Source organism: Taudactylus pleione, unplaced genomic scaffold (assembly GCF_031769625.1).
Source record: "Taudactylus pleione unplaced genomic scaffold, aTauple2 ptg000026l, whole genome shotgun sequence".
NCBI classification, from domain to species: Eukaryota; Metazoa; Chordata; class Amphibia; order Anura; family Myobatrachidae; genus Taudactylus; species Taudactylus pleione.
The window spans coordinates 21803915-21948093 of record NW_028284428.1 but is presented as its reverse complement, the minus strand read 5'-3'; the positions used below and the strand labels follow the sequence as shown (position 1 = coordinate 21948093).

General features: G+C 44.7%; 1 protein-coding gene and 1 pseudogene across 8 annotated transcripts; one reads left to right on the top strand and one right to left on the bottom strand.

Moving 5' to 3' along the window:
• The first annotated feature begins 25406 nt into the window (after positions 1-25406).
• ASMTL (acetylserotonin O-methyltransferase like) lies at positions 25407-112139 on the top strand. Of its 8 annotated transcripts, XM_088451651.1 has the most exons (16): positions 26097-26281; positions 26594-26639; positions 31205-31252; positions 33520-33643; positions 41078-41209; positions 49234-49281; positions 62592-62656; positions 62851-62915; positions 74617-74725; positions 79616-80021; positions 83182-83344; positions 90835-91016; positions 107576-107693; positions 108418-108561; positions 111293-111415; positions 111506-112139. In XM_088451651.1, exons 4-16 carry the CDS (start codon positions 33551-33553, stop codon positions 111709-111711), a joined length of 1854 nt encoding a protein of 617 aa, XP_088307777.1. In that variant the 5' UTR covers positions 26097-26281; positions 26594-26639; positions 31205-31252; positions 33520-33550; the 3' UTR covers positions 111712-112139. The 8 variants fall into 8 exon arrangements, with proteins under 8 accessions (XP_088307774.1, XP_088307773.1, XP_088307777.1 ...); XM_088451648.1 differs by lacking the exons at positions 26097-26281; positions 31205-31252 and adding an exon at positions 25407-25415; XM_088451647.1 differs by lacking the exons at positions 26097-26281; positions 31205-31252 and adding an exon at positions 25997-26082.
• On the bottom strand, positions 58883-59001 carry LOC148539257 (5S ribosomal RNA; annotated as a pseudogene).
• Positions 112140-144179: the final 32040 nt, after the last annotated feature.

Below are 144179 nucleotides of genomic sequence, written 5' to 3'. Positions count from 1 at the left end.
CAGTGTGTACATCCTCATCCTCACAGAGTATTAATTCGTCCCTGCTGGAACCACAGGTCCCTCTGTACGTTCTGGAGGCTGGTCTCCCTGGAAGAGTTGATAATTCATTTTATGAACATCATCTTCTCCACATTTTGTGGAAGCAACCTCCTACGCCTTTCGCTGACAAGGTTCCCGGCTGCACTAAACACTCTTTCGGAGTACACACTGGAGGGGGGGCAACTCAGGTAAAATAGAGCCAGTTTGTACAGGGACCTCCAAATTGCTTCTTTTTCCTGCCAGTACAGGTACGGACTGTCTGACATGCCTACTTGGATGCTGTCACCGATGTAATCCTTTAACAGACAGACGCACGCTTGTCGCTGCTGCTTTGAGGATTCAAGTGCGGCTACAGCCCACACAATTCACAAAGACAGAAAAAAAAAAAGAATATTTTTATTGTTTGTGGAGCACACTTTGAGGGTTACACCACCCTTTAACAGACAGACGCACGCTTGTCGCTGCTGCTTTGAGGATGCAAGTGCGGCTACAGCCCACACAATTCACAAAGACAGAAAAAAGAAGAAGAATATTTTAATTGTTTGTGTAGAACACTTTGAGGTGTCACCACCCTTTAACAGACAGAAGCACGCTTGTCGCTGCTGCTTTAAGGATGCAGGTGCGGCTACAGCCCACACAATTCACATAGACAGAAAAAAAAAGAACAATATTTTAATTGTTTCTGTAGCACACTTTGAGGGTGTCACCACCCTTTAACAGACAGACGCACGCTTGTCGCTGCTGCTTTGAGGATGCAAGTGTGGCTACATCGCACACAAGTCACAAACACATTAAAAAAATTGTTTTTTATTTTTTGGAACACTTTGAGAGTTACACCACCCTTTAACAGACAGACGCACGCTTGTCGCTGCTGCTTTAAGGATGCAGGTGCGGCTACAGCCCACACATTTCACAAAGACCGAAAAAAAAAGAACAATATTTTAATTGTTTGTGTAGAACACTTTGAGGGTGTCACCACCCTTTAACAGACAGATGCACGCTTGTCGCTGCTGCTTTAAGGATGCAGGTGCGGCTACAGCCCACACAATTCACATAGACAGAAAAAAGAAGAAGAATATTTTTATTGTTTGTGTAGCACACTTTGAGGGTGTCACCACCCTTTAACAGACAGACGCACGCTTGTCGCTGCTGCTTTAAGGATGCAGGTGCGGCTACATCGCACACAAGTCACAAACACATTAAAAAAATAGTTTTTTATTTTTTGGAGCACTTTGAGAGTTACACCACCCTTTAACAGACAGACGCACGCTTGTCGCTGCTGCTTTAAGGATGCAGGTGCGGCTACAGCCCACACATTTCACAAAGACCAAAAAAAAAGAACAATATTTTAATTGTTTGTGTAGCACACTTTGAGGGTGTCACCACCCTTTAACAGACAGACGCACGCTTGTCGCTGCTGCTTTGAGGATGCAAGTGTGGCTACATCGCACACAAGTCACAAACACATTAAAAAAATAGTTTTTTATTTTTTGGAACACTTTGAGAGTTACACCACCCTTTAACAGACAGACGCACGCTTGTCGCTGCTGCTTTAAGGATGCAGGTGCGGCTACAGCCCACACATTTCACAAAGACCGAAAAAAAAAGAACAATATTTTAATTGTTTGTGTAGAACACTTTGAGGTGTCACCACCCTTTAACAGACAGACGCACGCTTGTCGCTGCTGCTTTAAGGATGCAGGTGCGGCTACAGCCCACACAATTCACATAGACAGAAAAAAAAAGAACAATATTTTAATTGTTTCTGTAGCACACTTTGAGGGTGTCACCACCCTTTAACAGACAGACGCACGCTTGTCGCTGCTGCTTTGAGGATGCAAGTGTGGCTACATCGCACACAAGTCACAAACACATAAAAAAAATAGTTTTTTATTTTTTGGAACACTTTGAGAGTTACACCACACTTTAACAGACAGACGCACGCTTGTCGCTGCTGCTTTAAGGATGCAGGTGCGGCTACAGCCCACACATTTCACAAAGACCGAAAAAAAAAGAACAATATTTTAATTGTTTGTGTAGAACACTTTGAGGGTGTCACCACCCTTTAACAGACAGACGCACGCTTGTCGCTGCTGCTTTAAGGATGCAGGTGCGGCTACAGCCCACACAATTCACATAGACAGAAAAAAGAAGAAGAATATTTTTATTGTTTGTGTAGCACACTTTGAGGGTGTCACCACCCTTTAACAGACAGACGCACGCTTGTCGCTGCTGCTTTAAGGATGCAGGTGCGGCTACAGCCCACACATTTCACAAAGACCAAAAAAAAAAGAACAATATTTTAATTGTTTGTGTAGCACACTTTGAGGGTGTCACCACCCTTTAACAGACAGACGCACGCTTGTCGCTGCTGCTTTGAGGATGCAAGTGTGGCTACATCGCACACAAGTCACAAACACATTCAAAAAATAGTTTTTTATTTTTTGGAACACTTTGAGAGTTACACCACCCTTTAACAGACAGATGCACGCTTGTCGCTGCTGCTTTAAGGATGCAGGTGCGGCTACAGCCCACACATTTCACAAAGACCGAAAAAAAAAGAAGAATATTTTAATTGTTTGTGTAGAACACTTTGAGGGTGTCACCACCCTTTAACAGACAGACGCACGCTTGTCGCTGCTGCTTTAAGGATGCAGGTGCGGCTACAGCCCACACATTTCACAAAGACCAAAAAAAAAAGAACAATATTTTAATTGTTTGTGTAGCACACTTTGAGGGTGTCACCACCCTTTAACAGACAGACGCACGCTTGTCGCTGCTGCTTTAAGGATGCAGGTGCGGCTACAGCCCACACAATTCACAAAGACAGAAAAAATAACAATATTTTAATTGTTTGTGTAGCACACTTTGAGGGTGTCACCACCCTTTAACAGACAGACGCACGCTTGTCGCTGCTGCTTTAAGGATGCAGGTGCTGCTACAGCCCACACAATTCACAAAGACAGAAAAAAGAACAATATTTTAATTGTTTGTGTAGCACACTTTGAGGGTCTCACCACCCTTTAACAGACAGACGCACGCTTGTCGCTGCTGCTTTAAGGATGCAGGTGCGGCTACAGCCCACACAATTCACAAAGACAGAAAAAAAAAGAACAATATTTTAATTGTTTGTGTAGCACACTTTGAGGGTGTCACCACCCTTTAACAGACAGACGCACGCTTGTCGCTGCTGCTTTGAGGATGCAGGTGGAATCTAGACGGGATTTGGAACCGAGGACACACTACCTCCATCAATTGTCTAAATCCCACTGCACTAATGTCGGATACCGGACGCACGTCTAACACCAACATAGCAGTCAAGGCCTCAGTTATACGTTTTGCTTCAGGATGACTGCTGTCGTACTTCATCCTCATCGCTAGGGACTGTTGGAGGGTCAATTGTTTAGTAAAAGTAGTGATGTTCCTACTTCCTCTCTGGGATGATGAACAACTCCCAGCAGCAGCAACAGCACTAGGAGGAAGAGGTTCTTGATCTTTCCCTATTTTATTTTTATCGGAGAAAGTTTGGTCCTCCATTTATGTTATATTGATATATATACGTGCGGCTAAAGCGCACACAAACACAGAAAATATTATTTTATTTTTGCTGGAGAGTAGTGCACTTTGTGGGTTACACCACCCTTTAAGAAATGAGCCAGCCGGCTCTTTACTTATGGGACACAGGCGCACGCTTGGCGCTGCTCCTTTGTTGATGCACGTGCAGCCACAGTGCACACAATTCACAAACACAGAAAATAATTTTTTTTTTGGTTTGGACTGGAGTGTACTTTCGGGGGTTACAGCACCCTTAACGGTCAAGCCAGCCGGCCCTTTACTTATGACACAGGCGCACGCTTGGCACTACTTTGTTGATGCACGTGCGGCTACTGCGCACACAATTCACAAACACAGAAAATAATTTTTTTTTAGGTTTGGACTGGAGTGTACTTTCGGGGGTTACAGCACCCTTAACGGTCAAGCCAGCCGGCCCTTTACTTATGACACAGGCGCACGCTTGGCACTACTTTGTTGATGCACGTGCGGCTACTGCGCACACAATTCACAAACACAGAAAATAATTTTTTTTTGGTTTGGACTGGAGTGTACTTTCGGGGGTTACAGCACCCTTTAACGGTCAAGCCAGCCGGCCCTTTACTTATGACACAGGCGCACGCTTGGCACTACTTTGTTGATGCACGTGCGGCTACTGCGCACACAATTCACAAACACAGAAAATAATTTTTTTTTAGGTTTGGACTGGAGTGTACTTTCGGGGGTTACAGCACCCTTAACGGTCAAGCCAGCCGGCCCTTTACTTATGACACAGGCGCACGCTTGGCACTACTTTGTTGATGCACGTGCGGCTACTGCGCACACAATTCACAAACACAGAAAATAATTTTTTTTTTGGTTTGGACTGGAGTGTACTTTCGGGGGTTACAGCACCCTTAACGGTCAAGCCAGCCGGCCCTTTACTTATGACACAGGCGCACGCTTGGCACTACTTTGTTGATGCACGTGCGGCTACTGCGCACACAATTCACAAACACAGAAAATAATTTTTTTTTTGGTTTGGACTGGAGTGTACTTTCGGGGGTTACAGCACCCTTAACGGTCAAGCCAGCCGGCCCTTTACTTATGACACAGGCGCACGTTTGGCACTACTTTGTTGATGCACGTGCGGCTACTGCGCACACAATTCACAAACACAGAAAATAATTTTTTTTTTGGTTTGGACTGGAGTGTACTTTGGGGGTTACAGCACCCTTTAACGGTCAAGCCAGCCGGCCCTTTACTTATGACACAGGCGCACGCTTGGCACTACTTTGTTGATGCACGTGCGGCTACTGCGCACACAATAAACAAACACAGAAAATAATTTTTTTTTTGGTTTGGACTGGAGTGTACTTTTGTACTTTCGGGGGTTACAGCACCCTTAACGGTCAAGCCAGCCGGCCCTTTACTTATGACACAGGCGCACGCTTGGCACTACTTTGTTGATGCACGTGCGGCTACTGCGCACACAATTCACAAACACAGAAAATAATTTTTTTTTTGGTTTGGACTGGAGTGTACTTTCGGGGGTTACAGCACCCTTAACGGTCAAGCCAGCCGGCCCTTTACTTATGACACAGGCGCACGCTTGGCACTACTTTGTTGATGCACGTGCGGCTACTGCGCACACAATTCACAAACAGAAAATAAATTTTTTTTTGGTTTGGACTGGAGTGTACTTTTGGGGGTTACAGCACCCTTAACGGTCAAGCCAGCCGGCCCTTTACTTATGACACAGGCGCACGCTTGGCACTACTTTGTTGATGCACGTGCGGCTACTGCGCACACAATTCACAAACACAGAAAATAATTTTTTTTTTGGTTTGGACTGGAGTGTACTTTCGGGGGTTACAGCACCCTTAACGGTCAAGCCAGCCGGCCCTTTACTTATGACACAGGCGCACGCTTGGCACTACTTTGTTGATGCACGTGCGGCTACTGCGCACACAATTCACAAACACAGAAAATAATTTTTTTTTTGGTTTGGACTGGAGTGTACTTTCGGGGGTTACAGCACCCTTAACGGTCAAGCCAGCCGGCCCTTTACTTATGACACAGGCGCACGCTTGGCACTACTTTGTTGATGCACGTGCGGCTACTGCGCACACAATTCACAAACACAGAAAATAATTTTTTTTTTGGTTTGGACTGGAGTGTACTTTTGGGGGTTACAGCACCCTTAACGGTCAAGCCAGCCGGCCCTTTACTTATGACACAGGCGCACGCTTGGCACTACTTTGTTGATGCACGTGCGGCTACCGCGCACACAATTCACAAACACAGAAAATAATTTTTTTTTGGTTTGGACTGGAGTGTACTTTCGGGGGTTACAGCACCCTTTAACGGTCAAGCCAGCCGGCCCTTTACTTATGACACAGGCGCACGCTTGGCACTACTTTGTTGATGCACGTGCGGCTACTGCGCACACAATTCACAAACACAGAAAATATATTATTTTTTTAGCACTTGGGGGGAGCACCCCTGATGGACAGAGCACCCCCTGGACAACACTACAGCACTCCTTTAGGACTGGGACACTGCACAGGACTTTGGAGTGGACACAGCCCCTATGGAGAACTGACTGCACAACACAGTCCAGCCAGCCCCTATGGACTTTGAAGTAGTGGACACAGCCCCTATTAACAACAGCAGCACAGCACAACACAGCCAGCCCCTATGGACTTTGAAGTAGTGGACAACAGCAGCACTACACTACACTACACTACACAGCCCTAACTCCCACCCTCCCTCTTCACTGTCCACAGCCGAGTGAGAAAATGGCGCCGACGCGGGTACCTTATATAGGATCCAAAACCCGCGAGACTCGGAAGGCGGGATGATGACGTTTTGCCTCGATTTCAGATCCGAGTCAGGCGGGAAAAGTCGAGCCTGACTCGGATCGGACTCGGATCGGGGGGGCTCGGGGGGGTTCGGATTTCAGAAATCCGAACCCGCTCACCCCTAGTTTTAAGTATACGGAGAAAAAAAATAGCGTGAGGTTCCCCGTATATTTAAAACCAGCCCTGGACCCTTTCTAGCGGGGGACTGATGCCACAACAAGGGGTGCCCTTTCACCGGGTCCCCCAGCTGCAGCATCAGCCCTGACCACTAGGGATCCCCGGGGAGTTGGGGACCCCTTCCACTAAAGGGGTCCCCCTCTCCAGGGCACCCCTGGCATAGGCTGATAGCCCGGAGCTATCCTCTCCACCCCTGGGCGGTGTGTGACAAGTTGATAGTGTAGGTGTAGTAGGTGTAGTGTAAAATAAATGGTTAAATATTGTCTTTAGTTGTGGAACTACACATGCCAGCAAGCCTCCCACGCATGCTGGTATTTGGAGAACCACAAATACCAGCATGCGGGGCATTACGGGCCCACTGGTACTTGTAGTTCCACAACCAAATCAATACGAAAAAAAACATGACATACACCGTGAAAGTAAAATTTTATTATAACATACATTCACACTCACTATCACACATACTCACCTAGTATCCGAAGTAATCCATAGGGGTACCTATAAAAAAGTCCATACTCACCTCACCTATGCATAGTTCACGTCCTCTTCTCCAAGTAGGCATCCATGGGGTTAAAACAATAAAGCGGGTGCTCCCTAATCCAAGCCGGACTGAGTAAAGGTATGTGTTTCCACATACCTTTACTCCACGGGAATGACCGGGGGACACGTGTCCCCGTCATTGATGGAGCCGCCAGCCAATCAGGAGGCATCTCCGTCGGAGCAGCTCGCTGATTGGATGTGTGCGGTCAGCCTGTCTCCCCCATAGACTTCAATGGAGAGAAATCTCCATTGAAGTCTATGGTGGGAACTGCTACATTGTATCATTGATGTAACCACAAGGTTAGTTGCAGGGAGGTAGGGTGTATGCCTGGGTGATGCTAGGGTGTTAGTGCATGCAAGGGGGAGGGGTGTGTCTGGGTGCTGTTTGGGTGTTGGCAGAGTATGAAGGGGGTGAGGAGAGTGTGTCAGGGTGCTACTAAGGTGTTAGTAAATGCAAGGGGGAGGTGTATTTCTGAGTGCGACAGCGGTGTTGGCAGTGAATTCAGGGGATGGGGGAGTGTGTCTTGGTGTTGTTGTTACTAGGCTGTCAGTGAATACAGTTGAGAAGAGTGTGTATCTGGGTATTGCTAGGGTGTTAGTGAATGCAGGAGGAGAAGGTGTGTGTTTGGCTGCTGCTAAGATATTAGTAGTGAATACGGGAGAGGAGTGTGTCTGGGTAATGCTGTAGTGTTGGCAGTGAACGCAGGGAGGGAGTGTGTGGGTTCTGCTGGTGAGTTGGCAGTGACTGCAGGGGAGAGAGTGTGTGTCTGGGTTTTGGCACTGATTGCAGGGGAGAGGAGAGTGTGTCTGGGTGCTGCCATAGTGTTGGTAATTAATGCTGGAGAAGAGTGTGTGCTGGATGCTGCTAGGGTGCTAGTGAATACATGGGGGGGAGTATGTGTGTCTTGGTGCTGCTGTGGTGTTAGTAGTGAATGTAGGGGGAGGAGAGTGTGGGTCAGGGTGCTGCTGGGGTGTTGGAAGTGAATGTGGAGGGGGGAGGTGGTGTGTGACTGGGTGCTGCTGGGGTGTTAGTGGCGAATGTGGTTTAGGAGGAGTGTGTGTGCGTGCTGCTGGGACTGGGGTGTTATAGTGAATGCGAGCGGAGGGGGGGGCACCATCAACAATCTTGCCTCCAGGCTCCTGGTATGAACTTAAGCCCCTGATACCAGGTCACAGAATTCATGGCAACACAAACTTACAAAGTGGGTCAAATTAATAATCACCTTAAGTGGATCCACCAACTGCAGGCCCAGATTACCATCAACAAAATTGCTCCTACATTTGAGCAGCAAAATGTTGAACAGGAACATATGTCTGCAGTCAGACAATATAGCCACAGTTCTGTTAGGGAACTGAATTTAGCTATGGGCTCAACAATACCCCTCCCATCATCATTTGAAGAATCTAGCAATGGTACACCTTCATCTACCTCTCATCCTGCAACTCCTCCAAGGTGCGGTGTTCGGGCAAGGGGAGGGCGTAACCGCGGGATCCTTGAAGAGAAGTTGCATCATATGATGTCTAAAAGGAGAAAATAACATTAAAATGGGCAAAAAAACTTTGTTTATTCAGTTCATTCTTCTACATTACACTAATATGCAGTTTATTTCTTCATACTAAGATGCATATTCTTTGTAAAAAAAAAAAACTTGCCAAATTGTAACATTTCTACCTTTAATAGTTATAGTCTACTGCTATTACTACTGTCACCGCTGTTAACGCTGTGTACATCGATGTTACCAAAGAAACCCACCATCCTGGTTCAGGACATCTGTGTGGACTAATATCCATTTCACATTCCGCTGACAGCTATTTCAACCATATAGATTCTACCAATAGGTTCTACCAATAGACATGACCTACATTTTTTTTTAAGTCTGTATATTTTCATAATACTTGGTGGCTTTTTAGACCACAATAGAGCTCATTAACTAAAGCCGAGTAGGCGGGTACACACTGGAGTGATGTCAGGATGATATGCCGTTTTGTAACAACACATCGCCCATATCACTCAGTGTGCACACATGTTAGCGTGCTTCCACGGTCGCAAGCAACGGTCGCTAGGTTTGATGTGCTGCACATCAAACCTAGCAATATCACTAGCGGCCAGTGCATTGTTAATGAATGACCTGACGCATTGCATCGCTCATTAAAGTCGTCTAGTGTGGATGCACAATCACTGTTGACGGGCATTATGTCAGAATGAATGCCCGTCGCTCCAGTGTATACCCAGCCTAACACAGAAAGTGAGAGTGACGCCTAACCTTTTGCCCTCACCAGAAACTGGCCTGCAGGTGTGATGGCAGGACAGTGCCCGAAATGCAGTCATCCCACCACAATTCGAGATATTTGGGAGGCAGGTAATGAGATCCTTGAACTACACAGAATCATTAGCAGCAACTGTACATTTCCTCGCCAGAGGAAGCCTTATACTGCTCTTTGAGAAACCTCTCAAATGTGATGAAAGTTACAGAATTTTGTTTATACTGAGACTTTTTAGTGGCATTCTATTATTTTCCATTAAGCAGGTCAGCAGCTTCCTGCAGAATATCAAGACTAGAAACTGGCTTAACCCATTATGATAGTTGAGGAAACAGACAGAGACTGTGCAAGGCAATAACTTTTCTGATAGCCAGAAGTAAAAGAGCTACAAATAGTGCATCAAAAAACAAATAAAATTGTTTATTCCCTTTCCCCCCCAAATTCAAGGTACTTAGCCGGAAATCAAGCTTATTTGGATTTTTTTTTCATCTGCTGAATGGAAGAATCTCATAAACATTGCCTTAAACCTGTGGTTCCAAAACTCGGTACCCAAGGCACCCTAACAGGCCAGGTTTTAAGGATATACTGTAGATGCTTAAGTACGGATGGTAAAATCAACTTGACCGAGGTACTAATTAAGACTCATGTGCTCAAGTGTGGATAACCTTAAAACCTGGACTGTTAGGGTGCCTTGAGGACTGTGTATGGGAACCACTACCTTAAACCAAGGAATTATCACAAAATGTACACAATTCATATATGCCTACCCTCCCGATTTGGTTGGGAGCCTCCCAGAAATCGGGTGCCAACGCAAGCTGCCCACGCAAGCTGCCAACCCCACCTGCCCCCCCCCCCCCCCCCATGAGTACTTGAGAATCCCCGGCAGCAAGGGGGACCGTAACGTGATTCACAAATCTCGTCATTTTGGCCCCGCCCCCTGCTTCACAATGCCAAGATTATAGGCATTGTGCAGCAGGGGCGGGGCCAAAATGACGCAAACACATGACCACCATGACCTCCTCTCTGCCCCCAAAACAGCCAGCCACGCCGCCGATTTTGCCGATCTAGCTGCCCCCTCCAGGAAGGGGGCAGCCAGAATGTTGGCATCTCTGACACAATTTGATTTGTTATTTCAGGAGCTGTGAAAGGACACACTACAAAAATAAAATGGGACTATTAATTTAGTGAGTAGAAAAGTGATTTCAACCTTTTACAACTCGAGGCACACTACACAATATTTTAAAAGTGCCAAGGCACACTATCCATTGTGCGTGACCAATGATAAAACATACACATTGGCTCCCACATAAAAAAATACACACACATTTGCCTCCGCAGGAATAAAACATACTGCATTGGCTTCCACAGGAATAAAACATAATACAATGGCCTCCACAGGAATAAAACACACTACACTGGCCTCCACAGGAATAAAACACACTACAGTACAAGTGCGCTGAGCTGACAGCCGCGGCACACTTGACAACCTAAGACTAATAGATTGCGATAACAAAATGTATACTCAACATATAAATATGCATATATTAAAAAAGTATAATGCTACAATTGAAATATGTAGAAAATATGTAAAAAATTACATGATAAGCAGCCAAGCTGTCTGCTTACATAGGGTGGTGATAGTATTTAATCTAGGGATAGACATCAACCACATAGGATTAACAAACAGTGGCGTCTCAAAAGGGGGGTGCGGGCAGGGCCGGTTGTAGACATTGTGGAGGTCAGGGCGAAAGTTCCCAGTTGCGCCCCCCCCCCCCCAAAAAAATGACTTTTTTAGATGGAGTTCCTCTGCGCATGCTGAAAGCACGAGCGCTTCTGGAAAGGGGGCATGTCCTTGCGGAACACCCCCAATTCACACTGTAAGGGATGCCCAGCACTTACGAAGGTGCTGGGCTTCCCCCAAACTCTCCCCTCGTTGCGAATAATTGCCATGTGCAGTAATGCACCTTACACAGTATGTCTTACACAGTAATGCCCTTCATAACACATTATGCCACATGTAGTAATGCCCTGTATAACACATTATGCCACACGCAGTGATGTCCTTTATAACACATTATGCCACACGCAATAATGCCCTTTATAAAACATTATTCCACACAAAGTAATGGCCTTTATAACACATTATGCCACATGCAGTAATGCCCTGTATAACACATTATGCCACACGCAGTAATGCCCTTTATAACACATTATGCCACACACAGTAATGCCCTGTATAACACATTATGCCACACGCAGTAATAACCTGTATAACACATTATGCTACATGCAGTAATGCCCTGTATAATACATTATGCCACACGCAGTAATGTCAATTATAATACATGTGCCACACACAGTAATTCCCTTTATAATATATTATCCCCAATACACCACACAGAAGTCCCTTATTCATGTTATGACACACGGTGGTGTCCCTTTTACACAATGCCCAAATTTAGAGCCCCTTATACACAAGGCCCACAGTAGTAGTGCCCCTAATACAATGCCCACAGTAGTAGTGCCCCTTACACAATGACCCCAGTAGTGGTGCCCCCCATGCAGTACCCGCAGTGGTAATGCCCACAGTGTTAATACCCCCATTGGTAATGTCCCCTATAGTAGTGCCCCCCTATAGATGTGCCTCCAGTAGTAATGCCCCCAGTAGTAATGTCCCCTTATAGCCATGCCTCCAGTAGTAATGCCCCCCTATAGCCATGCCCCCAGTAGTAATGCCCCCCTATAGCCATGCCCCCAGTAGTAATGCCCCATATAGCCATTTCCCTCAGTAGTAATGCCCCCTATAGCTATGCCCCCAGTAGTAATGCCCTCCTATAGCCATGCCCCCAGTAGTAATTCCCCTTATAGCCATGCCCCAGTAGTAATGCCCCTTATAGCCATGCCCCCTATAGCCATGCCCCCAGTAGTAATGCCCCCCTATATCATGCCCCCCTATAGCCATGCCCCTGGTGCTGGTGCTTCTGAAAAAAAAAAACAATTAAAATACAAACACAATACTTACCTTAAGCCCCACTCTTGCGTCCGCTGCTGTCCGGTCCGGCCGCGGCTCCACCACGTGTCTATGGGAGAGACGTCATTACGTCATGACGTCCCTCCCATAGTGGTCTCTGCGGGAGCAGGAGCTCAGGAGTGATCTCCGGCTCCTCGCATCTATGGGAGAGACGTCATAACGTTCCTCCCATAGTGCTCTCTGCCTGAAGCCGGAGCTCAGGAGTGAGCTCTGGCTTTCGGCTGCCGCTGCAGGGAGGGAGCCAGGTGTCTGCTGATAACAAATATCAGCGGGCACCCGGCAAATGCAGCCTCCCTGCAGCGGCGGCTAGCGGGGGAGATTTTTTTTTGCCTCTTTCCTGGGAACTCAGTGGCGCCCTCTAGGGGCCGGCGCTCCAGGCGATGGCCCTGTTAGCCCACCACTAGAACCGCCACAGAAACGAGGGGTGACATCAAGGGCCGACACCCCCTCAGTGACAGGATCCAGGTGCTAGACTGTAGCATTAAGTGCAGCACTCAACTCCTGTAACAGTGAGGGAGCTGGCACTGCACACAGGGCACTCCGCATTTTCGGCACCCTCCCACCACCACCACCCCAAGTGACAAGAACCCCTTCCCGCTAGGCCACAACCCTTCCCGCTAGGCCACGCTCCCTTTTCTCAGCGCGCACTCTAGCCCTCCCCACACCAGGTTTCGGGGCGGGGAGGGACGCCACTGTTAATAAACATTGATTTTTTTTTTTTTGCTACTGATAGTCGATGTTTTGCCAAAAATGGTGGATGTAAAATGTTCCATCACCATCGATGGTGGAGATCCCATGGTGATACGGTGATGTTTTTCCCCTGAAGCAAGTCCCTTAGCCCAACCCTTCCATAGTCAGTCCCTTACTCCTCCTGCTGTCACATGTCCACATTTAGGAGTAAATTTACTAAAGTGAGAGTTTTTAGAAGTGAGTTTTAGAATAGATTTTGCCCGTAGCAACCAATTAGAATCTACTTAACATTTAACTAGCACCTTCTAAAAGATAATAGCTAGAATCTGATTGGTTGGTTCCCTGCCTTTGATGGCGAGCGGGTCAGAATCAGGCCCAAAGAATGTATGCTGAGAATTGTGAAGGCAGCAAGAAAAGATGGAGAGGTGGATGTCATTGTCCACCTAGGGACAAATGACCTGGCCAATGCTGAAGTCATGGCAGTAAAAGATGAATTCAGGAAGTTAGGGACTGCTCTAAAGCAGGAGGCAACCACTGTAACTTTTTCAGAAGTATTGTCAGTACACAGAGGGGGAGATAGAAAATCATTGCACCAGAAACTTCAGTGTTTGGTTACAGAAGTGGTGCTATGAGGAGGGATTTAGATTGACAGTCCAAAGCCATGCCATCTGGCAAGAGAGAAGCTTATACAAATATGATGGCCTGCACCCATCTTCAAAAGGAACTAGAATACTGAGTGAACAGTTTGAAGGTATCACCAAGAACTATTTAAACTAGAAGAGGGGGATAGTGAACAGTGAACCAAACATGAAAAATTAAATCTGCTCCCCCAATAAAGAGGTATTATTTCTGCTGGCAAATGGAACAGGAAGCATATCCACAGCAACATAAGATAATTCAGAACAAAACCAAATAAACATAGGCAGAGAGATGAACATACCTAGGAACAGGAGAAATAAGCAAACCAATAAAACTATAAGAACAATGGACCTCATTCACACCCGCTCGCAAGCGCTGAGCGTTCGCAAGCGGGTCGATATTTAGGCCCTGCACACGCACAGCGGCAACACTCTCAATTCTCTCGCTCCGGAGCGCACTACAAAAGGGGCGGCTGTCGATGTTGATCGACAGCTTGCCCCGTTTTGTAGGCGTGGCAGGGAGGGTGGTTTCACAAACGGGGGCGTTCCTTAAGGAATGCCTGCTGTTTTATGGGCGGCCGCACTGACATCAGCAGTGATGTCAGTGGGGAGCTTCCTGCTTGATCAGAGCAGGAAGCTCCCTGGTGTCACGGCCAGGGTATTTCAGCATGGCGCTAGGCAGGTGTTACCTGTGAGGTCGTTGTGGCGTGGGCTGTCTGGTGGCGGAGCTGGTGTCTGGCGGGGGGCTTTGGCTGCGCGCGTTGTTGTGCGGGCCTGTTGTCACTCTGCGCTGGTGAGGCCTGGCAGCGTCTCCGTTCCGTTTGGCATGGGTGCCGCCATTTTGCCTTCTGGCGATGTGACGAGGCTGGCCAATCCCGGTGAGTCACATGTTCCCTCCGGCCAGTAACAGCACGGCATGGGGTATTTAGGAATGGTCAGAGCCTTCCTTCTTTGCCAGTGCAACGTGTATTTCAGACTAGCTGAGAGGGAGTTCTCTGTGCTTATCCTGCTGCTGTGAAATTCGCTGTCTGCCAGTTAGCTCCTAGCTTCCGCTGGACTACCCCCCTTCCTCCACCACCCTTGCCCATACCTGAGTGCCTGAGCCTGCTGACATCCTGCTCATTTGCCTTAGTTCACTACCTGCATACCTGGCTATTATTTTCCTGCATCACTACCTGCATACCTGGTTGATTATTCCAGTCTCACTACCTGCACACCTGGACAGTTCTAAATGTTTCTACTTGCACATTAACCCATTACTCCCACCAAAGAACTCTAGTGCACGTTTATATATACCTGGACTTTTATTTACTGCCATATTTTATGTCTACTCAAGCACATATTAAAAAATATGAGATATGGTAAGAACTTACTCTTGTTATCTCTATTTCTACGAAGTCCATAGGGTTCCACAGGATACCTTGGGGTATAGGCGATGGCGGCAGACATCCAGGCACCACAGAGTTAAACTTTCAGCCTCCCAGGATGCACTGGGGTCCCTCTCCTATATCCTGCCCCCGAGCCTCAGGCCACTCAGTTTCGTAGCAAGCCATAAGCCAGAGCAGGAGCAAAAAAGAGAGAGAAGAGTCTGGAACACACAAGAATCACATTCTCACCAGAAGGAGAAACCGGTGACCAGATCAAAGCCCATCTGCAGTACAGGTGCGACAGGGCGGGAGTCCTGTGGAACCCTATGGACTTCGTAGAAATAGAGATAACAAGGGTAAGTTCTTACCATATCTCATATTTTCTACTTCAGGGTCCATAGGGTATCCACATGATACCTTGGGGATGTCCCAAAGCAGTATCCTTTAAGGGTGGGGATGCTCCTGTGCTGTAAGGAGAAACTGCCGCCCGAAGGAAGCATCCTGAGAGGCGAAGGTATCAAAAGCATAATACCTTACAAAAATATGGACAGATGACCACATGGCTGCCAATCACTGCTGAGGCGCCACGTCGAGCTGCCCACGAAGGACCTACAGACCTAGTGGAAGAGCTTTAATAGAGGATGGAACAGGAAGACCTGTGAATCCATGCTGCCAAAGTTAGCGTAGTGGCAGGCCAACCCTTTTTATGGAAACCAGAAAGGACAAAGCCGAGAGTCTGATTTCCTAAATGGACTGGTACGGTCAACTTAAATTCTTAGCACCCGTACCACAGCCAAAGAGGCCTCACCAGCAGACAGGACTGGGGAAGTAAAGGCCGGTACTATAATTTCCTCATTGATGTGGAAACTAGACACCCCCATAGGTAAAAAAACCAGGGCAAGTGCGAAGCACTGCCCTGTTCCTAGGAAAGATGAGAAAAAGGGAGGTCTACATGACAGAGCCTCCCATTCTGAGATCCTACTGGCCAAATTAAGAGCCAGAAGGAATACAGTCCTAGCCGTAAGCCATTTGAAATCCACTGAGCCCAGTGGATCAAATGGCGGTCCTCAGAGAGCCCTAAGGACCACAGCCAAATCCCAAGGAGCCACAGGTGGAACAAAGGGATGCTGAATATAACGTACACCCTGCACAAAGGTGCGGACATCAGGAAGAGTAGCAATCCTACACTGAAACCATACTAACAGAGCAGAAACCTGCACCTTCAGGTAAGCAAGGTGAAGACAGTTATCTAAGCCCACCTGTAGGAAAGCCAACCTCTGGATATCCGGAATACCCGAGGAGCCTAGCCTCTAGGGCGACACAACTGAAAGAAAGTATACCATATCTAATGGTAAATTCTTGCAGATAAAAGCTTCCAAGCTCTTAGCATAGACAGAGCCCCTGTTAACTATAGAGCTGGAAAAACTCCTAGACCTTAAGAGGGCAATCTCCACCGCCACACCGTCAAGGACAGACAACCCAGGTCTGGGTATCAGCCAGGATCCTGAGACAACAGGTCCGAGCGTAGAGGCAACAGCTTCGGAGTGTTAACCGAGAGGCTCCGAAGATCTGAGTAATAGTGCCATCTGGCCCATGCTGGAGCTATCAGCAGGAGCGTGCCTCCTTCTTGCTATTACTGGAGGAAGAAGGGATAACGGAGGGATGAGGTACACAATTTGGAAGGTCCACTGGACCTACCTACGTCTATCAGAAGAGTCTCATCTCTGAAAGGCTCCACTTGTTCACCAGAAGATTGAACACCTCCTGATAAAGAGGACATTTCCCTGAATGCACGTCTTGACGGCTGAGAAAGCCTGCTTTCCATCTGAGGATTCCTGAATGAACACTGCCGATGACGACAGGGATAAAGCCTTCCACCCAAGCCAGAATTCGGGACACCACTGTTAGTGTCGCCTGACTTCGGGAACCTCCTAGGTGGTTTACATAAGCCATCATGATGGCGTTGTTAGACTGTACCTGCACGGTATTTCCATGGAGGACCTGTCCTGCATGCTGGAGAACCTTGAATACTGTTCAGAGTTCTCAGATGTTTATGGGAAGCGCAAAAACTACTGGTGTCCACCTGCCCTGGAACAAGTGTGGACCCGTCACTGCTTCCCAGCCACGGATACTGGTGTCCGTCGTCAGAAGGACCCTGTCCACAATCCCAAAGGGGGTGCCCCTTGTTTAGGTGAGCTTTCCGCAGCCATCAGGCCAGAGAGAGACAAACCTCCGGGGAAAGCCTATTGACTTTATCCTATGGGGCAACCCATCCCATCCGGAGAGGATCAAGTTTTTCAGAGGTTTAGAGTGAAGCTGGGTACTCTCCACCATGTCGAACAGCGACACCCTGGAACCCAGGAACCACATTGCCAAGTGAATAGACACTAGGCGACTCTGCTGGCAACTGCGTACCCTTGCCTGTAATGCAGAGATCTTTTCCTCAATCACAAAGATCCTCAGATGTTGGGATATGGAGCATCCTCTGTGAAGAATCAGAGAGGACCATTTCCAGTTTATCAGTCAGCCCTAATGTAGCAACACAGATATTGTCCATTGCATATGGCACTGAAGTATCTCAGGAGACCGTGGTAACAACAGGAGGTCGCCCGGATAGGGTAACAAGCGGACCCCCTGCATCCGCAGGTGGGCTGCCATAACTGCCATGACCCTGGTAAACCATGAGGCGCGGAGGCCAGACCAAGGGGCAATGCCAGAAACTGGAAATGCTTATCGACCACTGCAAACCTGAGGAAAACACTGGTGTGCTAAGAAAAGAGGGATATTCAGGTAGTCACCCTGAATATATCCACAAAATTCCCAGGCTCCATTGAATGATGGAATGCAGGGTCCCCCTCCCAAACCAAGGAACTCTTAAGAATTTGTTGAAGGATTCGAGGTTGAGAATGTCCTGGTAAGACTCATTGGGTGTCTGTACCAGAAAGAGGATGGAGTAATACCTCATTCCCCATTGGGGCAACGGAATAGGTACTATAACTCCTGCCTGGAGCATAGAGTGTAACACCCTCAAAAATTGCAGGGCCTTGTCCTGAATTGACAGAAGACCTGTAACGAAAAACCGTCTGGGAGGCTTTTACCGGGAGGAGAGAACATACCTTCAAGAAAATACTTCTTACCCCAGTGTCCGTGGTGGTCAGACACCAGCACTGGGCGAACTGGAGAAGCTGGCCTCCAAGTCTGGGGTCTCCCGAGAGGAGGCCCGTCCCGTGAGGCTGAAGGCTTATAGTCCAACTTGGGAGTAGGACGTCTTGTACTCCAAGCCTGTTCTTATGGCTGAGCAGATTTCCTGGCTACTGACTGTCTTGGAAAGCTGTATTTTAGACTCACCCTGGCTTCACAGGGCCGAAAAGACAAAGCCCCAGACCCTGATGGGACTGTAGCCGATTGCAGACACGGAGACGTAGCTGCTGCCTGCGGGGCCACAATTGCGTCCAGACGAGGGCCAAACAGGACTTGTCGCGTAAAAGGCAAAGCATTCCAAATGGAATCTGCGTCCGCTTTCCAAGAGCACAACCACAGGGAGCCGCAAGCCGCTACTGCTGCCGAGGAGATTCTGGAAAGGAGTAGGCTATATGTAAGACCGTCTCATTATGAACGTGGCAAAGTCTCTGAGAATTTGCCACTATCCACCTGCTCTGCTGGAGAGTCAGTGTGCAGAGATCCAGTTACCTACTCAGCGCTCCATGGCTCTGGCCCCCCAGCACACGGCCATAGCCGGCCTGGAAGCCCCTCCAGCAAGGGAATATTGGATTTTAGATATATTTGCCCCTTGCAATCTGGAACCTCCTTCAAAGAGGACCTGGAGGGCATGGGCAATGTAGCACTCCTCACTAGGCGTGTAACATGAGAATCTACCCGTAAAAGTAACTCCCATTCGGAAATGTAATTATCCGCAAAGGGGTATGCAAAAGGTCAACCGTTTTTGAGGCTGGAACCGCTTACCCGGATTTTCCACGCCTCCTCTAAATGATCCACCTGACCAGATAGAGGAATTACAGTGGCAACACCCTTATCCTTAAAGAAGGCATATTTGGATTTAGCCACGGGGGATATGTAATAACCAAAGCCGCACGGATTGCCCGTATAAGGCCAGGTATATAGACTTTAGACCCAGACTACGCCTCCTTTGCACTAAGGGGCTCGTGTCTGAAAAAGTCAATAATGTCACCGTCATCAGACGTCATGCCTTTACCCGTCTGAGACCCGAAAGGCCATTTAGAAGGCCGAAATGGTGATTCCCCTTATAAAACGTCCATCAGGTGCTATACCATTTGGACAATAAATTCACCCACACAGGCTCCTGAGAGACCTGGGGGGGTGAAAAACAGGATACACTGGGGTACCATCAACTGTCCAGGGACCCCTGCATGTGATGAGACCACCACAGGCTGCGATAACCCCTATGGGGAAACGCAGGGGGCGTTGCCCACAAGGGCTGTAAGTATCTTAGCCAGCCGAGGACGGTCCCCTTTTTTGTGCAGGCACAGTGACAGAAATGGGGCGTGATATATAATACAACATGCCCTCCATAAACCCTCAGCGTCTACATATCCCTCTGCTAACTGCACATGATATCAGTACATTATAGCTGGAAGAGGATATCCTCGTTCACTTTCCGACATGAGAAGTGTGAACGGAGCGTATGTGACCTCCCACACAGAAAAAACACGTTTACTGTGAGGTAATAAACACCCTGCAACACCGCACCGCAAGGGCTGTAGCAGAAGAACAGGGATAGGAAAAAGGCTGACAGTCAGAAATGAAAGTACACAGCGCTAGCATTTAAGTCACATACAATGCACAGATAACATCCTGCATTAGAAGCACTGCGATCAACTACACAGACCAGAGCCTGGTAGGAAACAGTGCTGCATACACTGACCTTAATTGAAGGAGAGGCATGCGGGGGACCCGGACCGCAATGGCACCTGTATCAGCTTCCAGCAGCGTTTGCCAACCCCAGCACATGTAGTGAGAAAATGGCCACCGAGGAGCAGAGAGGAGGCAGGGCCCGGGGGAGGAGCGCTGACACAGCCCGCTCAGACCGCTGTGGAATGGCACTGTGCAGCGGGGAGACGCCGGCTGTGAGACAGGGAAGGCGTTCTCCCCTGGCCTGCTATTAACCCCTGGGACGCCGCGCTGTACCGCACATGCTGCGGTCCGCTGTCCCTGGTGGTCTAGTGGAAGGCGCAGGATCAGTACCTGGCCCCACGCGCAGCCGGTCCCCAGGGAGCCCCCTGCCTGGGGACCAAACAGGACTGTGTTACCGGCGGGTGCCCACCGCGGGACCCCGCCGCTTACCTTGATCCCCGTGCATCCGGCCACAGTCCAGGTAGCCGGGGTCACACCTAGCTGTGACCCCAGCTACCTACCAGCATCCGGGGATCGGTACCGGCGTTCTGGTACCGGCGGGGTGTAGGAGTGACAGCATGGATGTCAATACTGACTGTCCTATGTTGGAGCACTCTAGTTGTGCAGCCACAGCTGTGAAGAAATATTCAGGGGCCTTAAAAAGACCCCCCTCTGTATGGTGCGACTGGTCCGGCCAGGCACCGACGAAAACTGAGTGGCCTGAGGCTCGGGGGCAGGGTATAGGAGAGGGACCCCAGTGCATCCTGGGAGGCTGAAAGTTTAACTCTGTGGTGCCTGGATGTCTGCCGCCATCGCCTATACCCCAAGGTATCCTGTGGATACCCTATGGACCCTGAAGTAGAAAACCTAGTTTTATATTCAAACCCGCTTCTGTGATCGCTCCTGCTACCACCCTGGGTCCACAAACAACCCAGAACATAACACCTGGGGCTTGCGGTTGCCGAGACCCAACCTTAGGGTCTCGTCGCAAGCCCCGATGGTGGCGATGGTCTTGACCATCGCGACCATCAACCTGGTCGGTCACTAAAGCTGTGGGTGGTAACCCACAGCTTAGCTAACGACCAGGAGGCCGCACTTCAAAATGCAAGCGGCAGTGCACATTCAGAACGAGTGCTCGCATTTTGCGAGCGCCTCTGAATGAGGGCCAATGCGTGCAAATGCTAGGATCTTAGGAAATAAAATCCCTGAACTAATTGCAATAATGACAAGGGATGATCTGGATATTGTGGCTATTATGGAGTCATGGTGCAATGAAAATCATGACTGGGACATAGCTAAACCGGGATATACTTTATTTAGGAAGGATAGAATGGGAAGAATAGGAGGAGGAGTAGCAATGTATGTCAAGGAAAGCATAAATACTACGTTAATACATTGTATTGAAGAAAAAAACGAGTCCCTTTGAGTGACTATAGAAACATGGGAGAAAGTTATTCTTCGTATTGGGGTGATCTATAGACCACCAGGTCAGGAAGAGGAATTGGACAATAAACTATTGCAGGACATCACTAAAATGACATTAAAAAGGAGAGGTTATAATCATGGGAGATTTTAATATACCCGATATAAACTGGGAGGTGTCTGTGGCAAGTTCTACTAGAAGTAGGGACATCCTGAATTCATTGCACGGAGCCTCCCTCCAGCAATTGGTGAGGGAGCCAACTCGGAAATACGCAATATTAGACTTGATACTTACAAATGGAGACAGAATATCTGATGTAAAAGTGGGTGAAAACCTGGGATCCAGTGATCATCAAGCAGTATGGTTCAGAATAAAGACAGATACTGACTCACCCCATATAAGAACAAAGGTGTTAGATTTTAGGAAGGCTGATTTTGCAGGGATGGGAAGATGTGTAAGCAAATCTTTGACAGAGTGGAGGAACTTGAAAGGAGTGCAGGAGAGGTGGGAAATTTTTAAAATTGCAATATTAAATGCAACAGACCTTTGTATCAAAAGGGTTAGGAAAACCACAAGGAAAAGGAAACCAGTGTGGTTTGGGAAAAAGGTAGCAAATATTGTGATTGCAAGAAAGATGGCCTTTAGGAGATACAAGCAGATGCAAAATAATGAAGACAAAGAGGTGTATCTTGTAAAACAGAAGGAGGCTAAGAAAGTAATCAGATGTGCAAATGCAGAAGCTGAGGAGAAAATGGCACAGTCAGTGGGTAAAGGGGGCAAAACTTTTTAAAGTATATAAGCGAAAGGAGAAAAACAAAAAGTGGAATAAAAGGACTAAAGACAGAAAGAGGGAGTCTTGTTGAGGGAGACAATGTAATAGCTGATCATCTTAATAATTATTTTTGTTCAGTATTCACTACTGAGAGAGATGGCAATGGGCCACAGTTAAGTTGCAGGTGTGATCAGAAAAATGAGGTAGGAACAAGCACATTTACAGAGAAGATCCTAACAGAACTCTCAAAACTGAAAGTGGATAAATCAATGGGGCCTGATGGGATACATCCAAGGATATTAAATGAGCTTAAAAGGGGTGCTTGTAACACCATTAACAGAATTATTCAACCAGTCACTAGCTACTGGAGTAATTCCAGAGGACTGGAAAAAAGCAAATGTTGTCCCACTGCACAAAAGTGGAAGCAAGGAAGAGGCAAGCAACTACCGACCAGTGAGCTTTACATCGGTAGTTGGGAAATTGATGGAAACACTATTAAAAGAAAGAGTCGTAGATGATCTCAAATCCAGCAATTTGCAGGATCCCAAACAGCATGGATTTGCTGGGGGGAGATCATGTCAAATAAATCTTATTGACTTTTTTGACTGGGTGACTAAGGAAATAGATAAAGGGGGGGCCATAGATATAGCTTATGTAGACTTTAGTAAGGATTTTGACACTGTTTCACATCTCAGACCGTTAAATAAACTGGAAAGCATGGGATTGGATACAAAGCTAGTTGAATGGATAAGATCAAGAGTGCAGGATAGGAAACAGAGAGTTGTAGTAAACAGAGTGCAGTCTCAAGAGGGAAATGTTAACAGTGGAGTACCTCAGGGATCTGTACTTGGACCAGTGCTTTTTGAGACATTGCAAATGGTATTGAAGGGAAACTATGCCTTTTTGCAGATGACACAAAGGTATGCAACAGGGTAGACACACCAGGAGGGGTAAAACAAATGATTGATGATCTAGGTAGACTACAGGAATGGTCAAGAACGTGGCAACTACAGTTTAATGCCAAAAAATGCAAGATCATGCACTTGGGTCTCAAAAATCCAAAGGCTAAATATAGTATTAAATTCACTGTACTGGAAACTACTGAAGAGGAAAGGGATCTAGGAGTCACTATTTCAGGTGGCTTAAAGGCAAGCAAACATTGTAACAAAACAATGAGGAAGGCAAGTCAGATGCTTGGTTGCATAGGGAAAGGAATCAGTAGTAGAAAGAAAGAAGTGATAATACCACTGTATGGGTCATTGGTACATCCTCATCTCGAATACTGTGTTCAGTTCTGGAGGCCACATATTATTTATTAACAGTTTCTTATATAGCGCAGCAAATTCCGTTGCGCTTTACAATTTGAATCAAGATTAACATTATACTGGGTTGTAAAAGACATACATACATGACATACATAAGGGTAAGAGGGCCCTGTTCACAAGCTTACAATCTATAGGGAAATAGGTGTTGATACACAAGGAGAGGTGCTATTGCAAATAGGTCCAGCCCAATTGCAGATATTCTTGGTGGGCTGTATAATCCAATCACACTGGAAAGTTGGCCTAGGGTTAGGAGGATGTTCAATTGAAGAAAGAGAAGATGTGATAGGTGTTTACTATAAGAAGAGAGTTAGATAGGGAGCTATAAAAGGTTAGGTGGGCGGTCCTGGAATCTGATAAGCTTGTCTAAAGAGGTGAGTTTTCAGAGAACGCTTGAATGTTTGGAAACTAGTGGAAAGTCTTATTGTGCATGGGAGGGCATTCCACAGGGTGGGTGCAGCCCGAAAAAAGTCCTGTAACCGTGCATGGGAACAAGTAATGCGCGGGGATGAGAGACGCAGATCTTGTGCAGAACGGAGATGTCGGGTTGGAAGATATTTTGAGATAAATGAAGAGATGTATGTTGGTGTGGTTTGGTTAATAGCTTTATGTGTGAGTGTAAGTATTTTAAATTGAATACGGTAGAAGACTGGCAGCCAATGGAGGGACACATATCTCCAGAAGGATATTAATACATTAGAAACTGTACAAAGAAGGGCAACTAAAATTGTGCAAGGTCTACACCACAAAATGTACCAAGAAATACTAAAATATCTTAATATGTATAGTTTGGAGCAGAGAAGGGAAAGGGGGGACATGATAGAAAAGTTCAAATATATAAAGGGTTTTAACATGGTAAATGAAGGAGACATTTTTCAAAGAAAGAGAAATATTAGAACAAGAGGACATGTTCTGAAACTGGAGGGCAAGGCCGTAGCTAGGGTAGTGCGGCCGGTGCCATCGCACAGGGCACCACAGGTCAGGGGGCGCTGTTTGGGCCTGTCAAATTTCTGTTTATTATCATTCTTGCTTGTAGCTTCCTCTTATTTCATCCCCAGCATCTTCTGGCCTCCCCTATCTCTTCCCTGGCCCTTCCCCATGAAGCCATGGCCCTTTTTTGGGTGCATTATGTCCCTTTGAAAAATGAGGGGGGCGCCAATGCTCTTTCTGTCACATGGCACCAAAAAGTCTAGTTACGGCTCTGCTGGAGGGAGGTAGGTTCAGGGGAAATTTGAGGAAAAATTACTTCACAGAAAGGGTAGTGGACAAGTGGAATAGCCTCCCATCAGAGGTGGTAGAGGCTAAGACAGTAGAGCAATTTAAATATGCATGGGATAGACATAGAAGAAGTAAGAATCAATAAGGGTTGAGGTAACAATGTTTAAAAATGGCGCAGACTAGATGGGCCAAGTGGTTCTTATCTGCCGTAAAATCCTATGTTTCTATTGTTGCTGCTAGCTGTTTGCATTACCATCAGAGGATGTCTGCAGTTCAAGTCCTCTGCATGGGTTGGGTATGGGATCCCGGCAGTAAAATCACGACACCGGCATCACGACAGGGTTAGGATACCGACACCTGTCGATAGGTATCCTAACCCTACCCCAAACCCTCCCTCCCTGTTGCCTAAACCTAACCCTCCCCCTTAGTAACTAACCCTTCCTCCCTCTAGTGCCTACTCCTAACGCTAACCCTCCAACATGACCTGTTCTACCCGTAACAAATTGCTCTTCTCCTGGACTTCCCACATAATTTATCATTGCAGACACCTGTGTTGAAGCACCTGTATCATCAATTAACTAGTTCAACACAGGGGTCTGCAATCATAAATTACATGGGAAGTCCAGGAGCAGAGCAATTTGTACCAGGTGGAATTGGTCACGTTGGAGGGTAGGCTAGCCCAGCTACTTACCTTTGGGATTCTGGCGCCGGTGCTATAAGCATGGCATCCCCTTTTGCCATTGTATTGACCGTATCCCCCTCTGCATGTATCCTCTATGGTGGGAACTGTGCGGGAGGCTCCATTCACACATGCCACTGCTAAGCCGAATGGAGCCTCCCGCATCTATATTTTGCGATCTGTTTTAAAATGTGAAGGTGACCCACTTCATTAAATGTGTAAATAGGCCCCTTAGTATTACCTATTACACATTATACTGTAGATTTTCTTCAAAATCATTAAATGTACTGACGTTTGGCAACCCTGATTGTATAGTAAAGAGAGGAGACAATATACATCTCATCTCATTCCAAAAGTGTCAACTTCCTTGTAGCTCAGTATTTCCCCATTATTACAGAGAAATAGCAGACGGCGTGTGTACATCACACTGCGGTTACCGACTTTATCGTCAACAATATGGCGCCGAGAGCGCTAGGGACAATAGCAGCATATGCAGTAGAGTCGGCGTTCTCTATGCACTACTACGCAGCTTGTTGTAAAAGAGCTAGACTAGAGCGTAGACCGAGGAGACATTTTGTGGTAGATGATTGCCTCTGATTCAGTGAACGTCGATCTTCAACAAGATGGACGACGCAGCATACTGTACATAAGCTAACAGTATGTTACTTATATTTAGGAATCCTTTGCGTACTCTAGTTTTCATACCTTGATTGTTATAAATATAGACATTGACAGAGAGAGAGTGGTCATTTCTCTACTTTCGGCTATAACAGACCTGGAGATAGTGACAGTCCCAGATCAGGTGTCCTTATTACAGGTGTGTGTGAGGACTAGAAGCCGGACAGACTGAGGCATAGTAAGTAATTTGGCTGCTGCAAGTTATTCACTGACTGCATGCAAATAACGTAACTGATACATAGAAGAGGGCAGCGGAAATGCTGCATGTATATGTGGTTCCTATGTGTTGTATGTTGGCCAGTGGAGCACAGATGACAGCCAGCTGGCACTGAAACTGCAGACAGTAATATAACTTTATGATCCGGGTTTCTGGTAATAACACCAGTGATTCCCATTATCTTCTATACAGATTGCAAAAAAATGAATGCAGGACTAAACACAAGTAATTTATTGTTACTTATTACTCATGTTGTATTTCTTTGTCTTGTAGGAAGAAGGTTTCAGTTGACAGCTCTCAGTTCTTCAGTCAGATACAGGTACTGTATGTGTGATCCATTCCATGGGAGTATGAACTAGGTACTACAGGTAAAAAATACAGAATACAGGAATTATAATACATTGTTAAAATGGACCAACACAAATGAATTTTGTGTATTTTGATTATTTAAGGAAAAAAATAGTTGTGCTTCTGAATGCCAACTGACTAAAAATCAAATCTTTTGTCAACCAATGTCGGTGAATAATGTCATGGGTATGTTTCTGTGTTTTTTGTTTTTTTTTTGGGGGGGGGGGATTTAATTGATCAGTATATCTAGTTTTGGGCAGGTTTTAAAAATTCTGAACAATAAAATAATTTTGGTTGGTTTGTATATGAGATATGTCCATCTTCCATAATGATATGAGGTATGGGACTAATGATGGGCGTCTAGACACCTGTCATTAGACCCACGCCAAAATCCTGACGCCCGGCATACCGATTGTAGGTAAGCCGGATGTTGGGAGCGGATAGCAGCGTGGTGGGAGGGCTAGGTTTAGGGTCTGCCGGGGGGCTTGGGATCAGGCACCCCCCCGGGAGGGTTAGGCTAGGGGAACAGGGGTGGGCATGGGGTTAGGTTCAGGCACCCCTGGGGGGAGGTTAGGGTTAGGCACATCCGCGGGAGGGTTATTTTTAGGGTGCGGGGAGGTTAGGGTTAGGCACTAGGGGGGAGGTTAGGGGGGGTGGAGAGGGTTAGGGATAGCTTTTATACTTACCCTGTCAGGATCTCCATATACCGGCCTTCCGGCATCGGTATTTCATCCGCCGGGCTGACGTCCGGAGGTATAACATACCGATTCCTGATATTTTCTTTCATATGTCAAAACTAACCATGATCTGCAACACCATCTTTCCTAATTTTAAACAAAAGTGTTCAACTGGGCATTTGTTAAAAAAATTTAAATTAATGTTTAGTTCAAAAAAATATTAAATATCACATAATGACACAGTGCCCAGGAATTGTTAGGTAAGTACTGCTCACTACACTGGCTGGCTCCTTCTGCATCCCTGCACAGTGTATTGCAAGGGACAGTCTGCAAACTACTTGCCACGTTAGAAGTGTATTCAAGCGCTGTTGAATACAGTTGTATTATGCCAAGTAGTTTGCAGACAGCCCTTGCAATACACTGTGCAGGGTTGATATATCACTAACTGTCCCGTGATCAACTGGTCGATTGCAATTGACCTGTAGGATATCTCTGGTTTGTGATCACATTAGCTCCATTTAGGGAAGGCCATCAACCACCAATGGTTTACCATCATTGGTTTTTCCATAGATGGTGGATATCTTATGGTTCTCCGCCATCAATAGCACAGGGGCAGCAGAATGTTTTCTATTTTTTTTTTTATTTATTTCCCCGGTGCAGGGAGAACGGAGCTCAACCCCACCCATGATGTACCACTTAGCCTCACCCCTTCCATTCATTGATCTGATGGGTGAATCCATCAATTATGCCATTGATAGTAAACACCAATGTCACCATTGATGGATACCATCAATGGTTAAGCCTTTAATAGCCATCCCTAGTTCCAGTCCTGTTTGTTAAACGATTAAACCAAATATATGTGAATTTGGCCTGTTTGTACCTGGTATTCCAGTTTCAGTGATAATGTTGTTCTAAATATCCTGACATGGAACATTAAATAAAAGTATCAGTTGTGGTATGTAGTAAGCCTTCAGAGAATTTAGAAAATCTACTTAAAAGGAGAAGTAGAAATGTGTTTTTTTTCTTGAAAAACAAAGGAAACCAATTTATCAAGGGCTTGTATTTAGTGTTCATTCTATCACCCAGCACCTGTCCCAACCTGTGCTGTTCCTCTTTCCTGCCTGGGGTGTCTCTCTCTGCTTCTAATACACTTTGGTCTGTATCTCAGCAGTTTATTGCATCAGCAGAGTGTGCTGAAAGGACCAGAGCAGAGAGCGACACCCCAGGCAGGAAAGAGGAACTGCAGGGGCTGGGACAGGTGCAGGGTGCTAGAATGAATATTTTCTTGGTAATTCCTTAACACAATTTACTGATTATGAACAGATAAATGTTGCGTCTCTGACCTCCAATAGTTTTGAGGTCTGTTCCCAGTCATTTGAGTCCTGCAGTGATTTTTGCTTCCACATTTGAGAGAAACCAGTTGTCATTTAATTGTATGTATCTATAATATATTGGTCTGTGTTTATAGACTATTTCAGTCTTTGTGGCTTTGGAATAGGCTGAGTTACACATTTCTTGTTTGCTTTTCTTCTGTTTGACAATTAACTTAGAATGTTAGGTAACAGTGCAGTGATTGTACAATTATGTCCACATATTACAGTGGTTAATATGTAAATGTTTGAATTGCAGTTAAATAATGCTTCACAAGCTAAACAACCCTTTTATTTCTGGCCATGCATCAAATTTCTAAAAAGTACTGATCAAAGTCTCTAGTCTGGATTACCAATCTGTAGGACTGTTATGTTTAACCTGAATTCACCACTTCACCCCACTTCTAGGATATTAAAGAAACAGGCACAACGTATTTTAAATTACTGTATGATTCTGATGAGCCCCATACTATGTTGTGGCTGAGTTGCACTGACATTTATTTAGGGACTAAGGCAGTGGTTCCCAAACTTTCTTGAATCACGGTGCCCTATCAACATTTTTTTTTTTTCACGGAACCCCTAATTTCTCTTTCATCCACTAGGGGACACTAGAGGGTATAGACTGGTGTGTGTGTCGAGCCTGGCACTTTCAATTTTTAATAAATGTAGCTGGTTCCTCCCCCTCTATACCCCTCCCGAGCCCAGTTTAGTTTTGTGCCTCGAGAGGAGCGGGTGCACTTGGGCTGTCTCCAGCCCTGTTTTGTCCTTTTTTTTTTTCTTCTATAAAGTTCAGCATAGACAGACTGCTGGCTGCGCAGTCTGCCTGCATCGTTCGAGGTGCCGGAGGGACCCGTCACAGCTGCCTGCGGCTCGTGTTCTGGTCCCACAGCTCTACCACGCACCAGCCGTCACATGTAGCGGTGAGTATAACCCATCTTCATTGAATAGCAAGGTAGTGGGTATATTAAGACGCGGGATCCTCCAGCTCTCTGGAGGTGGCTTCTAGAGAGGGAGAGCATGTCCAGAGAAGTATGGCACTCTGCGCTTCATTAGGCTGAACAGCGCTAGGAACAGAGCACAGCCTTTAAACGAACAGGTTTCTGCAAATCCATAAGTATGTTGTCTGACGATATCCATCGCTGTTAACAGGATTATGTGTCAGAGTGAAATCCCTTATGACCTCATGGTTAAGGAGAGTCCAGAGATGCCAGTTATTTGAACTTAACAATTTAGCCTAGTGTACTACGGCTCTATACCTATATGGCCTCTCAGGCATGTGGCTTTCTATTGCGGCCTGTCTGTTACTCCCTCTCTTGTAAGATTGGGAAGGTATGTGTCAATACGGCAGTAGGGTTTGTGCAAGAGTTAACATTACTTCACTCAGAGCTCAGGTCATGTGTTAATACCACGGTCCTATCTAGGTAGAGTTGCAGACTCCTTGTGCTTGCGTGGGGCTTCCTCTGGACACTTTGTTGTCCTACTACAATCCACAAATTTAATAAAGGTATTTAGCTTACAGGTGTTATTAGCTCCATACAGTAGGCATCAGAATACCTTGCAGACATGTTGAGGCCTATGGCTACACCAATCTCAATAGGTGAAATTCACTTATGTTAAAACCCTCAATCTTTGAAGGTCACTCAACTGTTTTCCCTATACACAGATGGTCATCCTCAGTGGTGTAACAACTTTTCACCACTGCCCAGGGATTTTATAACCAAGTTCATGTAAATATATTGGGAAGAACTTGTAGAGTTTTAGGGGTATATTTACTAAAGTAAGAGTTTTTAGAAGTGGGATGTTGCCCATAGCAACCAATCAGATTCTACTTGACATTTAACTAGCACCTTCTAGAAGAATCTAATTTGTTGCTTTGGGCAATATCTCCACTTCTTAAAAACTCAGTTTAGTACATCTACCCCTTAAAGTCTCTGGGTCATCCCTTCCCTGTTTGGGAAGAGGTTTATCCCTTTCCCTCCTACAAGGAGGACATTTTACTAGTTATTTCTGTTCCCCATTGCGAGGATCTCTATCATCATGTATATGCATACACAACCTTCACTGATATCCAGCCGACTGGAGTTCGGATCTCTATAGAATTCCATATTGTACTAAATATTCTAGATCATTCCATGTCCACTATTGTTGTAGTGTACCTGTTACTTAGTCCATGCTGCTGGGTCTCTCCACTTCTCTGTGAAGTAGTACTAGTGGTGTACTGCATTGGCTGTAATATTTGGGTATATATCAGTTTACCTAGCTTATGCATTGCTGTGAAGGTGTTTATATCTGAATAGTTCTATATATGTGTGGATATACCAGGCTCCCAACAACTGTAAATCCGAGTAGCCTGGATCCCTCACACTCTTATTGCAAATATGTATGTTATCTAAACTGGGCTCGGGAGGGGTATAGGGGGGGAGGAGCCAGCTACATTTCTTAACAATGTAAAGTGCCAGGCTCTAATCACATATCCATCTATACCCCAGTGTATAACCTGCAGTGTCCCCTGTGGAATCGGAGAAATAGATTTATCGGTAAGTAACAAAATCCTGTTTTTCTTATTGAGAAATTCAGAAAAAAATATTCGATTAAGTAAATTGTGCTGCCATCCTTGGGTCCAGATGTCTGGTAGTGGACAGGGTTAGGCTTCTGTTTGTCCATATATTTTATGGTTGGCAGCCACCAGCACTGGTTTTGTCTACTACATTGACCATAAATCATTTTATTTGGTCTTGACCATCAAGCCATGGAACCCCTGCAAGTGCCCCAAGGCACCCCATGGTGCAGCGGCACCCAGTTTGGGAACCACTGGACTAGTGAACAGATGGACTGGGTACCAACATGTGGTAGAAATCAGCTCACACAGAGGTTAAACAAAAATAAAGTATGTGTATATTAACCTGCACAAACATCAAAACATCAGGTAATAGTATGTGGCTTTTGGCTTCTTCTGCTTTATAAAGCCACAATCCACATAAAATGACAGTCCAATGCTGCCACAGGTTTGCAAAAGCCCTGGATTTCTTAGCCACTACTTTCCAGCTAACCAGAAGGTAGCTGCATTAGGCTCTATGGGCCAAATTCAAGTGGCCGCCTTAAGCGGACATTTTGCAGTGGGTTACATTACCACACACTGCGCATAGTATTTTTCAGCACGCATGTTCCTGCAAACCATGTTTTTCAAATGGAAACTGCTTATCGCTGAAGTCACGTGGTATGTCTGCCTGGTTTTTCTCATGTTAAGGGAGAGGAAATGTGGGGAAATCAACCTGAACCCTAAAAATGTGGCTAATAAGATGACAGGGAAGAATTGATGGCTATTAGTGGTTATATGTATTTGGGGCTTTTCAAAGGTGGCAAATTGAATTTTTTAACAGTGGACAAATGTACCAGTAATGGCTTTTCAGCAAATGAAAGCCTCTAGATGAATTTGGAGTACAGTCACATGCCTTTTAAGGTTTATTTCATGTAATATTAAGCCACTTTGGAAAAATTGTTAAAAACGTGTAACTTCCAGCTTAAAGTTCAAAATCTCATGTCTCTTCCCCCACATACTTGTCCCATATCATTTAACCCATTCAACAACACCCCCACATACTTGTCACACATCAAACTTCTAAAGCTGGGTACACACCTAAAGATTTTCTGTCCAACCATCCAACTTGTTGATTAGTTGGAATGAAAATATGGTAAGGTATGGGAGTAAATGACAATCAGTAATTTGCTCCCAAACGCCGGAAAATGGACAAAAACTGTTGTTTGAACAAATTGTTTAGATCAAACATTTAATAAACTTGTCTGAACGTCCATTTTCATCTGTTTTCTGGCATTTAGGAGCAAATTGCTGATCATCAGTTACTCCCATACGTTACCTGATTTTCATTCCAACCAATCGTAGTTGGATGGTTGGACAGAAAATCTTTACGTGTGTATGCACCTTAAGTCAGTGGTTTCCAAAATCTGCCCACAAGGCACCTATCTGTCCAGGTTTTCATGATATCCTTTTCTTAATACCCCAATCAATTTGATTTAACCATCTGTGCACAAGCATGGATATCATGAAAACCTGGACTGTTCAATCAATCTTAAAATAGCAGTTTTTTCCTAATTTGCACCTACTCAGGAGCTGCCTGCTAAAATTCGTGTTTACTCCCATTGGAGACTTGCGCTAACTTGACACGGATTTGTAATTGATTAGGAAAGGTGCTAATGGAACCCGTAGCTAAACAGGCCTGTGTGTTTGGTGGGACCACCTCGGCTACCTGGATATAATAAAATTGCTATAGTGGTGTCTTACTGTTGCTTGCTGTTCAGCTCTTTACAATTCTTATCACATGCATTTACCAGGCAGCAAATCCAAGCTACTGCGTACAAAGATGCAGATCACTCAATTATCAGACTACTGAGTAAGCCTATGGTCAGACTGGCCGCGGGAACTGAGACGCCGGAGCCACTTTCATTTTGTATAGGATCGCAGTCACAGGCAGTCATGCCACCTCCCCATTGCCGTCAGCAAACTGTTCCGGCCTGTCAATCATTTTGCAAATAAGCCCGGTCTGTGAGCGACAATGGAAAGGATACTTGATGTATGCGCAGTACTACTCATGCGCAGGATACCAATATTCGCTCAAACTCAGGCCCACAGTCATCTCCGTTGTGGATATTTGTCTGCCTTTGGCCAAGTCACTCAATTCACACAGCAGGATTGAAATTTCAGTTCAATAGATCTGTATAGAATTCACTTATATTAATTAAACAATTGAATTTCATAAATTTTCTGTTTTACATTATATCTGTTTAGGAGATTAAAGTCCTGCTTAAACAGAAGACAAATGTTGCTAAACCCAGTAATTTCAAAGCTGGCAGGGAAGAGGGTGGTATTGGCCAGTGCATCTCCACGGAGGCAAGACATACTCTCCAATGTGGTAGGTACCTGGAATTGTTAATCTGCACCTGGACAGAATATGCATACAGCAACCTCTTACTCACAATGCGCCTGGTTCAGAGGGGGACACTCACTGCACATGCGTCCCGATAGTTATCCCGGGGAGATGCAGAATTAATTTTGGACGCAAGAGCTGTGTATATCAGTGGGCGTTCCTGGTATGTAACTGGTGGCTAGGCAGATGCGATTGTGTTGTGTACGTGCCGCTGACAGCGACTGCCTCTGAAGATGCATTAGTGCTGATACAGGATGCCATATTCAGATGGAGATAGTGCGCCTGCCATAGGGCTGATGCAAGGTTCGATGGCGCATCTAAAGACGCGCTAATACAGATTAGCGACGCTGTAAGTAGGTGTCTCAGTATGCGTCCACCTCTGAATCAGGCCCAATTCCTCTTATCTGCCCTTTTATATTCAAGTGTAGTTTATTCAGGGTAGAATAGGAGAACATTACTAACGCTTGTCAGAAATTTTTTTTTTTCTTTTTTTAAGCACAATACAATTGTTTTTGTGGCTTTGTTGTATCTACATTTGGTTATTGGTATATTGATTTATGTGAAAGTGCTGACAGACTATTTTAAGTAATCTTAATCCCTGTAGTAAGCACACTTTTTTTTTTTTCTTTTTGATCTGTATATAGCATGCTAATATTATTATATTGCTGTTTTTAAAAGTGCTTTATATTCAAATGTCCTGATTCTGCTTGAGAGTTGGGTTGCATACTGCTTGCATGTACTTTGCTGCTTAGTTTTACTGTCTCGCTAGCACTCACAAAGCAGGGGCATAGAAAGGAAACCTAGGCCCGCTATGCGGTGTGACACACAAGCAAAGTCAGGGCAATGGCATACAGGGCCTGATTCAGCAGTAGACACAGTGCCATATTTATGCAGATCGATCGATCCATTTGCAAAGTGTCTTGTGGCCAGCATTTGGGGGAGGTAATGAAGGGGGTGTTAGGTAAATTGTCCTTGCCGTATGTCTGAAACAGATTAACAAGGGGTAATATAAACCCCACTGACTTTCATTTATAGAGTATATAGAGATCAATCACAACAGAGCAGTGTGAATAAGGAGAATATATTCTGTGAAAGATGTCCGTGGGTCTTTAATGCCTGAGTAATTTATGAGAGACAACCGTGAGCTGTTGATATTAATAAGTATAGCTTACATATACAGCCCTACACACAATGGGCTAACTAATGTGCTATTGAGATGGGTAAAATCACATGGATCTCTAATTATGCTCTGAGATATATAGTGGCATGAGAAATCAAAGGAAATTCGGAGTGAGAGTGTTTTGTCGGCTAATGGTTTTATTAAGAGTTGTAAATTTAAACCAACGTATGCACAATTAGGTTGCACGCTTGAAAAAAAACTGTCATTCTATAGCTTCTATAACAGACATTTATACGCAACAACTGTATGTGTATTGCCTTGCATCCCTTTTGAAATAATCGCATATGAGTAACAGAGATATTAATAAGCATCACCAATATGTGAAAGTAACTTTTCACTGACTCTTCTTGCTGAATGATATTTTAGTGGAACAAGCAGCAATTTGCCAAGAGTCTTCAAATGCAAAAACTATTTTACAAAGGCATTTAAATATAGTGCTGCATCAAAGCAATGTTTACTGACTATATTATTCAAGAGTTATTGCTAAGCTCTGACTGACACTACTCCGATCCAAAGGTTCTAACCACACATTTCATTGATAAATAATATTTATGCGCTACTTGATTCAAAAACTTAGCATTACTAAATATATATATAATAATAAGTGTGTGTTTGAACATCGTGAGTGACAGCCTCCAGGTATTTCCTGGCCGTCTACACGAATCTCTGAAGACTTGCCATTTATTTATGCTGAGATAATGGCAAATTATGGAATGAAATAATAAAATAAAGTATAGTTTGTTTTTGGGCTGCTTTAACTAGTGTAAGTAATAGATACATTCACATCAAGATAAACTTTATCTTATTGTGTATCTAATATGTTATGGGTTTGCTGCAACTATTGTGATAAATTGGTTCTTCAGCTGTTCTCCTGAATGTACCTATCTTGCATATGAAATACATTGGCCGGTTTGTCTGTCTGGTTATGTATTCTGACACCCCTCTACCAATTGGAAAACCAACTAGAGGTAGTCCAGTTGGATCCTGGCCAGGTTTTAGTGGGGTTAGGGTCCCGCTCTGACCTCTCGTTTGTGTATGCTGGGCAGAACTTTGACCCAGGGAGCCTGTTGTGGGCCTTCCACTAGACAAAAACTTAACAGAGGGGTGGCAATTGCCTAATGGAGTGGTTGGGGTCCCGATCGGATCTCGCGGCTGAGTGCGCCAGGAAGAGATTTGACCCGGGGAGCCTGTTCTGGGCCTTCCACTGGATGAATTTGGACCACCTCACATAATAAAACTTAATAACTTCAAGATTTAGCTAGTTCAGTATAATATGAACAGCCAGGACATAGGACCTCATTCAGAGTCGGTCGTTGCGGCCGCACGGTCGTACGCCACCGATGTTCGCTATACTGCGCATGCGTAAAGTTCGCAATGCGCGTGCGCAAACTAGCCGCTACGATCAGAAATTTCTCTCTCCTTGAACACAGCTAGTTCGGTAGTTTGAGTGACAGGATGAGGCGTTTGTGGGTGGTAACAGGGGAAGGTGCTTGAAAGCGGGGGAGTGGAGATCCGAACGCAGGCGTGCCTCATTATGCGAACGGCGTTTTATGGGTGTGCATACGGATTATGAGAGTGCATAATTAACAAAGTAGCGTTGTGGCACATGGGAGGTTTTTACACTGACATGATCGTAGAGCTTAAGAGAGGGTATGGTCAACCTTAAGCTCTACGACCAGTGGCGATGGTTCCCGATGGTCTCGATTAATCCTTATATGCCCGGAGATGACGTGCAATGCGTACGAGAAGGGGGCGTATTTTTTTGTCTTCCGACCGCTTCCTCCCCTTGGTCGGCCAACTACCGATCCGAACTTAGGGACGCAACTTGCGAGGGAATCATTTGAATATCCGGCCCCTTTTTCCGTACGACCGTGCGGCCGCTTCGACTGACTCTGAATGAGGTCCATAGTCTCTTCATAATAATCTTTAATATATAAGATAACATTACAGTAGCTTTTCTTTTTTTAAAAGATTTTCTTAATCTTTTTCACGAACTCTTCTACTTCATTTTAATATTTAGCTTTTTATTTATCTGTTATATTAGGGATATATTTTAGTTATGACATCAATAAAAGTTAAGTATTTAGCAAATTGTACTAATTGTCCCAGTGTTCACGGTCTAGGAAAGCTCTTCTTTTCTTCTCTTCTTTTCTGTACATCAACTATAATGAGCTATACTGGTAGCACAGCCACAACAACATACAAAAATAATACGGATATTCAATTCTATAATATATCATCTATAGAGGAATGGGTACAAGATGCCGGCACTCAGTATCCTGGTGTTCAGAATGGCAACGACGGCATCCCAACAACTCTCCCTCTCTCCGTACCCCTAGCCTAACCCCCCCCCTCCCCCCCTTCCCGGTGCCTGACCCTAACCTGCCCCCACTAGTGTCTAAACCTAACCCTACCACCTTAGCGCCTAACCTCTAACACTAACCCTCCCCCCAACCCCGCTACTTACATTTGGGATTCCGGTGGTCAGGATTTTGGCGCCGGCATTCTGTGCATTTGAATCCCCGCAGTCGGGTTGACCGTGAACTTCTATAGATAATGTTTGTCAGATAATGGGATTGATATAAACATTAAACATTATCATGGGCGTGCATAAATTAGCCATTGCGATTACATTAACAGCATAAAAGCTCTCTGCGTGCGAGGAGAGCTGCAGTGTTTGCGGCCGGTCAGATTTGCTCTACATGCTGCGTGACTGCTTGATGTGCGTCTATGGTAGCGATGTTTAAGCAGGAGTGCTACATTGGACGGATCTGAGAGGGCAGCAGTGGGCGTCTTTATGCTCGGCTGTGCTTTGGGAAGCATTAGCATATTATCGCAGCTGCGTTCTGTGTGAAATCGCAGTTGCGATCGCATTAGCGTCCACTGCTGAATCGGGCCCACAGTGCATGTTTTAAATTCTATACTCTCCCAACAGCAGAGCATAGAGAAACTTCAGTAGTTTTTCACTTTTTAGATATTAAGGTATTAAGGAGAGATATGTAAAAATGAACCATAGTGACACAGTTTGGTACAAATATATGCCACCTTTTCAGTCGCCGATAGATTTTTATAGTCCGATTATAGTCTGTGTGTTTATACAGCGTATGTGTCGAGAGCAATTCAAGCCTTGAACACTTAACTAACGTGGTCTTATGGGATGAGAATGCAGCCAACTGTATTTCAGCTGACTAGGTGCGACTGCACCATCCCGCTGTGTTTTCAAAGAGGAAATGCATTCTACACATGTGCAGAACAAATCTGCTCTGACTCCCTGGACTCTCCTGCAGACCTGGCAATTTCTGACTGGTTTTGCCAGAAAAAATTGTCAGTTAAGTGGTTAAAACAGGATTTCATCACTTAAGGGGCCCATACATCTAATTGCCGTGATAGCAGCTAGATGTATGGGCCACTTTACCTCTAATTGTGACTGTCGAGGTGCGAGCAGAAATAAGTATAGGAGGCTCTACCATATTAGCCGGTTAGAGTACAGCCCGCAGCGCTTAATTAAATCTGCCCCATGGGGGTAAATTTACTAAAGGTCGATTTGGCATTTTGAGTGATTTGAGGTGTGATATTTAATTCGATTTGGCTTTGATTTGGCTTTGATTTTGCTTTAGGGTATTTACTAAAGGCCAAATCGAAAGTAAAATCGGATTTTTGAGTCAAATTGACCATCGGAAAAACATTGGTACTTTTACATAGCCCAACACACACAACCCTTATTTACTATCATTCGATTTGAAATGGACCTCAAAATCTGATTTCAAATCGAACTTCAAATCCCCAATACAATAGACCTGCTTCATGCTTTCGATTTGAGCATGAGCAGGTCAGATTGACACAGATACATGCAGACATCAGTGAGATGCCTGCATGTATCTGGCTGTAAAAAGTAATTAAACAGATATAGTTACAAAAAAATTGGCGTGAGGTCACCCCCCAAAACAGAACCAGCCCCGGACTGCTGAAACCCAGTTCTCTCAGCCAATGAATGGCTCCTCCATTGTATTCAATGGTGGGAGCCGCAGGGTAACTAAAGTTTATCCTGCTGCTCCCACCATTGAGTACAATGGAGGAGCCGTTCATTGGCTGAGAGGCGGGACCTGACCTCTCTCAGCCAATGAACGCACAGACACGGAGCTTCAAAGGAGGAAGCCGCGTCTGTGCACTTAATTCGGGAAGGAGTAATCATTCTGGTTAGAATGATTATTCCTTAATGCGATGATTCGTTTTATTATTTTAACCCATGGATGCCTACTGGACAAGGGGATCACTGGAGGTAATATAGGTGAGTATGTGTGAGTGTGTTTGTATGATAGTATGAAAGTTATACTGTGTACGGTGTGTGTGTGTGTGTGTGTTTCTTTCAAAATTTCTTTACAGGTTTACTACAGGTCCCAGTGGGCCCTTAATGCCCCGCATGCTGGTACTTGTGGTTCTCCAAGTACCAGCATGTGGGGGAGGCTTGCTGGGACCTGCAGTTCTACTGGAAAGACAATGTTTTATCACTTCTAATTTTACATATCACTCTCCCAATCAACCCGCCACCCACCACCCAGGGGTGGCGGGGATAGCCCTGGGCTATCAGCCTAGGCTAGGAGTTCCCTGGAGAGGGAGACCCTTTTTTTTTTAAGGGGTCTCCAACTCCCCAGGGATCCCTGGCCTGGGCTGACTAACGGTCAGGGCTGATGCTGCGGATGGGGGGCCCGGTGATAGGGCTCCCCTGGCTGTGGCATCAGTCCCCCTTTAGAGTCCAGGGCTGGTTCTGTGATTTACAGGGAGACTCTATGCAAATTTTTCCCTGTAAATCCAGAACCAGCCCTGCTTCCCATAGCCCAGTGTTGTTTGTACCGAGTACAGGGAGACCCTACGTAATTTTTTTCCCTGTACTTAGTCAACCAGACCTGGGTTTGAACAGTCCGGGGCTGGTTCTGTTTTGGGGGGTGACCTCACGATTTTGTTTTTTTTTATAAAATTAACTTTTCAAACACTTTTTCAGGGCAGATACATGCAGGCATCTCACTGATGTCTGCATGTATCTGTGTGAGAACGAACTGCTCATGCTGAAAGTAAAGCATGAAGCAGTTCTCTAATGTGTCGGGGATTTGCAGTTCATTTTAAAGGGTGATTTGACGTTCGATTTGGACATGAACATGCCAAATCGAGTAGCAAATCACTGTTCAAAACATACTCAAATCGAATTTGTTTTGCAAACCGCAAAACAAGTCGAATAATTGTAAATGCTGTGGAAAAACTGTTTTCACTGCATTCTATTTGAGAAGGGCTAAACCACTCCTCAAATCGACCTTTGATAAATTTACCCCATGGTCTCAACAAAATGATAGTGAATCTAGAAATTGTAAGAATGGTTATAAAAATGTTTGCATTATAACCACTTGTTAACATCTTAAAGAACTCAAGTCAGCTAAAAATACAAGAAACCCTGTCCCTGAATTGTCACAAGTCACAGGGTATCTGATTACACTTCAGCAGCACGTTTTTTTTTTTTTTTTTTGTATTATTATCCTAAGCTTCTCTTTTGTTAGTGTCTTGTGTACTGGGAAATCTTAAGGAAAGAGGATGAAATGCTCATCTATAAGATTTCCCAACATACTCGTCAGCAGAGAGCAAAGTAAGCAAATACCCCAATGGGAACCCCTGGTTTTTAACCAAAGGGTGATATGTCAGTTTTGCCATAGTCATGTCTGCTACTTTATGCTAATGATAGTAAAAGCCCTTCCCCTGGTGTACAAGCATTCTACTAAAAGGGCAAGGACTAAGGTCAGGGGTACAGAGATGGGGTGGGAGCGGGTACTAATTGCCTGGGCTTGTTGTGGGGGCCCTGGTCCGACTCCGCCCCTCTTACCTGTCAGCAGCCCAGCACACGCTGCAGTGGGAGACTACTTGATGCTGCAGAGTATCAGTCTCCTCTCCTCTGCATGTGGGGGGAGCGATTACACTGACCACGCTCCTTGACTTGCACCGGGCTGAGAGGCTCATAGCGCCCCCCCTCCCCAGCGCGCAGCGTTGCAAATAGTTTTAAAGGGGTGTGGCTACGAATCCCATTTTTAGGCCACGCCCCCTTCAACGGGTCTGGGCCAGCTCTCTACAGCCCTGACTCTTGTGGGTTTTTTTTGTTTGTTTTTTTTTTGTATTGATTTCAGTACTCCATTTATTATAACTGAATTGGATGGTGTGTGATTTTAAAACTGTACAATGTATCTTCTTTACCCACGCAGGGCTTTCGCTTTGAAGTAGTACCATCTTGGTTCAAAGAGACCCTTGATAAGTCTTTGTTTTATGAACCCCATGAATATGCTGTTGAAACCGCTAAACAGAAGGCATTGGAAGTTGCCAGGAGAATGCATGTGGTTAGTATAAAGTTTTTATTATTGACTTTCTCTTTTTCCAGTATGGGAATGGCATGTGAATCTTTTAAATGGACGCAAACCACGATAAATAAATCTGTATACTTCCACACAGCAACCTAATCAAATATTTTATAGGGACACACAACTTTAATGTGCCCCTGCATAGATCCTGTAAGTGTCTTGAACGTGGAGAGATCTTGCACCATTTTGCTATATTTGTGATGGAATATGCAGACTAATGTACCACTTCAGAGTATTTTGTTTACATATGCCCCTTGATGATGACGTCCTTTCCTCAGACTTCCATGCCACCACATCGACAAGTCTTCATCGCTTTATTTTATGACCATCGCCCTTATGTTAGTCACTGAGGTTTATTTTTCTAGCTTTAGTAGAAAAACATTTCCTAGAATTTTGCACATATCTCTAAGCATACTGGGATGTTAATCACATAACTAACTCCCTATGTATTTTGTGACTAATATTTTCTGCTAGTCACCTGGAACAAAAATCAAACTTACAGATGCAGAGAGATTTAAATAACAAATCAGTGAAGACCAAACCAATAGGTTATCAGTGGAAAACTTTTGTAATGATTTATATGACCAAAGTGGGCATGACCTTTGTCAATGTCTGCGTTCCTTTTTATTTGCCTCAATACAGACAAACCCATATTTGTAATTTTAAAACATGGTGTCGACACTGGGGCAGCCTGCAGAGGCATGACTTTAATTCAAGCCTCTTATGGATACCAAAGGGAGACAGACTTGTTTTAAACAGGGACCATCCAGTGAGTGAGTTTATGGATTATACTTTTGAGCACTAGGGGGTATATTTACTGTAGTGTGGGGGTTTTAGAAGTGGCGATGTTGCCCAGAGCAGTCAATCGGATTCTACTTATCATTAATCTGGTTGGCAACATATCCACTTCTAAAAACCCACACTTTTGTAAATATACTCCCTAGTATATGCTTTATGACATAGTTCCATCATTTCTTATATTTCATATCCATATTTCTTTTGAGCAAAAAGATTGCCTCCTGGCCTTCGGCCCACAGTTTGAGTCTTGGATAAAGAAAACATTAGTGGGTTGATTTATTAAAGTTATTTTACAGGCCATCTCAGTTTTTTTGTGTTGGTGCCTGCGATGAGGCACACTGTGGAAGCTTTTTTTGCTATTGAGTAAGCAGCTCTAGGTGTCCTGCAGGGCGCCAGCGCTGCAGCTCCATCACCCCAGCGCCGGCGATGTGCCAGGGTCCTCGGCCAGATGCTCCAGTCACTGAGGAGCTCCAAGCCGCAGTCGGGGGGAGGTAAGTGCGGCTCCCTGTTTAATACCGCCGATATAGGAGACACCGGCAGTGCAGGCAGGGGGGAGCTAGGTTATTTCTGCATCCTCCCTAGACCACCAGGGCAGCGGGATGCTAAAGTGGCCATTGCCTTGGTTAGGTTTTCCCCGCTGGCTCTTCCCCCACGCCTTGATGCTTTTCCTCTTAAGAGGAAGTTGTTTCAGAGTCACTGCTCCTCCTCTCTCCTTCTCACACTCGCTGGGCAGCCATTTCTTTCAGTGCCTGCAGTTCACCTGGTCTTTGGAGAGTACAGACTCCAGGTCTCCCTTTATTCCTCACCCTCACTGGTTAGGTTATACATATTGCTCCTTCCTCCCCTGTTGGGGCTGGTTTGTTGACCGTTTATTGCCTTATATTGCATTGAATGTTTTGTATGTTTGACTGTTAATGTATTTTGCATAAGTTAGTCTCTGCATAGCCCCACTTATTTGTTTATCTGTGGTATATCTACATTCTCTGCTCTAACCTACTTTTGCACATCTCAGTTCTTGCTTCGGCGTGTGGGGTTCTCCTTGGATTCTGTACTATGTCTTCCAGGAGTAAAGCTCCCAAGGAGGTGTGTGCTTCTAAGTTAAGTAATTGTAAGGCTTGTGCTGCTGTGGTTTCTACACAGGTTCCGGACCATGGTGGTCTCTGTGTTCACTATGTTGGTACTTAGCCCCATGCTGTTATCTCCACTGCGACTGCCAGCCAGGAATCTGCTTGGGTTTCCTTGCTGTCACAGGTAATTCTACAAGTAGTGGATAGACTCTCCTCTTCTGTGGTAGCGCCCTCTGTGGCTGGCTTTTCAGGTGTGGCCCAGGGTTCTAATGCGATGACGTCCCTGTCACTGCCTGCCGCTATGGAACCTCCTTGGATGCAGTCCTTTACGCAGTCAGTTCAGGGATTAGCACAGGTGTCTGAGTCCTTTAAACAGATGCTGGACCGGGAGCACGCTACTAAGCAATAGGCCTACTAAGGGTATTGGTATGATTTACCATTGGAATCCCGGCAGAGGCGGAAATCCCGATCGTCGAAGGTAAGTGTTCACTGACCTATTTCTAACCCCCTAACCCTCCCTTTGGGGTGCCTAACCCTATCCTCCCCCCCAAGTGCCTAAACCTAACCCCCCCTTCCCCGCCGCCTAAACCTAAGTCCCCCGGGGGGGTGCCTAACCCTAAGTCCCACCCGGGAGTGCATAACCCTAACCCTCCCTCCCCCTAGCCTAACCCTAACCTCCCGGAGGGGTGCCTAACCCTAACTCTCCCTCCCCCTAGCCTAATCCTAACTTCCTGTGGGGTGCCTAACCCTAAGTCCCCCCCCGGGAGCCCTAAACCTAACCCTAAATGCCCCCCCCCCCCCCCCCGGTGCTGTCCGCGCCGCCAGCATCCCTTCGATCAGGATGCCGGTCTCCCGGCGTCGGTAAAATGACAGGTGTCTAGATTTAGACGCCTGACATTTAACCCTTGCCGGGGATAAAGCAGTCGGGAAGCCGGCTGTCGGGATTAGGTCCGCCGGCTTCCCATCTGCATACCCTACTAAGAGGGACAGCTTTACACCATTGTCTGACATTAAATCCGACTCCTGGAGTCAGATCTAGTGGAGGTTTCTGATAGGGAATCTTTCTCTATTCCAGAGGATTCCCGGCCTCAAGTGGATGTGGTTTCCTTGATTAAGGCAGTTAAATCTGTTTAACTAATCAAGGATGTGGAACCAGCCCCTGTATTCAATGCTCCAGTATTTAAACGGCAAAAAAAGGCCATGTGAGAATTTCCTTCATCAGCGCAGCTTGAGGATCTTTTGGTGGAAGCTTGGTTCTCACCCAAATAAGCATTTCCCAGTTTCCAAGCTTATTACTACTTTTTATCCGTTGCCGATTAGACTAGATGGGAATCTCTTGCCCCAGTTGATGCGCATGTTGCCCGCTTTGTTAAGAATACTACTCTTCCTCTTCCTAATTCAGCATCCCTTAAGGATCCGACGGCTAGGAAGTTAGAGAATTATCTCAAGTCTATTTACTCCAATGTGGGCGCTGTAGCTCGCCTAGCCCTTGCTTCTGCCTGGGTTGCTAAGGCCATTGGTACCCTAGAGGTTGGCTGCCAGGAGGGCTCTCTGGCTACGTTCCTGGCAGGCAAATTATGAGTCTAAGAAGGCCCTTGAGGCTCTCCCCTTTTCTGGGTTTGTTCTCTTCGGTAAAGAATTGGACAAAATAGTGGCTACAGTGGCGGCATCTAGGACAGGCTATCTGCCTTCTGGGGCAGCTCATGGGTCACGATCTAATTTTCGGTCCATTCATCTGCAGGGTAAGGCCAAGGAGTAGTTGGCCTCTACGTCCCAGGGTTCCTCTGCCAAGGGGTTCTAAACCAGCAAGTAAGCAGTACTGGGCCTCCAGACGGCCTGCTGTTAAGCCAGCCGACGGCCTTCTGCATGACGGGTCAGGCCCCCCCTGGGGGATCCCAGGGTGGGTTGCCAGCTTCTTCTTTTTTCCAAGTTTGGAAGGCGACCACGGAGGATACCTTAGTAAGAGGGGTAGTCTCCCACGGGTATGCATTGACCTTTTGGGAGCATCCTCCAGCCCAGTTTTTCTTTGTAGGTCTTCTGGGGATCGGAAGAAAGCAGGAGCTATGAGGGAGTCCATTTGCTCTCTTCTGGCCTCCAGGGTGTTTGTTCTGGTTCCCGCGTCTCAGCGGGGCTTGGCCTTCTATGCCAGTCTGTTTTTGGTCCAGAAGTCGACCGGGTCATTCCGACCAATTCTCAACCTGAAGTCTCAACAGGTACTTGAGGATTCCCAAGTTCTGAATGGAATCGCTCTGCTCCATTATTCTAGCCATGGAGCCTGGGGACTTCATGGCTTCCCTGGACATCCAGGATGCCTATTTACATGTTCCCATCCATCTCCGTCATCAGCGATTCCTCAGGTTTGTGATCCTGGAGGATCATTTCCAGTTTTGTGCTTTTGCCATTTGGACTTTCCACGGCTTCTCGTGTGTTCACAAAGGTCATGGCAGCTCATCTTCGGAGCAGGGGAATTCAAATTTTTCTATATCTAGACGACTTGCTTCTTCTGGCCCAGTCCCCGGAGATTCTCAGGGAGCACGTCCGAGCCACAGTGAATCTTCTCCAGGTTCACGGTTGGGTCATCAATTGGATTAAGTCTTCTCTGACTCCCTCTCAAGAGATGATGCATTTGGGGGCCTTGCTGAACTTCAAGGTTCAGCGGGTGGTCCTCCCGGCAGACAAGGTTCAGAACTTGCAGTCCAGGATTCGGTTGTTTTTTCAGCACCGCCGGGTGTCAATTCATTCTTTCATGCAGGTGCTGGGCTCTCTAGTCTCCATCTTCGAGATGATGGAGTATGCGCAGTTTCATTCCCAGCCTCTACAGTTGGAGATTCTAGCCCGGTGGAACAAATCCCAACTTCAGCTCAAGTCCCAGATGATCAAAATGCTGTAGGAGTCCTCTGTATGCAGTTCCGACAGGAGGAACACACACAGCGTGCAGCTGCTAATCAAACTAGCAAGCTGAGCTGAGTAAAAAGATACATTCTTGAGACTGCAACATTGTATCTAGCTGTATGAGAGCTGTGGAACGGAGGTTTCATGCTCAGATAGGATAGAGAAATATAGCGTGAAGCTGCTAATCTTAGCAATTAGCTGAGCAGTTTACAAAGGAAATAGCCCTGACCATGTACTGGACTCTAAAAGTAACCGGGATAGAAATGCAGGATATTTACTGCATATATCAGGAAGCTACATCTAATAAAACAATACACCAGCACAGTTAAAATTCTTTTTAGCAAACGGAATAAAACCTCATTATTGGAATATCCATTGAATTTCACGTGTGTGTGTGTGTGTGTGTGTGTGTGTGTGTGTGTGTGTGTGTGTGTGTGTGTGTGTGTGTGTGTAAATTAGGGATGTGCAGGCTCGGTTCTACTCGGTTACGTTCGGAATTTACCGAATCTTATTGGCTATCCAAAACTCGTGACAGCTGAAACCCAATAAGATTCGGGAAAAAAAAACGAACGGAACCGAGTAGAACCGAGCCTGCACATCCCTAGTATAAATATAATATAATTTTTCTACAGATTGATGATAAAATAAATGGGTTTAAGCCCTGAATATTATACAACGTTGTTGTTTTTTACACTTTTTTTTCCTACTATTTCACATCTTTCTTTTAAAATACTTTGCCATTATATTGAGTTCCCAATTTATTTTAATATATACCAATAAAATGTATATTTTAAAATTGTTTATATGCCTGTGTCTCTAGTGCACCCAATACTATAACTCTTCTTTCTTTTTCTGTTTTGTGTTCGTATAGTCTATTAAGAGTTTTGGGGAGCACCTCTTTGTATTATAAAGAAATTTCTAGGGGTTTTATCCCCAAACATAAACATTTCAATGAGATGAGACTTCATATATAATAGATTAAGGATCATATAACTAGTGTGGGATTGAAATGTAAGTTAGTGTTTTCACAGATTGCGCTGTTATCTGATGTTCCTACTCTCCTGCAGGGGGTCCTCCATGTACAACCCCTGTTTGTACCGCCGGTGGCTCCTTGGAATTTGTCTCTGGTTCTTAGAGCCCTGCAAGCTTCGCCTTTTGAGCCCATGGATACTGTAGACATTTCTTGGCGTATCTGGAAGACTGTCTTCCTCCTGGCCATAGCTTCTGCCCGATGGGTGTCTGACTTGAGTGCTTAATCCTGTTGCCCTCCATTTCTAATCTTTCACGAGGACAGAGCTGTCCTTCGAACGCGACTAGGTTACCATCCCAAGGTTGTTTCCAGGTTTCACATCAATCAAGAGGTGGTTCCTGCTTTCCAGGTTCCGGATTTTTCTCCAGAGGAGGCCTGTCTGGATGTCATGTGGGCCCTCCGGATTTATGTAGATAGGACAAAGGACCTGCGTAGGGCAGATGCTCTTTGTCCTGTATGACTTTCGCAAATGGGGCTGACCAGTGACTAAGCAGACGTTGGCCAGATGGATCCGTTTGACTATTCGCCATGCTTATGCTGTGTCAGATCTTCCTGCACCATCCGTGGTGAGGGCTCATTCAACCCGGTTGGTGGGAACTTCGTGGGCAGTACGATGTGGTGCTTCTGCAGAGCAGCTATGTAGGGTGGCCAAGTGGTCTTCTGCCAATACGTTCCTGAAGTTCTATTCCTTTGATACCTTCGCCACACTTGATCCGGCTTTTGGGCAAAGAGTTCTTAGCGCAGCCCAGGAGCGTACCCTCCCTTTAGGATTTACGCTGGGATGTCCCAAAGCTAATCCTCCTGTGTCCCCTATGGAGAAAGAAGAAGAAAAGGAGATTTATGTGCTTACCTGTTAAATCCTTTTCTTCAATTCCATAGGGGCCACAGGGCTCCCACCCTGACTTGTGGCGCTTGCTCTGTTTTCGGCTCTCCTGGTCACATATCTTGTTTGATTGAACATGAGTGCGTGCTGGTCTTCCTTCTCCTTCTTGCTCCTTGTTTTAGTCTTGTTAACTTAACTGAGGTGGCCTGGGGGTGGGATATAGGGGAATCCTGGGCTGTGCCTGACAAAGTTAATTGTGTGGTGCCCAGACTTCTTTCCACCAACCTACGCCAAGCATAAAGCCTGTGTCCCCTATGGAATCGATGAAAAGGATTTAATAGGTAAGCACATAAATCTCCTTTTTTAAGCATCGTAGTGGAGTAGGTCTAGATGCAGCTGAGTGGGAGAGCATCTGTATTAACCTAAAAGCGTCTTATTCAGTAGGACAAGCTCTGCCACTACAGTCCACGTTTTATAGATATCCAAGCTGGAGCACAATTTGTGTCTCCGTCATTTTGATTTAACCATCTAGACCAGAGATGGGGAACCTCAGGCCCGGGGCCGTACAAGGCCCCCGGATTCATTTGGTCTGGCCCTCTGAGCTTTTTTTCTGCTAGCCTCATCTGGCTAGCGGGGCCTAGAATGGCACCCTGCAGCCAGATTCTATGCAGCAGTGCTGTCTGGAGCATCCTTAGGATGCTTCAGGCGGTCACACCGCTGCCCTTACAGCTCCCCAGAGCATGATCAGGATACTCCAGGCATTGCTGTAATCACCGGCAATTGTGGTCCCGCCCTGTGTGACATCACGCGGAGGGGGAATGGCCTGCACTGGGCCCGTAAATAATGATTATATATTCTCAAAGTGGCCCTTGGCAAAAAAAAGGTTCCTCACCCCCTGATCTAGACTCCAGCATGGATATCCTTAATACCTGGACTGTGAGAACCTCTGCCATAGGATGAAAGAAAATTTTATTTGTAGCGGATAAGAACCCCATTTAGACCAAGCCATTTTGAAATTACATATTCTGTTCAATACCCTCTAACAGGGCTAGTGTATTCAAGTATGATTGTAAAGCAAGCATTTAAAATGAAAGGTAGGTTTTCTCCTTTTCTATAAGCATTTTTTTTATTTAATTAACCTTATTTCTAACAATGGGGAGACATTTGGTTTATTTTTTTTAATAAATGTCAAGCAGAATATAATCAATAGCCATTCTGCAACCAGAACCTTTTATCTCTGTATAATGGCTTTTGGCTTGGTGTTGCTTCTGCCAGATTCTTTTGAAAGACCTCTTTGGCTTAGGGTTACTTTAGTAATAATTACTGAAATTCCTATTTATTATTTTCACTATATATTACTCATTGTGTTCAACTGTTTGGATCTTGTTTTTAGAAACACCGTAAAACTCCGGATATTGTCATTGGCGCAGACACTATAGTGGTAAGTTAGATTAAAATCAGTCAATTAATTTACTATTCAACACCCCATTTCCTTGCTTTCTCCGCTCTACCACATTAAGAGGCAGTTAAATTAGTATAGAGTGAATATAATTGCACCGCCAAATACATTAAACACCTGTATATTCAGTCTTCAGAACCCTATATACCTGCATTTACGCTGTATTCATATGTTTGTAGCAAGCATTGTAGTGTCAGAGTATACTGTGCATTGTCTACTGTAACAGACCAATATAGCTTAATAAATACCAGACCAATATAGCTTATAAATTCAGAGCAAAGTCTGAAGGCACACCGTTTTCATGTTACTACACTACATTTACACATTTCATATATTACTTGGGGGGTGGCCCAGGTCTATATTGTACTTCAATAAATAGAAGAATAAAAACAAGAGAAAAAGTACAATGGAGCAATCATTAATTTATAAAAGTGGGCTTGCTATGAATTACTCTGAATGATCTAAGTTGTACTTTGTTTGCATGATCCTATGCTTTTTTATATTGGTAAACGCCTACCTTCTATAATGTGTTTATTTAAAGGAATAATGGGGAGTCAGCATGCTTTAATGCAGTGTTCCCAACCTCGGTCCTCAAGTCACACTAACAGTCCTGGTTTTAGTGATATTCATGCTTAAGCACAGAGGGTTACATCTAATTAACTAATTAAGTCACCTGTGCTCAAATGAGACTATCCTTAAAACCTGGACTGTTAGTGTGCCTTAAGGACCGTGGTTGGGAACCCCTGCTTTAATGTGTTCCTTTAATATAGAGAAGCTGAAATAATGTATTGGTAACAGAATCTACTGCATATGTAGAATGTTTCTTGTATACATTTGCATGTTAAGTTCATACCTATACATTTTATGATAAGCTATAACCGATAGGGTGTTCAATGAATCTTGTGCACCGTACGTGTTTTCCCAGCAAAGGAGGATGCCAGTCATAACTGGGGGAGAGGAGGAAGAGGAGGTAATCCTGCCACACCCCGTGAACACAGTAATAATGTATTACTGCAGTGCAAAGTAAATAATCATGCGCGGGCATGTTATGGCAACAGGCTCATTCCACGGAGCCCCCACTCTGAAGGCCACATAAGGCTGATGGCGGAGCAAAATCGAAGTGTGGTATAAAATTTATGGAATGCAGCCACCATGTTGACAAATATAATATCAACTGGGAACATATCAACAACTGCAAATGTCGATGTACGTGATGTTGGCATTGAAATGTCGACATTATGCAAAGTGCTGATATTTGGTTTAGGCTGCCGGGGGGGGGGGGGGGTTAGGCTACCAGGGGTGGGCTAGGGGTAGTGACTTGCCGCTGGGCACCGCTGCACTGCCGGACCAGTAGACACTGCTGGAGCTGCCAGACCAGGTAAGGAGATTGTCTCCCCACTGGGACTGTTTTATGTTGACATTTCATCAGTGTCGACGTGATGAATGTCGACCTAACCTACTGAACCCATATTTATATGTGATATTTAAATCTTTCCCATTCATCCCCCTCAATGCCCCTTTAATGACCCTCAGTCCTCTCCAAATGCCTTCAGACTAGTTTGCATGCCCTTCAAATCCCATTAGACATGCCCTTTCAGAGCCCCTCTGTTTTTCCCACGTTATCAGGCCACAGCTCATGCCCCTGTAATGCCTCACGAAGTAACTGAACAGATTTATGTGCAGTGCTCCAGCAGAGAGGAAAAAAAAACACTGTCCACCAGAAAGGGGACATGCAGGCTGCCAGGACAGGAAAGCAGCGGTGGGGTTTAAACAAAGCGGGCTCCCAGAAGCGTGGAGTCTCTGCTGCAGTCTGAGATGTTCTGGGCACACTCATCCCAGTTTCTGGTACCTCCCACCAGCCACAAAAGAGTCCGTCCATTCCCATCACCTCCTGTCACATCCTGCACTGCCTGTGACTTCGCCTCTGGGTCTGGCCAACGCTTGCCGGCACAAAGGCCCTCAATCAGAGGAGGTCGTTAGATGCAAGCAGTCGCACTGAATCGGGGCGGCCGCTTCCAACCTGAACGGCCACCTCCTTGTCCACACACAGCTTAACGACCGACCAGGTTGATGGTCGCGATGGTGATCACCATCGCGACCATCGGTGCTTACGACCAGACTCTAAGGTTGGGTCTGGGCACTTGTAAGCCCCAGGGAGCTTTCTGCCCACAAAACGGTAGGCGTTCGTAAAGGAACGCCTCCGTTTTGGAAACCACCCCCCCGGCCAGCCTACCAAATGGGGGCAGCTGTCGATCAACATTCTCTGTCGCTTCGGGGCTTGCGCACGCGCAGTGCGGCCGCTGAGCGTGCGCAGGCCTAACCATCGAGTCTGTTACGAGCGCATTGGCGCTCGCTACCGACTCTGAATAAGGTCCAAAGTCTTTCCAACGAAGACCTACTCTGCTTGCTCACAACCAGATTACACCCGCCCCCTAGCTACAGCTCTTCGTGTGGTTGCAACCCCCTACTGTCTACAGTGGTGTGGCTGCTTTGGGGGTCTCAGAATATATGGATGAGGCAGATGATGGCTGCATTTAACATTGGGATGTCCACATCGGTGCTGATTATCCAAATAGTGTTGCAATGCCTAAAAGGGCAGGGCGCATCCTAAAAAAAAGAAATATTTACAAAATTGGAGGGGGCGCAGTGTCTTGCCTAAACAGCCTAGTGGGAACATTAAGCACAGATGTAAAAATGTTGCAATATAATCAAAAGTACTAAAAGGAATGAACCTACAACATGAACTAAAACTTTAAGGTTTCTTGGACAGTTAACAATAAGTACACCTTAAATAAGAGATGCAAAATTTGAGTTCATGGTGTGCTGACCTACATCCTGGGGATGAACCGAGCAGATTGCAACTTATTATTATTATTATTATTATCCTTTATTTATATGGCGCCACAAAGGTTCCGCAGCGCCTTACACAGTACATAAATGAGCACACAAGAAAAACAGTTAATAGTAATACAAAACAATGCAGGACAAGGACAAGGTTATAAACTCAGCTGCAAAACACAAGCAGCAGGACATGAGCAACCAGGTGGTAGGTGCCATTGTAGGGAGTTAGGAGTAAATTATACTATAAGTAGGGGGAGGAGAAGCACTTGAGGATGAGGGCCCTGCTCGTGAGAGCTTACATTCTAAAGGGGAAGGGCAGACAGACAGGGGCGACACAGAGGGGTAGATAGTGAAGAAGGAGCATGGAGCAGTGGGTTAGGATATGTGCTGCGGAATGTGTGTGTATAAGACGACCTGATGTTATGTAAAAATTAAGTCCTTCATACATCTATCTCTATGATAGAAAATAGATTGTTTGTGTTATTTACATGAGAGATGTACAAAGTAAAGTAGAAGCACTTTAATTTGTGTGTTACATTTTAGCATCTATATACAGCCTGACAAGAAATGCAGCTATTATGGGACTGTCCCGCCATCCTAATACAGTAGTGACTACTTTAGTTCCAGCTGCTGGGTGCTATGCCATGCTCCTGTGAGTGGGTGCATCTCACATGCTAGACCCACTCACAAATGGGTGCAGCCATACATGATGTGGTCCCACAGGATGTTGCAGTACCCGGGCCCAGAATTTCTCTTGGCAGCCCTGGAGGTGACAGACAGAACGAGGAGGGAATGGGGCTTAGTAGTGGGGTAACAAGACCATGGAGGGAGGTGGTTGAGAGTGGAGGTATAGGAGAAGTGGGGGAAAGAAGCAGAGGGTTGGAAGCAGACTGATGAGAGAAAAAAAGGAAGAACAGCAAGTGGAGGAAACAGGAGGGGGAAGAGAGGGACGGATAAAGTAGAGGATTATGTGGACATAGAATATGGGGGTTGTGTGAAGTAAGGGTGTTCATGCTGTGGACAAGGTAATAATTGAGATGTAAACTGGAGTGGAGGCTGTGTGATGTAGAGACAGTGAGATATAGAGTCAGTGTGGATTAAAGTTGTTAAATGTTCAAAAATACATGTAAAGAACAGTGCTGCTAATGTATGAGCGCAGCTCCAAAAGTGATATATAAAGGAGAGGTATGTGAGTAGTGGGTGCAGGAATTAGTTTATAAACAAATGATTAATGTGGATAGATGTGACACAATTGGAAAAGGCAATACAAAATGAATGAGGACAAAATTACAATGTACCCGAGCTGATCCAGTCCAAAGTGTTCTGTTCAACAAAGATCAATCAACAAGAGCAGCACACAGACAGGGGAGCACTTGCAGTGTCCAAGCAGTGAGTGCAGTAAGTAGTTGCCTGGATACAGCAGAAGATGTTGATTTTGTTCATTCACATAAGTATGTTGCTTCTTGTTGTTCAGAAAGTGTTCTGGTTTTGAGTTTCGTTTTTCTCCAGTTTAACTCCAGCGTAACTCCGACTTAGTTATCAAATTGTATTTACACTTATAATCAGAACACTTTGAATCTTAACACAGACTATGGCAGCCTCCGGCTATGCAGCCTGTGGGAGCAGTAATATCTAAAGTTACAAACATGTGTCTCTGTGCTCACTGATTGGGACCCCACCCCAAAAGCTCTAACACACACTAAATTGGGATGCAATAAAGTCTAAGATAAACAATTTGTGAGAAGGGGGAGGCCAACACAGATTCACAATACATTCCTAACTTCCTTTAGATAAATTGCTCTTAGTATAGCAGTAGTTGTAATTTACCCAGTATAAATTTTCAAAACTGTGCTGAGGCAATCACTAAAACAGCATCTGATGGGAGCAGTAGTTGTAATTTACCCAGTATAAATTTTCAAAACTGTGCTGAGGCAATCACTAAAACAGCATCTGATGGGAGCAGTAGTTGTAATTTACCCAGTATAAATTTTCAAAACTGTGCTGAGGCAATCACTAAAACAGCATCTGATGGGAGCAGTAGTTGTAATTTACCCAGTATAAATTTTCAAAACTGTGCTGAGGCAATCACTAAAACAGCATCTGATGGGAGCAGTAGTTGTAATTTACCCAGTATAAATTTTCAAAACTGTGCTGAGGCAATCACTAAAACAGCATCTGATGGGAGCAGTAGTTGTAATTTACCCAGTATAAATTTTCAAAACTGTGCTGAGGCAATCACTAAAACAGCATCTGATGGGAGCAGTAGTTGTAATTTACCTGTGGAATGCAGAGAAGAAGTCACATCAGTCTTTGCATGGTGCGCATATGACAAATAAGATCTGCAGCGTAACTCCGACTTAGTTATCAAATTGTATTTACACTTATAATCAGAACACTTTGAATCTTAACACAGACTATGGCAGCCTCCGGCTATGCAGCCTGTGGGAGCAGTAATATCAATCTATATAATAAAATCTATATCAATCTATATAATAAAATTGACTGCTGCCAAAAATTTTGTCATTTACTGACTGGCGAGCTCTGACCCTTCCCACCATCCTCACTCCTCTACCATCTCCAAACACTTCTGTTATTTACCATATTTACTCATCGCATACGATCTCATGAGGAAAACAAGGACACTTTGAACCAATAACAACATCACAACATTATCCATGACCAAAAATATATAACTATATAGAATAAAACAAAAAGGCACACAGGCCACATACAGAGAAAAAAAAATCAAAGAAAAAGTACAATAGTAAAAATGACAAAAAAAAAAATAATACTAAGGGTAATCTATAATTAAATCAAATGCTGATATTGAAGGCTAACAGAGGGGTAGAGAAGAGCAAGAAAGAGGGGTAGTGAGAGAAACAGACACAGGGGCAAGAGAGGGAGTGGGGAAAAAAAGCAAGATTGAGGGGTGCTGAAAGAGAAGACAATAGAGAAAGAAAGGGGAGTAACAAAATAAATATCGGGAACGACTGTAGAGCAAGGTTGTCCAAATGGTGCAGAAGAGAAAGCAAGAAAGCCACAGGCAGCGCCAGGGATAACCGCTAGTAATGTAATAAAATAAGGAAGACTGTTTGTGCATGAGTAGTTAGTTTTACTGTGGTTTTTGTACAGTGGCATTACACTGAGGGGATGCCGGAGGTCTAAATGCCGACTGTTCAAGCCCGACATGTGGACATAAGATAGGCGTCGAAATACTGACACATATCTTAATCCTGATGCCGGAATCCTGACAGATGCCATCCCGAATGAGTTAAGTCTTAGTAGTTAGCCGCGGGGGTGGGAGGCTTGGGCAGTCCCCAGGGAGGGTTAGGCTAGGGAAGTGGGGGTTAGGTGCCACTGGGAGGAGGTTAGGGTTAGGCCCCCCGGGGGGGACTTAGGGTTAGGCACTACCAAGGGAGGGTTAGGATACTTACCAGCCGGCATCAGGATCTCCTCCTGTTGGGCTTATACAGTCGGGACTGAACAGCTGCCGGTACTTCAATCACATTCCTACACAGAATTACTTGTAGGGGAGAATTACTTGTAGGGCTACAGTTATCCTGTAAATGTAGCAATTCTAAATGATAAAGACATAGCCTACTGTATATGAACATTATGTTTTATATCTGTAACTTTCTACAGTATTTACAAAGATTTTCCATTTAAAAACAAATATTTCCAGGACATTTTCCATCGAACAGCTCTCCACCTTGCTATTAAATATAGTCTGTTAAGCAGCCTCAAAATGAACTGCTAGGCATTCACACAAGCTGTAGAATATCAATTTATGTTGAATGAACTACAGACTATCCATTTATTCCCCACGCTATAATGAGCAGACTTATAGCAGTTAAAATAATGATTGACATTTATATGCAGCATAACAACCTATTAATTTGTGCAATTATTCGTTCAAAGCATTTCTCCCATCTACCAAACCAAAAACAATATATTTTTTTTGTTTTTAAGTTATTTGAATTTCAACTAGTAAAATATTATGTTGTTTTTATTTGATATATTTGATCCCACAAAGCACCATACAGGACAAATTACAATAAAGCACAGAAATTATACAATATATCCAAACATTATGGAGGGAGGGGTAGGGGGGAAGAAAATTAATTTTTCAATACAACGAAGTGTGAGGTAGATGGTAGCATTCAATGACCAGTGCCCTGGGAGGGGCAAGCTGAAGGGTCAGCGCTGGGGGCTGTGAGTGGTGGCACACTGGAGATTAGGCTAGTGCTCTGTGAGACCTATGCCAGTGGAGAGCCTTGCCCATAAGAGCATACAGTCTAGGGGAGTGGGGATTAAACTAGGAGGTGAACTTGAAAGAGAAAATGAGAGAGGACATAGGGCATGAGTTAAGGTTGTGTAGAGGGCTGGTAGCCTTTGATGAACAGATGCACTTTCAGGGCCCTTTTCAAGACTTGCAAATTAATATACAGTCTTATACTTTAGGTTGCAATAATACAGGCAGGAGATGAGGAGAGCGTGAATAAGATTTGGTTGCTTCCAGGTTGAGGAAGGTCTGATCCTGGAGATGTTGCTTGTAAGGATTAAGAGAGAGCTTAAATGTGTAGGGTGAAGGAGAGTGAGAAGTCCAGTATAACATACAGACAGCAGACTTCAGTAAGTGGTAATAGGACTGAATTGGCAACAGAAAGAGAGAGGCTGGGAGGAGAAAGGACCCCAGAGGGGAGGGAAGGCAAAGGGAAAATGTGTAGAGAAAGACGTGAAGGGGGCTAAGGACAGAGGGGGCGACCGTGTTCACCCCAGAACATTTTTCCAGCCGGGTGGCATCAAGAAGTAGCCGGGTGGGGCCTTCGCAAAAATAAAATGATTTAAACTTGAAATAACATTTTATATATTAATTTTCCTCTTCTTATTAAAGGCCCAGTTGTCGGATTATGAAAAAGCTGCAAAGTCTGTAGGATCTGGTCCTTTTTATATAGCTCTCAGATACTGTCCCCACTTGCAGGCTCAAAGTGCCGGGTGGTAGGCTGTTTCTTGCCGGGTGGTGCACCCGCAAAAAACAGCCTGGGGAGAACACTGGGTGATTCAGACCTGGATGCAATGCAGCGCACTTTCGCAGCTGTCAGGGGCAGGGTATGCAAATTCTGCGATCGCACGGCCAAGCATAAGGACGCCCTCTATGTCTTAGATAGCGACAGCAGAGAACGCACGCCCGTATAAAGACTCCCACCTTTCTTTCTTAACACACGTCATCTCCAGGAAGTGTATGATTGGAACCATCGGAGCTGCTCGCAGCCCTTGAGCACCGCAAGCACTGCGATCACCGTAGGCTGAAATACAACCAAGTGATGTGTACAATGATTCTTCCATGCTAATTATGCACACCCATAAAACGCCGTTTTGATGCCAAGACACGCCTGTGTTTGCAGCACCACTCCTCCGTTCACAAGCACCTTCCCCTGTTACCACCCACAAACTGCACTATCTGGCACTGAAAGTAGCGTCCAGTCTGTGTACTACGAGCGCACAATTCCCGAGCGCAGTGAGTGACTCGCGCGTGTGCATATTGACGCATGCGCAGCCGGGCGACTATAGGCCATAGCGTGCATTCGTGGCTTAGCGTCCGGGACTGAATCAGGCCCAGAGTCTTGTGGGACACCAACATGAAGAGAGGGAGAGATGCAGAAAAGTAGAACAGCCATGAGAGGACAGTGTCATGGAGCCTAAGGAGGGAATTCAATTAGCCCCTGTACTTCACAGTATGCTAATTGATCCCTGGGGCTATTCAGTTAGCCCTGAATTTAATGGGGATTTTTTTTGGGGGGGTCTGATCAGACCCGAAAATAAATACCTGATAACTAGTCTGTTAATGGGTGCTGCAACCATGTTAACGCATAGGACCATGAACTTATCATGGATTCTGTGTGTTAACATGTTAATTTAACGGGCGTTAAAAAGGGGACTGGAATTGAATTTCTTATACCAAAGAAAGAAGAAACCAGAAGGGCTTGTCGTGGGGGCACACTTTAAATCAAATTGTGTGTAAAATATAACTTTTAATGATTATTAAAATTTAAATAGATCTCCTTGCTAAACCAGAATAAGTTCAAATGGATATGGCGAAGTATTCAACATTGCTCCGGGTAATAAAGCTCTTAGAATTTATTATAATTGTTTAAGTATCTTATTTATACCGTGTAAAAATTATGCAATAGGATGATACCCATACTGACCCTGACGTTAACAGACTCTTGAGTATTACCATATGTACACTAAGCTGTGTAAACACTCTGGGCCTGATTCAGAGCTGAACGCTCTGACCAGAGTGCTCGCTCTGAATCAGGGCCCTCCTACTTTTTTTTGGAGCGTCCTCCACAGCTATAGCGAGCGTCCATGATGATGGTCTTGACCATCGCGATCATCGGGCTTGCGATGGAGACCCTGCGGTAGGGTCTCACTGCCGCAAGCCCTGGAGTGATTTTGGCTCACTAGTGATGTCAGTGGGGCCGGCTTGAGACGGGCCGGCTCCGTCTGGCAGGCACGCCCACCAAAGGGGGCGTGCTGTCAATCAACATCGACAGCACGCCCCCTTTGGTGCGAGACCCGGAGCGATGGTGAGCCCGTCGCTCGCCGGGTCTTGCGCATGCGCACGACTGAGCTCCCTCCGTCATGCGCAGTGGGGAACATCGACCTGCTTGCGAGCGTCCTGCCGCTCGCGAGCGGGTCTGAATGACCCCCTCTGTCCCAATCCACCTCTTTAATGTCCCACCTACAGTACCTGGTATTCCCAGGTGGTCACCCATCCAAGTGCTGACCAGGCCCAATACTGTATAGCTTCCAAGATCAGACGAGATTGGGCATATCCAGTATGGTATGGCTGTAGGTGTAATTTGTATTTGAGAGAGTCTGGATGCCCTGGTGTACACGTAGCAATAGTGTTTGTAGGACTGTCTCAAATGAGGAGCCCGCTTTGTTTAAATAAATAATACAGAGTCCAAAAAAGTAATGCACAAGCGTAATTTAATTGTATCACTAACAAGTCATCACCAAGTCAGAGTATCACACATATGTATAATCTGATATTTGTGCTATTTATAATTATATGTCATGTTAAAACTTTAATGTATTGCAGCAAGAGATAAACTCTTATAAGTATCGATATTGTTTATAAGCTGATGTGTGCCCATCCGTACAAGACTGACTATGTCAAGGATAAAATTCTGTTACTATGTTTTGTGGGTATCACAATAAAAATCCAAACCCCACTACCCACCTGTTGCTGTTCTTTATTTTCCCTGTGTTTTTGTGTTTGGATCAATTTATGAACTGAGGGTAATTTTGTTTTTTTTGTTTTTTTTCCTTTTTTTCCTTTTCTCCTCCCTGTGAGTTTCTGTGAATGCATGTACCGATAAAAGGGTTCATTGCCCCATATTTTGCATTTACCAGAGTAACCTTGCTTTATATAAAATTAAATTTTGTGATGTACGGATGCGTATTATTAATATCAGGTTGAGATATCTAAATAAATATATAAAATTTGCATCTGTGCATATGAGATTGTCCCTTATGTGATACCTGTGCAGATATTCTAGCTGGCACTAGTGAAATCTTCCCAGGATAACTGGTATACTGCAAACTGGAACATGTGCTGTTTTTGAGACACTTGGGATACAAACCTCACTGGCATACTGCCCTTATTTTCTGTTTCACAGCTGGTGTAATTTCTCAGAGATTACTTATTGCACTGGGTATGAACTCCCTTTGGACTACTGATGTAATTGGGAACTAGGCAGTTGTGTTACTTCATCTCAGGTGCCCGGAGGCAAGATAAATGTTGGTGGTCCCCAAAAAAAAAAAAAATTAAAATGTACCTATGCCAGCCCCAACTGCCGCCGCCCCCCCCTATGCAGTTCCTTTTATACAATGGCCCCAGTAGTGGTCCCCCTATGCAGTGCATGCCTATGCAGTGGCCCCCAGTAATGGCCCCCCTATGCAGTGCCTCCAGTAATGGCCCCCCTATGCAGTGCCTCCAGTAGTGGTCCCCTGGTAGTTGCCCCCAGTAGTTACCCCCTGTAGTTGCCCCCAGTAATGAGCCACCTGTAGTTGCAGCCAGTAGTTGCCCCAGTAGTGAGCCACCTGTTGTTGCCCCCAGCGCACGCACACACAAAAAAACCCTAAAAAAACACTTACCTTTATCCCCACTCCAGTGCTGCTGCCGTCCATACCCGGCGTCCGCTCCTCGGCACTATGGGAGTGACGTCATGACGTCACTCCCATAGTGCACTGTGGGACCCGGAAGACGAAGGGAGCTCCGTCCTCCGCTGCCACCGGGGGAAGAATAGGAGCCGGACGCCCGCTGGTAACACACTCAGCGGGCGCCCAGCAAATGGAGGGTGCAGGGGGTGTGACGGCACCCCCTGCACCCTCCATAGTTACGCCAATGGAGGTGGAGCGCCGATCAGCAGCGCTCCTTCTCCATGCAGCTCCCGGGGACAATGGAGCCAGGTGCCCTCTTCAGGGCTGGCGCCCGGCGGCAAATGACTCCATTGTCTCCGGGAGTTCCGCCACTGGAACTAGGTTTCTGACATTGTCTTGTGTTAAACACTTGCCTCAAACAATCCGACAGAGAGGGCTCTTGTAAAATCTATTCCCCATACATATAACCATTGTCTGGAAAATTGGTGTCCCCACGGCCCTTATAGGTCCAACCGTTATAGGGGTTTAAAGTGGGCGTCTCAGTCATTGTACATTCTGCTGCATGGATGTACACAATGGAAAGAGTTTGTATGCCATTTGAGTAACCTCTCAGATGGGCTACCGCCAATAGACACTGCTGCGTTCACTTTCGGTGCGACTCAGAATAAGGCCTAATATGGAATGAAAAAGAGTGGTTGGAGAATAAATGTACTGTAGCCTATGGACTATTTGTGCTAATTAATTACAAATTACTTTAATTTGTTGGTGTTGGATTATTCCATGCAACAGCTGTTTGATAATGCAATACTAAGAAACAATAAACCTCCAAGCCACAAGCAGCTATTAATAACAAATGCAACCACTACAATTGCAGTAAACTCTGTATTAAAGAAACAGATTATAGAGAAACTGTTTTATAAACATCCAACACTGTCTCCAAAAAAGTTCAAAGTAGAGTCTCCAAAGGATAGATGCCTTTCCCCGTGGGCCAGTATTTCTATCTCGTACGCAGATACAAAGCCATTGCAGAGTGAGTGACGGGATGTCAGCTTTTGGGGGGAGTGGTTGGAATAATGCAGGCATATCTGTCCATTTGAACGCTGTTTACTGGGCTGCATAAATTTGCCACTGCAACGGCATTCGCAGTTTGAGTACTCACTGGGCCATATTCAATTAGCCGCGGGAGTTCAACCACGACTAATTGTCGCGCTGTTCCAATTCAATTGGGGGATTCCTTGCGCGGGAGTCCCCGTAGTCGGACTTTACCACGCACCTCATGGAGGTGCGAGGTAAAATCTGCGTAAAAACGGCCTGATCAGCCTCGTGCGCAAGGGAAAAACACTGATTGCGCAGTTTTTGCGGAATCGGTGTGTTTATGCTCCCGAGTCCTGATTTTACGGCGCAAGGAAAAAGCTATTTAATAGAATAGCTAATCCCCGCGCCGTGGGACTTTGGGCTGACAATTAGTCGCGGGTGAACTCCAAAGGTTGATTAAATATGGCCCACTGCATGTGATGAGGGTTACAGTTGAGACAGGTCAGACCTCCTGTAATTCTGAGTTAGGGTCCGATGTTACCGATGTGTATGCACAGCAATGCGCGAGGTCTTACTGATGTAAGATAGCAGTAGTGCGCGTCTCTATGCTGGCTAAGCAGTTGCAAACAATAGCATATTTTCGCAGCAGAACTGTGTGCATAGTCGCATCTGCTGTCGCAATAGCGAACCATAATGAATCTGGCCCATAGATGGGACCCAGGTTAACCCAACCAGCACAACAGAGAAGTCCGTCTGCTGCAGGAAGCAGTGATACCACTACACTGCCAATGTGTTTTCAGTTATTAAAGTATCTTTCAAGGCGATCAAATACCTGTTTGACAGTTTGCTGCATTTATCATATTTTATTAATTTACTTGTCAGGTTATTAATAATTGGGGGATGGGTAGGACAGTAATTACTTATTGGCTGGTAAATTGAGGTTCAGAATCCTGTGACTGCGGTAGGGCCACCTAAAGTGCAGTAAAGTGGCCCCGAGTTAGCTGCTTTTCTACTACAAATGTTTTGTTTTGAAATACTCTTTAATTTAGAATACATACCTATATGTGTCTAACACGCTAACTGTGTTACATGATGGGTGTGATATTTAGATTACACAATGAGCATACATATTGTATAAATCCTAGCCTCTAACCTGTACACTTTATGTGGTGTGTGGGTATATATATATATAATATATATATATTATAACAAGCTGCTTTTTTTTATTTTTTTTATTTATACAGACCCTGGAAGATGCAATCCTTGAAAAGCCATCTGACAAGCAAGATGCATATAATATGCTGTCAAGGTTGGCATCTCCTCTAGTAAATGACCAAGTTAATTTTTACTTTTTCGTATACAAATGCATGATTTCTCACAGGTCAATTTGAAAACAAATATAGTAATGCATAATCTGAAAACTATGTTTTTATAATCTTTTGTTTGTTTTCTGAATGGTATAAGAAAAGTAACGCAAACCATTCTTTCTGCAATATCTTGTAGGTTGAGTGGCAAAGAACATAGTGTCTTTACGGGAGTTGCCATCGTACATTGCAGAAGTCAAGATGGTATTCTTTTTATTTTTCTCCATTATCTTTTCAAATTATCGGGACTTTTTAAATCACATAGCGCAAAGTTTAAAGCACATCACCAAAACGAAGACTTTATATTTACAAGTGAATTAAGCATTATTTCTTAAGTGATCCTATATTGGGGTACACTATGGGGAAGATTCAGTTAGCCGCGGGTTAATCCACATTGTCCGTTCCCTTGGGTAAAGTGCCGGAACTGTTCAATTATAGACCCATGGTCAGCCCCGAGACTGCAGTTAACCAATTAACTAGCTAATACTTTTTCCAAAAATGTCCCCAAAATTGAAGAATTTTTTTTTTTTTTTTTTATTATTATTATTATTATGAAATCATGTAAATAAGAGATTTGAACCTGATTTCAGTATAATTTAAAATCATACTGAATAAGGGTTATATAGCTCTTCATTACATAAGTTGGTCATTAAAAAAATCAATACTTTTGGAGTCAATTTTGAAAAAAGTTTTATACAGTTAATAATAAACTTTATATATTTGCCATGGAGTTTTTTTTTTTTTGACTGTATAAAACATTTTTATTTCACTTCTTGCAGGACTTCACAGTCCTGCAAGAAGGCTATCCAGCAGCAGGGAGGATCGGCCATTTCACTACTGGCTGGGAGGGGGATAGGCCAGCGGAGGCGGGGCTTCTGCACTACAGTCAGCAGCCCAAGCTGGTGGGCGATCCTACATTTCAATTCACCCCCTGACTCGTCGATTGCTCTGTAAAGGATAAACTTGCTATGTGTGTTTTGTATAGAAATGAGGCCATTCTGGGGTGGTGCAGCATTCCACGCAAAATCAAGCCCCCTTACCATATGAACACATACCCCATTACTGTGAGGACATGCCCTTAGTTTTGGGGGGGGCACGACTTCGCCTTGCGCTAAGGTCACTCTTCCTGAGGTAAAGAACTTGGGAGGTATGCTAACAGCCGGATATTGTCTGATCTCTGAATATAAACAAGTTACGCCTGCACGGTCACAAGGTGCTCGTAGTGATTTCAGATACATGCCTAATGTTGTTTTGAAACCGAGTCGTCAACACATACACAGTGGAAGAATTCCTGGCTTCACCTTGTATTTTGATACTGCGATCACTTGTGAAAACGTGTATTGTGGTCTCGTAAATGGCTTCCGGTAAGCCGCTATCAATCGAAAAGCGAACTGCAATAGTCTCTTGAGAAATGCAGGGTATAGTTTGCGTGAAATTGCCATGTGTTTAAATCTTGTAATCAAGGGATTTTGGGCAGGATGCAGCAGTCAAACCTCCAAAATGCGGGTTGGACCGCATTTCTCATATGCACCAAGCCCCGGAATGCAACGGATGTGGTGGGGAACGCCATCTTCAGCTCGCGTTACCCTATAGAAGCCTATGGGCTTCTATAGGGTGAGTGCTGTGAGAGGGATCCAATCAGATCCCTCCCAGCAACCCCCGCGGTGTGGGTCATTCTGCACATGCGCAGAATGACACCAGAGGAACTTCTGGGTCATGAACCTGGAAGTCCCTCATTCGCAAAGGACATCTCTTACCGAGAGGGCTGTTCATTGTGATTTTCTTAATGCATACCGGCGTAATTAAAGCAAGCATGCATGCAAAGAGTGGCGGGATGCATCACATCCCGAATGCGATGCGTCATGCATCCCGCCCTTTATTTGAAAGTTCCACAAGTTTCATATTTCATGTCCGCTAATATTGTTTATAAGTTTATCTGATTTGGAGTTACTGTTTACCCATCTGTTACCAGACATCCTAAATTATACTATTTATGCCTGAAGTGTGCTCGGCATGTAGATTGTTTACAATATCAGTTCTATGTTGTTTTGGTGCTGAATTTGTTCATTGTTTATACTTTTGGTTTAAGTTTAATTTTTGTATGTGTGTAAACAGTTTATACATGTTTAATCCAGTGTCTGTCCTTCTTCCCTTATCATTCTTTACCATTTCTGCTCTCCTATAAACTACTCTGTCAAGTGAACATAAAACAATTCAAGAATTTCCGATACAGCTGGCTGGTATTTCCTAGGGGCAAGCAAGTTTCGGAATCAAATGAAAAAAATAAAATCTTTTTTCTTTTTTTTCTTCTTACAGTGTCACCTGCAGGTCATGTAATTAATTTATCCATTGTTTTGGAACAATATACAGATTATTAGGATCTTAAAGTTACACAGTAATTGCTCCAAAAAGAAGGCCAGATGATTTTTTTTCTAGACCAATTGCTTGCAGACATTTTTACAATTACAGTTAACATTAGGGTTAAAATTGGAAGTATATTAGGGTTTGGCTGCAGGAAAGAGAGGGTTGCATTATATTGATTAGTTTTAACTTGTGTGCATAAGAGTTGGAGGTAAATTTACTAAGATTTGATTTGGTCCCGATTTGTCCTGGTTTTTCAACTCTGATAGGATCGAACAAAAACGGCCATTTTTTTCACTTACAAAATCGGGAATTTAAGCTCCCGGTTTTGACAGGATCGTTTTGATTGATGGTGTATTTGGTCGATCCTGTCTGTTTGCAGCCCCGATTAAACCAGCCAAATTTGTCTCCCAAACAAGCAGCCTGCACATATCAGTGAAATATGAGCAGACTACTTGTTTTTATTTATTTCTATTTTTAGGGTTAATTATATTGCAAATATTGACGTGAGGTTCCCCCCTCCCACCAAAAGCATGACCAGCCACGGACTGGTCAGTCTGTCCTGGTACCTAAAATTACAGAGGGCAAAACTAGTAGGGTTCCACCGTAATTTAGGTACCAGCACCAGGCTGCAGGGCCGGCCCTGGTTTTAATTATAGTGGGGGGGAAAAATTGCGTAGGGGTTCCCCTATAATTAAAACCAGCACCGGACCCTTTCTGGTGGGGGGCTGATGCCACAGCCAGGGGAGTCCTTTCACCGGGCACCCCAGCCGCTGCATCAGTCCTGACCGCTAGTCAGCCCAGGCCAGGGACCCCTGGGGAATTGGGGACCCCCCAATAAAGGGGTCCCCCTCTCCAGGGCACCACTGGCCTAGGCTGATAGCCCGGGGCTATCCCCGCCACCCCTGGGTGGTGGGTTGATAGTGTAGGTGTGGTGTAAAATAAGAAGTATCAACATTGTCTTTACAGTCGAACTGCAGGTCCCAGCAAGCCTCCCCTGTATGCTGGTACTTGGAGAACCATCAGTACCAGCATGCGGGACATTAATGGGCCGATGGTACCTGTAAAGAAATGTGTAAAAAAACACACACCGTGAAAGTAGTGTTATTACATACACACACACACACATACACATTACCAGGAGTGGTCCCCTTGTCCAAAGTAGGCTTCCAAGGTCTTCTTAAAACAAGAAAACCAAAACCCGATCCACTTAAAAGATACCAACCAGGATGGTTGATATCTCCAGAATGAAACGGTCAGATGCGGCTTCTTCCTTTTTATAAAGCCATATCTGAGTACTCATTGGCTGAGAGAGGTGAGCCCCCGCCTCTTTCAGCCAATGAACAGCTCCTCCATTGAAGTCAATGGAGAGCCGCAGGTTACTAAAGTTTATTCTGCGGTTCCCACTATTGACTTCAATGGGGGAGCCATTCATTGGCTGAGAGAGGCGGGGGCTCGCCTCTCTCAACCAATGAACACTCAGATACGGCTCTATAAAGGCAGAAGCCACGTCTGAGCATTTCATTCAGGAGATATCAACCATCCTGGTTGGTATCTGTTGCATGGATCGGATTTTTTTTGTTTTTGTTTTAAGAAGACCTTGGATGCCTACTTTGGACAAGGGGACCACTCCTGGTAATGTATGTATGTAATAAAACTGTACTTTCACGGTGTGTTTTTTTTTTTTTTTTTTTTTACACATTTCTTTACAGGTACCAGCAGGCCCTTAATGTCCCGCATGCTGGTACTTGTGGTTCTCCAAGTACCAGCATGCGAGGGAGGCTTGCTGGGATTTGCAGTTCGACTGTAAAGACAATGTTGATACTTCTTATTTTACACCACACCTACACTATCAACCCACCACCCAGGGGTGGCGGGGATAGCCCCGGGCTATCAGCCTAGACCAGGGGTACAGTGGAGAGGGGGACCCCTTTATTGAGGGGTCCCCAACTCCCCAGGGGTCCCCTGGCTTGGGCTGACTAGCGGTCAGGACTGATGCTGCGGCTGGGGGGTCCGGTGAAAGGGCTCCCCTGCTGTGGCATCAGCCCCCCACTAGAGAGGGTCCGGTGCTGGTTTTAATTTTTTTTTTTTCTCCCTACAATTAAAACCAGGACTGGCCCTGCAGCCTGTTGCTGGTACCTAAATTATGGTTTGAACCCTACTAGTTTTGTTCCCTATAATTTTAGGTACCAGGACAGACTGACAAGTCTGGGGCTGGTTATACTTTTGGGGGGGCGACCCTACATAATTTTTTCTACTTCAGGGTCCATAGGGTATCCACAGGATACCTTGGGGTATAGGTGTGACGTCAGTCATCGGGCACCATAGAGTTAAGCTTTCAGCCTCCCAGGATGCACTAGGGTCCCCCTCCTATTCCCACGCCCCCGAGCCAAGGCACCTCAGTTTAGTTTGGTGCCCGGCCGGAGTCGGGTGCACCTGTTGGAGTGGGGGCAAAGAAGAGCCCCTGAAGCTTTTCTACATGCAGCTGTGGCTGCACATCTGGTTGTACAGCATGGACAGTCAGTCCTGACGTCCATGCCGTCTTCCCTACACCCCCGCCGGTACCAGAACGCCGGTACCGATCTGGGGATGCTGGTGAGCATCTGCGGTCACAGCTAGCTTTGACCCCAGATGTTCCGGACCATGGCCGGATTCAAGGGGGACAGCAAGGTAAGCAGCGGGGTCCCGCGGTGGGTCCCCGCTGTTACATGGTCCAGAGTCCCCAGGCAGGGGGCTCCCTGGGGACTGGCTGCAGCGTGGAGCCAGGTAAGAACCTGCGCTTCCACTACCCCCCTGGGACAGCGGACCGCAGCAGAGCGGTAGCGCTGCGGCGTCCCAGGGGTTAAATGCATGCCAGGGGAGCGCGCCTTCCCTGTCTCACAGCCGGCGCCTCCCCCGCTGCACACAGCCCTCTCTGCACTCTGCTGACTGGCCCTGTGGCAGCGCTCCTCCCACTGGCCAGCCTCCTCTCTGCTCCTCGGCGGCCATCTTCCTGAACGCATGGTGAACGCTGCTGGAAGCCTGGAAGGAAGCCTCTTGGTCTGGGTCCCCCCGCATACCTCTCCTCCACTTGTGGTCAGGTCTGTGTATGCAGCGCTGTGTCCTACCAGACCCTGTGTCTGCGTAGTTGAGTGATCAGCGCTGGTTAGTGCAGGAATTGATTTTCTTTGCATTGTATGTGACTGTGCTAGCGCTGGTGCCTGTATCTTCTATTCTGACTGTCAGCTTTATTACTGTCCCTGTTCTTTCTGCTAAGCCCTTGCGGTGCGGTGCTGCAGGGTGGTCTCTCACCTCTTTAAATACAATTGGTGAGAGGGGTCACATACTTAGTACCATCATGTCTGAAAGTGATTTTCCTCTCCGGCTACAGTGTACTACATGTAAAGTACCTTTAGCAGAGGGGGAGGGTAGCGCGGAGGGACTCTGCCGGCAGTGTTTGTCGATGGCACGGCCTATTACGGTTACAGCACCGGTACAGGAGCCGCCCTGGGCTTGTTTCGCTCAGGCGCTTACAACCTTAGTGGGCCAGTTAGCTCCGCAGCCCGCGTTTACACAGATGGGTTTGTCCCAGCAGTCAGTGGTGTCGTCACCCATGCAGGGTTTCCCAAGACAATTGGTGGTACCCCGCAGTCTCCCTATTTCCCCTCTCCCGGTTTCTCAGGAGCCGGCGTGGGTTAACTCCCTGACGAGTTCTGTACAGCACTTGTCGGATGTGTTGCAGGGGGAGACTGTGATGCGGCCACATAAACGGCCGGTGGCGTCTCTGTCGGCTCCTTATGAGGATGACGAAGGGACGTCTGATGATGGGGAGATTCTGGGTCCTTACGATCAGGAACCTCTCCATACTAAGGACGCTGACGCTAGGTCCAAGGTATATATTCCTGGACTTATTCGGGCAGTCCGCACAGCCTTGGTGATTGAGGACGAAGTTCCCCCGGCTGCTAAATCCAAGTATGCCTTTTTTAAGGATGTGAAGGGTGACGCCACAGTCTTTCCTCTTTCGGGCCAGTTAATGGACCATTTAGAGGAGGCGTGGAAACAGCCTGGTAAGCGATACCAGCCGCAGACGCGCCTGACAGTGGATAATTATTTTGCTAAGTGGGATTCCCTCCACAGGTGGATTCTCATGTGACACGTCTTGTCCGTAGTGCCACATTGCCGATGCCATCCATGTCCTCCCTTAAGGATGCTACGGACCGCAAGGTGGAGATCTGCCTGAAGTCTGCTTATTCTCTTGCGGGGGGGGGGCAGCGCGGCCGGCTATGGCCATTTGCTGGGTTGCCAGAGAGATGGAGCGCTGGGCGGATTCATTGGAGGCGTCCTTTGATTCCGACTGTCCGGCCGAACAAACGGAGTTGATTGGTAATCTTCGTGATTCGGCCACTTATATCAACGAGGCGGCCTTAGACATTAGTACACTGGTGTCTCGAATTTCTTCAGCAGCGGTGGCTGCTCGTCGCACCTTGTGGTTGCGATCCTGGAAGGCGGACGCTGACTCCAAAAAGGGTTTGGAGGCGTTGCCCTTTAACGGAGAAGTTCTCTTCGGTCCAGATCTGGACAAGATTGTGGCCACGCTGGCGGCAGCCAAATCGGCATGTCTCCCGTCGGCCGCGGCTCCTTCTGGTTCAGGACCATCGTCCTTTCGGTCTTATAGGGCCCAGGGCAGGCCCAAACCACAGTCTTTTCCCCGACAGGCTGGCCCCAAAAAATCGGCCAAGCCCCGGAAGCAGGCATGGAGTACCAGACGTCCGGCCCCTAAGCCTGATGACAAGCCTGCGGCCTGACAGTCCGGGCCTCCCGCTGGGGGATCCCAAAGTGGGAGGCCGCCTGCTGCAGTTCGCCCGGTGTTGGTCGGTCACCACGACAGACACTTGGGTTCTCGAGGTGGTCTTCCACGGGTACGTCCTCTCGTTCCGGCACAGACCCCCGGCTCGATTCTTCACCACGGGTCTACCATCAGACCGGATCAAGGCCACGGAGCTGCGGAAGGTCTTGCACACTATGCTCCAGGCTGGAGTTATAGTGCCTGTTCCATTCTCCCAGAGGGGCCAGGGTTTCTATTCAAATTTTTTTTTGGTGCAGAAACCCAATGGGTCGTATCGTCCGATTCTCAACCTCAAAGCTCTCAACAAGTCTTTACGGGTGCCGACGTTTCGGATGGAGACCCTACGGTCCATCATTCTGGCGCTGGAACCTGGGGACTACATGGTGTCATTGGACATACAGGACGCTTACCTGCATGTCCCTATTCTTTTGCGCCATCAACAGTTCCTCAGGTTTGCAATCCGCAGTGACCATTTTCAGTTTCGGGCGTTACCTTTTGGCCTGGCGACAGCACAGCGTGTGTTCACCAAGGTGATGGCGGTCATGGCGGCTTCTCTGCGGCTGCAGGGAGTCCGCATGTTGCCGTACTTGGACGACCTGTTATTAGTGGCTGGATCTCCAGAGCTCCTTCTACGCCACTTGGACCTGACCATTGCGCTGCTGCAACGGCACGGCTGGTTAATCAACTGGCAGAAGTCCACTCTAATCCCGTCTCGGCGGATTCTGCACCTCGGAGCCTTATTGGACTCCTGACAGCAAAGGATCTTTGTGACGGAGGAAAAGATCTCTGCTTTACAGTCGAGGGTGCGCAGTTGTCTGCACAGCCGCCAGGTGTCTCTACACTCGGCGATGAGGTTACTGGGCTCCATGGTGTCGGTGTTCGACATGGTGGAATATGCCCAGTTTCACTCCAGACCTCTGCAGCACCTGATCCTGTCCAAGTGGAACGGGCTGCCTCAGTCTCTAAAGTCCCAGACGATAGTGCTCACCCCGGAGGTTCGCCTGTCCCTTGCCTGGTGGTTGCAGACGACCCATCTCAGCAAGGGACGTCCGTTCTGGGTACCAAATTGGGTCCTGTTGACAATGGACGCCAGTCTTCGGGGCTGGGGAACAGTTTCGGGTCCACACTTGTTCCAGGGCAGGTGGACACCGGCAGAAGCGGAACTTCCAATAAATATCTTGGAACTCCGTGCGGTCTTCAATGCTCTCCAGCAGGCACATCGGGTTCTCCAGGGTCGTCCGGTGCAGGTCCAGTCGGACAACGCTACCACCGTGGCCTACATAAACAGGCAAGGAGGAACCCGAAGTCGGGCGGCTCTCGTAGAGGTGTCTCGGATCCTGGTATGGGCGGAGCGCAATCTTCCGGCCATATCAGCGGTCTTCATCCCGGGAGTGTTAAATTGGGAGGCGGACTTTCTAAGTCGCCAGGACGTTCATCCGGGGGAATGGTCCCTGCACCCGGACGTTTTTCAACTGCTGGTGGACAGGTGGGGTCTTCCAGAGATCGACCTCATGGCGTCCCGGCACAACAACAAGTTGCCGTTGTACGGGTCTCGCACAAGAGACGAAGAGGCGTCTCTGGTGGATGCTCTGTCCGTCCGGTGGACGTTCCGGTTCGCATACCTGTTTCCTCCGGTTTCCCTTCTTCCACGGGTAATCCGGAAATTTAAACAGGAAGGAGGGACGCTCCTGTTGATAGCTCCCGCGTGGCCCAGACGGCACTGGTTCTCAGACCTTCAGGGTCTGTCCGTGGACAGTCCTCTGCGGTTGCCGCTACGACCGGACCTTCTGTCGCAGGGTCCTTGTCTTCACCCGGACCTGGCTCGGCTGTCTTTGACGGCGTGGCTGTTGAGACAGCCATGTTGAGGTCCAGGGGGTTTTCCAGCTCTGTGGTGCGTACCATGTTGCGAGCTCGGAAACAGTCGTCCGCGAGGATATACCATCGCGTGTGGCATACGTTCTTCCAATGGTGTCGACCGAGAGGTTATGCACCACGGGAGTTTCGTCTGTCTAGGATACTTGCCTTCCTACAAGCGGGACTAGATCATGGGCTTCGCCTTGCCTCTTTGAAGGTACAGGTTTCGGCCCTGTCTGTCTGGTTTCACCGTAGGATTGCTACAATCCCGGATGTGCGCACCTTTATGCAAGGTGTTCTTCGCATTCAGCCGCCCTTTGTTCCACCTGTGGCGCCTTGGAATTTGGCTGTGGTCCTGAGGGCTCTCCAGGGACCGCCGTTTGAACCACTGGGCTCAGTGGATCTTAAATGGCTAACAGCTAAGACTGTTTTCCTTCTGGCCATAGCTTTGGCCAGACGTGTTTCTGATTTAGGGGCTCTCTCTTGTAGACCCCCTTTCTTGATTTTTCATGGGAACAGGGCAGTGCTCCGCACTCGGCCTGAATTTCTTCCCAAAGTTGTTTCCCAGTTTCATGTTAACGAGGAAATAGTTGTTCCGGCCTTTAACTCACCTGGTCTTTCAGTGGGTGAGGCCACTTTGGATGTTGTGCGGGCCTTAAGGACTTATGTTGACCGCACTTCTTCGTTTAGGAAGTCGGACGCCTTGTTTGTCCTCTATGGCTTCCGTAAAAAGGGTTGGCCTGCTTCAAAGCAAACTTTGGCAGCCTGGATCCGTATGGCTATTTCTGAAGCTTATCTTCATGAAAGTCTACCGGTTCCTCCTTCTTTGAAGGCTCATTCCACTAGGTCTGTGGGTCCTTCGTGGGCAGCTCGACATGGTGCCTCTGCAGTCCAGATCTGCAAGGCTGCTACGTGGTCCTCTGTCCATACCTTCGTGAGGTATTACAGGTTTGACACCTTCGCCTCTCAGGATGCTTCCTTCGGGCGGCGGATTCTCCTTTCAGAATAGGAGCGTCCCCACCCTTAAAGGATACTGCTTTGGGACATCCCCAAGGTATCCTGTGGATACCCTATGGACCCTGAAGTAGAAAATATGAGATATGGTAAGAACTTACCTTTGTTATCTCTATTACTACGAAGTCCATAGGGTTCCACAGGACTGTCGCACCTGTGCTGCAGATGGGCTTTGGTCTGGTCACCGGTTTTCCCATCTCCCTCTGGTGAGAGTGTGATTCTTGTGTGTATCCAGATCTTCTTTCTCTCTCTTCCTTCTCCTCCTCCGGCCTATGGCTTAGTAACTAACTGAGGTACCTTGGCTCGGGGGCGGGGTATAGGAGGGGGACCCTAGTGCATCCTGGGAGGCTGAAAGCTTAACTCTATGGTGCCCGATGACTGACGTCACACCTATACCCCAAGGTATCCTGTGGAACCCTATGGACTTCGTAGAAATAGAGATAACAAAGGTAAGTTCTTACCATATCTCATATTTTTTTAAATAAATTAACACTTACAAAACACTTTTTCCATTAATAAACATACACAAATCACTCGGATTTGTGTATGTTGAATGACAACTCACAGCTCAGGAGGTGGTGCATTTAAAACTTCTATTGAGTCCAAGTTTTGCGTGTAAAACGCCCAACTTTTGCAAAACGAATAATGGTAAATTCCTGATTTAGACAGAAATAAGTGAAAAGTGCTTCCGAATTGAGCCGATGGTGATATCTTTTCTATTGGCCAAAACGGACGAATTTGCGGCATTAAACCCCCCGATTTCAACACCAAAACGAACACAAATCATCCGACTTTAATGATGGTAAATTCCCGATTTGCAAAAAAGTGATGATATCACCCGAAAATGCAAATCGGGACCAACACGAATCTTAGTAAATTTACCCCTTAGAGTAGGGATGGATTATGCAGACGCTATATAAGAGAACAAATGAGCAAAATAGTTTTGGTCTTGAAAGTAAGTTGAATACAATGCAAAGCATCCTTCTGTAACATTTGGTAATATTTTATTAGGTTCAGCTCCTGTTTATTGTAAAGAGCTTTTCTTACATGAGACTTTGGCCCTGATTCAGAGCCGGACGCTCTGACCAGAGTGCTCGCTCTGAATCAGGGCCCTCCTCCATTAAAATGGAGCGTCCTCCTGGACGCTCGTATAGCTGTGGGTCACCACCCACAGCATATACAAGCGTGCAAAAAGATGGTCGCGATGGTCTTGACCATCGCGACCATCGGACTTGCGAGGGAAACTCTGCGGTCGGGTTTCCCAGCCGCAAGGCCAGGAGTGATTTTGGCTCTATCAGAGCCAAAATCACTCTTACTGACATCACTAGTGATGTCAGTGGGGCCGGCTTCAGACGGTAGGCGTTCCCATGGGAACGCCTCCGTCTGCCAGGCACGCCCACCAAATCAATCAACATCAATCAACATCGACAGCACGCCCCCTTTGGTGCGAGATCCCGAGCGATAGAAAGCCCGTCGCTCGCCGGGTCTCGCGCATGCGCACGACGGAGCTCCCTCCGTCGTGCGCATGCGCAGTGGGGAACATCGACCCACTTGCGAGCGTACTGCCGCTCGCGAGTGGGTCTGAATGACCCCCTTTGTCTCCTAACATTAAGGGAAGGATAAGTGATTTAAGTTTTCCACTTTAGATCATTATGTCAGCATTTATCTTACTAAACATGTGTCCAATATATAATTCACATGCATGGACTGCTTGGATAAGTTTATGTAACATACATACAAGTTGTGATCAGTAGAAAATGTATTCCTCCTCAACATATTTAAAGTCCCACTATTCATGCCATATTAATTGTTAATAGAAACATTTCATCATTTTAATTTTCAATGTTTCAGATAATGAACTGGAGATGGACATTATTGATTTTTATGAGGAAACCAAAGTTAAGTTTGCAGACTTATCAGAGGATCTTCTTTGGGAGTATATTGACAGTGGAGAACCAATGTAAGTCCATGTGCTGTGGAGATGTTATGTGTTTACTTAGGCTTTGTGTGCTTTTACATCAAAAGTATAGTTTATTGTTGTAGTAACCCCTCCATATATCTATGTTCACATAGAAACATGTAATTATTGAGTGAGGAAGGTAATCTTTTGTTACTTTCGTTGTAGAAATGTAAATTTCAGGTAAAAGCAGCAAATAAAGCTTTTTACACCTGAAGTTTTGCAAAGAGTTCTCTTATTAACAGTGGCGTAATTAGGGGGGGTCGGGCAGGGTGCGTGCCCTGGGCGCCGTGGGATCGGCGGCACGGGGGGGCGCCACCGGCCACGGTCCGGCCCGCCCTAGTTAGCCACAAGTGTAGCGCTGACCGCAGTGATTGCGGTCGGCGCTACACATTTACACAGGACCGGCGCTAGGCTTCCAGCGCCGGTCCTGTGCTGCACACCTGAGCCCGTTCCCTCCCCCTGAGCACTTGCCCAATAGCGCCAGGAGGCGGGCTCAGGCTATGCATAACACACGCATCGCCGCCAGCGCTGGCGGCGATGCGTGTGTTAAACAGCAGCCAATGAGAGTCAGATAGACTCTCATTGACTGCAGCAGCACCCACTGCAAGAGCCGGACTTCCGTCCGGCTCTTGTAGTGGGTAATGGGACTGACGTCATGACGTCTGTCCCATAATGCTGAGCGCGCCAGCCCGGGAGGACTGGCGGGCGGCGGCAGGAGCGGCGGCGCGGACCGGAGCAGCAGGTAAGTATGTTTTTTTTTTAATATATATATATATACATATATTTTATTTTTTAACCTATCTGCAGAACGGGGGAGGGGGGTGGCTACTACTGAGGGGACCTCTACTGGGGGTGGGGGCACCATTATTGGGAGGACCTCTACTGGGGGGGGGGGCTACTACAGGGGGCACTTAATCGGGAGGGGGAACCTCTAGTAGAGGCACTGCACTCGGGGGACCACTACTGGGGGCAATAATAGGAAGGGCCACTACAGGGGGCACTGGATAGGGGGGATCACTACTGGGTGCCTGCATAAGGGGACCACTACTGGGAAAACTGCATGGGGGGGGGACTACTGCTGGGGGCACTATATAAAGGGCACTGCATGGGGGGGGGGGACTACTACTGGGGGCACCATATAAAGGGCACTGCATCAGGGGATACCGCTAGGGCACACTGCATTGTGGGGACTGCTACTGGGGGCACTGCATAAGGGGGAACACTACATGGGGCACTGCATTTGGGGGGACCACTACTGGGGATACTGTATAAGGCGCACTACTATGGGCCTGCATAAGAGGGACCACAACTCCATACTGGGGGTACTGTATAAGGGGTACTACTGGGGTTAAGGTGCATATGGATAGGAATGTTCAGTGTGAAAATAAAGGGGTGTGTCATGTTGACACGCTCCATTTTTAAGTGACCACGCCAATTTTTTTCGCCGCGCGCGCACATGGGGGGGTGGGGGGGGGCTCCCTTTTCAAATTTGCCCTGGGCTCCAAATACCCTAGTTACGCCACGGCTTATTAATGATCATTTATACTTTTTTTTTTCTTTTTGAAAACTGTATTAGAGATGTATTGGAATGATTGTTCCATTAGGTTATGCAAATCTCTTTCTGATGCCCAGATGGGAATCTGAGAACAGACCATAAGAATGTATATCATGTTACAGTTGGATTTTTATCACAAATCCAGATAGACCCACTCCATTAACTAACAGCAAAGTAATGTGGACAACATTCATAGCCGATGGATTAATGAGAAATTAATTTATATCACATCTCAACATTTTTTATCATTCTTAACACTTTTTTTTATTCTCTGGCAAATTTAAGATTCTCGCTAATATCACTCATGATGACAACAGTTAAGAGAGTAATAATAATTTCAAAGTGCTTGAGGTGTTACGATGGTTAGTAAGCACATTTAATTACTATCTGTTAGAGTGTCCTATGACTCTGATGCTATTTTTGTTCTTTGCTACAGATGTCTTTTCTCATACATCTAGCCTCCTTGCGCGCTAAACAGCCCTTCTAATCTAGCCATGCCGTGGCGTGACTCTGTAGCACCGAGCGTCTTTTAGTGCAACTTTTTACCTTTAAATGCATCTTATTGGCACAGCATGTCTATGTTCTATGTGCGGGTGCATCTGCATGCAAAACGCTAAGTTACAGTGTTACAGCCGCTGACACTGTAATATAGCATTTCACATGCCTTTTAAATAAGATGCATTTAAAGGTAAAAGTCGTACAAAAAGACACTCAGCACAACCGAGGCACACGGAGCTCCCGCCTTGTGTGGCGCGACTTGTAGCGCATGGAGGATAGATGTATGTGGACACATCTGTACATAGTGTCTTGAGCACTGTGTAGTAAGAAAAAAAGCTGTGGTCTACAAGAACCCCTTTTTTCTGGGATAGAGCATTTTGTCCAGCGTGCCAGACAGGAAATCCCTCTCACCTTCAGGCCGTATGTTGAACAGTCGGCCCTGGAACCACCAAATGGAACACTGACACGATGACCTAGGAGGAAGGAGATGATGTGAGAACCGGCCTTCCTCACGTCGACCGACACGCCCTACCGGACCGAGGGATAGAGTTGAGTTTTAAGTGAAGATCATCACTGGCACTTTTGGCCTCAGATCCCGAGTTTTCACCTATAGGTACTCGCGCACCAAGTGAAGACCCGACCTTGCACCCGGGATGCAAGACCCACTGTACGCCCTGAAGGAAGGTGGACAGAAAGAAACTGAGCAATATCTGTACGTACTGTCTTTCACTGTCTAAGTTTTCACTCTTGCTCTTCGTCTGCTCACTCGCCTACAGGTCCCTGTAAGGAGATGCACACCACTGCCGTGCAGGGCCTAAACCTGTGTTACGATACTACACATACTACAACAACATAGCCTTCAACCTACAGTGTGTGTAGTGCAGCATGTATAACAATAAACTAAACATTTGCCCTGCACGGAACAACAATTGCAGACTGTAATCACTGTTCTGTCCCTTTAAATGTTTGTTACCTGTCTAACTAGAGCTGGCCAGCTCCTCTTCTTAGTGACTGGGAAATACTTATGATCTTAGTGGAAGCCTGACAGCTCTCCACGGGGGTTCTTGGAGAGTCTCACAACTGCTCACACCTCTATGCACTTACACAGGGGCTACCTACTTGCTATACCAGTGGTCTGGGCCTATTACCCAGAACCACTCTCAATGGGCTGGCAGCTCAGGCTTTGTGCCTGCCTACTGCGGGGCACAGGAGGGACTTGGGCCTACCCTATGGGCCTGCCTAATGGTGGTGCTCAGGTAGTGGCCTGGACCTAATGCCCAGGGCCACTTTATACAGGGCTCAGGCCTATGGGACTGCCTACCGTGGGGCTTACTGTATAGGACGTAGTGCCCTCCTAAATGGGTACAGACCTAGGGCCTGGCTGATGGCACGTGCCTAGTACCCAGGTCACTTGCACCTAATTGGGGCAATTGATCCCTATAGGGCCTAATGCCCACTACTGAGCCCGGACCTTGTGCCCGCCTATAAGGCCACAGGCCTAATGCTTGAATATGCCCCACGGGCCTAGTGCCCGACAACCCTGGTGGTCTAGGGAGGGGTTAATACCAGTGGCTCAAGGCCGCCTACCGGTACGTTGGGAGAGGCTGCAGTGGGGAGCTTCGTTAGCTCTTTTGCTTCCCACCACGACAGCACTTCTACGGTCCTCAGCCGCATTCTTCTGCCGCTGGCCCGTCCTGGCCAGTGGCGCCGCCTCTTCTTCTCTTCTTTCAGCCGGCGCCGCCTGTCTTCTTTCTTGACAGCGGCGTCTTCTGGCCTCTTCCGCGGCCGCCAGAACTCTTAGAACTCTTGCCGCGCCTTCTGTCTTCTTTGCTTTGGGAGGTCTTCTCTCCTCCCACTCCGCCGCCGGACTGAACTTTCCCATTCAGCGGCGTCTAATACATGATGCCGTGAGTGGGCGGGGCTATGACGTGGCGAGCCGCGATTGGCTCGTGTCTGCCTCCTATTGGCTGCTGGCCTCCGAGCCGTGTTTGGCTCGCGGCCAGAGCCAAACACACACCGCCACTTCTTAGCTGCCGGGTGACGAGCTCCAGTTAGCTCGCGCCCGGAGCCAAGCTTCACACGACGTCACTCTATTGCCGGCGCTGGTGGAAAGGACCAGGCAGTCCCTTTACCAGGTACCCGCCGCATCTGCTTACCCGGCGCTGGGAGAAGAAACAGCATCCCAGCGCCAGACATCGATGTTTCCCGCAGGGGACACATCTCTTCCTGCCGTGCCGATGCTGGGATCAACCACTTGATCACAGCACGGCTTTCCACAGGCATAGAGACAGGCTCGTGAGCTAGCATTGCATAATCTTGAAGATCAATTGCAATTGGTAAAATGGGCAGCTACAGAGAGCATGGCACGTATCGCTTTTAATAAAATACTTTCCCTATAGACAGGGGAAGGACAAAATAGTACTCCCTAGTGGGGCACACTCCCTAGCAATTCATGAGTTTGCATAATTGTACATATGAATATTTAGTATTGGTACATTTGCTTGATCTCCTGTGTATTTGACCCATCCCTCTTATACTCTTACCTAGTCAAACGATAGAAATCAAAGTAAGTACATAATACGTCAATGAAAATGTTTTGATTGTCATTTTGGGTTAAATCAAGTGGTCGAGTTGCCGTTGCAATGGCCTCGTGGCCCAATCCTGTCACGGACTCATAGATTTTCATATAGGGCTGCAAACAAGAACACACGAGTCCGGCATTACCATAAGTGCAGAATATAGCCACACTTATTCACGGACGCGATTATGCTTTAATTGAATTGACCTGCATATGTCACTAAACCAATTATAGTCTTAATAAAATAATGTTTTTGTAGGGACAAAGCTGGTGGCTATGGGATCCAGGCTCTTGGAGGAATGTTAGTAGAGCGTGTACATGGAGACTTCCTAAATGTAGTTGGCTTTCCCCTGAATCACTTCTGCAAAAAACTTGCAGAGCTCTACTACCCACCACCTAAACAAGTCATACAGAGGGTAAAGCATGACTCTATTCCTTATGTGGAGAGCTTTGAGAATCTCAGTGATGTGGAAAAAGACTGCTCTTCTTCCAGCAAGACTCATGAGAGGAAAAGAGGGCTTAAGAATTTTGTCTGTGGTTCAACTAGTTCTGGATCTTCTTTACCATGTGCTACAGCGCTTCAAAATGGCATTGAAGAAAGGCCTAAACAAAATCAACTAATTCCAAAATTAAATGAACTTCTGGATGGCTTTAAAGCATCTAAGGTACTGTTGTTTTGCATCAAAGATTTTCAATATTTTAAAGGTGTTTAAACCAAACCGCTATTACTGGGCATGGTTTAGTGGAAAAGCTTTAAAGGCTTAGGGCAAAATTTACTAAGCAGCGGGTTATAAACCCTGGTAGTTTGGCGGCGGTTTTGCTATCCACAGATTTACGAAGGCCAAAACCGCCGCAAAACCGCTGTCAAAACACATTGGTATAGAATAGAACTGGGCTGTCATTTAGAAACCGCCGAAAAACCACCACCAAACACCCGGGGTTTAGAACTCGCCGCTTAGTAAATTTTTGCTCCAAGTCTAATGGTGACCGACTTTTCAGGACAGCAGGCTGTTTTTTTTTTTTTTTTTATCGTGTTACCATAGTAAATGGTGGTGCTTTAGGAAATGTTAATATTTACTTTCAATGCATGTTTGCTGAATATGCTTGGAGCGTATTATACTTTCCCCCATTATTGCTTTGTCATCCATCTCTATGAAGCATAACAAGAACCAAAAGGAAAAAAAGACACTCTACTCTAGGGCACCCTAAAGTATTAAGTACCTTATTAAAATCTTCAAAAAACTCACGTGACACACAGAAGAATAGCTCATAAATGTAATATGAGGCACACAAATGTAATATATGGTGCTTACAGATATATGTCCAGAAGGACAAGGTAACATCATATAGTGACAGATGAGCATACTAGACCTAAACATATTCAAGGCACAGAGTGAAAATATATAGTGCTCACAAATATATGCTGAAAAAGGAAAAAAATCATCACATATAGTGATTCAAATACTAAATCATAAAAATTAAAGCTACAAACCAAGATCAAATCCACGGTATACATTAAACATGGATAATACATCTTCTGTATTGGTGGGTATATTTTTATTTTATTTATTTATTACCATTTATTTATATAGCGCACACATATTTCGCAGCGCTTTACAGAGAGAATATTTGGCCATTCACATCTGTCCCTGCCCCAGTGGAGCTTACAATCTATATTCCCTACCACATGCTCACACACATACACACTTATGGTCAATTTTGAGGGGAGCCAATTAACCTACCAGTATATTTTTGGAGTGTGGGAGGAAACCGGAGTACCCGGAGGAAACCCACGCAAGCACAGGGAGAATATACAAACTCCACACAGTTAGGGCCATGGTGGGAATTGAACCCATGACCTCATTGCTGTGAGGCAGTAACGCTAACCATCACACCGTGGTGCAAAGATTACCACTTGGATAATGCAAATTCCAACTTATACACTGCATATTATGTTCTGTTTAAATGAGTATGCATCAGTGTCCGCCAGACAAATTTCCCCTGCCGTCTGGCACTGTGACGCTGCCTTTTCACATACATCTGACCTCCGTGCGCTACAAGTCGCGTTAAACATAACACGTGAGTGCAGTGTGACTGGGTAGCGCAGAGCGTCTATTCATGTGACTTTTTCCCTTCAAATGATATGCAGCATGCCTATATTCTGTGTGCGACTGCGGTTATATCTGCATACAAAATGCTACGTTAGTGTCAGCGGCTGTGACACTGTAATGTAGCAGATACACCCGCACACAGAATATATGCATGCTGCATATCATTTTAGTCACCAGAAGCTGCTTGTGTGTCCTATTCGCATCACTGTGCGAATAAGACTCATTTGAAGGGAAAAAGTTGCACGAAAAGATGTTCGGTGCTACCGAGTCACAAGGTACGCATACGTTATGGCCACAGCATGGTGTGACTAGAAGGGCTATTTAATGTGCAAGGAGGCTAGATGTATGAGGACACATCTGTATGAACCATGTTTAATGCTCACCTCTATGGGGGTGCGAAGTAACAGGAGCATTGTTGTACCTGTGATTCGCCCCCTTTGCCAGCAATTCCACTGCATTCCGACCGCACTTTCAGACTTCATGTTGAATTTAATTGCCCAAGTGTGTCTATTGCGTACCACAAAGCATTTCTGATAAAATGTTTTCTAGATCACACAGTGACAAAAGCAAGGATATTTGATGCTAGAGTTCAAAGCTTTAACTCCCGAAACCTCATCCCTCCAGCCTCCCCCACTTCCAGCACCACACATAGTAATGCAACACGACAATCAGGTCATTTAAGGCTGGGTACACACCTAAAGATTTTCTGTCCAACCAGCCAACTAGTTGATTGGTTGGAATGAAAATCTGGTAACGTATGGGAGTAACTGATCAGCAATTTGCTCCTAAATGCTAGAAAACAGATGAAAATGGTCGTCAGACAAGTTTGTTAAATGTTTGATCTAAACCATTGTTCAAACAACAGTTTTTGTCCATTTTCCGGCGTTTGGGAGCAAATTGCTGATTGTCATTTTGCTTTCATACCTTACCAGATTTTCATTCCAACCAATCAACTAGTTGGCTGGTTGGACAGAAAATCTTTAGGTGTGTACCCAGCCTAACTCTCCTTATTGGATATAGGCAAGCACTCCAAACTTTCATTTCTCAGATTGCTTCTGAGCTACAAGCCCAATAATATGCAGATGCCCAAATTTAGTAATGTTGGCTGTGTTCCCTCAAGACCAAATTAATTCTGTAGCAGCGGGGTGCCAAATAATTGCTGCTAGCTGAGTAATGGAGCTGAATCATTTTTGCAGAGATGTCTCAAGTTACTTTGATATGTTCTTTTCCACATTATTGAAACCGTATTTCGTAGGTGTTTTATCCCCTTAAACGGAAATGACTGGATACAAAATAATTATTTTCTAGTGGGTCCTATACTAAATACCAAGCGTTATTCTGATGACTAACTTAAAGCAAAATAGCGGATTTGAAGATAGAAGAAACTACATTTGACACCATTTCAAAATGTTTAACGTATACCATTGATTTATAATGGGAAATATTTACTTTTTAAACATGTTTTGAACCATTTAATAGTTTTAAACAAAAGTTACAAAAGTCTCATTGTAGACCAGGGCTGCAGCGTTCCCATAATATGCACACACACATTCTTGATTATATATAAAGTTAGATCTATTTATTTAGCTAGAAAATGATGTCTTTTAAAGAATAATCTGTATACACTTCCAACAACCCTAACCTTGCCCAGCTGCACAATGTAGATAAATGCGAGCACTCTCTATCCTCTGCTTCTATTCTTCTTTTTTTTCAGACATTGTTTGTAGCATCTAAACTGAAGGTCTTTGATAAGTTGAAAGATAAAGGTGCGCTGAAGGCCATGGAAATTGCGGATAAGATTAATGCTTCTGTACATGGAACTGAAAGGCTTCTTGATGCCTGTGTTGCCCTTGGCCTGCTGGAGAAAACTCATCAAGGTGAATCTTAGTGGTAATTTATTTCTCTCTAATGCTAAAGTCTTGAAGTCTTCAAAATGAAAGCAAGAAATCTGTCAGAATACAGTAATATTGTGGTATGCAATTGTTTTCACAAGTGAAACAACTGTTACTAGACTTCTCACTGTACGCAGAATTGTAAAGTTTCCATACCCAGCCCAGTGTAGAATCTTAGTTCCTGATGCCTGGTGCACAGCAAGAAAAGGCAAAATTATCTAGGTCAGTAGGTGCTGTCCCTGGGATTTAAATCTGGACCTCCAGCAAGTAGGCATGGATCACTGTGTAATTAAATTTTACTTATTTAGGGATTTAGTTTAAATCCCGGCAGTCAGGATGCCAGCGCTCAGAGTGCGGACGCCGGAATCCCGACACCAGTCAGAATCTCAGCGCCGGCATCCCGACGGTAAGTATTGGGGTTAGCCTGTGGGGGAGGAGGGTTAGGTTTAGGCTGCGGGGGGGGGGGGGGAGTGTTAGGTTTAGGAGGCTGCGGGAAGGTAGGGGTAGGGTTAGGATACTTACCCAACAGTTGGGATCCCGTACCCAACCCCTTATTTGATCTATTTTCTCTTAGTTATGTTTGAGTATGGCCAGATACACACTGTTATGTTAGTGTTTCTTAACACTGATAAAAATGCTAGTTAAAATACATATCAAATGCGTGCGTTACTAGCCTCTGGAACTCACTGTAGTCTTCCAGAATGTGCTTATTCAGCTTTAACCCATGGGTGGAATGGAACATAAACCAAAATGCCACCTCATCACTAGTAAATGCAGTTGTTTCTAGTCTTCTATACATACGAGGGCTGATTGAAAAGTAATGCTACTGCCTCTGTTTTTCTGTCCCATAGGTAGATGTGGCAACTCTATGCTGGTTATTGTGAATCTCATACATCGATGTGTCTGAACCTGCGGTTAGACTGCCATAGTTTTCTTTGTTTAGTCACAGGGAGTGGAAGATCTTTGTACATTACGTCATGGCGGATGAGGCAGACATGTCTGTGAGATTACGTCAGAGATGTGTGATTGATTGAATTTTGTGTTAAACTTGGATAAAAGCGGAAATGTTTCCAAGACTACGGCAGTCCAACCAAAGGTTCAGACACATCGATGTATGAGCTTCACAATAACCAGCATAGTATTGCCATGTCTACCTATGGGCCAGAAAAACAGAGGCAGTCTTATAACTTTTTTAATCAGCCCTCATATTACTTGCAATGAATATGGTAGTGAAATACTGTATATATAATTTACAACAGTGAGTATAAGGCCTAATTTAGTGGAAGCTGAAGTATGAGAGCAAAGGAGGTGTAGTTGACATCCTGGCGGTCGGGATGCCGGCGCTCAAAATACCGGGGCCAGAATTGTGGCTGTCAGCATCCCGATGGTAAGGAGGAGGGTAGGGTTGAGGGTTAGGCACCAGGAGGATGGTTAGGGTTATGTGTGGGGGGAGGGTTAGGGTTCAGATGTTTAGGGTTAGGCTATGGGAGAGTAGAATTACGGATCAGTGGTAGAACACTTATTTTTGGGCATCAAGATTCTTACTGTCAGGATGCTGCTGATGGTATTCTAACTGCCGAGATCCCGTACCCAACCCAAGCAAAGATCCGTGTAATCACTGTTTTGTTTTTTAATCCAGATCAGTATTGTAGGAGCATAGACCAGCTTTGTATGAAATTGAGTCTGACTATATATGTGATTACCACCAGCGGTGCATTCTGGGTAGATAGTATTGTATAATATTTTTAAGTTGCCTGGTCATATGTCCCTTAGTTAAAATACAGGAGCCAGTGGGGGACATTTTATGAATATTGGTGCAAATTTTAAAGAAGAAAAAAAAAAAAAAAACACATGCTGGAACCTTAGAAACCACTCAAAATATCCTACAATGTGGTTAGAACATTTGATTATTGTGGAATGAAGGTGCCATATTTGGATGTGAGAGTGTGCAGAGACTTGCAACAAAGATTGCTGCACCTCCCACTGTAGGCTCTTGTAAAGTGTGGAAATGGCGTATAGTGGAGACAGTAAAAATTTCCACATAAGCAGATGCTGCCATCTTGGCCCATAAATCCATGTGCTTAACCGTAAAAACTGGGTGTATAAATAACGCGTGAGCGCCATGTCAGCGGGTGTGATACTGTAACGTAACATTTCGCATGCAGATACACCCGCAATTGCACACAGAATATAGGCATGCCGCATATCACTTTGTGAACCAGACACATTTAAAGGTAAAAAGTCGCACAAAAAGTAGCTTGGCCCTACCGAGTCACGCCAGGGCTGTTTAACGCATAAGGAATTAAGATGTATGTGGACACATCTGTATTTACTAAGAAGTCAGCATGCTATCAATGACTCTTAGTGATTGCATAGAGATTCTCAGTATTTTGGGTACTCTGAGGGGATGCAGTCAGGAAGCCGACGGTCAAAATGCAGACCGCCGGCTTCCGGACTGTCAAATCCAGGCAAGGTACTAATGACAGGGGTTGAAATCTGGGCGCCAGTCATTAGACCTACGACAGGAGCCTACGCGGGGGGGTGTGTGTTAGGTTTCAGGGCTCCCGGGGGGACTTAGGGTTAGGCACCCCCCCGGGAGGGTTAGGATTAGGCTAGGGGAAGGGGGGGTGGTTAGGCTTATACCCCCCCGGGGTGGAGGTTAAGGTTAGGAACCCCCCGGATTAGGCTGCGGGGAAGGGGGGGGTTGGGTTTAGGTGCTTAGTGGGGGGTTAGGGTTAGGCATTATGGAGGGTGGTTAGGGTTAGGCACCCCTAAAGGAGGGTTGGGGGGGGGGGGGGAGAGGGTTAGTTATACTTACCTTAATTACCTGTCGGGATCTTCACTGCTGCCGGTCTTCTATAGAGACATATAATAGGATACTACAACTCCCAGTACTGGACTTAGGGCCTGATTCAGACCCGGACGCTATTTGCGGACGCTCGTTCTTAAAAAGGGGCCGGATATTTAAATTGAGCGCTCGCTCTTTGTGGTGTGTTGACGCCTCTGTCTGAGCGAACGTCCGAAAAATGCGCTCGCTATTTTGTAAAGGCGCCCCTTTGTCGTTCGCATCACACGTCATCTCCGTTATTTATTAGATTAATCGGGAACATTGAAAGGCATCTGAACTGCTCGCAGTGCTTGTGGTAGGTTTTACTTCCCGCAATCACTGCCAGCAGTTCAGGGTAAAAGACAACCAAGTGACGTGGTCGATGACGCTCCTTTACTAATTATGCACACCCATTAAACGCCCTTTTGACCGTTAGGCACGCCTGCGTTCGGATCTCCACTCCCCCGTTTTCAAGCACCTTCCCCTGTTACCACCCAATTTCCGACCGCAATGACTGGTTTGCGCATGCGCATTGCGAACCATACGCATGCGCAGTTGTGCGAACATCGCTCAGAGCGAACGAGTGGCCGCTTGCGAGCGGCTCTGAATCAGGCCCTTAGAACATTATACCAGCTGCCATGACATACTTAACCAATCTATGCAGAAACCCACAAAGAAAATATTCAGTGCTGCAGACTCCACATCATAAATCTGCTCAGGACCCCTCACAAACCCTAAACAAAAGAATGTGCCCACAGTATTCACTCACTGAATGAGTACATATTGTTGGTGCATTTTAGGTACAGTATATTAAGAGTGTATATATTAAGTATATACTTTTTGTGTATACACACTCTATGCATACCTTGAACAGTACTTCAAACAAGCAGGTGTTGACTGGACACAATCACAATATAATCTGTAGTTTGGATGGGAAGAACGTTCTGTCTTCACTTCAGCTGGTGACTATAGGTGAGTGAACGCTTATCCATGCTGCACTTATTTTAGCTGAGAAAGCGCTATCATTTATGTCCCTATATAACCTCATTCTTTAATGTCTGTCTGTAGGTGAACAGGTTGTGTGTGTGGGGGGAGCTACAGTAGTGATATACTGAGTGCTTACCAAAATGCTTGGGATGTTTGTAAATGATCAAGATCCGTTGGATGTGTTTTTAAAAAAAAAAAAGAAACATATAGAGGTCCTGTCAATTAACCGGTTTAGTATTCGCTGTAAAAAGGAGGCTGCACCTCTCCTGAACAGTACAAACCGAAGCTATACGGGGGTTGATGCAGAGTTGAACGTACGACTGCTTGCAGAGCATACTTTGCATATTTGTGCACTGCGCATACTGAGCGTATGCAAATGGGGGAATCCAGAAGGAGACGCATCACTTAGTATTCTAAAGGGCAAATAAATCCCGCACTGGTCAAACGTGTTATTATAAAAGGCCCAATCCTGAACATATTATGAGATGTATAACTTTTGTAAGATGTGGGAGGAGTTTACTACTGAACTCTTAATTGTACAATGTGAATAAAAACGAAAAACAGTTGTAGTTCTCCTTCACCCTAATAACGTCCACAGCATTAGATGGAATCTAGACACTAATAGGTCTAGTGCATCTCTGATTTAGATGTCTTTTGTTTTTGTTTGCATCCTTTGGTATGTAAGCTGTTACAGGCAGACCCTTCCTCCCTCTTATTCTAGTCTTAAACACTCCATGTCACCAGTCCTCCTCTCCTTTGTCTCTTTCTCACTTCTGCAACTCTGACTTTGGACCTGATTCAGAGTTGGGAATAGAGTAAGAAAGAGCAAGTAACTGTGCATCTTGGTAAAACCATGTTGCACTGCAGGTGGATCAGATGTAAAATGTGCAGAGAGATATATAGATTTGGAATCAACTCCAGACCTTTTACCTGCTTAATTGATAATGAAATAATGAGGCAATAGCCCACACCTGTCCATGAAATAGCTTTTGAGTTGATAGTCCCATTACTTTTGGCCCCTTAACAAGTGGGAGTCACATATAGAAACCGTTGTAATTCCTACACTGTTCACCTGATTTAGATGTAATTACCCTCAAATTAAATCTGAAAGTCTGCAGTTAAAGCACATCTTGTTTGTTTCATTTCAAAGCCATTGTGGTGGTGAAGAGAGGCCAAAATATGAAAATTCTGTCAATGTCCCAATATTTATGCACCTGACTGTAGCTTATCTAGACTTTAGTAAGGCTTTTGACACTGTTCCACATCGCAGACCGTTAAATAAACTGGAAAGCTTGGGAATGGATACAAAGATAGTTGAATGGATAAGATCATGGCTGCAGGATAGGAAACAGAGAGTTGTAGTAAATAGTGTGCAGTCTCAAGAGGGAAATGTTACCAGTGGAGTACCTCAGGGATCTGTACTTGGACCAGTGCTTTTTAATATCTTTATTTGTGACATTGCAAATGGTATTGAAGAGAAACTATGCCTTTTTGCAGATGACACAAAGGTATGCAACAGGGTAGACACACCAGGAGGGGTAAAACAAATGACTGATGATCTAGGTAGACTAGAGGAATGGTCAAGAACATGGCAACTACAGTTTAATGCCAAAAAATGCAGGATCATGCACTTGGGTCCATAAATCCAAAGGCTAAATATAGTATTAATGGCACTATACTGGAAACTACTGAAGAAGAAAGGGATCTAGGAATCACTATTTCAGGTGACTTAAAGGCAAGCAAACATTGTAACAAAGCAATGAGGAAGGCAAGTCAGATGATTGGTTGAATAGGGAGTGGAATCAGTAGCAGGAAAAAAGAAGTGATATTGCCACTGTATAGATAATTATGTAATTGGTACGGCCTCATCTAGAATACTGTGTTCAGTTCTGGAGGCCATATCTCCAGAAGGATATTAATACATTAGAAACTGTACAAAGAAGGGCAACTAAAATGGTGCAAGGTCTACACCACAAAACGTACCAGGAAAGACTAAAAGATCTTAATATGTATAGTTTGGAGCATAGAAGGGAAAGGGGGGACATGATAGAAACGTTCAAATATATAAAGGGTTTTAACAAGGTAAAGGCCCAATCCTGAACAGTACTAACTGAAGCTATAGAGAAATAGAAAGAGAAGTATTAGAACAAGAGGACATGTTCTGAAACTGGAGGGTGGTAGGTTCAGGGGAAATTTGAGGAAAAATTACTTTACAGAACGGGTAGTGGACAAGTGGAATAGCCTCCCATCAGAGGTGGTAGAGGCTAAGACAGTAGAGCAATTTAAACATGCATGGGATAGACATAAAGATATCCTTCAGAAGAAGTAAGGATCAATAAGGGTTGAGGTAACAATATGTTTTAAAATGGGGCAGACTAGATGGGCCAAGTGGTTCTTATCTGCTGTCAAATTCTATGTTTCAATGCAAAAACAATGTATGTATTTGTACCAATTCCATTCCAATGTGTCCAGGTTCACAGTTACTTGCTATTTATTAAATCCCAACTCTGAATTAGGCCCTATGTTTTGGGTACAGGAGGGCTTACCCATATTTTGGCTTCAGGTCACTGAGTTTTGAACGATTCCCACTGCTTTGTATAAAAAAGCTAGGCAGCCAGTTGGGGAAGCAGTTAATGAGCCAAGGCTCCCTGAGATTGGTGCAAGTGCATTTATGTGACAGCTAGTATACGAAGTTCTGCTGCCTGGCAGTTTTCCTAACAGTCAAATAGCACAAGTGAGGTCTCATGAATACGCCCACCACTCTTATCATATATTAATGCTGAAATAGAAAACTGGAGGAGCTGTACCAGCTGGGTATTTGTGTGCTACAAACAAACTCCACAATATCTGGTGTCAATGTATAGTGTCTGATTAGCAATAGTTATCTTCTCAATATTATGTAATTTGTGCAAAGAATAAATAATAATTCTGACCAGTAGCGGCTCTAGAGGTGGGGCTGCAGAGCAGTTCAAAATTCAAATAGGGGAACCACACCAACTGCCATTTCAAGTGCTGCCACACATAGATGGCTGGGACTCACTGGCAGTTGGTGTGGCTCCCCTATTTGAATTTTGGACTGTGCTGCAGCCGCCACTAATCCTGACTCTTTTGCCATATTAATACCTACTTCATCTGAGGGGTAAATACTGTATATAGCAAAATATATACTTATTAGAAAGTTAGAAACCATAAACTCTAAAATCACAGAATACTGATACTAATCAAATCACATAACAAAGAAGACAGAGAACTTTGTAAAAAATAGTCATAAGTATAACAACAATATCTGAGAAGCCATACTACCTTCACATAAGGAGCCTGATTCAGAGGTAGATTCTGTTGCAGCCGCTGCACGTTTGCCGATTCACGGCAGGAATAATATGCGAATGCTATTTTCAGCCTTTCCCCTGTGTACTAGCGTGCGTTGAAATCTGCAACTCCTGAGACTCCCACTTTCACTGCCGGGGCACGGTGTAACGCCGCTGGTGGTTCTGAACAATCCTCCATCGGTGCACCAGCCCTACACCAGTAATAGTTTCTACATTTTAAATCAACATTTTGTTTCATTTTCCTACTGTATAAAATAATCTGCAAAGTGAAATCTTCTCTCTAGGTCAAGCTATATTTTTGTATTTGTAACCTTGTCCTTTTCTCTTCCTAGTGTATACAAACACTGAGCTGGCCGATACTTATCTGGTTTCGGATTCGGAACTTTCAATCCACGCATATATTATGCACTCCAATGACCATGCGTGGTTACACTTTACACATTTGGAGTCTAGAGTGGTAGAAGGTAAAAGCCATCATAAAAAGACCTGCGAGAGGATGTCTGAGAACGTGCATGTAAGAACATAATGGGATTCATTCCTCTCATATTGGACAAACATGTAACAATGATCACAAAACACACACACACAGGGGGATAATAGCATCCCCAATTCCAGCGCTAATGGATTTAAAGGGTTAATAAGGATTTTACTGTTTCAATAATACCTACTGTACGTCAGCATAGACTAAATGCAATGTAGTCTTGAACAAAAAACTAAAAGATAAAACTAAAGTGACTGCACTGGTGTATATAATTCAGTAGTACTAGTTGTGACAAAGTCGGGATAGGGGTGCCTCTCCTTTGGTATATGGACTCCTTCTTTACACACACACAGCAGCCGTAGAAACAAGATACAAGTCTGGGGTTCTCGTACAAACTGGTCGGCGCTAGTCTTTATTGTGCCAAATGAATATAAACATAAACAAAACAAACATAAGTCCTAGCCCGGCTGGGCACTAGCTACACAGCAGATTCCCTCTATAATAATGGTAGGGCCTATTGCCCTCACCATCAACAAAACACGTGCACAGTACTTACAAGGATTATCACCAAGTGTCTCTGAACAGGCTAGTCTGCCTGCTCTCCCAGGTGTGAGACACTCAGCCACAAACAAACCATGCTTATATTAGCCATTTCCAGCTGCAAGCCCTAACTAGCCTGTTACCTGGCTGAAAGGCCCAAAACCTGGAGTGACCTGTGGATGGAGCCCTCCCACCCCTCACATCCATACCCCCAGGACCCAAACCGGCTTTTCCAAAAGCCGATACTCTGGTCTGCTTACAAAACAGACTTCTCCTGGGGTTTTTTAAAACACATAGGCCAAAACCTAGTACAAATGTACTTGCCATTGACCACTTTACCAGTGCTTGTATCACATATCCCCCCCCCCCTTTGTTTCAATCTGTGGGGCGGAACAACCGCAGCCCCCAAACAATGACAAAGCATCTGCATTGGCCAGGTGGTTTCCTGGCCTGTGATCTACCGTAAATGTAAAGGTTTGCAATGCCAAGAACCATCTCCTTATTCTCGCATTACTGTCCTTGTTTTCTGACATCCACTTCAGAGGGGCATGGTCAGTGATCAATCTGTACTTTCTTCCCACCAAGTAGTACCTGAGAGTCTCTAACGTCCACTTTATGGCCAATGCTTCTTTCTCGACCGTAGCATAGTTTCTTTCATGTACATTTAATTTTCGGCTTAAGAAGAAAATCGGGTGTTCTTCACCCTCTTTGCTTTGGGACAGGACCACTCCGATGCCTACATCTGACGTATCGGTTTGTACAACAAAATTGGGTATAAACCTCCTATAATACCCAGTGATCCCTAAGAAGGCTCTCACCTGCTTTTTATTCAGGGGTCGAGGCCAGTTTTGGATTGCCTCAATCTTATTGAGCTGTAGCTTTATCTAACCTGTGCCAATGGTGTACCCAAGATATTTTACTTCTTCCATCCCTAGACAACACTTTTTTGGGTTGGCTGTCAAACCTGCCTTATAGATGGAGTCCAACACTGCTAGTACTCTGGGCAAGTGAGACTGCCAATCTGGACTATGAATGACCACATCATCCAGATAAGCAGCAGCATACTGTCTATGGGGCCTTAGAATCCTATCCATCATTCTTTGAAAGGTAGTAGGTGCCCCATGTAGTCCAAAGGGCAACATTTTGTATTGAAACAACCCCTCTGGTGCAGAAAAAGCTGTCTTTTCTTTGGCGTTCTCAATTAACGGCACTTGCCAATACCCTTTGGTTAAGTCAAGAGTAGTTAAATATCTGGCTGTCCCCAGCCTTTCAATTAGTTCATCCACCCTAGGCATAGGGTAAGCATCGAACTTTGACACACTGTTCAATTTCCGGAAGTCATTGCAGAATCGCACACTCCCATTGGGTTTTAGAATGAGCACAGTGGGACTTCACCACTCACTATGCGATTCTTCAATTACACCCAACTCTAACATTTTGTTTTAATTTCCTTCGACACTGATTCTCTTTGGGCTTCTGGTAACCTATAGGGTTTTAGGTTAACCTTAACCCGTGGGTCAGTGATTGTCATGTTTGATGACCGTGGTTTTCCCTGGTAGGTCAGAAAACAGCACCCTATTTCTGATCAGAAATTCCTTAACTTCCTGCTGTTGACTGGCCGACAGGGCTTTTGCCACTGTCACTTTGGGTACCATGGGCCCTGGGTTTACTGGAGGGGCTCGGATGGCTGACTGTGCTGCTCTATCCTTCCAGGGTTTTATAAGATTTACATGGTATATCTGTTCTGGCTTTCTTTTCCCGGGCTGGTAACCTGCCCCACTTTTTCTAAGATTTCAAAGGGTCCTTGCCATTTAGCCAAAAGTTTACTTTCTACTGTGGGAACCAACACCAACACTCTGTCCCCAGGAGCAAAGTTGCGTAAGCGAGCATTGCGGTTGTATACCCTCTGCTGTGCCTGTTCCAAGTGCTATCTTACTATCGGTACCACAGCAGCAATTCTTTCTTGCATTTGAGAAACATGTTCAATAACTATTTTATACGGACTAGACTGCACCCTTCTCCCCTGGAACAGTCTTACCAGTGCCAATGGGAGTTTGCCGATGCGCCATCGTGGCTCGGTGGGGCACACTCATCAGCTCCTCAGCCGCCACGTACATCTCCACCAGTTCAACTAGCTGGTCTGCGGACTTAGGGTCTGCATGGCTCACCCACTTCCGCAGAGACGCAGGTAGCAAACGCAGATACCGGTCCATCACGACTCTCTCCACAATCTGTGGTCCTGTCAGTGTCTCGGGCTGCAGCCATTTTGTGGTTAGATGGATGAGGTCATGCATCTGAGCATGGAGGTTTTTCCATTTGGAACTCCCAGCAGTAGACTCGTTGGGCCTGAACAAATGAGGTGACTGCCAAGCGGGTTAGGATCTCCCATTTTAACAGACTTCTCCTGGGGTTTTTTAGAACACATAGGCCTAAAACCTACGACAAATGTACCTGCCATTGACCACTTTACTAGTTCTTCTATCACATAGTACATATATCTGTTGTCAAATGATCACAAATTGCTTCTCTCAAGAAAAAAACATTTAATAACCCATATAATATAAATAGAAATATATCAAAAACATCTTTAGAAAACTTGAATTTCCCATCATCTTGGTATAAAAGACCGCAGAGAAATATACATAAAATATGTTCGTATAAATAAGTCAGTTTTTAGGGGTGCCTAATTTATAAAATAGTCCCAACCTGGACGTTTCAATGTTTGTCTTGCTATGGAACTTTTGTGAGATATATATCACAGGACACCAGGTACAGTCAGGTGCATAAATATTGGGACATTGACAGAATTTTCAGATTTTGGCCTCTATTCACCACCACAATGGCTTTGAAATGAAACAAACAAGATGTGCTTTAACTGCAGACTTTCAGATTTAATTTGAGGGTAATTACATCCAAATCAGGTGAACGGTGTAGGAATTAGAACGGTTTCTATATGTGCCTCCCACTTTTTAAGGGGCCAAAAGTAATGGGACAAACTAAACAATCCTAAATCTAACTTTCACTTTTTAATACTTTGTTGCAAATCCTTTGCAGGCAATTACAGCCTGAAGTCTGGAACGCATAGACATCACCAGACGCTGGGTTTCATCCCTGGTGATGCTCTGCCAGGCCTCTACTGCAAATGTCTTCAGTTCCTGCTTGTTCTTGGGGCATTTTCCCTTTAGTTTTGTCTTCATCAAGTGAAATACATGCTCAATCAGATTCAGGTCACGGGATTGACTTGGCCATTGATAACATTCCACTTTTTAGCCTTAAAAAACTCTTTGGTTGCTTTTGCAGTATGCTTCAGGTCACTGTCCATCTGCACTGTGAAGCGCTGTCCAATGAGTTCTGAAGCATTTGACTGAATATGAGCATATAATATTGCCCGAAACACTTCAGAATTCATTCTGCTGCTTTTGTCAGCAGTCACATCATCAATAAATACAAGGGAACCAGTTCCATTGGCAGCCATACATGCCCACGCCATGACACTACCACCACCATGCTTCACTGATGAGGTGGTATGTTTTGGATCATGAGCAGTTCCTTTCCTTCTCCATACTCTTTTCTTCCCATCACTCTGATACAAGTTGATCTTTGTATCATCTGTCCATAGGATGTTGTTCCAGAACTGTAATGGCTTTTTTAGATGTTTTTTGGCAAACTCTAATCTGGTATTCTTGTTTTTTGAGGCTCACCAATGGTTTACATCTTGTGGTGAACCCTCTATATTCCCTCTTGTGAAGTCTTCTCTTGATTGTTGACTTTGACACATATACACTTACCTCCTGGAGAGTGTTCTTGATTTGGCTAACTGTTGTGAAGGGGTTTTTCTTCACCAGGGAAATAATTCTTCTGTCATCCACCACAGTTGTTTTCCGTGGTCTTCCAGGTCTTTTGGTGTTGCTGAGCTCTCCGTGCGTTCTTTCTTTTTAAGAATGTTCCAAACAGTTGATTTGGCCATACCTAATGTTTTTGCTATCTCTCTGATGGGTTTGTTTTGACTTTTCAGACTAATGATGGCTTGCTTCACTGATAGTGACAGCTCTTTGGATCTCATATTGAGAGTCGACAACAACTGATTCCAAATGCAAATGTCACACCTAGAATCAACTCCAGACCTTTTACCTGCTTAATTGATAATGAAATAATGAGGGTTTAGCCCACACCTGTCCATGAAATAGCTTTTGAGTTGATAGTCCCATTACTTTTGGCCCCTTAAAAAGTGGGAGGCACATATAGAAACCGTTGTAATTCCTACACTGTTCACCTGATTTAGATGTAATTACCCTCAAATTAAATCTGAAAGTCTGCAGTTAAAGCACATCTTGTTTGTTTCATTTCAAAGCCATTGTGGTGGTGAAGAGAGGCCAAAATATGAAAATTCTGTCAATGTCCCAATATTTATGCACCTGACTGTATGACCGACGTTTCAATGTTTTATGCAAACATTTTTCATAAGGGCTTAAATATACAAACAGATCTATTCACCTATATACCCCCTCTGGAACGTCTGTGTCACCAAATGCATGCGGCATCCTGCGCATAAATGTGACGTCACAAGAGGCTCCTGCATCGGCGTCACGGAGAGACCAGACCACGTGAAACCCAGTCACCAATCAGTGAAAACATAATAACAACAATGCATGGGTCATCTACCAACCGCATATGATAATTGTGGCAATATCAGCAAAGATGATAGATGTCACTATGCACACATAATAGCATATAAACAAACTAATACACAAACACTTTCACAAAGAAGACACATAACACAATAGACCGGCATAGCAAATAGAGACATACCTAAAAAAAAGGCATATTACTGTTTGATAAACTGAAAGATCGCTATCATCAAAATAACCTACTAAGTAAGAGATCAAAAAATAGTTCCAGTGTGTCACAAGGCACTACATGTGAACATAAATGAATGAACTTGCACCATAAATAAGAGAACGGGCCCTTAATAATGAGCAACAATATATCAAATGATATGTGTAGATTGTAATCAATGTGACAAACATCGATATGAAGTAGAACCCAAATCAAACAATAATACAATGTCAAATAGCACTATATAATAAAATAAATGTAACATGGATATTGAGAGATACACATCACAACTTGTGTCACGCAATATCACAAAATAAGAAAGCATAAACCATTGATATAAAAAAACAACCATAAAAAATAAAAAACATAATGGAATTGCTCACAAAAAACAACTCAACCCCAAATGTTCATTAAGTCCCCGAGGTGACATAGTATCCAAACGAAAAATCCATCTGCATTCAGCCTGATATATATACATCTGCAAAGGTGGGAGGCACTCCAGGGACTTAATCAGCGATATATTTCAATGAGCATAAGCCACACACAAAAAAATGTGCATCCGACGTTTCGGGTTTATTCACCCTTTTTCAAGGAATACTGGTCTAGGGACTTGAGAGTATGTGTAGTGGTGGCAAAGGTATGCACGAGCTGACAGTACTAGTAAATGCAGCGGGACAGCACCGGTAGCTGCACCTGGAAAGTGCAATGTGCTGGGGAAATCCCATAGTAGCTGGCCAGCTAGAGTCTCAGCCGTGGGAGGCAGGTAATTCTGATTTGAAAGCATTCCCTCACGTTGTGCAGGACCAATGGAACAATAGAGGATGATTATAGTAGCTTCTAGCTTGTAGGAAGTGACAACTTCTTTGGAACATCCATGTATAGAATGATTGCAGCAAACTGGAAAGCATCAAGGCATTTCTTTTTTTTTTTTTAAACTGACTGTCATTTTGTGCATACCTTTCCCACCAATACACATACTCTCAAGTCCCTAGACATAGGGCACAGCAGTGAGTTACATCTAACTTCTAGATGTTTCAAGCTGGGGATATTAATATTAAGTGACAATCTGTCTTGCTATGGAACTTTTGTGATGTATATCAAACACTGAAACGTCCAGGTTGGGACTGTCTATTTTATGAATTCGGGACCCATAAAAAAAACATCTCAGACTTTTGAATTTATACATGCATATTTCTCTGTGGTCTTTATATCAAGATGATGGGAATTAGTTTTATAAAGATGTTTTTTTATATATTTTTATATATATTATATGTGTTGTTAAATGTTTTTTTTTCGTGAGAGAAGCCATTTGTGATTATTTGACAACAGGTATATGTACTAGTACTACTGAATTCTATACACCAGCGCAGTCTAGTTTTCATTTTTAAACATGTAACAATAATGTATTTTTTTAATGGAATCTAAATTGTTCGCCTACATATAAGCATCGGGACAGAAAAAAGTGGTTACTTCCAGGGATAGGCAATAAGCGGCCCTCTAGTTGTTGCTGAACTACACATCCCAGCATGCTTTGCAGCAGTTTAAGCATGGCCAAATAACAAAACTGTGGCAGGGCATGCTGGGATGTGTAGTTTTACAACAGCTGGGGAACCACTTATTGCCCACTCCTACTTTAGACCTTAGTTTCTCATCTCTAATTGCAGTTGACTCCAAAGAGTTACTGTATATTTATCTGTGCATAATTAAATGATCTCATTTCATACAAGTTTAAAGACTGAAAAGGACAGCATAAATAATTCATTATAAATCGATTCAAATTTTTAATCACCTGTAGCATAAGCATTGCAATAGGACATTTGCTGTTCAGCTTAAGGAAAGAGGGACACATTTTTAAAACCCACATGATGAGGGGCCAGAAACCGTGCAGAATGCAGTGTTATAAAATAGTTTGAGCAGTATGCCAATTGTGGGTGCACTGGTGCCTTCGTATGCTTTCTATAGCAAAAATGGCATGCCAAGTTCTTAAACATAAATGTTTTGAATAATTGTAAAAGGTAATACTCCTCATATACATAACTGCACCCAGTATAATAGCCTCATGCCCTCTATTTGCTGTCTGTACCTATCATAATGATACATGCCCACACAGCCCTTTTCCAACTGTATATAACCAGTGCCCAGCATACCTGCCACATACCCCATGATTTTCTCATGGCCACCAAATACAGCCTCTACCTATCAAACCTATCCTTTCCCCATCTTTTAATAGTAGTTATTGTTCTCCTGATTAGATGAGCTGAGAGTACCTTAATATAGTGGAGAGAATATACAGTATGTATGAAGAAACAGAGGTTCCTCATTTAAACAGCAGCGGTTTCTATTTGTGCAACAACAGTTTCAGTTATTAGGGGTTGAGTGAAGCCAAATCAGTAAATGGGATTGTCTGGCTTCATTTTGAGGCAGCAGGGGTTTTCCTAGCAGGCTGGCCATCTTGTCGCATATGAGTAGGATCACCCCTTTTATATCGCTTCAGAAAAGTATGATATAAATGTGTATTAAAGATTAGGATGGCTTTTGACTTTTATTTGCACAGTTTCGTGCACTGCAGCTTATGAAATTAATATTTTACTCGGTTTATAAATAATTAGCAAGTGCCTTGCTTTTTCTCACAAGACCTCTTTAGCCGTTTCAGTGTTTGGTGTATATTGGCACACCCCTTTGCTATTATAAAATGAGCAGTCTGACTATTGCAGACAGCTTCTGTTTTGTTTTACAGTTTCTTTCAGGTTTTTCTTCCTGTAGGCACTGTGGGCCTGATTCAGAGCCAGACGCTATTTGCGCTCACTCGTTCAGAAAAAGGGGCCGGCTATTCAAATGAACCGTTCGCTCTTTGCGGTCTGTTCACGCCTCTAGGTCTGAACGAGCGAACAAAACTTGCGGTCGTTTTTTGGAAAACTACGCCCCCTGGCCGCTCACATCCTACGTCATGTCCGCTATTTATTAGATTAATCGAGTACATCGACCAGCGTCTGAACTGCTCGCTATTCTTGTGGTTGGTTTTTGCTACCACAATCTTGCGAGCAGTTCTGGCTATAAAATAACCCAGTGACGTGGTCAATGACGCTGCTGTATTAATTATGCACACCCATAAAACGCCCGTTTTGACCTTTAAGCACGCCTGCGTTCGGATCTCCACTCCCCATTTTCAAGCACCTTCCCCTGTTACCACCCACATACGCCTCATTCTGTCACTCTAAATAGCAGGCATTCGCTATATTGCGAGCACATGAATTTCGGCCGCACTGACTGGTTCGCGCATGCGTATAACAATCCGTACGCATGCGCAGATGTTCGAACATCGCTCGGAACGAGCGTACTGCCGCTAGCGAGTGGCTCTGAATGAGGGCCTGTATTTGTTCCTATCGTAGTATTGCTTTGTGCCACTAGAGTGCGCTTGAGATTCTTTTTGAGATCTTTGTAACTGGTTGATTAGTTATGGTTAGAGCAGTTAACTGTTTTTTCTACTGAAGAATAAATGAAAATAAAACTTGCTGCATTTAAAAAAATATCTAGAATGTCAATGTTTGACATTTTGGACTTACAACAGTACATCATAAGAATTTTGAACAGTTAACACCTTTGAAACTGACACATGTAACAAAAAGTAAATATTAAGGGAGCAGTACAGATGTGTCCTTATTGCTGCAGTCGTGCCCATCAGCACGTGTCAGGTCCCGTGCACCTCGACTGAGCGTCTGTTTTTCTGAAAAGTGCATCTTAGTCACAAAGAGATGTGACAAACCGCTTCACGAGACTGCACTGATTAATTTGGTGTGCGGCACTTGAATATCTCTGTGACTGAATCTGTATATGAAGTGCTACGATGCAGTGGTCACAGCTTTTCACTCGCACACAGATGTACAAAATCTAAAATGAATCCGTGCAGTCTCTTGAAGCAATTTGTCACATCCATTTGTGACAAAGACACATTTTAGGGTGAAAAAGATGCTTGGCGCAAGCCGAGCAACATATGACCTGGTGGCTCACTTGCACTACATGACGTATTGAGCCTAGGTGTATGAGGACACATCTGTATCTATTATAGCAGGGATGGGGAACCTCAGGCCCAGGGGCCGTATAAGGCCCGCAGAATAATTTGGTCTGGCCCTCTGAGCTTTTTTCTGCTAGCCTCATCTGGCTAGCAGGGTGCCTAGAATGACACCCTGCAGCCAGAATCTATGCAGCACTGCCGCCTGGAGTGTTCGGATGGTCACACCACTGCCCTTACAGCTCCCCAGAGCATCCTCAGGATGCTCCAGGCATTGCTGTAATCACCAGTGATTGTGGCCCCGCCCCCATGTGATGTCACATGGGGGCGTGGCCTGCACCAGGCCCGCGAATAATGTTATATATAACAAAATGGCCCTCTGCAGAAAAAAGGTTCCCCACCCTGTATTATAGCCTTCTGGACCAGTATGTTCTACAATAATGCAGCAAAGCATTAATAAAAAACCTGCTTCTGTCAGTGTAGTTTTTGACCTGTAACTTTTCCAGTTGAGCCTTATATGAGGGCGAGTCGAAAATTATCTGAAATTCAGTTATATTAAAACTTCTGTTGGCCGCAATGTCTTATCAACGCTTTCCGTACTAGGTCACTGTCTCCCCAGTCACTGCTGTGCAGGTTTTAACTTGATACGTCCGTTCATTTGTGACTGCAGTGCAAGAAAAAATGGCTGCCCCACTTGTGATTTGCACGAAAGCAGAGCAGCGTGCAGTGATTAGTTTTTTGTGGTCTGAGGGTGTCTGGTGCCGATATTTATCGAAGACTTTGTGTACAGTAAATGGAGATAGTGTTTTGTCCCGAAGAAGTGTCTGGATGGATAGAGATTTTCAAAGAATGTCGCATTAGCCCTAAGGGGACGGAGATTCACATCTTATGAAGAGGTGAAGACAGTGGTGCATTTGTGGCTCACAGTTCAGCCTAAAACATTTTTTCTACTTCAGGGTCCATAGGGTATCCACAGGATACCTTGGGTATAGGTGTGACGTCAGTCGCAGGGCACCAAAGAGTTAAGCTTTCAGCCTCCCAGGATGCACTAGGTCCCCCTCCTATACCCCGCCCCCGGGCCAAGGCACCTCAGTTTAGTTTGGTGCCCGGCCGGAGTCGGGTGCACCTGTTGGAGTGGGGGCTAGAAGAGCCCCTGAAGCTTTTTCTTCATGCAGCTGTGGCTGCACATCTGGATGAACAGCATGGACAGTCAGTCCTGACGTCCATGCTGTCTTCCCTACACCCCGCCGGTACCAGAACGCCGGTACTGATCCGGGGATGCTGGTGGGCGTCTGGGGTCACAGCTAGCGGTGACCCCAGATGCTCCGGACCATGGCCGGATTCAAGGGGGACAGAGGTAAGCAGCGGGGTCCCGCGGTGGGTCCCCGCTGATCACATGGTCCTAAGTCCCCAGGCAGGGGGCTCCCTGGGGACTGGCTGCAGCGTGGAGCCAGGCGACCAACCTGCGCTTCCACTACCCCCTGGGACAGCGGACCGCAGCAGAGCGGTAGCGCTGCAGCGTCCCAGGGGTTAAATGCATGCCAGGGGAGCGCGCCTTCCCTGTCTCACAGCCGGCGCCTCCCCCGCTGCACACAGCCCTCTCTGCACTGTGCTGACTGGTCCTGTGTCAGCGCTCCTCCCCCAGGCCAGCTTCTCTCTGCTCCTCGGCGGCCATCTTCTCTGCAACGCATGGTGAACGCTGCTGGAAGTCTGGAAGGAAGCATCGTGGTCTGGGTCCCCCCGCATACCTCTCCTCCGCTGTGGCTCAGGTCTGTGTATGCAGCGCTGTGTCCTACCAGGCCCTGTGTCTGTGTAGTTGAGTGATCAGCGCTGTTAGTGCAGGAATTGTTATTTCTCTGCATTGTATGTGACTGTGCTAGCGCTGCCTGTAACTTTTCTTCTCTAAACTGTCAGCTTTATTACTGTCCCTGTTCTTTCTGCTAAAGCCCTTGCGGTGCGGTGCTGCAGGGTGGTCTCTCGCCTATTTAATACTTAATTGGTGAGAGAGGTCACATACGTGGTGCCATCATGTCTGAAAGTGATTTTCCCCTCCGGCTACAGTGTACCACGTGCAAAGTACCGTTAGCGGAGGGGGAGGGTAGCGCGGAGGGCCTTTGCCGGCAGTGTTTGTCCATGGCGCGGCCTATTACGGTTACAGCACCGGTACAGGAGCCGCCCTGGGCTTGTTTCGCTCAGGCGTTAACAGCTTTAGTGGGCCAGTTAGCTCCGCAGCCCGCGTTTACTCCGATGGGTTTGTCCCAGCAGTCTGTGGTGTCGTCACCCATGCAGGGGTTCCCACGACAATTGGTGGTACCCCACAGTCTCCCTATTTCCCCGCTCCCGGGTTCTCAGGAGCCAGCGTGGGTTAACTCCCTGACGAGTTCTGTACAGCACTTGTCGGATGTGTTGCAAGGGGAGTCTGTGATGCGGCCTCATAAAAGGCCGGTGGCGTCTCTGTCCGCTCCTTATGAGGATGACGAAGGGACGTCTGATGATGGGGAGATTCTGGATCCTTACGATCAGGAACCTCTCCATACTAAGGACGCTGATGCTAAGTCCAAAGTATATATTCCTGGACTTATTCGGGCGGTCCGCACAGCCTTGGTGATTGAGGACGAAGTTCCCCCAGCGGCTAAATCTAAGTATGCCTTTTTCAAAGATGTGAAGGGCGATGCCACAGTCTTTCCTCTTTCGGGTCAGTTGGTGGACCATTTAGAGGAGGCGTGGAAACAACCTGGCAAAAGATACCAGCCGCAGAGACGCCTGGCGGTGGCTTATCCGTTCGCGGATAATTATTTTGCTAAGTGTGAATCCCCTCCACAGGTGGATTCTCACGTGACCCGTCTTGTCCGTAGTGCCACATTGCCGATGCCATCCATGTCCTCCCTTAAGGATGCTACGGACCGCAAGGTAGAAATCTGCCTGAAGTCCGCTTATTCCCTTGCAGGGGGGGCAGCACGGCCGGCTATGGCCATTTGCTGGGTTGCCAGAGCGATGGAGCGCTGGGCGGATTCATTAGAGGCTTCTTTTGAATCCGACTGTCCGGCCGAACAGGCGGAGTTGATTGGCAATCTCCGTGATTCGGCCACCTACATCAACGAGGCGGCTCTAGACATTAGTACTCTGGTGTCTAGAATTTCTTCAGCAGCGGTAGCTGCTCGTCGCACCTTGTGGCTGCGATCCTGGAAGGCGGACGCAGATCCAAGAAAGGTCTGGAAGCGTTGCCGTTTACCGGAGAAGTTCTCTTCGGTCCGGATCTGGATAAGATTGTGGCCACGCTGGCGGCAGCCAAATCTGCTTGTCTCCCGTCGGCCGCTGCTCCTTCTGGTTCTGGACCATCGTCCTTTCGGTCATCTAGGGCCCAGGGCAGGCCCAAACCACAGTCGTTTCCTCGACAGGCTGGCCCTAAGAAATCGGTCAAGCCCCGGAAACAGGCATGGAGTACCAGACGTCCGGCCCCCAAGCCAGATGACAAGCCTGCGGCCTGACGGTCCGGGTCTCCCCTTGGGGGATCCCAGGGTGGGAGGCCGCCTGCTGCAGTTCTCCCGGTGTTGGTCGTTCACTACGACAGACACTTGGGTTCTGGAGGTGGTCTCTCACGGGTACGCCCTCTCCTTCCGGCACAGACCCCCGGCTCGATTCTTCACCACGGGTCTACCATCAGACCGGAACAAGGCTACGGAGCTGCGGAAGGTATTGCACACTATGCTCCAGGCTGGAGTTATAGTGCCTGTTCCATTCTCCCAGAGGGGCCAGGGTTTCTATTCAAATCTATTTTTGGTACAGAAACCCAATGGGTCATATCGTCCGATTCTCAACCTCAAAGCACTCAACAAGTCTTTGCGGGTCCCGAAGTTTCGGATGGAGACCCTACGGTCCATCATTCTGGCGCTGGAACCTGGGGACTACATGGTGTCATTGGACATACAGGACGCTATGGTGGTCATGGCGGCTTCTCTGCGGCTGCAAGGAGTCCGCATGTTGCCGTACTTGGACGACCTGTTATTGGTGGCAGGATCTCCAGAGCTCCTGTTACACCACTTGGACCTGACCATTGCACTGCTGCAACGGCACGGCTGGCTAATCAACTGGCAGAAGTCCACTCTAATCCCGTCTCGGAGGATTCTGCATCTTGGAGCCTTATTGGACTCGGGACAGCAAAGGATCTTCGTGACGGAGGACAAGATCTCTGCTTTACAGTCAAGGGTGCGCAGTTGTCTGCACAGCCGCCGGGTGTCCTTACACTCTGCGATGAGGTTACTGGGCTCCATGGTGTCGGTGTTCGACATGGTGGAATACGCCCAGTTTCACTCCAGACCTCTGCAGCACCTGATCCTGTCCAAGTGGAACGGGCTGCCTCAGTCTCTGAAGTTCCAGACGATTGTGCTCACCCCGGAGGTTCGCCTGTCCCTTGCGTGGTGGTTAAAGACGACCCACCTCAACAAGGGACGTCCGTTCTGGGTTCCAAATTGGGTCCTGTTGACAACGGACGCCAGTCTTCGGGGCTGGGGAGCAGTTTCGGGTCCACACTTGTTCCAGGGCAGGTGGACGCCGACAGAAGCGGAGCTTCCAATAAATATCTTGGAACTCCGTGCGGTCTTCAATGCTCTCCTGCAGGCACAGCGGTTTCTCCAGGGTCACCCGGTGCAGGTCCAGTCGGACAATGCTACCACCGTGGCCTACATAAACAGGCAAGGAGGAACTCGCAGTCGGGCGGCTCTCGTAGAGGTTTCTCGGATCCTGGTTTGGGCGGAGCGCAATCTTCCGGCCATATCAGCGGTCTTCATCCCGGGAGTGCTAAATTGGGAGGCAGACTTTCTAAGTCGCCAGGACGTTCATCCAGGGGAATGGTCCCTGCACCCGGACGTTTTTCAACTACTGGTGGACAGGTGGGGTCTTCCAGAAATCGACCTCATGGCGTCCCGGCACAACAACAAGTTGCCGGTGTACGGGTCTCGCACAAGAGACGAAGGGGCGTCTCTGGTGGATGCTCTGTCCGTCCGGTGGACGTTCAGGTTCGCATACCTGTTCCCTCCGGTCTCCCTTCTTCCACGGGTAATCCGGAAATTCAAACAGGAAGGAGGGACGCTCCTGTTGATAGCTCCCGCGTGGCCCAGACGGCACTGGTTCTCAGACCTTCAGGGTCTGTCCGTGGACAGTCCTCTGCTGTTGCCGCTACGACCGGACCTTCTGTCTCAGGGTCCTTGTCTTCACCCGGACCTGACTCGGCTGTCTTTGGCGGCGTGGCTGTTGAGACGGCCATGCTGAGGTCCTGGGGGTTTTCCAGCTCTGTGGTGCGTACCATGTTACGAGCTCGGAAACCGTCTTCCGCGAGGATATACCATCGCGTGTGGCATACGTTCTTCCAGTGGTGTCGACCGAGAGGTTATGCACCGCGGGAGTTTCGTCTGTCTCGGATTCTCGCCTTCCTGCAAGTGGGACTAGATCATGGGCTTCGCCTTGCTTCTTTGAAGGTACAGGTTTCGGCCCTATCTGTCTGGTTTCACCGTAGGATTGCTACAATCCCAGATGTGCGCACCTTTATGCAAGGTGTTCTCCGTATTCAGCCGCCCTTTGTTCCACCTGTGGCGCCTTGGGATTTGGCTGTGGTCCTGAGGGCTCTCCAAGGACCGCCGTTTGAACCACTGGGCTCAGTGGATATTAAATGGCTAACAGCTAAGACTGTTTTCCTTCTGGCCGTTGCTTCAGCCAGACGAGTTTCTGAGTTAGGGGCTCTTTCTTGTAGACCCCCTTTCTTGGTTTTTCATGGGAACAGGGCAGTGCTCCGCACTCGGCCCGAGTTTCTTCCCAAAGTTGTTTCCCAGTTTCATGTTAACGAGGAAATAGTTGTTCCGGCCTTTAAATCACCGGGTCTTTCCGTGGGTGAGGCCTCTTTGGATGTTGTGCGGGCCTTAAGGACTTATGTTGACCGCACTTCTTTGTTTAGGAAGTCGGACGCTTTGTTGTCCTCTATGGCTTCTGTAAAAAGGGTTGGCCTGCTTCAAAGCAAACTTTGGCAGCCTGGATCCGTATGGCTATTTCTGAAGCTTATCTTCATGAAGGCCTACCGGTCCCTCCTTCTCTGAAGGCTCATTCCACTAGGTCTGTGGGTCCTTCGTGGGCAGCTCGACGTGGTGCCTCGGCAGTTCAGATCTGCAAGGCTGCTACGTGGTCTTCTGTCCATACCTTCGTGAGGTATTACAGGTTTGACACCTTCGCCTCTCAGGATGCTTCCTTCGGGCGGCGGATTCTCCTTTCTGCACAGGAGCGTCCCCACCCTTAAAGGATACTGCTTTGGGACATCCCCAAGGTATCCTGTGGATACCCTATGGACCCTGAAGTAGAAAATATGAGATATGGTAAGAACTTACCCTTGTTATCTCTATTTCTACGAAGTCCATAGGGTTCCACAGGACTCCCGCCCTGTCGCACCTGTGCTGCAGATGGGCTTTGCTCTGGTCACCGGTTTTCCGTCTCCCTCTGGTGAGAATGTGATTCTTGTATGTGTCCAGATCTTTGTTCTCTCTCTTCCTTCTCCTCCTCCGGCCTATGGCTTGGTAACTAACTGAGGTGCCTTGGCCCGGGGGCGGGGTATAGGAGGGGGACCTAGTGCATCCTGGGAGGCTGAAAGCTTAACTCTTTGGTGCCCTGCGACTGACGTCACACCTATACCCAAGGTATCCTGTGGAACCCTATGGACTTCGTAGAAATAGAGATAACAAGGGTAAGTTCTTACCATATCTCATATTTTAATGAGGGAATACGAAAGCTTGTTGACAGATGGACAAAGTGTATTGAAAAGCATGAAGATTGTCAAAAAATAATGTATTTGTCTTTTCCGAAAGTTGATGAAAATAAATTCTACAGCCAGAGTGCGGATAATATTTGACTTACCCTCGTATATTAATGTTGACCTGCTATAAAAAAAGGCTTTGGCAAAAAAAAACAACACAACTTTATTTCTGTTTAAAGTGAAACTGTCACCTGTGGTATATACTCATTATTATAGCAATTTTGCGAAAAACATTATTTGCCGCCTAGCTTTGCTGCTATCAACCGCGAGAAACTCATTCATGAGGACATTGTATAAAACGATAAGAGCACGTACCCTTTTGTGCTTGTTACTTGTTTTTTTTATTTTACTCTGCAGTTAGTGTGGCACTGTTTTTTTTTTTTTTTCTAAAGTTATTTCTTTGTTTATTTCAAGGGATCTGATTGCAAGGGACACTTTATGAGGGTGAATCACTGCACGCTTAAAATCACAGCAAGAGATATAGCAACGGCATTTGACCTTTCCAAGTACACTTCCGTCTGTGACCTAGGAGGTATGATTTATGTTCCGTCTCTGTGCTCTCCATGTTTTTTAGAGTGGAAAAATATATAAATAAATAAATAAATAAATATATATATATATATATATATATATATATATATATATATATATATATATATATATATATATAAAACCATGGGCCAAAGAATGGGTATGATGCATTAAATGGGTTATTCACTTTTGCAGATTCCCTGGGAATGATATATATCACCCACACTGTACCACTTTAGTGGAATTCCCTACTCCAGATCTCTGCTATAATACACCTACAGGTCCCTGCAGCCGTAACACAAGGGAAAGAAGAGAGCAGTGGAGGCTGCAGGAGCCTCTGTTTCTCTGTTTAAATACTGAGCAGGACTTTAAATTTCCCACATCATTCTTGCTGACAGCTTTATCAGCTGTAAGCAGTGGCAGTGCCAACAGTAAAAGGTTGCACTGTAGGAGCCCATGCTGATAGGCCAACATTCCCCCTTGGTACCCTAACTAGGAAGTGCTGTAAAAGAAAAAAAGGTAAGTAGATGCTTTTTAAATGTGACTGTGAGGTCATGGATTGGACAAGTAAATTAAGTATATTTAATGGATGTAAGCTGAAAAAAACACTGCCTTCACTATCTTTAACCTCACTCTCCTAATTAATTGTATACCTCTGTTAAGAAGAAAACAATCCTATTTAAGAATAGAATCGGATATCTATATGAACTGTTAATGTTTTGTAGGCTGCACTGGTGCCCTTGCTCATGAAATGGTTCGGATATACCCAGAAATGAGAGTCAATGTGTATGATCTACCTGGAATTATTGAAAATATTTCTCCCTTCAAGCCTGAAAAATTGGATTCCAGTCGCGTGACATTTTCTTCTGGTAAGTCTATACTTTTGCAGTACAGACATTTGGTAAACACATCCCACACTTGGTGTTTGTTTTATTTACCCTAGAGATGGTAGAGAATGCAGGTTGTAAGCTGTGTAGGGGCTGGGACTGATGTGGATCGTTACATATTCTCTGTAAGATACTACATAATATGTTAGAGCTATGTAAAAAAAATGTTATTAAATGCTTTATTTGAAATGCCCTATTTTGTTATTTTGTGTGACACCGATGTCATTTTTACACATTAATTAGAAACCTATAAATTGATTTTAAACAAAAAACAACCCTAATACAAATACTCAAGATCTGCCATATATCTGTTTGTTCTGACCATTTATCCAGAAGCTTGTTAAAAAAGAACAATATAAATCCCAGGCACTGAGCGATATTCGGTATGATCAGCAGCTGCTATTATGGTGGATGCTGCCACCCAAATTTATGTATAAAGAACTCAAAAAGAAGCAGCGCTGTATCACAACCGTTACTGTGAAAAAGATAAGGTTTTGGTTATCAAATAATCAAATATATATAATTTATTCCACATATATAAAATGCAATAAGTACATATTAACATCAGAAACACATGTAAAATAGGGAATAAAAAGTGTATGTGTGTGTGAGATATATATATATATATATATATATATATATATATATATATATATATATATATATAATTATATATGTCACTTCAGCAAATAACAATGTGAGTACTCACTAATAAGTGATATCTATAGCAAATGCAAAGTCCTGTATAGAAGTAAGTCAGTGAGGGTGAAAACTACTGCTCCTTTAGGAGAAATGTCTGCATTAAATATGAGCTTTTTGGATGTACTTTATAATCCACAAGATCAGGAGCAGCACTAATAGAGATAGAAATTACGGTGGCAGAGAAATCCTAAGCCACTGGCCTTTCAGTTCTTTGAACCAAAATGCAGGGGAGCATTATCCTGTCTTTTTTATAAGTTCTATAGTGTATAAATAAGACTATTTAAACTTTACCTTTGCAAACCGAACACACCACTCAGAGTCCCCCTGTATAATACATGCTTGAAGTTTACTGGCTAAATAATGGTGAATTAAAAAATCCAGCTTCTGTGATTGCCATAGGCGGGGTTAAGCTCCACAAGCTACCTGCTTGGAGCGTTGTGGACATGCTGTACAGGGACCCCATAAAGTAGCTGGCTGGGTAGGTATCCGGATGAAAGGTCGACAATAAAAAGGTAGATAATGTATGGTCGACAGGGTCTTAAGGTCAACAGGTACAAAAGGCTGACTGACAAAAGGTCGACACACAAATGGTCTGCACTTTTTTGTTTTTCGACATTTTTAGGGTTGGGGCTAGGCACTTAGGGGAGGGTTAGGCTGCCGGAAGGGACGGTTAATATTAGGCACTAGGGGGATGGTTAGGGTTAAGCTGGCCACACACTGGACCAACTTACATCCAACCAGCCAACTTGTTGATTGGTTGGAATGAAAATCTGGTAACGTATGGGAGTAAATGATGATCAGCAATTTGCTCCTAAATGCCAGAAAACAGATGAAAATGGTCATTCAGACAAGTTTGTTAAATGTTTGCTCCAAACAATTTGTTCAAACAACAGTTTTTGTCCATTTTCGAGCGTTTGGGAGCAAATTGCTGATTGTCATTGGTTTTCATACCTTACCAGATTTTCATTCCAACCAATCAACTAGTTGGCTGGTTGGACAGATAATCTTTAGATGTGTGGCTATCTTTAAGCTTCGGTTAGGTTTAGGTACAAGGGGGAGGGTTAGCATTAGGCACTAGGGTGATGGTTAGGCTTAGGCTTAAAATACACTAAATGCTCAATTTTTTTTTTGTGTCGACCATTTGTCCCTGTCAACCTTTTGCCAGTTGACCATTTGGTGTCGACATACTGTATGCATGTTGACCTCATTCCCATTGATCTTCTACCACACCTGGCTGGGTAAAGGCTCCTGGCAGGTGCTCCTTCAAAAGACTATATTTCAGCTGATGTTAGTTGCTCGTGGATAGTCGGTACGGGTAACCTAATATCCAATTTGGGGAAATTAGATCAGCACCTAGAAATGGAAGAGAAGGGGGTACCTCGTATCGAAGAGGTCAGTCTCCGATGTGGCACCTCATGACCACCTAAACTGGCCATTTTTCCTCTCATCCGATATAGGTGCACAGAGAGATCTGTGAGTTGGGATACCATCATTATCTGTGATGTGCGCAGCCACGCATCGTGATCATGCATCACCGATGATTAAATAACTCCCTTAAAGTACATCAATATTAGTAATGTTGAAATGACTAGCCTTCCTTTTTCCTATGCGACTGTCATAAGACCAAACAGCCAGTTTGTATTCAAATACTCATCAGAATGATTTACTTCTAAAGGTGTAAATGGCGCTCACTTCACGTATCCCTTCCATTACGAAAGATTACTGTGTTATGTACAGAGTATAATTTTGGCAGGGTGTGGAGGGGGAGACGTGTGTTAGGTTCGGTTAGCTCACCTACTCTTAGTATGTTGCATCTGTGTTTTGTGTTCAAGAGAAAAAAAAAATGAGGAATTATCTGTTATTCAGAAAAAGGAGGTTGCGTAAATCTGTACGCCGCAGTTCTCCATTTCTAAATAAAAATAATGGTAAAAGCAATTGTTATCACAATATACACATTTCTCGTGGCACTCTATGAATCATCGTTTAACCCTTTTGTTGTCTGCTGTAATAGGTAACTTCTTAGAAGATGTGCTTCCTGAGGCTGATCTGTACATCCTATCAAGGGTCTTGCATGATTTGCCAGAGGCAAATTTAAACCACATTTTGAAGAAGTTATCAGTAGCTTGTTGTCCAGGTAAAAATACATGGGTAACAAATATACAAAAAAGCTGTCAGGTTTGTATGGTTTTTATTGTTGTTTTGAATATGCTGTTACTTCTTGTAGGTACAAATGCTTTGCTTATTGCGGAAATTGTCCTGGATGAGGACAAAAAGGAACCTAGAGCACTGTTACAAGCTCTCAGCATGAGTGACGGAAAGCAGAGAAGTGGAGCAGAATACAAGAAACTTCTAGAAAATCATGGATTTAATAGTGTGCAAATCAAGAAAACTGGAAACTTATTAGATGCAATCCTGGCTATAAAAAGATAATTGTTGGTATTGGGATTAGATTTGCTACTTCATAAGCATATTAAAAAAAATTGCAATTATATCGTGTATACAAGTGGATATTGTCTTTGGAACATACTGTATATTGTAGTAAAATCATTTCATGTAGTAAAAGCCTTATAAAATATAACAAATGTTTTTTACGGATTTTTTTATTTTCTTTAAAGGAAAGAGTATTTTCTTTTAGAAAGATTTACCAGCAACTTTGTTTAGGTATTTTTTTTCATTGTTCAATTTTGTAAAGATCAATTAAAAATGGAAGCATATGAAAGTTTATAGGATGATACTGGCATTTCCTTTCCTACTTGAGGTTTCTCAACTGTTTGCTGTAAATTCAGTGGACAGTATTTCAGCACGTACAAAATACACGTATTGATTGAAAAACCATGTAAATTCACATACAAAACTTTATGGACCACTACAGGTATATAAAAATGCAGTTTTTGACAATTACTGTGTGAAGCACTTTACTGAACATCAGTCTAGCTTATTAAGAGATACTAGCTGACGTGCCCGGCATTGCCTGGGTTTAAATCTTCAAGTTATTAAGTTTGTGTTGTTGTCCAAATCCATCCAGTGGAAGGCCAAGAACAGTCTCCCTGGGTTCTGCCCGGAACACTCCTCTGTGAGGTTTCATCCAAATCCATCCAGTGGAAGGCTCGGAACAGGCTCCTCGGGTCAAAGTTCTGGCCAGCATCCCCGGGTCAAAGTTCTGCCCTGTGTACACCAATAGGAGGTCCGCCCGGGACCCCAACCTCACTAAAACCTAGCCAGGATCCAACTGGTCCACCTCGAATTGAGTTCATCCCAATCGGTGCGGGGGTGTCCGAATGCATTACTGGACAGACAAACATACCGACCGACCAATGAATCTTATATATTTATTTATTACCAGTTATATAGCGCACACATATTCTGCAGCACTTTACAGAGAATATTTGTCCATTCACATCAGTTCCTGTCCCAGTGAAGCTTAAAATCCCATGCAGTCTATTTACTAAGCCTTGGATGGAAATGAAGTGAATGGTACCAGGAAATCAGCTCCTAACTGTCATGTCACAGGCTGTATTTGAAAAATGACAGGAGCTGCTTGGTACTTTATCTCTGTTCACTTTATCTCTATCCAAGGCTTAGTAAATAGACCCCTAAGTTTCTTACCACATGCACATACACACTAGGGTTCATTTTTGTTTGGAGCCAATTAACCTACCGGTATATTTTTGGAGTGTGGGAGGAAACCGGAGTACCCGGAGGAAACCCACACAAGTACAGGCAGAATATACAAACTCTGCACAGTTAGGGAATCGTACCCACGACCTCAGTGCTGTGAGGCAGTAATACTAACCATTACACCATCTGTGATTCGATAAGATATATTGAATCTTTGTCATCTGGATGATTATCAAATGAGAAGGTTACCTTTTGGGAAGTAGAGATGGTTACCCAACAAACATCAACCACTCTCTACATATGTGTTTTTTGCATATCTCTGGTATGTGTACTTGTAAATTTTACATTAATTGAATGAACTAACCTAACGCACATGCTGAATGCCTCTGAAAAAGAAAAAACATTTTCAAAGAGTTTTGTCTTTTGCAAGCCATATTATTAGTTTAGAGGCATAAGTTTGCTTTGGTTCCTTGGTCCAGTACAGTGATGGCCATTAAGGATCTGCCTCCCAGTAGGAGTCTGCATATGTTTATGCAAAAATGTATATGAATCGGTGGCGGCTCCAGACGTGGGGCTGCAGCGTAGTCCAAAATTCAAATAAGGGAGCCACACCAACTGCCAGTTAGTCCCGGGCCAGTGTTGTTGGCAGCATTTCCAAGGGCAGTTGGTGTGGTTCCCCTATTTGAAATTTGGACTGTGCTGCAGCCCCACCTCTGGAGCCACCACTGTATATGATTATGGTGTACATCAGGGGTATTCAACATATGTCCCTCTAGATGCTGTGGAACTACACATCCTAGCATGCTGTGCCACACTTTTGCTATTGGGGCATGCTAAAACTGTGGAAGGGCATACTGAGATGTGTAGTTACACAGCAGCTGGAGGGCCACATATTGAATATCCCTGTTGTACATGCTTTGAGGGGGTGTTTTTATTTATATATATATATATATATATATATATTATACAGTTACTAGAGTCCTTTACAGATGGTCATGTGACCGTTGGAAGAAGTTCAGGTGAGCGGTTTCGCTAGGAGGTGTGCGGCCGTTAGGAAATAATGCTCAGTCATGTGATCTAGTGTGTCCCATTATGTTAGTGGGAATGCTGTCACAACAGGATGTAGTCGGCATTCCGGCGTGTGGGATGCAGACGGTCTAAATACTGATGCCGAAATCCCACCAAGTCGGGATCTCTGCACCAGTATTCCCACCGTCTGCAACCCGAAGGTAAGTATCTGGGTGTTAGGGGGAGGTTAGGTATCTGGGAGGGAGTGTTAGGATTAGGGTGCGAGGGAGGGGAAGGTTAGGATTCGGCAGCGGGGAGGGTTAGGGTAGGGCTTAGGAAAATACTTACCATGCGTTCCTATGGGTGTCGGGACTCTGGCTGTCGGGATGCCGCCATTATAACACACTACTTTACATGAGAACTTTGCTGCTCCGCCATGCCTGAACCATTGCCCCAATCTAATTTTTCTCTTCGACTGGCACATCTACATGGTAAGACCTTTATTTTGATACTGCATGTCTAGCATGTGAGATACACCCATTCATAGGAGCATGGCATAGCACCCAGCAGCTTGGACTAAAGTATGTCAGGACAGTCCCATAATAGCTGCATTTTTAGAAGGATGTATTTAGATGCTAAAATGCAACACACAAAACTAAAAGTGCTACAGCTTCATTTTATACATCTCTCAAATAACACATAACCAAAATCTATTTTCTGTCATAGAGATAGAAAAACGAAGGACTTAATTTTGACATAACATCAGGTCATCTTAAACACACATTAAACTCCAATTGTTTTAAACATCGCACATGGCTGGCGCAGGCGGTTTTTTATAACCGCTAAAAAACACCTGCACCAGCCACATATGATGTTTAGAACACTTGACGCATCCTTATGGCACTCCGAAATACCAGCCCCAATACGTTAAACGGATTTTTCCTGAAAAAAACCAAAAAATTTTGACCGAAATTTCAGCGGTCGTTTTTCGCAACGTACAATTTTTTTTTTTCCACTAAAGTATCATTAGGGGGGTCTGTCTAAAGGGTTTTGAAAGATATCCCCACATTTTTAGCCAAAAATAGGGATTTTGCATTTTTTTTTGCCTGTTCCGGGATGGAGAAAACTTTTCTCCAGTTTTTTTTTCTCCAATTGCGTTTTCACCTGGGTTTTTTTGGCAAAAATATCACTGTTTTTTGGCGAAAAACTTCCGTTTTCGCCTATGGTGAAATAATGGCCATTTTCGCCGCTAATTGAATACGGCCCTAAGGCTGAAGAAAAAAAACTGTTCACAAACTTTACAGATTCCTGATTAAAATCTAAGGGTGTCCATGAGTGCTGTTTGTGAGTCTGACATTTCTGATTCTGACACTGTAATGCAAAAAAACCATCCTTCCACCATTTGTAAACCCTCAGCAAATGTGAGGATGAGTAGTAGTAAAAGTGATGATGAATGTTTAGACATAGAAATTTAGGATGCTACTTTGGAAATTGTAAATGTGCAACAGTATGAGAGTCATAATTGTGTATCTGATACTAATGGTAATGATGATGATGATGATCATGAATGTGTTGGACAAAATCAAGTTGATAAAATTCAAGAGGATGATGCTGGTTGTGTTGAAATAAATCATCCACCACTGGCAGCACTTCATGCCAGTGATAAGAAGCGCATTGTTATGCCTGAGCAAAAGACCAAAAAAAGTCACCTCTCTGTATGGAAATATTTTTAGCTAAATCCTTATAGCATTTATAGTGCTAAAGTAAGTAAAGGTAGGGATGTTAACCATCTAAGCACCTCCTTCCTGTTATGTCATTTGCAGTGAGTTCATTCATTCAAGTGGTTTATCAAAATCTGGAAACTTATAGTATATAACAAGCTGTCCAGCAACAGATACCAGCATCATGGATAGATACTACCACATGCCATCTCCACCACCAACACCTTCATCTTCAACCGCCTAATTAGCGATTGGAGGTAGTTCTGCATTCAATTTGCAAAGGTAAACTGGCTCCCCTAATACAACCCATGATTCCCAAGAAACATCCTTGTGCACAAGGGCTGCTGCTGCAGGGGTAAATCTTTATCACAGAAGGGGACCAAGAAGACTAGTAACTACAAACAACAATTGACTGTGAAACAATCATTTGTAAGAGGAACCAAGACAGGATTTAGACCCGGTTGCTAAGAAGTGTTTGCTTGTAGCTGGCGATGGTTCGCAATGTGCGCATGTGTATGCATCGCCGCGCGCGAACTAGTCCGAGTGACTGGGAAGTTACACTCGCCGAGCATAGACAGCCCAGCTGAATGAGTGGCAGGACAAGCAGTTTGTGGGTGGTACCAGGGGCTGGCCATTAAAAACGGAGGAGTGGAGGTGTGAACGCAGGCTTGACTGAGCATCTTAATGCCATTTCAAAGGTATGCATAATTAGCAGGCAGTGTCATAGTACACGTTACCTGGCTGGTTTTTACGCTGAAGTGCTCACAGTGCTTGTGGTAGGGTATAGTCAACCTCAAGCGCTGCAATCGCATCCGATGGACCTCGATATACCGATGGTTACATACACTTCCTGGAGATGGAATGCGTAAGTGGGCATCTTAAGACAGGCTGGTGAGCGTCTACATACACAAAGCGATCGTACGCCAATACATAGTGGGCGTGCTTATGCCTTGCGGTGCGATTTCCTGCCATCATCACTTAGCTGAATTTGCATACGCTAGGAACGAGCGTAAGCATCTAGCGAGCGGGTCTGAATCGAGCCCCAAGTATGAAAGAAGCCATCCTGTTGCACAGCAGATCACTGAAGCCTTGACGGCTATGTTAGCATTAGATCTGTGTCCAATACTCAAGAACCATGTATATTATCCAATTAGATAAGGTGAAGTGTCCACACTACCAAATTCCATGTTGATTGCATTTTACCAGAACAGCAATTCCTCACCTGTACTGGGACGTTAAACAAAAAGTTATCCTTAGCTAGAAAATGTGTACCGACTATCCACTTACCTACAGATATGTGAACAAGCAGTACTGCTCAAACTAAAGATTCAATTGTTTGTTTGTGCTCATGCGCTCATGAATAGTCACTCTTATTGCAAGAGCATCTTCAGGTATAGAGAGGTAACCACCCTCAATATCATGTGTCTTTAAATCAAATATACCCAGCGCTCGACCATGGTGTGAGATTATAATATTTTACCTTGTGTGTCCTATGTACAAAATTAATTTGGCAAATGTCAGATGACAATGAACTGGGGAGTAAAATAAAATGACTATTTTCCTGAATGTCTGCCCTTAGCAGTACTCAATATTCTAAATTGCGACAATCAAAATGCAATGTTAGACACAGTATGATCATATACGGAAAACTGTCATGTATATCCAACTTATTGTGGATTGAAAATAAGGATAAAAAAACAATAAATAAAATGCAATTGTTGCAATCTATATAAGACAGCCGGCTCTTAGATGTATAATCTATATCCCCAAATGACACAGGACAGACTGGGTTACACAGGACTACAGTACACAGGGTGAATTTAACACATATCATATTTTGCCCACACAGTAAACTTGGTGGTTCAGAATCTCCTGTGTCCTGTAAAATTTCTAGGCATTTTCGACATTCAGCAACCACATGTAAAACTTTGCAGTAACTGTAAGAAAAAATTAATTTGCCATGATACAAACTTAAGTAAGAGGTAACCATGTAGAATATCACCCTTTATATGCTTCAGCAACTAGGGCAACAGCAACAAGCCGTCAAGATGTACAAATCAAGCCGTGAGATAGGGATAGGTGGGACATGTTACCTTACTGCAGCACACTGGACTTTATGCAAGCTACTAAAACCATTTGGATTTGTAATCTATGAAGTGAGTTCAGACACTCCCAGTCTTAGTCAGGTCATACCCTTAATTAAACTACTGGAAAGGCAGTTAGAGAAGCTGAAGGTGGCAATTCCATTAAGTCTGTTGGACTTGTAGATCAAGTTCTTTATTCCCTTCACCAATGGATTTGCAACATCTTGCAATTGGATGACTACATTTTGCTAGCAATGTGTGATCCTTGGTTTAAGTCCTATGTAATGTATTTCCAACTGACACAGATATTCAGAAATGCTACTGCCTAAAAAAACCCTGACCTTTTCCAAGAGACCAACTGATGATGATTAGTTAACCTGCATACCAGAGTGAAACGTGATATCTGGTCAGGCCTAAAAGAAATGTCCACATATATTGACACTTCTACCATGTATTAATCTGATACAATAAACATCAATAGAATTGTGGAGTGCCTTGTAAAAACTAGCTTTGCTTTACTTAAGCTGCCCAACCTCCAGTGTGTATTCGGAAAGAGCGTTTAGCACAGCCGTAAACCTTGTGAATGATCAGTGTAGTAGGCTACTTCCAAAAAATGGAAAAACTGATGTTCATCAAAATGAAGTAGGAATTCTATAAGGAATACCTTTGCAGACAATTACAAATGCAGACTGTAACCGGTTCCGGAACTTGTGAGCGGTGGTCCCAGGTGCAAAAATATGTTTTGGGCCCCCTTCCACCACTCCAAATTTGTAATATGTCACATGATAGTGCACCATGTGACCGCCAAACTATAGACTGACAGCATCCCAGTGACTCTCAAACAGTACAGAGAGCAACCATGTGAATGACAAACAGATAGCAGCATGGATAGTGACAGGGAGAGGCGGCTGATGACAGGGAGAAGGTGAGGGTGACAGGGAGAGGCAGATTTTGACAAGGAAAGGCAGTGGGTGACAAATGGAGACAGAGAGTGGCAGAGGGACAAGTACACAGTTCTGCGCTGTGTGGCCACAATATCTGGCGAAAGGAGCTGACCTGTTCATATGACAGTGCAGATAGTGGTTTTCTGGTGGTTGGTCAGCAATTGCAGGTACCTGGCAGTAATCCATGTGCCTGTAAACGAATCCATGGCTGTTAAAGACTAGGCCGGGTTGAACTGAAGACCTTTCTCAGAAGGCTCTATCTCAGATGGTTTTGGCACCAGGAGGATATGTGTAGTGTTGCAATGCATCTGCACACACATAAGGTTAGCCGCACCTCCCTAAGGTAAGTGACAGGTCCCTCAGGCAGTGGGCCCCACTCTGCTCACTGTGCTGGCTCAGTCTGACATTCCTCAAGATGATAGGACCAGGAAAAAGCTGATTGCTGGTCTGGGCAGCAACGGGCACCTCAGTCCCCAGGGACCCTGGTGCAATGCACCTACTGCCACTGGTAGTTCCACTCCTGAGTGTAATTCTGGATTCCAGAAGGGTTCAGCTAATTTTGTGATAATTTTAATAACAATATTGGGGGAGATGAGCATAATGGCATCTCCAACATTGAGTATGATTAACACTGTTGAATAGACTCTAACAGGGGTATTCAATATGAAACATTAACCTCGCCAGAGAGGTTTTTCGCCGCACAGCAGAGGTTTTGCCAGCGAAAAAGTATTGTGCGCACTCCCGCTTATCCCCGTATTCAATATGAAATCGGCGAAAACGGGACCCGGCGATACTTGGATCAGCAAAAAAAACCTTGAATTTTCAGGAATTAATTGTAGGAGCCCCCTAAAGATGTCCAGACCTCGGGGATCACTATGGGTACCCCCTTTTTGCCTGCAGAAGAAAGTCGGGGTTTTTAAATAGCCGTGCAGCTGTTTTTTTTCCCGACATTGAAGAAGTGATGCAGAAGAGCACTTAGGTTTTTTTTTTAATTTTTTTAAGTGGTCTCATTAAATTTGGGGTACATGAAAATGGGTACCAGCATATTTTTAAGTCCCTAAAGGTAATTTTAAAAATTCTGCAAAAATGCACCTGCCGATACTTTGCGCATTGAAAAAACACCCACCCCATACTTGGGGACCCCACCAGAAATAATTTTGTTACTTTGTTTTTTTTTTTACCTCATTTTTTTTTTTACACCCAAATTTTTTTTTAATTTTTTTAAGGGTGTCCCGATTTTTTTTAGGACATTTTTTTTTTAACATTTCCTTTTAAGGGGACATTCCCCAAACTACAGACTATTATTTATAAGCCTACACCCCCAAACCCCTATTCTGCATTTTTTTTCACTTGCTATAGTGCTTAGAAAAAATTATCCGTTTTTAAAAAAATTACCCTTGACCCCATTTAAGGAAAAAAAACGAGAATTTTCGGGAAATATGCCTGGGACCCCCTTAAAGATGTTCAGACATGGGTGATCACTATGGGTAACCCCGTTTTTGCCTGCAAAAGAAAGTCGGGTTTTTAAATAGCTTTGCAAGGTGTTTTTTCCCGCCGCGGCTATTAGAAACTCCGACTTCCTTCAGGAGTTCAAAATGGGGGTACCCATAGTGATCCCTTATGTCTAGACATCTTTAGGGGGGTCCCTAGAATATTTCCCGAAAATTCCCGTTTTAGTTAACCTGTAAAAAAAATTTGTAAAAATTTAGAAAAAAAATGACATAAGGTCCCCCCCCCAAAAGCCAAACCAGCCCCAGGCTTGCCAGCCAGTGGTGGTTTCTAAAAATACGGGGAACAAAATGTGTAGGGTTCCACTGTATTTTAGAAACCAACACCAGGCTGCAAGGACCGGGGTGTAATGCCAAGCAAGGAGTATGGGGAAGAGCCCTAGGCTTCAGCGTAAGCCTGTGGTGCTCGGGAGAGGGAGGACCCTTTTTTGGGGGGTCCCTGACTCCCCCGAGATCACCGGCTTGCGCTGACCAACTTGGGGTGTAATGCTTTGGACCTGGAGCCCCGGTGATTGGGTCTCCGGGCTGTGGCATTTCACCCCGGTCGGTTGGGTCTGGTGCTGGTCTTAAATATAGGGGGTACCCCACGTCGTTTTTGCCCCCTATATTTAAAACCAGCACTAGTCCCTGCAGCCTGGTGTTGGTTTCTAAAATACGGCGGAACCCTACACATTTTGTTCCCTGTATTTTTAGAAACCACCACTGGCTGGCAAGCCTGGGGCTGGTTTGGCCTTTGGGGGGGGACCTTATGAAATTTTTTTTCTAAATTTTTACAAATTTTTATTACAGGTTAACAAAAACGGGAATTTTTGGGAAATATTCTAGGGACCCCCCTAATGATATGGGATCTCCTGAAGGAAGTCAGGGTTTCTAATAGCCGCGGCAAGTGCATAAATGCGACTTTGAAGAAAGTGGTGCAGAAGAGCATTTAGAATTTTTTTGGGGGAAAAATAACTATGCCCAGCAAATTTGGGGTACTTGAAAATCGGGGTCAGCATATTTTAAAGTTGCTAAAGAGACCTGAAAAAATCATGTAAAACCCACTTGCGCAAGGAGCTGCAATGAAAAAACACCTGGGGCATACTTGGGGACCCCCCCCCAGAGTCAAGTTTTCTATATTTTAACTTTGTTCCCCAACATTTTTTTTTTGGCCCCCAAATTCAAAGTGCTTTTTTTGGGGTGTCCCGATTTTTTTTTTTTGACACAGATCGTTTCAAGGGGTCATTCTGAAGGGTGCAGGCTATTATTTTTAAGCCTGCACCCCTAAACTCCAATTCTGCACTTTTTTTCGCCACCTATTCAGTGGTGAAAAGTTATCCCCGTTTTTTTTCAAAGACATTTTGAACCTGCGAAAAGTCTTTGAAATTGAATATAGTGTAAAAGCAAAACCTGCATTAATGACGTCATAGATGCGAAAACATCGCAAAAACAGAGTTTTCGCTCCCATATTGAATACCCCTATAAATTGCATATCCAATTACACAATCTAAGAGCTGGTATTTATAGATTTTGAACAAGAAAGAAGGTGTAGGAGCACTTGTTTGTAATAAATAAATTCAAATGTAAATACCAATAATTTAATCACAATAAATGATGACAATAATATGTAAACATAGGTCAATAACAACAACAATAGAGTATTGCTCTGTGCAATGTTCAGACCTTCAAAAGATTGACACTGCTATAGTAGGCCTAATGATAAGATGAACCTGTTCCAAGGTAGAACAGAGCTTAGATATGGAAGACCCTGAAATATACAACAGTAAAAAAGTATTCTCTCTTTATAAGCATGTATGTCCCAATGGCAATGACACTGCTAGGGTAAACTGCTGATATGAATAAGTTAATTCTGATGTAAAACAAGGCTTTAAATAGGATAATCCTATGACACGAGAATTGAGACAATTTATCTTCTTTGTAATCGTTATTGTCCCAATAACATAAACCAGCAATACTAAATGGCTGCAGTTAGAAATCACTGGATAAATGGAAATAGGCACTTTCCTATATATAACTGAGTGCGAATGGTATAAAATAGATAATGTCTATACCGCTATTAGCGGGAGTATTCCTCTCATGTATTGTGGAATATTTACCATGCAGATCTGTCCAGTATCCAGATAGCCCACAGGGAGATGCCGTGAATGTGATCACTGGAAGAAGGTAGTGCTCTGACCGTGTGTCAGCGGGAGCGTGGGGCATGCAGATCTATCCACTATCCTGGTAGCTCACAGGGAGATGCTGTGGATGTAATCACCGGGAGAGGGTAGCGCTCTGACCGCTCATCAGCGGGAGCGCGGGGCTGGCGGTGCTGACAGGTTTAAGCGCCGATGTCTATATGCTCCATATGCCTGGATATATCCCCCGTGTAAGTGCAGACAGGCGCCAAGTGAAGCCCAGCAAATCGCAGCCTCCTCATGCAGGGCCGGATTAACAATGGGGCGGGTGGAGCTTCAGCTCCAAGCCTCCCATGAAAATAGGCCCACACAGGATCCCCTGCAGTGCACAGTAACAGTGGTGACAGAAACAGTTTTTCCTGTCACCACCAGCAGCCCAGCACATTATCCTCCAGACCGGCAAAGGCATCGTCCACTCCATACCCCCCCCCGCATTGACCACCGAAGCCCCGCCCCCTACTCGCGCTAAGCCCCGCCCCCAAACTTGTGTCATTAGTGTAGGAGCCTCCTGGTTGCCCTAAGATCCGTCCCTGGCCTTTCCGAAGTCCTTTCCCACAGCGGGGGAGCCACCTTGTCACTTTAAGCTCCGCCCACTTATCGAGGTAAGCTCCGCCCCCTGGCCACAGTAAGCTCCGCCCCCGGCATACGACACTGTGTCCTCAGTGTGCTGCTATGCCTTGGTCTCGCTAAGCTCCTCCCCTGGTCTCCTGGAAAATGTGCCACTAGTGTGGGAGCCCCCTGGTCCCCTGGTTTTTTACTGGCAAAACCATCGGGGAGCAGCAGTTCCTGGAGCCTGGACCAAGTACAGCATTGTACAGTAACTCTGCAACCCAGGAGGGGTGAGTCAGTGGTACAACCGATTTTTACTTACTGTACTTCGTTGTATTCCTTGTAGTTGTCTGTAATACAGGCAGCATATTGTGTTTTAAGAACATTCAGAGATATACAGAGTCCCATTGGTTTATGTACATCTAGGATGTTTGTGGGTGTGTGCATGCGAGTCCTGCGTGGTCACTCACAGTCCCATACTGTGGCATTTGGGAGACCGAGTGGGGGTGGTGACCTGGACCCAGGGGTGTTTCTAGAGAGGAGTGTGCAGTCTCCGACATGGGTCCCCTCCTCTCTGTCCGGCAGCGCACTGAGCTGTGCGCGGCCAGTGCCGGAGTTATAGACTCTGGGCACTACAGTGCGCCCAGAGTCTATAGAGGATGCGCTGGTCACCGGGAAAATGGCTGCAGCGGTTCGATGGTGGCCCACAGCGCATGCGCACGACGGAGCTGGCGCATGCGCTGTGGGCCACCATCGACCCACTCTGTCGTGCGCATGCGCGAGACCTGGCTAGCGATGGGTAATCCATCACTCCAGGTCTCGCACCAAAGGGGGCGAGCTGTCGATGTTGAGTGAATACTCCCCCGTTTGGTGGGTGGGCTGTGGGGGGTGGCTGCCCAAACGGAGGCGTTCCCGAGGGAATGCTTGCCATTTGGGGGCGGCCCCACTGACATCACGAGTGATGTCAGTGGAGAGCTTCCGGCTCTGTTAGAGCCAAAAGCTCTCTGGGGCTTGCGATGAATGAGACCCTACCACAAGGGTCTCGTCGCAAGCCCGATGGTCGCAATGGTCTTGACCATCGCGACCATCTTCCTGGCCGCTCGCTATAGCTGTGGGTGGTCACCCACAGCTATGCGAGCAGCCAGGAGGCCGCTCTAAAAAACAAGAAGGCCGGCCCTGATTCAGAGCGAGCGCTCTGTCAGAGCGTCCGGCTCTGAATCAGGGCCAGAGGGCCTTATTCAGAGCCGGACGCTATTTAAAGTGACCATTCGCTCCTTGCGGTCTGTTGACGCCTCCATGTCTGAACGAGCGAACAAAACATGCGGTCGTTATTTTGTTAAAAACGCCCCCTGGCCGCTCGCATCATACGTCATCTCCGCTATTTATAAGATTAATCGAGTACATCGAAAGGCATATGAACTGCTCGCTATTCTTGTGGTTGCATTTTCCTACCGCAATCATGCGAGCAGTTCAGACTAAAAGACACCAACTGACGTGGTCGATGACGCTGCTTTGTTAATTATGCACACCCTTAAAACGTCCGTTTTGACCTTTTGGCACACCTGCGTTCGGAATTCCACTCCCCGTTTTCAAGCACCTTCCCCTGTTACCACCCACATACGCCTCACCCTGTCACTCAAATTAGCAGGCATTCGCTATTTTGCGAGCACATGATTTCCGACAGCACTGACTGGTTCGCGCATGCGTATTACAACCCATACGCATGCGCAGATGTGCGAACATCGCTCGGAACGAACGAGCGGCCGCTTACGAGCAGCTCTGAATCAGGCCCAGAGTTACAGAGCACTTTACATATACATTAGGGACCTGTGAGAAGGGTATAATTCACTAACAGGGTTCTACAGGAGCTTCTAAGCACTGTCTACACTGCCTAATCCTATTGAGTGGCTGAGTGGACTTTTCCTTTTTTTAACTATATTTAAATTTTTTTAATTTGACTATTTTGTATGAATCTTATATGTTGTGTCGTAAGTGTGTAATTTGTATACCAGTATCAGGCCATCACAACATACATTTCTAATTTTTATTTAACTATAAGATCTACAATTATTTCTATGGGGCATATCAGGTTTCAGACCCAATAATTAGAATTTCTTATCGCCACTATTTGCGGCAATAAGAAATTAACTCTCCCCCAAATGTACAAAAAAAATCAACTGCAGGAACAGGGACTCCAAAAGGAGCTCGTCCCTGCGATGTGTAAAGAAGGGAAATGATCACAAAATGAATCATTTCCCTTCTATATCCGGGGCCGTCCTGCGCATGCACTGTCAGCAGACCACGCATGTGCGGAGGCCATTTCTGAGGTGGCCTCTCCCTGTAATTTTTGGCCATAGGCTACTATAGGATAACGCCATCTGGAGATGCCGTTATCCTATCGGGGAAAGCTCCGAAATGTGAAAGGTTCATCTGACAGCTTCACAGCCCCATAGAAACATATGGGGGCTGCAGCTGCTGTCGGAAATGGAAGAACCTTCATACATTCAAGGGATCCTTAATATTTTGGGGTAGTTCCCAAAAACTAGTGTATTCGGGGAATATCCTCCAAATATTATTTGAAAAGTAAGCCCCTACATCATTTGATAAACTACTCATAATTTACCTATTTAGGGGTCTATTTACTAAGCTGTGTTAAGAGATAAAGTGAACGGTGATAAGGTACCAGACAATCAGCTCCTACCTGCCATTTTTCAAACACAACCTGTGACATGGCAGTTAGGAGCTGATTGGCTGGTACCTTATCACACTTCACTTTATCTCCTAACACAGCTTAGTAAATAGACCCCTTAGTGTTATATTAGTTTATTTTTAAAGCATATCCCTCTAAATTTATACTCTATTAGCAGAAGTAGTTCTGGTTATGCACTAGGAACTTATACCCCAACAAAAATCCTGGGTCTGACACGGGATTTGGAACATGGTTCCAAGCCGGGTCAGATGCGGGATTTACCCCTTCTCCATTATGGCGTTGACCCGGTCGATTCCGTTCACACTGCACCCGGGTGCTGTGCTGGCGCTTGGCGATGACGGCATCACTAAGTCCCGGAAACTCCACCCTGAATGCCGGACCGGAGCAAACCGGGCACCAGGGGAGGGGGTCCTTCCTAGTGGGGGCAGTCATTTGGGAGGCTGTCTGTGACAGCTGTCACCGGGCAGAGAGAGATTACAGCCTCCTAGGACCCTTTTCCTCTGAGCCGCTGCCGGGTTGACACGGCAATAACCCAGGTATTTTGGGCAGTGGAAAAGAGGTATTAGATTACAATTACAATGCTGACGTCTGTATTCAAGCAGTGAAGTGACTACTATCCAATGGGTGGGGATGCCAAGCTGAGTCTTTGCCTCAGGTGACAGAAAGCCTAGCTTCCACCATGTGTGCGTATATACTGTGTGTGTATATATACATTATATATATATATATATATATATATAAAGATATACATACATGAGGCAAACGAAGGCGGCACTCAGGAGCACAGGCCACACCACCTGTGTAGACCACACCCACACAACACTGGTCACACCGCCCTGGCGACACACATTAGGCCCTTCATAAATTTCAGCTCCAGGCCCATGTGGACATTAATCTGGCACTGTCCTCATGTAGGAAAAGCCCAAATAGCAGGTAAGAATGGCAGTCTTGGTAGGAGCAAGCGGAATCCTTGATGCGTTTTTCCGAGTAATGAACACCCGGTTTCATCAGAACCTTCTGAGGATTTGGAAGCTTGTACATTATTAACACTGGTCTGCGAAATTTAAGGTATTGAAAGCTTTTTTAATAATACTTTTATATTGTAAATTTTACTGTGTCCATCAAGAAATAGTATAATAAGAAAATTACCACATCACATTTACCTATAAGGGGGTTAGATAAATATTTAAGAAAAAACAAGAAGTTTAATTGTTTTTGACATATATATTGTGAAATATGAAGAAGTGTAGATGATATCACTGTGTTTTTGTCTTAATTACATAATATAATAACAATAAAATCAAACAATAGAAATAAAACCATAATTATTGAAAAAATCGTTAATATCTTGTTTTTTTTGTCTTCAAACTTCGTTTTGTAGTTTTTCGCTTATAAGCTTTTTCTGTGTCGTCTCTGTGTATCATCCAGCAGTAGTCCGCCATCATGCGGATGTCCCAACGACCCTGGTATCTTCTTTCTACATCTTTAACATCTTCACCCTGTTCTTCACTGTAGTGTAGTGTAGTGTGTGTGTGTGTGTGGTGGTAGGCAGGAGTTAAAATGAGCCGGCACAGGGCAAAACTGTGTTGCATCTGTTGTATTTGGTTCCACCTTCGCTAGCTCACCTTAGTTGTAGTTATTGTGTGTGTGCAATCTTCCTTTAGACAGTATGGGGTCTATGCCCTTTGTAATTTTCAGCTCCAGGCCCATGTGGACCTTAATCTGGCACTGGGCAGGGGGAAGTTTTATGACGACAACTGAATTGCAAAGTTCTATACTACCGATTGATGATTTCATTTAAGACAATGTTTTATAATGTAGGCAGAATACATTTATTACTTTAAAGAATATGAAAAAAATGACATTCATAAATACATGTTTTGCAGAAAAACATGATGTGATATGCAAAATCGGGAGTCCTTTTTGTGTTCAGAAGCCAAAAATCTATAAGTATCACATAAATTCGTTAAAAAAAGCTTTTTCCTCGCAGACCTGTGTAATTTGTTCCATTTCAGATTTACATTTCTCTATAGTAATAGATGCTTTACCTTTGCTTCCACTAATTATTTCACCTACAATCACTTGTACTAGCCTTGGGCCTGTGATTTGCTGTTTGGAGAAGTGTGTTCATAATATATTATACTTTCTACTAAGCTTTTACTTTTAGGCTATTAGTTCTTGATTAATGAAAACATTCTATAAGGTCATATAGTTGATTAAACTGCCATCCTGTCTGCCCCTGTTGTGCCACTATGTTTCATAGATGTACTACATTTTTTTTTAAACTGTAATGTGTTTGTGCCGCTGCTCTGTCACATAGTTTATCCAGCTAGCTCGCTGCCACCTTTGGCCAATATTGATAAAACAGTATTGTGAGCTGTGAGGCCAAAATTGACTGGAAATTAATGTAATTGATGTTAAACAGGTCAACATGATTTTAGCTGTTTTTAATAATTTGTAAAGAAATCTAAAACCAAAACAATTGAGTTTGGTTTTGGCAAAACCAAAACATGATGGTGATTTAGAACCAAATCCAAAATACAGGGGTCTGTGCCCATCCCTATAATGTATATTACATTAAGTAATTAATCTGTGGTCTACACTCTTTAATCATAATAATCAGTTGTTATAAAAAAATAAAGACATTGATTATAAGAAAAATTAGGGAATGGTTGTCCTATAGCAATGTAAAAAGTTGCCATAATTATCTACTTTATTATAGATATTTCCCTTAGCTGTAAGTTTCCTGTAGCAGTTTAATTGGAGGCAAGAGTGAAAAATGTTTAATTGTGTAATTACAGTAGTATTATGTATTACAGTTTAATTATGTCATTTCCTCTGATGAGGAAAGGAGTTAATCAGTCCTTTTTTATAAGCAGGTAATAAACCGCAGTTAAGCTGAGTACACTCCATGCAATGATACAACCCTTTGATGTATCATGCCCGCATTATTCAATGCATTGTCCCATCTGCAATTAGCAAGATACATCTCGCAAATAGCTCCTTTGTTCATAAATCTTGTTTTTAATGACTGGATTGATCATTCGTGCCTATTAGGTAAAACAATTCCTTTATACTCGTATAGTGAATCCTTAAGAAGCAATCCAATAATTTACTAAAAGGAAATGAAGATATTTATATAAATCCAATATACTAAGTAGTACAAAATATATTGTATACAGTATTTTACAATACAGCTTCATAGGTCCTTTTTTTTTACTGCACGAAGAAATTATATTGTAATTACTACCATGATATATCTCCTGTTTTGTCAATTAGTTATATGCATGTGTGCTGTGAGTAAATTTATCCAGGGGGAACTTTAGTAACTTAAGCACAACATTTCTTTTAACATCTGGGGCCAAATGTAATAGGGTGTGAGTTTTTTCGCACATATGGATTCACACCTCCTCACGCCTTTAAAAGTTGCGGACATGACTCTAAATTCACGTATGTAATAGGTAGCGATAATTCAGCTAACTACGCAGTTCATATGCGACATCTCGCGATGAAACTCACAGGAAAAGGCGCAAATTTTAGACCAAGCGGAATGCGAATTGCATTAATCCAAGCATACTGACACAAACACATTCACCCATTGGCAGGGCAAAGTCCCATGACTTAAGCATCACACACACTATATAAGCTCCTGAGACCCATTTGGTGCTTTGATAGGGAGTAAGGTGCTGGATTCATGACAGGAGACAGGAGGAATTTTGCCAATATTGCATGCAGCATGACAGGCAGGAGAGCTGGGGGAGCTCAGCAGAGGCTGGAGGAGGAGGAGGATCACGAGGTGATTGTCAGGCAGAGTCACAGTCAGGAGAGGCAGCTTTGTCAGACCAGGAAGCGCAGCAGGAGGAGGATGATGACACAGAGGTGGAGGAGGAAAATGAAGATGAGGGGGAGGATGAAGAGGAGGTGGAGGAGGCTGAGTCTGCTGATCCTATTGGCTGGGAATACACGCAGTGTGTGAAAATTCTGCCCTGGTACATGCTATGGTACCAGTGTTCACACGTCTCCTGAGAGAACGCGCACACTGTACCCCCCTAGTCAGAAAAAAACAAATGTGGCTTGGCATCACAGATGCTGTTAATGCTGTCAGTAGGTGCAAACGTGACATTTACAACGTGAAGAAGCGTTTCAACGATATCAATGTTTGTTAAAAGGCAAAATGGTGGATGAAGTTAAGCAGTCCTGCAAGACTGGTGGTGGGCGTCACATCCCCATACACTACACATCTTATGAACAAGAGCTCAAACAGATGATTCCCCCAGAGATCCTACCCGGGACTCATATTGAGGATACAGACAGACCTCCAAACCTGAGCCCTATTGGTGAGTAACATAACAATACTCATATTACATACTTGCATATTTTTCTTTGCTCTTTGTAATGCTCTATTCCTGTACAATAATCTGCTGCTGTAGAACAGCACATACCAGTCCGTGACATAGATTGCACTGAGTACATTGTAGGAATGTGTTGCTGGGATGTGTTGTGCTACAACATTTTTTTTTAAATGTAAAAATTGAAAACAATAATGTTAGGAATGTAAATAGTTTCTAACTTAGTATTATTATGTTTGTGAGCTTAGTTAGCTCAGAAGGGCCATTGCACTGTTGCATTCACAACCTGAGTATTTTTAGTGGTGCATTTTGATTTTAATGTATTTCCCTTTTTTTGTGTTCACTGTTGCAAAAAATGATGTTGAACATGTAATTGTCCAAAGAATAATGTCTTGAATTGTTCCACAGCTGCTACAGGGAGGAAGCATTCTTCATCAAAAAGGCCTTGTGCATATGTGGAAGAACATGCTGCAGGTATGTGCTGAAATAGAAATGCAGGAAACACAAAACATTAGTATGTACCTTAGCATGTATTGAGGAATTAGCCCCAAAGCAAACACGCTTCAATAGGCGACTAGAATAAGATGTAAATCATCTAATCTTTACACATGTATCTCATGTAGCCACAATCAGAACTGAATTCTGGAGTGAAGAAGCTGTGTAGCCCCCTCCCCCCAACATTTCAAACAGTAAAATAATAATCCTTACCTTTTTTTTAGGTCCATCACTTCCACATCCACCAACTCCTTAACAACATCGTCTGGAAGAAGATGATGCTCACAAAATTGTATTAGTCACAGTAGATCCTGTCATGGTTGTGGATGAAAACACAGAAGTGGTTAATAACAACAACCAGCAAATTACCCGTACAACAACAGAGCCTACAACTCCAAAACCCCCTTCTGTTGATGATATAGCTTTGTCCCTTCACAGTTTTAGAACAAAGCAGATTTTTTTTATGGAGAGACAAACAGAACAAATTTAAACCATTAAATATGTTGTTAATAAAATTTCTAGTGATAACAGAGTGGCAGATGGCACACGCATTAGAATGGCTAAGAATATTGATTTAAGGCTGCTTCACCTTACGCAGGCTATTCGGTCACATACTGAGGCACTTAGAAACCTACAAACACAATGGCTAGCACAGAGGGCCCTAATAAAGCCTACATCAGGTTCCACTATTAGTAGTGTGTTTTACTACTTCACTAAGTCCATCACCTACCACTCCACCCAGGCGCAGTCCATGCACACATGGTAGTGTAGTCAAAGTTTAAGTTATAGGTGCATTTGGTTCAGTGGACAAAATAAAAATGTAACTTATGTTACAGTATGTTGACAAATCCAGTTTTGCACTTTTTTCCAAAAATGACTAAATTTGTTAATCCAGAAAGTATAGACGTATATACATATATTTGAAGAAATTGTTGAAAATGTAAATGTTCACAGTGAACGGAGTTTAACCATATTATTGCAAGTTGCAATATTGTTGGATTTGCAAATAACAACATGTTACAGTGCATTAACTGTGACAAAGGCTACATTTTTGGATTCCCTAATCTTTTAATTCTAAGCAAATTGATACAATATTTATTTTAATGGTGTTTCTTAAACACTTACCAGACACTCATGGGCAAAAAAGAAGGTCTGTCATGCAGCTTTTCCATTGGTTCCAGTTTAGACCCCTATGTCATGTACATACATTTCAATTAATGTGTTTGTAGACATAGAACTTTTACACAACTATAGACATACACATTCTCTTACATTGTGTCCTGAAAAACGTACGTGAAAAATACTGCTGTATGATCCTTTGTCGAACCTCATTCCCGCCCTCGGTATTGAGAGCGCCCTCTGATGGTAAAGGGTCCGGCTCCTCCACAACTACTGCAATGTCCCCAAGGTCATCATGGCCTTGCCCAAGGGCCATGTTATGGAGCATGCAGCATGACTGGATGATGTCACACACTTTATGAACATCATAAAGGAGTATGCCAGCCGACCGGTCCAAACAACAAATCCTGCTTTTCAACACCCCAAAGGTACGTTCTATTACTGACCTTGTAGCAATGTATGTGTCGTTGTACCGGTGCTATGAAGGGCCTCGTGGTCGCAACAGAGGTGTCATGGGTCAAGTCTGACGCCCATAACCTGAGTCACCTAAATGATGAAAGAGGTAGTAAAATTAATTCATTTCAACATTAAAAAATAACATTGTACAAGACAAACACTTTGAATACATTTAAACACAGTACTAATTGCATTACTGACCTATTTGGAAACCAAAAACCCATGCTAACACATACACATACTATGAGTACAGCAATAGAGAGAAACACACGGCAATTCCAAATTTAGTGTAAAGTAATTGTAACTTGATAAATAACATACCAAGTAGCCAGCCCTCCAGCATTTGTCCTTGTTGAAACCTCTTCCACAGGGCTGACTGGCGCAGGATATAGGCATCATGGCGAAACCCTGGGTAAGATGCAACCACACTGAGAATCTTGAGGTTAGTATCACAGACCACCTGCACTTTGAGGGAGTGGTAGCTATGTCTATTCACATAGACATACCCCCTCAAGTGCAGCGATTTGATCCCAATGTGGGTGCAGTCTATGGCTCCCAGCACATTAAGCAATACTGAGAGCCAATAGAAAGCTACCTTAAGGTCCAGCCACTCGGACTCACAACGTGGGAATGAGATATATGTTCACCACAACTTCTTAAAGGAAGATAACACTTGAGATAAATGATGAGAAAGTGGTTTGTGTAATCCCCAGCACTCTAGTGCCCACTGACTGAAATGAGCCAGAGCCTAAAAAATGCAGGGCACACATTAATTTACGCAGCCCAGGCACTGCATAGTTGCTACAAGCCAAAGGTTCCAAATCATCTCTCACCTGCTCATATAGGGTCATGAGGTTTGTACGGTTCAATCTAAATAACTGAACCACCTCATGATCTGAGAGGGAGCCTGGGTCCATCCTTAGTCGATAACCTCGCCTGGCACGAAAGCAGAATAGGGACCTGGATCTGGTGATGCTCCTGCGCCCTCCTCCAATGAAGACTGTACAAACTCTATATCTCCAACCCTCACAGGTGCAATGGCTGTAGGTGTGGTTTATATAGGCATGTGATGATGATTTATGGACTTCACATGGGTTAATTAGCCACTTTTTTTTGGGGGGGGGGGGGGTGTCATTAAACTTGACTATCTAAGCCTGGTCTAAAGTTCTGGTGAATTTTAGTCAAGTTTGGGTTGCGATTTTTGAAAATCGCAACCTATTACATTTGAAGAGTTGTAAGTTTAGAATGGGAAAACATCTGGATGCGAGTTGGAAATTCGCGATTTGGTGGAAATAGCAAAAAATGTGCAAAAGCCTGTTCTCACACTCTATTACAGTTGCGATTACCCAAAACTCACAAAAAAACGAAATCGCTGTTGCACCATCGCTCACTCGCCGCACGAAACATCGGCTGGGTACGCACCGTTAAGTGTGTACCCAGCATAAGATTTTAGAAGATTGGTAGTGAAACAATATCAATGTCAAATATTAATATTAAATAAAATTGTGTTTAATTTACAGTGCAGACACACATAGCAGTCATAAGTTTAACTGGTGTGTGGCTGTCAAGGGTTAATCACTATCTGAGGTCCTTATTTCTTACACATCCCACATGCTCTATATTTATGCTACATTATGTCATTAGAGAGATTAAATTACAAATGAATACAGTACTCAGTAAAGCTCTCAGGCTTGTCACAATACATTTATCACAAACATGTGATCTACCCCATTACAATCAAGCAAATTAACTCACAACTCTCCAGCAGGCAAGTCATTGACACAGTTATGCAATAATTTATTTCTAAGAATATTAGAATTAATACAGAATATCAAAGATGCAACAAAATACTTTATTAAATACAGTACTTACAGGTAAAAATAAATTGAATGTAAAACTTAAAACACAAACTGTTACAGAGTAAACATGTGAAATATAAGATTATCTCCCAGTTTTAAGAGGAAAAAAACTGCCTTCCAAAAATAGATACAGTACATTCTTTTTTTCTAATAAAGCCTGGGAAAATACATCAAACAAGACAGATATAGTCCTTAATTTATTACTTTATTTACTTGTTGTCTTAAAAAAATCTAAATATTCATACATTTAACAATAGGAGTAACAGTAGTACATTGCAATAGATTTCCATCAATCAGGGCACTAATTCACAATGGGGGAATTATCGCCGCAATGCCCGGCTACACACATATTGGACATATACAGTAAGTTCAACATTGCAAGTTTTTCCTTGCACCTCTATCGGTGAAAGGAAAAACATGCGATGCCACCAGGTGTGGTGTGCCATTCCAGAATGGCACATTGCATCTGATGTGCTGAACTGAATTCCTACAATATGTCATATGAAGATAAATGAGCATAAAACTATTAATAGTATTTATTTTATCTAAAAAAGTATACCCTACAGAATATCTTTTATAGCTTATAGTGAAATACAGAATCAATCTGACATGTAAACTTGTAACTATGTAATAGACATCGAGAGACCTGAGTTTGTTTGTGTTATGAAATGTCCAGTAATGAACTCAATCTTGTATATAAAATATAGGATATTCAGGAATCAGCAAACTTAAAATTTTCAGGACCACAAGTACCAGCCCAATGATACACTTAAATCCAAATTAATTAAAATTAAGGGTGAGTGGGTTTGGATTTCCGAAATCCGGACCCCTCCGAGCCCCCCCGATCCGAGCTGGGAACCGAGTCAGGCTCGGGTTTTCCCACCTGGCTCGGATCTGAAATCGAGGCAAAACGTCATCATCCTGCTGTCGGATTCTCGCGGGTTTTGGATTCTATAAAGATCCCGTGATCGCCGCCATTTTTCATTCCAGCTGTGGAGTGTGCAGACTTAGGAGGGAGCTGGGAGCTCAGTGTGTTAGACTGTTATAAAAATAAAAAATAATAAAGTACTGCTGGCTGACTACTGTGAAGAAGGAGAGAGGGAGCTGTTGCTGGCGCTGACCATAGGGGCTGGCTGGCTGGCTGACTGTCTACTGTTGTCCATATACAATACATAGGGGCTGGCTGGCTACTGTTGTCCTTGTCCATATAGGGGCTGGATGTTGTCCTGTCCATAGGGGCTGGCTGGCTGTAGTGCTGTGTTGTCCAGGGGCTGCCCTGTCTGCTGTAGGGGTTCGCTCATACAAATAATTTTTATAGGGGCTGCCCTGTCTGCTGTAGGGGTACACTCATACAAATATTTTTTACAGGGGCTGCCCAGGCTGCTGTAGCGGTACGCTCTTACAAATTATTTTTTACAGGGGCTGCCATGTCTGCTCATACAAATACCGACTGGCCAGTACTTTATCTCAGTCCACCTCCTCTCTCCCGCCAAGGCCCAACACACATTCCCCCATGTATGATATTCAGCCATCTGAGGTCAGCATTTCACCGACTGCTGTCCTTTGATTAGTGATTTGGGCAGATATTTGGATTAGATCGCTCATACTGTGTAAGCACTAAGGTGGATCAAATACCTATGCACAATACATGTAGTGAATGTATGGGTGGAACCTACATTCAGCACATCCATTCACTAGGAACTGGTGAGGCCCTTTCAACTCACATATAGCATGCCTTTAATGCATGTAGTTGTAGATTTAATGTAATATCACTTTTTTCATTTGCTTGAGAATAGGACATGTGCTGTTCTTCTAAAACAGGGTATATTTTTCTCTTTACATTAAGTTTTCTATTAAAAAGTATTTTCTTGCATTGAATAATTAAAACAAAAAAAACAAAAAACAACATTGTTTAAAACCCCCACAATGTGAGTCATAAAAATAAATAAATGTGAGAATATAACCATCTGCCCATAATACTAGAATAATATTTTGCAGCTTTATTCTCTGGTCCTTTAGAGGACACCTAACAGCTCAAGGAAAGGATTTTTTTTTGCGTAGAAGTAAAAGAAGAGAGACTACTGGCCAAACAGAGATCCAGTAAAAAGTAGACGTGTCCGTGACAGATTACTGGCGAGATGAATGCCACCTACTCTCTTTTCTCTGGTTTGGACTCCAGCCATCAGTGTCATGATATTGCTCCTCCTGACCTCCTCTGTAGTATGCATCTCTGCTACTGTGGTAACTCTCCTTTTGATAAGGATGAGAGCTATGGCTTCTACTAGATCGGTGGCTGGAAGAGGAATCATATCAGTGTGGGGGAGAATGATCGGATTCATGACTGTACCGACTTTGGTGAGGCGGATAATTGATGGCGAGTAACTGGGTTGGGCCATCATTGCTGTGCTGGATCCATGAGGGGCTTCCGACCTATAGAAGTTATTCTCATTGCTTGTCTTTGAAGACTGTCCGGAGAAGAGTAAGATCTCTGATAGTTTGGAATAGGAGGTGAAAGTTCAGAGTATTTCGTGAACTCCCCATTGCCATCATGCCTGTGGTCATGTGTTGATGGACTGTTTCCAGTAAAACTGCCATTTCCTTGTGGTGAGTAGGCTGCGCTATTTGCTTCTGCGGAGCCATGGCTGCTTCCTGAGCTGAATTGAATCTTCAGCGGCCTCCCAAAGAGTTTGATTCTATTTAACAAACTCATTCCATAGGGAACAGACTCCTCATGTTTGAAATTGACAAAAGCAAATTGTTTCGATTTTCCATCCTTGTCCTTTGGAATTTTAACGTTAATTGCAGGACCAGCCTGCAGAAACAGCTCGAACAGGATCACCTCTGTGGCCCTGGGATCTAAGTTCCCCACAAACAGCACCCATCTCTCCCCTGAGTCCCGTCCTGTGTGCCCAGCAGCAGAAGTCGATGGGTGACGCGATGTCACCGCTAAGCGCCTTTTGGGGCCTAGCTTTTCAAACTGCCATCCTGTCTGCTACTGCAGTGCCACTCCTAGATGGGTCACGTGTTTGTGCCGTCCACTTGTGTCGCTTAGCATAGTCGTCCAGCTACCTTGGTGCAACCTTTTGGCCTAAAAAAAATATTGTGAGGTGTTCAGAAGAGACTGGAAATGAGTGGAAAGTAATGTTATTGAGGTTAATGTAGGAACAAAAATAAATAAATTCTGTGATTTTACCTGTTTTTTTGCACCACACAGGGAAGCCCCTGTAAAAATTATTTGTATTTTGGTCAGCGTACCCCTGCACCACACAGGACAGTCCTTTTAAAAATTATTTGTATTTTGGTCAGCGTACCTCTGCATCACACAGGATAGTCCCTGTAAAAATGATTTGTATTATTTTGCAGCAGCCCCTTGATAGGAGCACAGCACACCTGAGTACCTACATACACTGATGACAGGTGTGGCTGGCTAACACGGGACGCAGACAGAAAGTATATATATATATTTTTTTAACACTGATGGTAGGTGAAGAGAGCACCCCTGAAGGACGAGCACCCCCTGAACACAGCACTACAGCCAGACAGACAGCCCCTATGGACAGGACAACAGCCAGCCCCTATATGGACAACAGTAGCCAGCCAGCGTCAGCAACAGCTCCCAGCTCCCTCCCTCTTCACAGTAGCCAGCCAGCCCAGTATGTAATGTATCACAAAACACTAGCCAACAGCACCCAGCTCCCTCCCTCTGCACGCACACTCCACAGTCGGAATGAAAAATGGCGGCGATCGCGAAACCTTTATAGAATCCAAAACCCGTGAGAATCCCACAGCGGAATGATGATGTTTTGCCTCAATTTCAGTTCCGAGCCAGGCAGGAAAACCCGAGCCTGACTCGGTTCCCGGCTCGGATCGGGTGTCTCGGGGGGGTTCGGATTTCTGAAATCAGAACCCTCTCATCCATAATAATTAGAAATGTTGGAGTTGTGTACTTGTCATTTTTTTTTGTGTCTGCAACAATAGTCTCAACAGGTAGCACCTCCCATTATATATATTCAGGGTGTGAAGTCTAGGGCCCTTCTCCACATGTATGTATGTATATATATATATGTATGTATGTATCTATGTATGTACTGCTCCATGCTCCTTCCTCACTATCTACCCCATCTGTGTCGTCCCTGTCTGTCTGCCCTTCCCCTTTAGAATGTAAGCTCTAATGAGCAGGGCCCTCATCCCTCACGTGCTTCTCCTCCCCCTAGTTATAGTATAATTTACTCCTAACTCCCCACAATGGCACCTAACACCTGGTTGCTCATGTCCTGCTGCTTGTTATGCAGCTATGTTTATAAACCATGTCCTTGTCCTACATTGTTTTGTATTACTATTAACTGTTTTTCTTGTGTGCTCATTTATGTAGTGTGTAAGGCGCTGCGGAACCTTTGTGGCGCCATATAAAGGATAATAATAATAATAATAATAATCTATCTATGTATGTATTGTTTTTGTGACCCTTCCTGTCTGTCTGCGTGGCCCTGCCTGTATATATGTATGTGTGTGTGTGTGTGTGTATATGTATGTATGTATCTATGTTTTACAGGTATGTATGTACGTATGCCTGTTTAGATATTCCCCGTATTCAATTTTCGCCTGTTTTGATTATGCCCGTATTCAATTTCAAAGACTTTTTGCCAGTGCGAAAAGTCTTTGTAAAAAAACGGGGATAACTTTTCACCATGTTTTATATGGTGAAAAAAAAGTGAAGAATTGGGGATTAGGGGTGCAGGCTTAAAAAAGAATAGCCTGCACCCCTGGGAGAGTCCTCTAAAAGTAATCTGTTTCAAAAAATAAAAAAAAAAGTCCTCAGGACACCCCAAAAAATGTACTTTAATTTTGGGGTTAAAAAAAAAATGTGGGGGAACAAACTTCTAAACCAGCTAAATTAATTCAGGGGGGGTTCCCAAGTATGCATCAGGTGTTTTCTTCATTGCAGGTGGCAGCGGCAGGTGCATTTTTTAAGAATTATAAAAAATGACTTTAGGGACTTAAAAATATGCTTGCACCCATTTTCAAGTACCCCAAATTTGATGGGACTAGTTATTTTTTCCAAAAAAATTATCTAAGTGCTATTCTTCACCCCTATGTATGTGTCTATGGGGCAGATGTATGAAGCTCTGGAAAATTATAAAGTGGAGAGTAATAAACGACCAGCCAATCAGTTCCTAACTGTCATGTTACAGGCTGTGTTTGAAAAATGACAGTTGGGAGCTGATTGGTTGGTCGTTTATCACTCTCCACTTTATCACTTCCCAGAGCTTCATATATCTGCCCCTATGTGTGACCCTGCCTGTATGAATGTATGTATATATGTATGTGTGTGTGTGACCCTGCCTTTATGTACAGTCAGGTCCATAAATATTGGGACATTGACAGACTTTTCAGATTTTGGCCTCTATTCACCACCACAATGGCTTTGAAATGAAACAAACAAGATGTGCTTTAACTGCAGACTTTCAGATTTAATTTGAGGGTAATTACATCCAAATCGGGTGAACGGTGTAGGAATTACAACAGTTTCAATATGTGCCTCCCACTTTTTAAGGGGCCAAAAGTAATGGGACTATCAACTCAAAAACTATTTCATGGACAGGTGTGGGCTATTTCCTCGCTATTTCATTATCAATTAAGCAGGTAAAAGGTCTGGAGTCGATTCTAGGTGTGACCTTTGCATTTGGAATCAGTTGCTGTCAACTCTCAATATGAGATCCAAAGAGCTGTCACTATCAGTGAAGCAAGCCATCATTAGGCTGAAAAATCAAAACAAACCCATCAGACAGATAGCAAAAACATTAGGTGTGGCCAAATCAACTGTTTGGAACATTCTTAAAAAGAAAGAATGCATCGGAGAGCTCAGCAACACCAAAAGACGCGGAAGACCACGGAAAACAACTGTGGTGGATGACAGAAGAATTATTTCCCTGGTGAAGAAAAACCCCTTCACAACAGTTGGCCAAATCAAGAACACTCTCCAGGAGGTAGATGTATAGGTGTCAAAGTCAACAATCAAGAGAAGACTTCACAAGAGTGAATATAGAGGGTTCACCACAAGATGCAAACCATTGGTGAGCCACAAAAACAGGAAGACCAGATTAGAGTTTGCCAAACAACATCTAAAAAAGCCATTACAGTTCTGGAACAACATCCTATTGACAGATGAGACAAAGATCAACTTGTACCAGAGTGATGGGAAGAGAAGAGAAGGAAAGGAACTGCTCATGATCCAAAACATACCACCTCATCAGTGAAGCATGGTGGTGGTAGTGTCAAGGCGTGGGCATGTATGGCTGCCAATGGAACTGATTCCCTTGTATTTATTGATGATGTGAGTGCTGACAAAAGCAGCAGAATGAATTCTGAAGTGTTTTGGGCAATATTATATGCTCATATTCAGTCAAATGCTTCAGAACTCATTGGACAGCGCTTCACAGTGTAGATGGACAATGACCCGAAGCATACTACAAAAGCAACCAAAGAGTTTTTTAAGGCTAAAAAGTGGAATGTTATGAAATGGCCAAGTCAATCCCCTGACCTGAATCTGATTGAGCATGCATTTCACTTGATGAAGATAAAACTGAAGGGAAAATGCCCCAAGAACAAGCAGGAACTGAAGACATTTGCAGTAGAGACCTGGCAGAGCATCACCAGGGATGAAACCCAGCGTCTGGTGATGTCTATGCGTTCCAGACTTCAGGCTGTAATTGCCTGCAAAGGATTTGCAACAAAGTATTAAAAAGTGAAAGTTAGATTTAGGATTGTTTAGTTTGTCCCATTACTTTTGGTCCCTTAAAAAGTGGGAGGCACATATAGAAACCGTTGTAATTCCTACACTGTTCACCTGATTTGGATGTAATTACCCTCAAATTAAATCTGAAAGTCTGCAGTTAAATCACATCTTGTTTGTTTCATTTCAAAGCCATTGTGGTGGTGAATAGAGGACAAAATATGAAAATTCTGTCAATGTCCCAATATTTATGGACCTGACTGTATGTATGTATGTATGTATGTATGTGTGTATGTGTGACCCTGCCCTTGTGTATGTGTATGTTATATGCACACATAAGAGGTTATTATTGTAAGAGAACCTTTGCTAGTATTACATTTGCCTGAGAAGACACTAATTGATCAGAATCTACCTCTTGGCTTAGGGGTGCCGCAAATAAATTTTGAGACCGTAAAGGTGCCACACACAGAGCTGGTCTATAGTGTAATTTGAATTTGATACATGAAGATCTAAATCTTTCAAGAATTTGCTCATCATGGACATTCTTAGGACACCCAGAGCCATGTTCTGCAGTCTTCAAACAGGGTCTGACATAATTTTTACAGTTAATATTTCATATACAGCAGCTGCAGGGTTATCTATTGCCAAAAAGAGCTGATTAAGATTCAGGATTCTACTATTGGATATATAGATATTAGCCTAGAGAACCCATATTAATGAGGGTCTTCTGGCACAAAGCATACAGCATCAGTGCTATATCCCTGACATGAACGCGCAGCTTTGCTCAGTTAGGGCTGCCAGCCGCGATCACAGAAAGAATTTGGAATTTACATATTACGCTCCCTGCTATGTGCAGAAAAACAGCATGTAAGTGCAGAGCTTCTTAGGCTGACAATATGCAGTTAGCCTGCTCCCTGCTGTGCATGTCTGGGACCTTAATAGATGTGTATTACTATGTGCTGGGCGCTGGTGAAGTGAGGGTCCATCAAAACTTTGCAATAGGGCCCAGTAGCTCCTACTTACGGTCTTGTAAGGAAGTTTAGAGTTTTGCCTCATTACCACATTTGTAGTCTGTGTAATCCTGACAGTGTGATAGCTATAATTTGCCACGTATGAATGGGTGACTCAGCACCCATCAATCTTTGCACAGATATCATAGGCAGTGAGCAACAATCACTCAATGTCACACCTTGTACAGATAAGCCATTGCGAGGATATGAAGGTGAGCATGTCTCATGTTTGCCGAAAGAACATTACCTGCAGGGCAGTGAAATAATAATTAAACTAGCCATTTGATACATTTCAGGTAACCCTTTCCCTACCAGACGTGTATTTCTCAACAGTTAATGACTGGCCAGAGGGCTTCTCATTACAAGAAATAGTAGCCACTGACTGGCTCAAAGTGAAAAAAGAAGCCAACATTAAACCCTCCTCTTCTAGATGACAGCAGAGACAGAGTTCCTGAGCAGCTGTGGAATGACAGGAATGGAGGCCACACTCCAACCAGAGCTGAAACATTTAAGGCATTTGTCTGCACTCTCCACCTCCCCAATTCGGAATACACGTGAGAATGAGCATTGGGGCTTCAGGTATTTCTCTCAATAAGTTACTGTATCCCTCTCCCTGTCTCTCTTTCTCACATTTTATCTCTGTGTCTCACTCTGGGGGGTATTAGATTCAGAGGTGGCTGCAAGGAAGGCATTGGCTGATGTTTCCCCTCTGCTCATGCATATGCCCCAATGGTTACTGCACAGTGACCCAGAGAAATGGCAGCCATGGTCAGTCGGACATTCTGCTCGTGTCACAGGCAGGTCCAATGTCTGATGATGTGGGCGATGGTGCACCATCTTGTATGCACATCCGTGGAATTGTGCCGTGGCCAGTTGGCATCTCAATAGGATACCCATCAGCCACAGCATTATCATAAAGATGCATCCACCTCTGAATCACCCTCTCATGCCTCTAGCTCTCTTTATATTGCTGTCTCTGTAAATTTTGTATGAGGCTCAGATTTTTTTTTAAACAATGCTCTATAATTTAAACATTTTTCATAAAACTGTTGTCCGCTCAGACTGTGAAATCAATATATTCAATAGTAAGTATTGAGTGCTATTACTCAACATACCTATATTTATCAGATTTAGATAATTTGGTGTGTGAATTTTTGTAATTATAATTTATATATTCATTAAAAACATATTTTATAATAAAGATTATTGGAGTCAATTTCATAAAATAATTGTATTATTATTTTTTTATCTTATATTTTTTAGGTGCCACTAAGTCTATGCAGAGTTGTACAAGAGTTAACGTTAAAATACACAGCATAAGTTCTAAGTACAACAGTGAACAGTCCAAAGGAAAAATTGAAGTATTGCAATAAAACTACAGGCATGTAGATGTTTCAGGGTGGCCAACTGCAGGACAGCACTCAGCACTTGAAAGAAGAGGAGTCACTGTGGTATTTTGAAATTTGTGCAGGTTGCGAGCCAATCACAGCTCATGGATTGCCAGTCAATCAGTCGGCCATGGTGACCCAATCCCAGATTGACGCATCATGTCTTCACCTTCTTTTTACTAGTAAGCAGCACCTAGAGAGTCCGGTGGCAGTTAGGGAGTGGAAAAGAGCTCTCGAAGATCTCAAAGATGAAGAGATGCCACCGTAGAGAGAAGACCCAGTGGGAAGAAGACAGAAGATGTCGGAAGACAGAAGAAGAGATAAGACACCAGAAGAAAGGAAAAAGACTCTGGGTCAAACCTGAAGACTTCTAGACGCCAAAGCCCTGGCAGCAAGGGGAATCTTACAAAAAGTTTATACCGGTCCCTTTGCTGCTCAGGTGAAGTCTGTGAGAGTTAAAAAGTTGGTCGAGTCAAGCCAACGCAAAGAGTCAAGAGAAAAACTTGCGCTTGGCAAGTTGAGAAGCAGCACTGAACCCTGCGGGGAAGGCCCGGCGCAGAGAGTTTCCCTCTGTGTCTACCGAGGTTAGCAACAGCAGGTAAGGCCTCAGTGGGGCCAAGGTAAGGTCTCAATAGGACGACGCTATCTTATCAATACCCACTATACCAACAGAGTATTGTCCCTTGCTAACTGGGTATTAGGCCTGAGGACCACTAGAGTTCAACATTAGGCTGTGTGCTCTGTAAATAATCATGTAATCATCCCTACAAAGTCTTCTGATCATTGGAATGGGATGTAGTTAGTTTATCGATGGACGCGATGCCGGCTGTTGAAATCCCGGCATCGGATTCCTGACCCTGGACTAAACATATGCATCTAAAACTCAATGTCAGTTTATATACCAAAGCCAGAATATTGACAGCCACCATCCCGAAAGTATAATGGAGCAGCTTAGGTGTTGGCTGCAGGGGGAGGGTTATGTTTTGGCTCCAGGGGGAGGTTAGGGTTAGGCTATGAACAGGGGGGGTTAGGGTTTGGCACCACTGGGGGGAGGTTAATTTTGGGCACTAACGGGGAGTGTTAGGGTGTGGGTTAGGGAGGGTTAGGGTGCAAGAAGGGAGGGTGAGGCAGAAGGGGGGAGGGTTAGGATACTTGCATCCCCCTTGTCAG

Bases quoted from the DNA above. Each gene is read 5' to 3' on its own strand.
- ASMTL (XM_088451644.1), top strand. The intron at 80,022-83,181 runs GTACTGTTGTTT...CTTTTTTTTCAG, and splicing joins ATGGCTTTAAAGCATCTAAG to ACATTGTTTGTAGCATCTAA. The intron at 107,694-108,417 runs GTATGATTTATG...AATGTTTTGTAG, and splicing joins TTCCGTCTGTGACCTAGGAG to GCTGCACTGGTGCCCTTGCT.